The 143,592-nt window shown below is 48.4% G+C and overlaps 1 protein-coding gene across 6 annotated transcripts; it reads left to right on the top strand.

Moving 5' to 3' along the window:
• The first annotated feature begins 41,891 nt into the window (after window positions 1-41,891).
• On the top strand, window positions 41,892-130,882 carry IKZF1 (IKAROS family zinc finger 1). 6 transcript variants are annotated; one of them, XM_030871334.2, is made up of 8 exons: window positions 41,892-42,016; window positions 55,171-55,224; window positions 63,802-63,921; window positions 109,848-110,108; window positions 115,672-115,839; window positions 119,966-120,091; window positions 122,873-123,007; window positions 130,038-130,882. In XM_030871334.2, exons 2-8 carry the CDS (start codon window positions 55,185-55,187, stop codon window positions 130,745-130,747), a joined length of 1,560 nt encoding a protein of 519 aa, XP_030727194.1. In that variant the 5' UTR covers window positions 41,892-42,016; window positions 55,171-55,184; the 3' UTR covers window positions 130,748-130,882. The 6 variants fall into 6 exon arrangements, with proteins under 6 accessions (XP_030727194.1, XP_030727198.1, XP_030727197.1 ...); XM_030871338.2 differs by lacking the exon at window positions 109,848-110,108 and having other exon boundaries at window positions 122,873-122,977; XM_030871337.2 differs by lacking the exon at window positions 109,848-110,108.
• The last annotated feature ends 12,710 nt before the right edge of the window (window positions 130,883-143,592 follow it).

Here is a 143,592-nt window from a genome sequence, read left to right as displayed (position 1 = left end):
TGTTTTTACTGTGGATTGAAGCCCCATGGACGTAAGTGCCCTAAGAACAAATCTCCACCTTTTTCTGCCTGTGCATCCGCCACTCTAGGGCTTGGCATCTGGCCTTCCACATAGCAAGTGTTCAATACATACCCAATAAGGGAATGAATGGACAGAAGCAGTAAACATTTACTGAGTACCTTCTGTAGAGAAAATAAATATAAGACAAGTTTCCTGCCCTTCGTGAGGATAGTTGAGAAGGGCTGATGCAGATACAGAGGGTTAGATAACAGTGTCAGGTGAGTTTGCACTCCATGCAAAGGGTACAGATAGGGCTTCCCTGGTGGCGCAGTGGTTGAGAGTCCGCCTGCCGATGCAGGGGACACGGGTTCGTGCCCCGGTCCGGGAAGATCCCACATGCCGCGGAGCAGTTGGGCCCGTGAGCCATGGCCGCTGAGCCTGCGCGTCCAGAGCCTGTGCTCCGCAACGGGAGAGGCCACAGCAGGGAGAGGCCCACGTACTGCAAAAAAAAAAGGGTACAGATAGCAAATCCTGGAGAAAACTCACCAAAGGAGTGATGGCAGAGGGCTGGGGACGCCTTTGGGGGATGCTAAGATTGGAACAGCCCTCACAGGAAGGGCTGTAGGAAGTGCAAAGTGTACTGAGAAGACTAACATGTTGCCATGTTCTTTCCATTACAAAGAAAAACACAAGGCCAAATATAGTAAATAGCGAGGGCATGGTTTTAATCCAAATCTATCTGACTCTCCAAAGACTATGCCTTTTTCCACATGGGGATGCCTTCCACTGGCAGAAGGAAGAAGGAATTAAGGGAAGGGAGAATGGTGGGAGAAGGGCCTTGACCTAGACTGCACGGCTGGGGAAATAGAAGCTGAAATGGTAAGATGGAGTGGAGTTTGCTTCCAAGGAGACAAACGCTGGAATCAGATAAATGCCAGATGAAAGGCACCTTCAACAGCAAGGTCTGCAGATTGGACCTTGCTCTGTCTTAGACTAGGGAACTTTTAAGGGATGTTAAAAGGGGAATCAGTATTCTAGGAGTATTAGGAAGGCTCTTACATAAGATAAGTAAAAAGAGGAGAATCCCAAGTCACAGAATGGGGATGGTTTTAAGGGCCCAGATAAATGGTGCTAAGAACTTCACTGAGTGAGTTATACATTCATTCATCCATTCTCTTAAGTATCTCTCAAGATGGTCTTCTAGGGGCTAAAAATACAGCAAAGGAACAAGACAGACGTGATTCTTTCTCTAATGGCACCTGCATTCTAGTGGGAGAGATAAGACAATGAACAAGAAAAAAGAAAGGAAGGAAGGAAGGAAGAAAGGAGGGAAGAAGGAAAGAAAGGAAGGAGGGAGCAAGGAAAGAAAGGAGGGAGGGAGGGAGAGGGAAAGAAAGAAATTCAGCAGCTGGAAACCATCGTGAAGAATAAGCAGGACGATGGGGCAGGTGGAGGGGCTGGTGACAAGTGTGAGCCTGGGGGACAGGGAAGGCCTCTCTAAGAGACGTGACCTCTGAGTGGATGACAAGCAGCGTCGGGTGAGCAGAGAGAGGGCAGTGGGGGCGGGTTAGGAGGGCAGAGGGGAGGGAGTCTGGAAGCAGGACTGAGGTCTGAGCCAGCAGGACGGAGGTCGGATGCAGGGAGAGAAACAGGAATGAGGGATACGGTGGAGAAAACTATGCAGGTCCTGCGCTGTCCGTGCACGTGGCGCCCGAGAAAGGGGTTCCAGCCTGATTTCAGAGTCAGAACTCTCCAGGACAGGAAGGTGGCAGAAGAGGTGAATGCTTCCAGCTGAAGGAAAGAGGAAGTCTTAGGTTTTATGAAGAAGCCTAGGAGGAGGCGGAGGTAGCCTGTGACTCATCTGTGGCTTGAGGCCTCTTTCTTCTAAGGGCAAAACTCTTTTCTTTCATACCTTGTGGAATTTCCGAGGTTGGAATTGCTGATGCCACAGAACTGATTTGCTGAGCCGGGTGCCTTGGGAAAGATGGTCACACCTACCTCGACCCACCACGTGTCAGTGTGAAATTGACGAAGATGCCAAACGGACAGGATTCTAGCATTTTCCCATCAGAACACACTTGACGAATTTTCAAGTTTAGTGACATAGAGACAGCTCACCTCGTTTCAAAATTGCTTTAAGGTTGACTCAGAATTAAACAAAGAGACAAAGCTAGCAGATCCATGAAGACCAAAATCAATGAGCATGAAATAGAAAGGAATGAGGATGGTGGGAGGCATGGGGACAAAACCTCTGTTGAGAATTCTTGGATGAGAGATAAAACGCACAGGAACATAGAAATGGATGAAGTAAAACGTTTTGCTCCAAGCATCCTCGTCGGGTCAGAGTCAGGACAGAGAAAACAAACCGTGGGATCCCACTGTCTGGTCACAATGATTCTTGCTGCTTATCCGGGAAAATAAACTTCCTTGGCCCGGAAATTCAAAGGGGGGTACTTGCATAAGGAGAAAAGTTATTACTAACATCCCGGATTAAAAATTTGCCAGTAGGGAATTCCCTGGCAGTCTAGTGGTTAGAACTCAGCGCTTTCACTGCCGGGGGCACGCGGTTTCGATCCCTAGTTGGGGAACTGAGATGCTGCAAGCCATGCGGTACAGCCAGAAAAAAAAAAAAGCCAAAACCCAGTTGTTCCAAGTGGCCTTTCCTTCACCAATCCCTGGGGGAAGAAGAAATCGTCCTGCCAAGTCAGTTGCTTTTTGGGGTGTTTGAGAGGCAGAGAACGGGGCCGCTTCTGGCGATGTGGCTTAGCACTGGAATAATTATCGGTTAACCTTGAAGCATCGGTCACTGCGGTCTCTGGTCTCCCGGGCAATGCCGCCTCTGAAGGTGTGGGTCAATGCTCAGCAGACAGGTGTTCCACCTGCTGCTCCGAAGAGGCACCACCGCCTCAGCTTGTTCTATTTAAATCCGTAGTGGAAAAAAAAAATTCAGAAGCGGGTCATCACAAGCCTCCCCCGTAAAAACACAGCTTGTTTTCTATCATCAGCAACCTGAGTTACACCAGAGCCCTGACACGTACATTTCAGGAGAGACTAGGAATCGCCGGCTACATTTACATAACATTAAAATCACTGTCTCCATGCACAAAATAAAATGAATCTCTCCCCATCTCTCCCAGGGGGCCTTGCCTGCGACAGAGTTCTGTCTGGCTTCCACTTTCGGAGCCCCGCTGATGTATGGGACCTGTGCATCCTTGGATTTCCCTGGCAGTGGCTGGATTCCCCTGTGTTCCGGGCCGGGAGGGAGCAACAGGCCAGGCCCGCGGGAGCCAAACCGCCTGAGAACACGCGTGAGGTGAGGCCCAGGTTGCGCACCTCCTCCCCAGCATGCCTTGCAGCTGCAGGAAGCCGGCCCCCCCATTTCAGAAACCACAGCCTCCTGCGGGCGCCGAGATCCCCCGTTTTCTGTGCTCTGCAGAACACGCACACCATCTGCTCTCTTGGGAGTCGCCTCCTTTCACAGTTTTTGGAGGAGCTGGGCCTGGGAAAGGACGGCGTGACCTGAGCCCCGGGGCGTTGGCACTCCAGCCTCCCCAACCCCCTTGGCGCCAAGGGCACCGCCCCCCTGCCTCGTGCTGGACTATTCCGTCTCCTAGACTGCAGCACTGATGGTGCTGTTTCCTGTGATGGGATCGCAGCCCTAACCGCACGGCAAGGGCACTATGCAAACAAGGACGTGTGTTTAGCTGCCACCGTCATTCTGGAAGCAGGGATGTGTCTCAGTGGTATGGGGAAGCAGGGGTCTCAGGGTTGGGGCCATGGCTGAGAGCTGCCGCCCCCCGCTTCTGCCCAGGGCACCCCCTTCCCATTTCCACCTGCCTGCTTCATCTGCTTGTCACTGAGGACGCAGCCCAGGGCCTGCATCGCACGCCTTCTCGACCAGATGCTGCCAGAGCCCCTGCTGCTCTTCCTGAGGGCCCCACTGGGCTGCCCGTGCCCCGGACCGTGGCTCTGAACTCCTTGGTCCTCTGTCTCTGAAGCCCAGCGAAGGGTCTGGCCATCCGTGGGAGGTACGGGGGCCCTGTCGGCCTCAGCCATCGGGTCGCCAAGCAGCCGCAGCTGGAGTTTATCACACCGGGCAGGGGCCAGAGGTGGACTCCGCAGCTGCCTCCTGAGGGCTGCCCCAGGCCTCGGGGCGGGCGGTGGGGAGGGTCCCTCCACGGTCACAGCCAGCCTTCCCGACCACGAGGCCAGCCCCCAGCCCCGGGGCAGCTGCAACTCCCAGAGCCAGTCAATCCCAAAGGCAGTCACCCCCCCAGGTACGGGACCTCTGCCCTCGACAACGCCTCCATCCTCCCGGTGCCCTGGGATCGGCTGCCGTGTGCAGAAGAGGCAACTGAGGCCCAGAAAGGTCCGGCTACTCTCTCAAGATCACGTGACCCGTAAAGCTCAGACAGACGAAGCCATCGACGTTGAGAAATCCAATGCACTGGATGGTTTTCTGCTTCCCTGGCCGCCCGCGAAGCCTGGCAGCTGGGCCACCTCCCAGGGCCTGCCCACAGTGCGGGTGCTCGGGGCCCGGGTGCGGGAGGCCCCGCCAGTACTGCTTCACGGTTGTGGCCTTGAACTGTTGGTTGTTTCACCTTTGACTTTGTGTTCGGTATGTGGGGCGAAGGGGAGAGTGGAGAGTGTGCCAGGGGAGCCATGCTCCCAGCTGTCTCCCCACCCACCCACCCCGCCCTGCCGCCTGCTCCGGCACCCCGCCCCGCCCTCATGGCCGCCCTCCACCCTGCGCTGGGACCCGGCCTGGGTGTGGGACACAGGGACCTGGGGACCTGGGGACATGGTTAGGCACACACAGCTGTGGGCGGTGGCCTGGATACTGGGAGGTCTGCAGTTACCCCCTTGAGTATCCCCGAGACCAAGGGAGATGACCTCAAATAACAAATAAAAACCCTCATGACAAGTTAAGAGAGAGATCACAAAAGAAAGAAAACACGTCTTTCCTCTTTTTTGCACAAGGAGCCCATGTCTTCAGTTTGCACAGGACCCACCCATTACGTAGCCTGCCTTGCCCACCCAGCGGGTGCCAGGACACCTGGTCACCCGGGACACAAGGTTATGGACGGGGTGCTGGCTCCTGGGGCCCACACCGTCCGGGACTTTGGCTGACGTTCTCCTTAAGGGATAGGTTGGGTTCGGAGGAAACAGACCCACCTGCTTCCTCTCTCGCAGCTTGGTTTCTATACGAGCCAGGGCCCCAGCGGCCAGCAAGTTGGGGTCAGGCCACCTCCTACTCAAAGTTGCAAGGTACTGCCGAGGATTTAAGAGCTGCATTCTCAACGCTTGTGGCTAAAATAAGGCTGCGATTTTGCATCTGCAATTATTTACACCTGGAAATAAGGAAGTGAAATTCCCACCTACTGGAAAGACAGTGACAATGGCCACAAGGGCCACTCCCTGGGGCAAGTGTGGCTTCGGGCCTCGCAAACAGTGCCTCACACGTGTGGGGAGGCTCGGGGGCCATGACAGGCGGCTGCCATCATGCTGGTGTCCAGCAAGATAGGGACCAGCCTGCGTTTCCTCATCTGAGATGTGGAAGGGGCATGGACTTCTCGGGGAAGTGGTGACGGCTGGAGGAGACGATGCAGGTCTGCAGGAGGCCTGTGCCCACGCAGGGACTGTCACCCGCGGCTCGTGCCCTCCAGGGCAACCTGTCACTGGCAATCCTGCCCGTACGGGACCTTCTTGAGGTGTCCTGGGCTCTGTTAGGCTCAAAGTCACTTTGGGGAACCCCTTTCTGTCCTTCATGCCCATGCTGGTTTCCTGTACAGGGCCTGCCTCGTGGGCTGCTTCAGTTCCTCGCAAGGAGCAGCCTCCTCTGAGCTGACCTGTAAATGACCTGGATTCCATGGTCACTGCAGGAAGGGGCCCTGAATGGCTGACACCACCGACCACAGTCATCAGTTACAGGACAGGGATGTGATCCAATCAGAGCCAAGGATGCTTCCCAGGGCCTCCAGACAGAAGAACCTTGTCCTCTGCAAGAGCTTCAAGGGCCAACATCCTCCCTTCCTCTGAATGGTACGAAGGAACCCCTGGGTCTGGATGTGAGGGCAGAGCTCACCTGAGCAGGAACCACCCTGTGGATTCTAAGGATGACACCATAGAAGGCTGACCATGGGCAGGGAGGATCTTTGATGTTCTTGCAGATCTGCTGGGTCTTCTTCTTTCTGTGTCACCTGTTGACTTCCTATTTGAGCTGATACATTTCCTATATTGTTTAGATATAAGTTTCAGGTTTGTTTGGGTTTTTTTTAATTTAAAAAATGTTATTGAGGGATTTCCCTGGTGGTGCAGTGGTTAAGACTGCACGCTCCCAATGCAGGGGCCCCAGGTTCAATCCCTGGTCAGGGAACTAGATCCCACATGCATGCCGCAACTAAGAGTTCACATGCCACAACTAAGGAGACCGCCTGCCACAACTAAGACCTGGTAAACCAAATAAATAAATAAATATTTTTTTTAAAATGTTATTGACTTGATAGGTATTCAGTTGTATCTCAGAGTTGTTCAACTTATATTTCGATTAAGTCATGCGTTAACTATTAGTTTCATCTCTTCTCGACCCCATGATGAAGGAGAGCATCTCGAAGTCCTTAGATGGATAAGTCTATGGACGATGGGATGGACCCAGCCTCTCTGGGAAGAGAATACCCTGTCTTGAGTGTGGTTGCACACCTGGGATGGTAGGAATCTGGTGCCTGCATCATACCCATCCCCTGGATAGACAGTCAATCTAAACTACGAGGCCAAGTGGGAGATGGAGGATGTATGTAGTAAGGGGAATTCTAAGATGATCCCCAAAGGCCCCTTCCCTTATGGAACTTCCTTCCCTTGAGTGTGGGTGGAATTTGTGAATATGATGAGATACCCATTAGCATAATTATGTCATGTTATATGGAAAGATAGTTTTTGCAGATGTTGTTACGATTAACCATCAGTTGGCTTTGAGTTAATCAAGAGACACTGTCTGGTTGGACATGGTCCCTTTCGATTTGGCTCTAGAGGCCAGAGGCAGGAAGTGAGCGACTCAGAGTGTGAGGGAGATTTGACATTAGGGACATTCTCCACTGTTGGCTTTGAGAAGGGTGGGGACCAGGTTGCAAGGACCATGGGCAGCTGACAGCAGTCACCTGCTGACAGTGGGGAGGAAAGGGGGACTCCAGTCTTCCAACCATAAGCAGTGAACCTGCCAATAACCTGGACGAGCTGAAGCACGTCCTTCCCCAGACCCCCCAGATGAGAACTCAGTCCAGCCGACACCTTGATTTCAGCCTCAGAAGATGCTGAGCAGAGAAACCCAGGCACACTGTGACTGGGCTTCTGGCCCATTAAACTGTGCCAAAGAAACAAAAAAAGGGAATAGTTCTAAGACTCAAACTGTACGGTACTTTGTTATACAGCAACAGAAAAGTGATACAGGTAGCCAGCCCCAAGGCCCTTCTTTCTAAGCTTCCATCCAGGGGCCTACAAACCTGTTTGTACCTGAACTTTAGAGTTACCAGGGAAAATAGAGTCTTTTATTTATTTAAGTTTATTGAAGCTGGATTTTCATTGTTGGTGACCAAAGCCCTACTATAGCCCTTAAGTTCATTTAATTTCTTATCTTATGATACATTTCAAGGAATAAGATGACCTGGACAAGTAGGATTGACAGTTTTAGGAAAGCTTGATGAGAATTTTTAATTGTTTCCTAAAAGGGCGCGTCAATATATGCTGTCATCAAAAAGTCATAAATATGCCAACGTCAGCATAATGTTTATCATTACTGACATTTTTATGTCATATGATGTTATATGGTGACCATAGGATATTAATTTGTGTCTCTGGGTGTTTTTTTTTTTCAACTTTCAAATGGGATAATGTATAATCAACTTCTGTGAATTGTCTGTTCATTAAGTTTGCCCAACTTTCTATTGGAGTCCTAATTTTTTTCTTACCAATTTTTATGAGAATCCATATTAAATCTCTTATCATACTTATTGAAAATATTGCCCAGTTTGTTTCCTTTTCATTTTATTCCTATTGTGTACTTGCTTGATAGAAAGTTCCTATTTTTGTGTTCTATGTCTGTTATTTGCTCTCCTTATAATTTCTTATATTGGATATCAAATTTTTTGGATTATGCCAACTTTCTGATACGTGCTTTACTACTGTATGCATTTCTGGGACTTTTCTATGTTATTAGTTTTTTCAAAAGTAACTTAGATTTATTTATTAATTTTGCTTTTGTGCATTTTTTCTCCTTTTGTCCTATTTCTCAGGAGTCTCTCAGTTGCCTGTGACAGAAACCCAGTTTGAACTGGCATGAACCACCCTAGATTCTCATGAAAAAGATGCTTGAAAAATAAATAAATAAGTAAAGAAATTAAAAGATGCTTGAGTGAGAGAATTCCCTGGCAGTCCAGCGGTTAGGTCTCTGTGCTATCACTGCTGAGGGTCTAGATTCGATCACTGGTCGGGGAACTAAGATCCTGCAAACTGCTCGGTGCAGACGAAGGGAAAAAATAAAGATGGCTGAGTGGTCTACAGCTTTGAAGGAGAAGCTGGACCGTGAAGCAGGATGACTGCGGGTGAAGAAGGCTGGGGCAGGGAATGCTCTCTGCCACCCTCTGTCTCTTTTTCTCTTCACTCCCGGATCTTGGTACCTGTTCTTTCCCAGTAGCTAACATTTCTCTGTGCTGACGAGGACACAGGACCATGACCAGACACCTTGCAGCCCATCACCCAGGGCGTGGAAAGCCTCTGGGCACAGCAGCATGCAGGAGAGTCCAGGAAAGGCCCTACTGGCGCAGCCTTACAGAATCAAATTCCAGTCGGTGAGTCTTTCTGCATGAAGAAATTTCTTGACTGTCAATATTGAGAAGACTTTAAATTCACCATTTTTTTTTTTTTTTTTTGTGGTGCGCGGGCCTTTCACTGTTGCGGCCCCTCCCATTGCGGAGCACAGGCTTCGGACACGCAGGCTCAGTGGCCATGGCTCACGGGCCCGGCCGCTCCACGGCACGTGGGATCTTCCCGGACCGGGGCACGAACCCGTGTCCCCTGCATTGGCAGGCAGACTCTCAACCACTGCGCCACCAGGGAAGCCCTTAAATTCACCATTTTAAAGCTGAGCCCTCCATGATCCAAGCCTCCTGAACATGAACCAGGCCTCAGACTGACCTCAAAGCTGAAAGCAGAGGTTCCATCCCTGAGCAGCCCTGGGGGCTTCATGATAACCCCCAGCCGTATCCCACATTCCCCACAGATGACCACGGCCACCTGCCACAGGTGGAGAGAGGGCATTGCCCTGACCACTGCTTCTAGAGAATTCCCACATCCGCCATTTATTCTCAGAAAGAGATCTGGATCCTTAAAACCGGACTCCTTGGTAAGTGGGCTGGAGTACAGGTTTCATTTGACCAAATCCAGACGTTTTGGATCAGGCTTTTCTCTATTATTATGATCAAAAGTAGGGAGACCAGGAAAACAGCATTCTTGACACAACTTCGCCTGAGTATCGCTGTCTGTTTATGCTATTTACCACACAAATTCCCTAGGCTCCATTCTTCCTGAGCAAGTTGGCCCCAGCAACACAGGTTGCCACATTGCGGTACGTAATGATACATTTTAAGCCACATTTTTTGGAGAAGCAAGCTTTTCTCAACTTGGTGAAAACTTCTGTTTTCCCACTGCAAGTTAGTTAACTTTATTTGCATCATTTGGGGCTTTGGTTTCAGTCAGCACCATTAATAATTTACTCTTGGACTTAATGGTGCTGTCGAGGGGATGAAGGAGGTCCAGACGGTGTGAGCGCCCTGTATGGACAGCTAAGGGCATCTGGTGTGAGTTGCCAAGTGCATTGCAGGGTAATAAATGTATAATGAGCCCGGCTGCCTTGCATGTGCTAAAAATGAACTCTGAGTTAAGTAAGAGAGGCGTTTCGGGGCTTCCCTGGTGGCGCAGTGATTGAGAGTCCACCTGCTGATGCAGGGGTCACGGGTTCGTGCCCTGGTCCAGGAAGATCCCACATGCTGTGGAGCGGCTGGGCCCGTGAGCCATGGCCGCTGAGCCTGCGTGTCCAGAGCCTGTGCTCCACAGCGGGAGAGGCTACAACAGTGAGAGGCCCGAGTACCCCCCGCAAAAAAAAAAAAAAAAAAAAGAGAGGCGTTTCCACTGTCCTGCCTCTGCTCTCTGGGAACCTCCCCAGCCGTGGAGCTGCTCAGACCCCACCTCTCAGAAGGAGCAAGGGGTGTGTGTCCACAGCCAGCCCCAGCGCCTGCAAACCCTGTGTTGTTTCAGAAACTCTGCTTCTCCATCAGTTATTTTCATCAGGAGAGATCCTTAGCCGCGTTCCGAGTCGTGCGCCATGTGACAGGGCTCTGTTCTCCTCCACATTTTCCCATCTCACGCATTTCGCTGGGCCTGGGCTAAGCCATTCCAGGGCCGCTTGTGGATGTGAAATGGTTAAACAGTAAAAGCTCACAGGTCTGCAGCTACGGGCGATGGGGGTGAGTGTCTGCCCACAGGACCACATTCACAGTGGGGAAGGATTTGCTCTCCACACACTCAATCCAGAGGAGTCATAGCTGTTCACAGGTCACTCTACTCATGCCCAAGTAACAGAAAAGCTGCCAGAACATTCCAGAATGGGAGGAAAGTCTCTCCCAAAGATTTAGCAACAACCAAAGCCATTTGGAGTGGGTAACTGCAGTTAAAATGTGAGTATCCATAACTTGCAGAGAGAGAAACTGAGCATCTTTTTCAGTCAGGGTAAAAGACGCTCTCCCAGAAAGATGGCCTCGTGAGGGTCAAGAATGAGCTGGGAGCAGGGGGCAGCCTGAGCAACACCCACGAAGGAAGTGGGCCTGATGATTCAAGACACCAGCCAAAAACAGGACCCAACGATTCCATAGCTCCCAGCTGACAGCCTCTCCCCATCCCCTAACAGAGTGGGAGCAGTGGGTAGTATCAGACACTCTGCAAACTAGCTACAGTATTTTATACACGTGATTGGCATCTATAGCGATCCCCACTGGGTAGACCCCCAACCAGCCTTCACTCCGTATGCAAACGCCACATTGCAATACTTAATGATAACTTTCAAGCCACAGAAATCATAGAGAAAACTTACTTTCACAATAGCAGGGAGACCAGGAACACAGCATTCTCTACAGAACTTTACTTGACTAGCACTGTCTGTGCTATTTCCTATAGCATCCAGGATTTCCAAATTTTAAAAAAGGTAAAGCCAAAGAATTAGTGCTGGGTTGTTTTCTGCTATTTCAGTATACTTAGGTCATTTCATTGTATCCAACCCAGCCCTTCTCCCTTAGGTAGGAACCAAGGGGGCATTAGACCTACCTCTCTCCCAAGAGGCTAACCCTGTTGGTTAGGGCGGAGACGGGTCATTTTCAAGGGTGGGCCCTGTTATGTGCTCGGGAGGAAGTGGGAGGGGTTAGTCCATCACGCTCCAGCCATTTTCTCTGGAGCAAAGCATGAGTTCTCTTCCAGCACAAACCCTGTGGACATTTGGGATGGCAGCCCTCCAGACGGCTGGGTCTTCCTGCCCACATACACACAGGAGCCCAAGAACTGGAATTAGCCTCCATATTGAATGAAGGACCCAACTTTGATTTATTCATCCAATAAACATTTATTGAGCACCTGCATGCATATAAAAGAGAAAAGCTGCAGGATTCTGTCCTTGAACACTGGTAACATAGCAGTGATCAAAACTGACTTGATTAAACCAAGGTCGGGGGTGGGAGAGCGCATATCCAAATGGTTCCATCCTGGAAGAACCCAGGGTGTCACAAAGGGGGCTCTCTGAAATGGACTCTTCCCATCACGAAGAGCAGAGTTTAAACACTTGTCTCTGAAGATGGAGAAAACACAAGAACAGCTGTGCAGAAGTCAACACATTATGTTCTTAAAGAATAACATACTTAATTAAGCGCATGCCATGTGCCAGGTACCCTTCTAATCCCTTTATGTGCCTGTTTAATCAACTCGACCACACTGATTGAGGCCAGATTGTGTGCCAGGCATGCTTTTACGTGCTTTAGAAACTAATTCGTTTACCCCTCAAAGCCACCCTATGGAGAGGTACTATTATTATCCCCATTTTACAGAGGAGGACACTGAGACCCAGAGAGGCAAAGTAATTTGCTCAGGGACACACGGAAAAGAAGAGGAAGAGCCAGGACTGGAATTCAGGCAGACTCGCTGTGGACTCCATGCTCTTAACTATGGTGCCTCGTCCCAGGTGAGGGAGCAAGTGTCAGGCACAGAGCAGGAGGAGGCAGAAGTGGAGTGTCTGCTTCAGTGAGAGCCTGTCCCCGTTACCCAGTATATAAGCAGGAAGACCACGGTAGCACCTTCAGCTGGGCTGTGTGGACGAGGGGAGAGAAGAGAGTGAGAAAAGGAAAAATAAGTTCATACAAAACATATGTGAGTTCAAGTCTAACTTCACCAACTGACCAGCTGCTCTGAGCCTCAGTTTTACTCATCTGCAAAATGGGGATAATAATGTCTGCCTCCCAGAGGTGTGATGGGAATTCAGTGATGCATAAAACCTGTTCACACAGAGGTAGTGAGCAAAAAAATGTTAGTCACTTCTCATAACCCGGGTCCCTCCCTCATGAATGAAAATTTACTGTGGAGCCAGACAGGACCTTAAACTGCTCCCAGAGCATCTGCGGTGTCAGCAGAGATGCTGCTAATGGGTTCTAACAAGACACAAACATACAGGCCATTCATACAGAGATGTAACCAGGTAACCCTCGAAGTCCCTTCTGCTTCAAACACTTGATGTGCTGGGAGTCGAGATTACCATAATTATGGTCGTTGCCTGGTCGTTGCCAACACACAGACCAATACTTGTGGAAGAAAAATCACATTTACTTTGGGAAATTAAATGAAGACTCTCCTTGGGCAAACTTTCTTTGCCTTACATACACCCCATTAGCAGGAAATGAATATATTTCATGTAATACATACATATTTAAATACAAGTAGAAATCAATTATTCCTCAATTCTTTTTTATTTATTTATTTATTTATTTATTTATTTTTGGCTGCATGGGGTCCTCGTTGCTGCGTGCAGGCTTTTTTTAGTTGTGGTGAGCCGGGGACTACTCTTCTTTACAGTGCCCGGGCTTCTCATTGCGGGGGCTTGTCTTGTTGCGGAGCACGGGCTCTAGGCACCCGGGCTTCAGTAGTTGTGGCACGTGGGTTCAGTAGTTGTGGCTCACGGGCTCTAGGGCGCAGGCTCAGTAGTTGTGGCACACTGGCTTAGTTCCTCCGCGGCACGTGGGATCTTCCTGGACCAGGGCTCAAACCCGTGTCCCCTGCATTGGCAGGCGGGTCTTAACCACTGTGCCACCAGGGAAGCCCCTATTCCTCAATTCTAATAAGTTTGAAAATAACACTTTTGGAAAAAAGTTATAGTGACATTAGAGGAAAGGGGAATTCTCTTTGTTTAATTGAAATTTTCATAAAATTAGGTAGAAGATTTGACACATTTTCAGATTTTCCAAATGGAATCATTTTTCTTTTTTAGACAGAAAATTAGAAAATAACTATCCATACGTTGTTGATGTCCAAATAGCAACAGATACCATTAAATGACAATAGGAAGCAGCTCCTAATATTGTCTATAGATGCTGTAGCAGTCAGTACAGAGGATTATATAAGTGAGATGTTTGGGAGAAGGGAAAAAAGAAAGGTGAGGTAATGGCGATACATTTTTCTAAACATTTTTCTAATCTGATTTTACAATGGCTCAATTACTCTCTTTTACACTTCATTTCCTCTGTGCCTCTAAATGTATACAGCTCATGAATGTGATCCACAACCCCTGGAATATCACTTATCAACCTCCATACCTTAAACCCCAGCACCATGGGGCAGACCTCCTCCATCCTCTTTAATGGCTGGGCTGATCGATCTCATTCATTGGCAAGAGCTATTTATTTCTTTTCTAATAAATACTTCTTAATTCAATTAATCTCTTTCCTAGAGGACACGCTAAATCTAGAGATTGTGCTTTAATAGCAGAGGTACCATGATGCGGGAAGATTGCTATAATAGCAAATTCATTCTTTCCAGAACATTAGCCCAGAACTTCTAATAACCTCTCAGGAGCAATCGGGTTTGCACAGGAGCACAATGGCTGAGTCTCTGGCCCAATTTATTCTCTTACGCAGATACCCACGCTAATTCACAAGCTTGAAATGTATCCGTTTTAAATTGGGAATTTAGAGGTCTTCTTGATAGAAAGCAGTAAAGTAGTATGCTCCAATTCCAGGCATGGCTAATGGAAATCTGATTCCTAACTGTTATTTAATTACTTGGATATTGTGTTTTTGGTTTCTGTGACCCATTACATACTATAACATCTTTATTTAAATGGCATCTCAGGTCATATTTTCAACAACCTATTAAAAAAATAACTGATTTATCTATAATAAAGGAACTCATTTATTACTAACAGTTCTAAACTGAATAAATTCTTCTTTCCCTTTTAAATGGTCAACAAAGTAAATAATCAACAAATGTTCCTGTATCATTGTAGAGGCAGGAGGCCCATCATGTGCCTCGCATTGGCTGGCCCTGGGCTTCTTTGCAAACACTGATGGAAAGAGAATTACACCTCCTGTGCCGTCTCCTGTTCATTTCTTTATAGATCCAGCTCCTGGTTCCTGCATTTTCTAAATATCCCCGACACTCATACTGAAAATGCCATTCCTGAAGCTTTCGGAGAAAAAGAAAACCTACTACATTTACAAATAAGAGAATTCCACGTAAGAAAAACTTGCATTGAGGTAGCAGAGGGGTTGAAGACGTTTCAGTAAAATGAAGGGTCCAGCTCACTCCTGCGGAACAAAAGGAGACAGAAATTCTCTGGTGTCTTGATAATAGACCAGGATTACAGAGCGTGATTCAGTCTCACAGCTAGGATCACCCCAGCCTCAGGAGTGACTCACTCCCTTCACCCCCCACCTCTCTGGAATCTCTCTTCCTTATTCTCCAAGGTCCAAGGCATCAAGTCTTCTACGTGGGGGAGCTAGAAAGCATGGGTGTGTTTGTTTCATTAAACAAAGACACATCCTTTTCTGAAAAAAAATACCAATTTTAAAAAGCCCTTTTTAGATTCTGTTATATGAGAAATGTCAAAACTTGGGAAACAAAATCCTTAAATGTACATCAGCAGGGAAACGAATAGATCAAAAATGACGTGTCTGCATTACAGACTAATATGCATTTTAAAAAAGAATGAAGTACAACTGAATGTTAGAAGTTGGAAAATTATTCACGACATGTTCAGTTTTTCTTAAGTATTGAGTAGACACAAAATTATTAATATACATAAAGTACAATGAATAGCTAACTAACAGCCATGAACCCACTTTGTGCATTAGGAAAACCAAGTATATCGTTACTTTGAGGTCCCCCTTCCTAATCTCATCTCCTTCTGTCCTATGTTCTTTAGAAAATTATTCTTATTTCTCACCATCTATAAATAATATATTTGGTTTTTATGTCTTTGGACTTTACAGGAATAGAAATTTACCTTTTATATTCTTTGTGACTTGCTTTTCCCATTCAAGAAGAAGTTCATGACATTCATTCATATTGATGTGTGATGAACAGTTAGTTCACTTTAACTGCTATGCAGTACCCCCAGTTTTTAAAAATATTCACTTGCCAGTGGACCTTCTGGTTTCTTACAGTTTTGTTTCTACAAAGAGTGCTACTTTATATTCTTGAGTATTTTAGTTTTTCCAATCTGGTGATATGATAATATGATTTTAACTTGCATTTCCCTAATTACTAGTGAGGTTGAACATCTTTTCATGTGTTCAGTCATTTATGTTCTCTTTTGTAAGTGCCTGTTCAAGCCTTCTGTCATTTTGCTATTGCTTTATAATCGACTTTTAAAATCTGATTTGTAGGAGTTATTTATGTATTCTGAAAATGAGTAGTACATGTTCTTTACAGATTATGGAAATGACTATGATATGTATGTACTTGTGAGAGAATCCCTCAGTTTGGAGCTTGTCTTTTCATTTTCTTTATAGAAGTTTTTAATATTTTCTTTTTTAAAATGTGCTTTTTGTGTCAAAACTTTCCTTACCTCAAGATCATGAAGAGTTTTTTTTCTATATTTTCTTCTGAAATAAAAGTTTTTTACTTCACAATTTTGTCTTTAATGTCTTCATTTTAAAGGAATGGATTGAGGAAAGGGTTAAATTTCATTTTTTTCCTTCTGTAGATAACGAATTATCCTCTAATTATAACTTACTGAAAAAATTTTCCTTCTCCATCATTTGCAATTTTAGCTCCATTATAAATTGTTTCCATGTATGTATGAGTCTATTTCTAGGCTCTCTGTTCTGTTCCATTGATCCACTTGTCTATTTCTGTACTAAGACTAGACCATAATAGTCACTATGTTATTCATAATAATTCTTGTTAGCTGATCAGGAAAATAGTCCCGCATTTTGAATCAGAATTTTCTTAGCCACTCTTAACTTGTGGATCCCTTCCACATAAATCCTACAATTATCTTTTTGAATTCCTTAAAATGGTAGAGATTTGACTAAGATTGAATTGAACTCCTCAATCAATCTGGAAAATTGACATGTTTAAAATATTGAGTTATTCAATCCATGAACATGGTACATCTCTCTATTTATTTAAAAATATGATGGTAAATTTATCTATTTATCTATTTTAGTCCTGTGTGTGCAATTGTATTTCTATATTATGAGGCTATTTCTCAGTTTACAAGTTTATTACAAGAATTATTATATTTTTCTGACAATGATGTAATAACTCTTATTCTCTCATAATTCCCTTTACCTTAGAGTCTCTTTTGTGTGATGGGAATATAGCTACACTTCTTTGTTTGTTTGTTTTGATCTCTATTTGGCTACTTTATCTTTTCTGATAGTTTCATTTTCAATCCTTCTGAAATATCTATCTTATATCTATTATTAAAAACCTATAGCTTTGTTTATTTTTAAAGTCCACCCTCAAAATCTAGTTTAATCTCAACTAGAAAATTTAACCTATTCAAATTTATTTTAAGTAATGACATATTCTGATTTATTTCTATCATTTTGCATTTTCTGTGTATTCTGCCTTTTTTTTTTTTTACTATTTTCTTGTTTCCTTTTGAATTGTGTTTTTTCTTTACTAATAGTTTGACAATTACATACCTTATTCCTGTTTTTTGTTTTCAGTGGTCACCATAGAAGTTTTAATATGAACACTTAACACATAAAGTTAATAAATATTTTTACCTCGATTCAGAAAATGTTAGGACCTGAGGCTCCTCAACTCCAGTCCTCTTCCTTCTGGTTTACATGCTATTGTTGTAGCTGGAGCCCAACAGAGCCTGGGGCCAATGCCTTAAAGTTTGTCTAGGCGATTTTTTCCTGAAGCTGAAGTTCATTTCCAAGATTTTCTGTTCTCCCAGGATCTTCCATCACCAGCTTTGGATGGAATCAGAGAGCTCATCCACAGGCTTTTGTGAAACCAGAGAAAGTGACAGGAGGAACACACTGCACTTGGATGCATCTTTACCAGGATGAAAATGACCAGGGAATATTCTCCTCATACCTTACCTGCCCCTGGCTAAATCCAATCCACCTGGGCTCAGAGTGCAGCAGTCAAAGGCTGTGTCTGTTAGCATCTTCTAGGTTTGGGGGCTCTATGTAGTTGCAAGAATATTCTAAAGTTCTTTGAAGAGAGGGGAACTCTGAGGCTCTTAGAGGAAGTGACTGAAGTCACCCAGGAGTCAGTTGGTAGGACCAGAAATAGACTTCAGGTCTCACTCAGTTCAGACAAGACAGAATGTTCGCTTTGATGCTACCAGAGAGAGAGAGAGAGAGAGGCCAACAGACACCATATTTGTGAAGTCGATACGAGCGAATTATCCACTTAAGAACAGTTCTTTCTTCTCCCCTTCTACTCAAGCCCATCTGAAACTCCTCTGCTGACTGGTGTCACTATTAGGAATATTCCAGCTACAAGAAGTCCTGAATGGTAAACACAGCAGCTGCCGTCCCCCACAGCTGCGACCACGTCTTCGTCTTGTGATTTCCGCAGCGCTCAGCCTGTGCCTCTTGCTTTCTCCTTGCCCTGCGTGCTGAGTGTGAGAAAATTCTGTGTGGGAGACTTTGTCTTGAACCCTTGGGCATGTGCCACTGCCGGCCTTTCACTCCTGAGTACACTGGCATGAGGGACGGCTCTGAAATGGCGTCAAGACAACTTTAGGAAAACACAGGGAGAAGGCACACTTCTGACTTGCCTCTCACCCAGCTCTGAAGTCCCAAAGGCAGGGCTTCAAAGAACAGAGAAACTCTGGAGAAGAGATGAGTCTTCCCTTGGTTTCCTCCCCAGTAGGGCAGCTTGAGGCCCTACACGCCCTCCTCCTAAAAGAGACCAAGGCCACACAGCAAAGTGAAGCTGTGCCTTCAGATTTTCTCCCTTTCCCAGAAATAAGAGGTTACAGAGAAAACACAAATGGAATCTAAATCTGGTAAGATTTGCAGAACCTCGAGGTTTCGCTGGGTCAGGAACAGAGTAAAAATAGTCTATCAGGATGAATCCTGGCCAGAAAAATAGAGACAAGTGAAGGGCAAGAAAATGCATAGGAAAATTTCACTTTTTTCCAACTTCCTGTTTGGTTTCACTGTTTTTCTCTGGATCAGTCATTTCTCCCACCGCCTTCATGGTATTTCTGATGAGCCAACTAGGATACCAGAATCCAGGGGATTGCAGAGTGGGGAATTTTCACAGGTCTGCTCATCAAATCTGTGGCGAAGATGGATCCTGGATGTGGACCCTGTGCCACAGAGCCAGCCAGACCAATTCCTATGATGCAGGACCTCACCTCTCAGCACAAAATATGGCCACAAACAAGCCTTGAGGGAGACTCAAGAGGCCAAAGAGAAGGAACAACTGAGGGTCGCTTAATCACCAGACACTCCCAGCCGTCCCCGATGAGCAACTGCTCTCTTATTTCTGGAAACCTCCAGTATGGAGACATCCCTGCTCTCCTCGATGGCTACCTCCTCTCTGCCTGACACTTACGTTCATTTCTCTCAGGGTGATCCAGCCTGTTCTCACCCAGTTCCTCCTTCTCTCCTGATGCTCTTGTTATATTCTAGGGTCATGACTTAAAGATTCCATGTACCTGTCATTCTGATCATAATAATCTGCTTTTAAAGGACTATCTCAAGAAATTCAACTGCCCAAGGTCAGCAAGCATGAGAATAACCCACACTCTGAGATTCTCTTTTAGGACAAGAAGTCAAGTTCCATAGGTTGCAAGTAACAGAGACCCACTCAACCTGCCTTAAGTAAAAAGTGTGTTCTCATGTTCTTTTCTTTCTTTGTTTCTTTCCTCATAAGGAATAAGGGGTGCCTGTGATACCCAAAGTCAGAGAGGTCCCCCGGGGCTTATCAGAAGTTAGAACCAGGAACAGGGAAGTCCCAGTTGAGCACAGCCAGGAACCTCGTCTGTTCCTTCCTCAGCAGCAGGTCTCACCGTGTCTTCGCTCTTCCTCCCTGAGTGCCTCTTATTCCTATGAGTCTGCAAAATGCATTTCCTTGTTGAGGCATCTACACCAACAACTGAATAGAACTACCTCAACCTCAGGCTCACGACCTTCCTTGGATATCAATCAGCATGTCAAGTAACAATTCCAAATTCCTGGGGAAGAAAATCTAACTGGCCCGTCTTAGGTTAGGAGACAAACTCTAGTCCAATAAATTGCGCCCAGAAAGAGGAGGGACTTATGGTTGAAATAAAGACATATTCCCACCTTGTATGGGTGAGACCCATGTGGGCTCCCACTACCCATCTGCTATGAGACTAGCAAATGACTTTCATAGGCTTAAAGTAATTAATAAGCTTTGTCCAGGCCACTGTGTCTAAGAAAATGGCCGCTTGGAGGAGAGATGCACTTCCATTCTTCCCATATATTCTTTACTTTGTTAGGACTACACCTCAAGGGAGAGAAAATATTGAGTGGGCCTGAGCCCTCTCTGGGTATGACCAACAGGAGCCCACATCCATCAGCTGGGCAGATGTAGTGGTAACATACCATGGGTTAGGTCACCGACGGATCAGTTATTAGTCGCACAGTCCCTGAGCGCAGGTTTAGTCCCAATATCAAGCCCATACCCAGCATGTGCTGCTGACCCCAAAAATGTGTATGCAGGACAGTAGGACAACCCACCCCCATTGCTTGGAAGAAAATCACAAAGCCCCAGTACTCTGGATCATCTTTGTTTGTAAAGGTGAAATTAAAACGTGCTTTAAGACTTAGAAGGTGGATGACCAAGAGAATATCAAACCGTAATTATGTCCAAGTTTCAATAACATCTTAAATCACCCAGTGCATTGTCTCAGTCTTTTGGAACTGCTACAACAAAATGCCAGTGACCGGGTAGCTAATAAACAATAGAAATTTACTTCTCACGGTTCTGGGGGCTGGAAGTTCGAGATCAGGGTGCCAGCACGGTTAGGTAAGGGCTTTCCTCCTGGTTACAGGCTTCTCGCTGTGTCCTCACATGGTGAAAGGGGCTGAGGATCTCTCTGGAGCTTCTTTTATGAGGGCACTAATCCCATATGTGTGGGATCCACCCTCATGGCTTAAGCACCTCCCAAAAGCCCCGCCTCCTAATACTATCACATTGGGCATTAGGAATTCACATATGAATTTTGGGGGGACACAAACACTTATAAAGAAGCCCCTGATGTCCTTGGGGCTTTCAGTCTATTTATCTCCTCTTCATAGCATTGATCATCCAGAACGGCATTAGATTTCATGTTCGCCTTCCTCACTAAACACTGGGGCTCTTGAGTGAAAGCACCATAACTTACCATGTCATAGGCTTAGAGCCTGGTCCAAGACCTGGTATGTAGCAATAGACAGTTGACAGTAGATGGATGGATAAATGATGTATGGAGGAAAAGATTTAGGAGTTGAAGGCTGAAGAAAGGAAGGAATGGACTGAAAGGAAAGGAAGGAAGGAAGGAGAGAAGGAAGGAGGGAGGGAGTTCCATAGCAAACATGACATCAGAGTAAGCCTTGGTGTCATCTATCCTGTGGTTCAGCTTGGCAAGCAGGTGTGAGCAACCTCCTGGACCAAACAAAACATCAACACAGTGTTGCTACTTGGCTTCACCCAAGAAGCTAACAAGCTTGACCCCCAGGCTAAAAGTTCCAAGTGTCACGTTGCTTTGGGGATTTCTCTTCCACTCCTGTGTACCTCTCTCCTCTACCCATTTCCTCTACTCCAACAGTGTCTTCCTCACATCAGACAGGGAGGACACTGCTATGGCCATTTGCTTTTGCGAGGGACTACGTTTCTGTGTAAACGTGCTCCAGCAGTTTTAGTCCAGTGGTACTTAACCTTCCTGGGTGGATGCATCACAGGCCTATCGACATCCTGATAAAAGCTACCACTCCCCTTCTAGGAAAACGCACCCCTACTGCCCCTCAAATGCACAAACTCTGACACTATTCCAGGAAGCTTCTGGAGCTCACAGCCTTGAGATCTGTGGTCCAGGGCTACTGGACTCTGTGTTATTTGGCTCAGGATATTTTTTAATGTTAAACTTCTGCTCTCTCATTGGTAAAGTACCCAACTTAGAGGACTGTCAGGCACCAATAACCAGATGGGGAGAAAGATGCTTCGCTGATCTGAATCAGACCTCAAGGTGCAGGAAGGAAAGCCTTGTTGATCTTCCTGGTAATTGGGAGAAGATAAGGTACCAAGGAGATGCCCTTCTCCCAACCCCTCGGCTCCCACCTGTCCTGCACACACAGGCAAACACACACACACACACACACACACACACACACACACACACAAACACTGGTCATTGGACAAAAGTGCCAGAAGACTATCACCTCTGGGGAGCAGCCCCCATGGACGATTGATATGAGTCAATGGATCAGCCGCTCAGCTTCCTTCAGGTGGAACACCTAAGCATGCTCCCTTGTCTCCCAGAGGTCCCATGGGGTGCAGGTGCAGCTGCCCACAGTGTCACCTGTGCACTCATGCACCCGTGTTGGCCTCCTTCCCTCCCCAACTCACCTTTCAGCTCCGCCACCAGGGCCTCCTGGGATCATCTCCTGAGAAACTACCTGCATGTCAACCCTTGTTTCAGAGTCTGAATGAACACAACCTGACACAGGTGGTGGCCAGAACTTTGAACAATCAGATACGATTCTGAGAGGGCTTTATAAGGTGGTCAATAGATTTCACCATCAGGTTCAGTATCTGGCCTCCTGGAAGAGAGGAGCAGGAAGCAGGTGAGGGTGCAGCTGTGCCTGGGAAGTAGAGGAACAGAGGGTGTGAAGAGCTCACCTCCAGGCACCTGAGGGTGTGGCCCTGACAGGAAACGAGGTGGGTCTGTCACTCAGGCCATCCTGAGGGAATGCCCCAGGGTGGGGTGCTTACACAGCAGACCCTACTTCTCACAGTTCTGCAGGCTGAACATCCGAGGTCAAGGTGCTCATAGATTCTGTCCTTGGTGAGAACCCTCTTCCTGGCTTGTTGATAGCCCTCCTCACTGTGTGCTCACACAGAGGGGAAATAGACAGGGGGTCACTCCTCTTTTTCTCCTAAGGGCACTAATCTCATCCTGAGGGTCCCACCCATGTGACCTCCTTTAAACCTTACTACTTCCCAAAGGCTCCACCACTAAATACCATCACAGTGGGAAGTTAGGGCTTCAACAAAGGGATTTGTGGAGGATATGGATATTCAGTCCATATCAAAGTGTATAACTGTTTTAGTTGAAAACTATACATTGTTTCAGTTAGCACTTAACCATGTTTCTCCGATGGCATTTGCTACCCAGCTTGTTGCTGTTGTTTGAAGTAGCTGTACTACATCATCAGATGTCTGATCTGTGGAGCTCATTTTCCAGGGAGCAGCAGCCACTCTAGCCATGTGTATTTAGGGGAGGTGGGTCCTAGACTGCAGGAGCCCAGGAATTTAAGGGGAGGGAGGGAGCCCAGAACAACACCACCAAATGCCTCTTTGCAGACACCCTAGGAGACTCTTCCAGTCATGATGCCACCTTTAAGCCCTTAGGGAGTGGCTCTCAAAAACCATCAGCATCAGTATTACCTGGGAACTTATGAAACATGCAAATGAAGGGCTTCACCCTAGACCCACTGCAGCATGATTCTGAGTGGGCACCAGCAATCTATTCCAACAAGCTCTCAGGGTGAGGACACAGGTTCAAACTGGAGAGTCACTCCCTGAGAGGGGTGGCAGTCCTAGAAGGGTTGTCCTTGTAGGTATAATTTTCTAGCTTTGGGGGTTTAGAACCAGAGGAGTGGGGAGTTGAACACCTACCACCAGGTGTTTTTTTTTTCCAACATCTCACACCAGACAGGTTTTCCTCAACCCTGATATCACCCAATAGGTGCTGGCATCAGTGGTCTGGACCCTTGTTGAAGATTTATGAAGTCAAGAAAAGAAGCAGAACGTGTCCCAAGACTTGTGAGCAAAAGGCAAGAGGAGAAGCCAAAAGTCTTTCTGCCAATCTGTCATCTCTGTGCAACTTCTGACCCTCCTCTTCCCCAACCACCATCTCCCGCTTCCACACAAGTCTGGGATGGCCCTCAGTTCCTGCAGGGATTCTCATGCTTACTTTTAAAATCTTTTTGTTAATTCCCCCTTAATTCCTGTGGTTCCTGAGCCAAAACTGTTGATACACCATTTTGTCACCTACGCTGAGAATTCTAACACTATAAGTCTTGAGACCTAATTTTCTAGAGCAATCTACCCGTGGCATTCTAAATAGACCAATCACTTACAGCCTTCTTTTAAATAGTCCTTATTTTTTTTTTATTGAAGCATAGTTGATTTACAATGTTTTGTTAGTTTCAGGTGTACAGAAAAATGATTCAGTTATATATATATATATTCTTTCTCAGATTCTTTTCCATTATAGGTTATTACAGGATGTTGACTATAGTTCCTGTGCTATACAGTAGGTCCTTGTTGCTTATCTACTTTATATATAGAGGTGTGTATCTGTTAGTCCCAAACTGCTAATTTATCCCTCTCCCCACCCCAGCCTGGACCTTATTTTTTAAAGAAAAATTGAGCAGAAAGTACAGAGATGCCCTTTATACCTCCTGTCTCCACATACTCATACCCTCCCCACGATCAACACCCCCAACAGATGATACATTTTTTATAATCCATGAATCTACACTGACACATAAATATCACCCAAAGTCCATAGTCATATTAGGGTTCACTCGGTGTTGTATATTCTATGGATTTTGACAAATATATTATGACATGTATCCACTATTATAGTGTCAGAGTAGTTTCACTGCCCTAAAATCCTCTGTACTCTGTCTATTCACCTCTCCCTGCCCCCTAACCCTTGGTAACCACTGTTTTTTTTACTCTCTCCATATTTTTGCCTTTTCCAGAATGTCATATAGTTGGAAGCATACAGTATGTAACCTTTTCAGATTGGCTTCTTTTACTTTGTAACATATACTTAAGATTCCTCAGTGTCTTTATATGGCTTGATAACTTGTTTATTTCTAGTGCTGAGTAACATCCATGTCTGGATGGGCCACACTTTTCTAAACACTCACCTTTTGAAGGACATTTTGGTTACTTACAAGTTTTGCCAAATATGAATAGAACTGCTATACATACCCACATGCAGGTTTTTGTGTGGACCTAAGTCTTCAACTCACTTGGGTAAATACCAAGGAACACACGGCTGGATCATATGGTAAGAGAATGTTTAGTTTTGTAAGAAACTTCCAAACTGTTCTACAAAGTGGCTGCACCATTTTGCATTCCCACCATCAATGGATGAGAGTTCCTGTTGCTCCACATTCCCGTCAGCACTAGGTGTTATCAGTGCTAGAGATTTTGGTCATTTGAATAGGTGTGTAGGTATATCTTATTGTTGCTTTAATTTGCAAATCCCTAATGACATGATGTTGGGTATTTTTCATATGTTTATTTGCCATCTGTATCTCTTTTTGGTGACATGTCTGTACTTCCATGCTTTTTATTCTAATGAGATTTCTGACAGCAAACTCTATAAGGATGTTTCTGCATGGAATTATTGTAATGCTGCCTTGCAACTTTTTATTTTGGATCAATTTTCTCCAAAACTAAAGTTGAATCCCCATTTTATAAAACTAACAATAAAATGAGCTCAAGTATTTGATTTGTCACTAGTAATATAGCTGGTCACTACTCTTATAGCCCATGAATTGATATTGTTAACCACATTATCATTTTTACAATCATCCTGAATCCTTTTTTTTTTTTTTTTTTTTTGTGGTACGCGGGCCTCTCACTGTTGTGGCCTCTCCCATTGAGGAGCACAGGCTCCAGACGCGCAGGCTCAGCGGCCATGGCTCACGGGCCCAGCCGCTCCGCGGCACGCGGGATCTTCCCGGACCGGGGCACGAATCTGTGTCCCCTGCATTGGCAGGCGGACTCTCACCCACTGCGCCACCAGGCAAGCCCGGGGAAGCCCCTGAATCCTTTTTTAAAGTTGGCGACTACATTTTTTTCTCAATGAATAAGTAATGGTTCAGTACATAATGATTTGTAATTTCTTAAGTATCATAAAATACAAACCATTGGATCCAATTGTACTGACTGAAATCACTTTTTACTTTCAAAAGTACTATTTAGTTGCTTTCTTTCCAATTATAGCATACATCTCATCTCTCTAACATAGAAAGCTTTAGCTTTTCGGTCACAGTTTTTTGGGTTTTTTTTGTTTTTTGTTTTTGTTTTTTCTGCGGTAAGCATGCCTTTCACTGTTGTGGCCTCTCCCGCTGCGGAGCACAGGCTCCAGACACGCAGCCTCAGCGGCCATAGCTCACAGGCCCAGCCACTCTGTGGCATGTGGGATCTTCCCGGACGGGGCACGAACCCAGTGTCCCCTGCATCGGCAGGCGTACTCTCAACCACTGCGCCACCTGCGAAGCCCAAGGTCATGGTTATTTTTTACGACAACAGGTAAAACCCATGAAAAGCTTCCAACTTCTTAATTTTACACTAAAGTTTTATTTTCACCAACTAGATGAAGACCATGCACTTTTTGAAGAACAACAACAAAGGAAACAGACATTTTAATACAAAATTATTTCAGCGAAAGAAAATACATTTAAGTAAATAATCATGGGTGATAAAAACACACCAGAGTTCCTCTTATGGATAAATTTGAATATCCCAAAATTTAATGAAAATTGACATTAAGATATGACAGTAAGATTGACATTAATGCAGTCAATGAAAGAAAAAACAGATAAGTTGGACTTCATCAAAATTTTAAAATTTTGTGCATCAGTAAATCAAGAACACTATCCAGAGAGTGAAAAGACAACCCATAGAATGGACCAAAATATTTGCAAATCATGCATCCAACATGACTCTAGATACTAGAATATATAAAGTCTAGTATACAGCCAGAATATCTAAAGTGTTCAGAATATATAAAGAACACTTACAATTCAACAACAAAAACACACACAATCCAATTAAAAAATGAGTAAAGGACTTGGATAGACCTTCCTCCAAAGAAGATATACAAATGGCCACCAACTATATGAAAAGGTGCTCAATGTCACTAGTCATCAGGTAAATGCAAATTAAAACCACAATGAGATACCACTTCACGATTAAAATAGATATAATCCAAAAAAATGGAAATTCATGGGTATCAATGAGGATGTGGAGATACTGGAACACTTCTACATTGCTGGTAGGAATTTAAAATGGTGCAGCTGCTGTGGAAAAAAAATTAGTAATTCCTCAATAAGTTACACATAGAACTACCACATAACCCAGCAATTCCACTCCTAAGTCTATACCCAAAAGAATTCAAAACAGGTACAGTATTCAAACAAAATCTTGTACACAAATGTTCATAGCAGCTCTGTTCACATTAACCAAAAGATACAAACAACCCAAATGTTCATCAACAGATGAATGGATAAACAAAATATCACACAGTGGGATGTTGTTCAGCCATAAAAAGGAGTGAAAAACAAATACATGCTACAACATGGATGAACATTATTCTCAGCAACTTTCTAAGTGAAAGAAACCAGACACAAAAGGCCACATGTTGTATGATTCCATTTATAGAAAATATCCACAATAGACAAATTAATGGAGATAAAAGCAGATTAATAGTTGCCAGGGGCTGGGGAGGGGTGAATGAGAGCAACTGTTTAATGAGAGAATGAGAGCAACTGTTTAATGGGTATGGGGTTTCCTTGGGATGATGAGAAAGTTCTAGAGATGATGGTGGTGATGGTTTACAACACTGTGGATGTACTTAACACCCCTGAACTGTACAAATAGGTTATGACGTAAATGTTGTTTGATGTGTATTCTACCACAGTAAAAACAGTCAAATGCTTCAAAAGCATCATCTAAATTTGTTTCATTAGCCAATTTTATTTCAGAAACTAGTGCTTCCACTATGTAAAAATAGAAATTCTCTGTGTTTAAAGCTTATTTTCTATGGGACAGTTGTAACGTTTCCCACCTTCATCTCATGTTCTAAAAGAGCATTTTGTTTGTTATACTGGTTTGAAAAGTGTGTCTACTTTTTTTAGTTAATATGGCTTCCACAGGTGTGTATTAAATCTTGGGGTTCAAGATGTGTGATAGATTCATCATAAATGCTGTTCGATACAAACAATAAATGCTAGAGAGAGTGTGGAGGAAAGGGAACCCTCCTACACTGTTGGTGGGAATGTAAGTTGGTGCAACCACTATGGAAAACAATATGGAGGGTCTTTAAAAAACTAAAAATAGAACTACCATATGATCCATCAATCCCACTCCTGGGCATATATCCAGACAAAACTATAATTCAAAAAGATACATGCACCCCTCTGTTCATAGCAGCACTATTCACAACAGCCAAGACATGGAAGCAACCTAAATATCCATTGACAGCTGAATGGATGAAGAAGATGTGGTACATATAGACAATGGAATATTACCCAGCCATAAAAAAGAATGAAATAATGCCATTTGCAGCAACATGGATGGATCTAGAGATTGTCATACTAAGTGAAGTAAGTCAGAAAGATAAAGACAAATATCATATGATATCACTTATATGTGGAATCTAAAATATGGCACAAATGGACTTATCAATGAAACAGACTCACAGACTTAGAGAACAGCCTTGTGGTTGCCAATGGGGGAGGGAGTTGGGGGAGGATGGAATGGGAGGTTGGGGTTAGCAGACGTGAGCTATTATATATAGGATGGATAAACAACAATGTCCTCCTATATAGCACAGGGAACTATAGTCATATCCTATGGTAAACCATAATGGAAAATAATATTTTAAAAAATATATATATATGTATAACTGAATCACTTTGCTGTACAGCAGAAATTAACACAACATTGTAAATCAACTATACTTCAATTTTTAAAAAAAGAAAAGAAAAAATAAATAAATGCTGTTGGAGACATATTTATGGGTCTTTCTAAATTTTGTATATCTGGGTTTTATTTACCAGTGTGCAATAAACTGTCTTTCACTTTTCCAATAAAGTTGATAATTAAGCTATCAAAATATTTGCATCTAACACTCTTGGACTCATGGATATCTTAGAATTAAATTAATTTTCAAAACAGTCTTTGCTTATTACATATTTTTCTTTTTCCTTATGAATTAATCAGTTATCATGATGGTTTCCAACATAATTTTGACCCAACTTAGTTTCTTGTTAACACTTTTTTAATTCTATGAAGCAAATCAAATGAGGTATCTCAACTACAATTTTTTATATTACATAGCTTTATCGATAATATTAGATATTACTAATAATACAGTCAAAGAATATAGAAAATTATTAAGAAGAAAGTATGAGTCACTCAAGAACCTCTCACCCACAGGTAATGTTAACATTTTAGTGAGAGCCTTGTAGATATATATATATGAAAAACCTGTGAAATGCTTAAAATCATTCTGCAATTTGAATTTTCACTCAACTACTCATAGTGGGTATCTTTTCATCTCAAAAAATCATCTACATCATCTACTTTTACAGGAACTACTATAAAAACTACTCATTTATAGGAACATATATTTATAGGAACATATCAAATTTTATCTTATCTTGTGATGAACATTCAGTTTGTTTTCAATTTCTGTTTCTAAAAACCTCATTCTAAAGAACCAACTACTATGTATAAAATAGATAACTAATGAGAACCCACTGTATAGCACAGGGAACTCTACTCAATGCTCTGTGGTGACCTAAATGGGAAGGAAATCCAAAAAAGAGCGGATATATGTATACATATAGCTGATTCACTTTGCTGTACAGCAGGAACTAATACAACTTTGTAAAGCAACTATACTCCAATAAAAATTAATTTAAAAAAAAGAAGACTCAGAGTACAATGGAAAGAAGAAAAAAAGAACCAACAAATCGTACACACACACACACACACACACACACACCCCTAGCTCTTGAGCATGCATTCCTTGAAGTTACAAAGTACACTTATACATTTTACGTTTTGATTCATATTGACATGCAATGCTCAGTGGCGCACTAATCCACCCTATGAATGCCACCAAGGAGCCCCACTTTCTCCACTCTCTTAACAGCAATCTTTTAGGTGTGATAAATAAAAAGTCATATCTTGCAATATATTTTAATTTTCATTTTTTAACCGCTACTAAAGCTGAATCTTTTTCTTGTATTCAGTGGCCTTTGTAAGTTGTATGATGAAGTGATTTGCCCATTGCTTATTGAGTTACTTCTTTTTCTTTTTTTTATTAATTTGTAAGAGCTCTTTGTATATGAGCAAATATATGTATATATGGACTTTCATATGCATTGCAAATATTATCTCAAGCTATCATTTGTATTTAAATAGTGGTCTTCTTGCCTTCTTTTTCTTTCTTAAAAAATGCTATCACAGAAATTTTCAAATATATACAAAAACAGATAATCATATAATGAATCCCCATATAGCCATCACCTCCATCAACAATTATCAAAGATATTACGAACCCGGTTCTATCCCTCAGCTGCTTTTTTTATTTATAATTGTTGTTTTGCTGGAGTATTTTAAAGCACAGCTCATTTTACCCATAAATAGATCAGTAGGCATCTCTAATTGATAAGGACATTTTGACATATAACTACAAGACATTTTCACAACCTATCCATCTTTAATACTAAGAAAATTTCACCTACCATGTGAAACTTTTTTGGATGATATATATCCATTTCAAAATACCACCCCCCCAGGTCATTTTGCTTAGGCTGTTTTGCCTTTTTAACCAGAGGCAATTTCATCTATTTACTTTGCATAATTTCTTATACACATTTCTATAATTCTTATCATATTCTCTTTCCCTACAAAGAATTTTTGCTCCACTCAGATGTTCTCTACACTTTCATCACATTCTCTTTTCTGAGCATCAGATGATTGTAGGCCTTTGAACCTACACACTGTTGTAATTCTGATCTTCATAGCCTCTCTTCAGTTTCAGCTCAACATTTCCAGTTGAAGTGACAGTGTTTGCTGAGATCTCAGGGTCTCCCTGCCCATTTTCCATATTGTAGGCATTTACATAGGCATTTGGGGAAGTCATGGGTTTTCCCCAAAGCATTTCCTACTTACCAACGGCCTAGCTCACAGCAGAGTTCAGAATTTCCCTCAGATCGATACACTTACTTTAGTCTGATATTAACTCATCTTCCTTAAATCTCCCCTTGCTGATGCAGGGGGCAGCCTTTTCCAAGAGTTCTGATCTTCACCAGGTGTCTCTCTCCTTTTACTCAGGAGGACTTTCCCAGGAAAATCCTGCTGCAAGCAAGAAACATCAAGCTTCTCTGTGAGGGCACTGCACAGATCAAAGGCACGTGGATCTTTCTCTCTAGCACGTATCTGTTTTACTTATGTTTCAGGTAGGAGAATTGTCTACTTCTTCCCTCCTTCTCACACAGTCCTGAAGTCAAACCATTCAGGTTTGGCCAAAGAGGTTTAGTCAGTATAGGTTAGTAGGTGATGGAGTTGCTGGTTGTGTTGTTTCAGGGTGTGATAAGTTCTGACTGCTTTTGGAAGTTAGCCCTCAGTGTTTGGGGACTTCTGGGGAGCACGGCACTAAAGGACAGAGGGAGGGTGGACTTACAGATAATGGGCCAAGAGCCTGCAGAGCTTGTTGCCAAGGCTATTCTCAGGTCTGTGCAAGCCCACAGGAAAACATGGCCAAAGCCAACATCAAGTCATGGAGGGTCATTCTGGGGAGACCACAGAGACCATCTTGTCAACCATTCCAATCTTATGAACAAAGGAACTGATGCTTAGGAAGGTGAACTGAAGGACTTGCCCAAGGCTGAAGAGAGAAGCATGACCAAAACCAGGTCACCTGACTCTAACAAGGGACACTGTCTGTCTACCCAACCAAACCAAACTGTCTCTGGCTGGTGACACTCTCCACCTACCCAACCTCTACCAAAGCTCAGAAGGCCAGGGATGCTTCTCTAAAGCATCTCATCTTGTCCAGAGCCTAAAATCACCTCAAGGGGGTTGACCACCATGGTCAAACTAATTCCAAGGGACTTCAAAGATAACTTGCTCTATCTGGGGTCCCATCAATTGCAATTCTGGAATCCCTCATCATGGACATCAGGAAGATGGGACTAGATATTGGCCTGTTGGATGAGGTAAGGTCTACTGAAACAAAAGAGAATGGTTGGCCTAGGATAAGATGAAAAATACGCTTCAAAGGGAATAGACTACTAACCCTGCTGTCCTCCGGAAGCCCCAATCCAACGCTTCAATTCCCTCCTACCCTTGGCCTGCCTCTGTCCTTAAAGTACTCAGTCTTTTGTCTGTGAAAAGACAACAGGATTGGGTCTTTAAGAGAAGAAATAAATAGTAAGTAGTTCTCCAGGTTTTCTGCAGCTATGTCTCATATTTGACAATCTCACACTCACCGACTTGACAGTCTGCTTTCGCTAATCCATATGCATATAAGGTGTATATTACCCCCACGTCTACGAGATTCTCACTTAGCCAACGACATCTGTCTGTGAACTGTCACGAAATGCTAGAATGATTCTTTTTCTTTTGTGGTGTCAATTCCTCTATCTGTCATTATGAACCTTGTTAAATACCCTCTTCCCTCCCCTTGTGAAAGGCATGAACTGAGTGCTAAGTTTCAAACATACCCCCTTAGCACATCCAGATGGGGAGAAAAAAAGCACATCTAGCTATCTACTTAATCAAACATCTACTTTTACTCCATCAACGGGGAGGAGGCCCTTTTGTACATTTAACAAATTCAAGCAATTTAGCAACTGGGTTAAAGCCTATGTAAAGTACTTCAACAACATGGGAAATGAAGACACTGGTCTTCTGTCTTAGAATTGGTTAATGGAAGACGTGAAGTCTCAAAGCGCGCACAACCGTGGGTTCTTACGGAGCTGCCCTAATGCACTGCTGGGAAAACCTTGTGAAGTTTTCCATCACGGGGGGAGGTGGGTTGACAGTCTTTGCCTGTGCTGTCAGTTCCACTGTGGGAGGCTCCTAAATTTATTATATCTAGGAAATGATTCTGGTGCAAGCCTATCTTGGAGGAAGCAAAGAAGCAAGGCATGCAGCTCGCTCTTCCGAATGTATTGTCTGTTATTACTACAAGGCTGTGGGCTGAATCTTGGCAACTCCATGGGCAGGGACCTTGGGCGCTTCTCGGTCTAAACTTGATCAAGGGGAGGCAGAGCAAGAAAGAGGTCCCATTGGCCTTTCTTCATCTACCAGCTTGACAAGCCCTAGCTAAACAATATATTCAGAAAGTTAAATGGAATCATCACAGTGGAGCAGCAGTGTTTTCCACTGGTGTGAATGTCTCCATCAAATACCATCTCTGCTAAGTCATCAAAATGCTCAATACCACCGTTAGAAGATCACATGTCAAATATTACGTTTGGATCAAGAAAGAGCTTTGTCTCTTTTTTTGCAATCTCCTCACTTTGGGAGGGTTCATCACCTCAGTTTCTTCATCCACAAAATATGAATAATAGCGTGGTCCAACTTTCTGGGGAGGAGAAGATAGATGAATGCTTTGTGCTGACTAGCTCAAAAGCCATGCAAATATAAATCACTGAGTACTGCACACGCTGCCCTGCTGCTGCTGTAGGCGCCTGGAGCTGTCACTGAAGCCTGCGAGAGCTCCAGGAACCTACAAGAAGTATGTGCTGGGAGAGCCAGGTCCAGAGTCTTTTGGTGGTGATGACTGAAACGCTGTTGTAGTGGAGGGGCAGCTGCTAAGTTTATGGTTATCGACCACTGAACTTGGACTTGCTCTGAGAAGCCTGCTCCACCAGGCCAACCAGCTCAAAGGGCATCAATCATTTGGTGCAACACTGTGTCTTATGGGCTTAATGGTATTGGAATCTGAAGGGCCAGAAGCTGCCCTTGGAAGTGAACAAAGGGCTGTTCACAGGCTGGAGGAGTGAGCGCAAGATGGACCTGACTTTTGCTTCACAAATAATCTAATAATAAAGGAATTAAACCAACACGCAGGCTCTATTGATCTATCATAGTGATTGAATGATCAGTTAACGCACATCTGCACTCTACAACTTAGCAAATGGAGCCAAACCTCTCAGTTGTATCCTCAGGTTAGTTACTTGGCTTGTCACCTTTTGGTGATCATGGAATGTGTCCCCAACTACAGTTAATCGTCTTACAAATGTATACAAATCCCCCATCTCAACTTGCACCAAGTACTAGCAATAGCCTTTGCTATCATCTATCAATCAATACATTATCCCTTCTCCCCAAACGCAGGGTCATTTACTATAACCTATTGGAAAATGCTGCTTGGCAAAGACTGTTTATGAGATATAATCATAGAAAATAAGGGGATATTATAATGAGAAGTCAACCCTTCAGTTTAATTGCAAAAGACTGTTTAAGCTAAAGGAAATAGTGTATCTGAGCTCTGAAGTGGAAATAAAGTTGCCAGTTTCTGAAATGCATATCATAGAAAATGAGTTCTTTTTCTTCATTAGAAAAAACATATCTGCAAGTAATAAGAATATTACGAGTAAATACTAAAAGAATACATAGCCATTGGCTGTGAGTAGCTACAGAGTACATTATATCTTTGAATAATTTCTAAATCACTGACTTAGAGAAATACTGAGTCCTGGCCTTGGTAAATTATAATCTGTGTTCTTATCCTATAGAAATGAAAAGGATCATCACCCCACACAACCAGAACAGGAGAAGTTTATTATGAATCTGAAGTGTTGCATTTGTACATTATTCTTTGTCTCCTTTTAGAAAAATAGCTTGAAAATGAACAGAATAATGTATGTATAAGGGTAGTGTGAACTAAATTGTCATATGCTCTATAGACCTAAGGAGGAAAGAAATGTGGAACTTGCTGTGCTGAAGTTGTTGTTGCTAAGGAAGCACTAAATAGGTGAAGGCGAAACCCTACGATGTTCATGAACCTGGTGCCCCAGATGGACGGAGGAACAAAGAGAAGGTAGGTCCTTCCAGCTCTAAAGCCAGGAAAAAGCAGTTCCTATGCAAATTTGAAAACAAAGATGACAACTCTTTGTTGTTTGACTTAAACAAAATTGTTTTTCCTGAGTTAGAAAAGTCAGATTAACCCTTCAAAATCAGTACCCATAAATGGAAATACCAGCTAACTGTTCTGGTCACTGTTGCAGCCACTGAGGAAACAAAGGAAAAATATTCTATCTTCCTAGAGAGTAAACAAAATAAGTGTTAACTCTACAACATGGTACAGATGATAAGGGCTGTAGGGAAAAAAAAGGAAAGAAAGAAGGAGAACAGGAAATTCTTGGGTGGGGGTGGGGGGAGGGTTGCCGTGCTTTACAGGGGGTAGAAGTGACAGTCTCTGAGCCAAGATGACATTGGAGCAAAGATTTGAAGCCAGCAGGAGGGCAGGCAGGCAGGTACCCGGAGGACAGTGAGCTGGTCCAGATGCTTGAAAAGTAGCAAAGCAGAGCCAAGTGGCTGGAGACAAGTGAGCAAGGGGCACAAGAGCTGGACATGAGACATGGGAGAGACACGAGGAAGGAGAGAAAAATCACACCTCCTCGGGACTTCAGCTTTAGTCAGAGAGCGCCAGCACACTGTCCAGCAAAGAAGCACACAATCTTACTTCATTTTTCTCAGGCTCTCCCTGGGTGCTGTGAGGGGCGAAGACAGAAGCAGAGAGTGACTAGGAGGGCCCACAGTTTGCAGATGGAAGGCGACAGTAGTTTGGACCAATATGGTTGCCATGGAGATGAGAGGAGGTTGGGTTCTGGATACCTGTTGGAAGAAGAGCTGGCACGAGGTCTTGGCAGATGGGATGGGAAGAGAAGGAGGCATCCAGGATGACTTCAAGGCTTTTTGGCCTCAGCCATTTCCAGTTGCTATTAGATAAGATGAAGCAGGTTTGAGGGGAAATATCAGGGATTTGGTCTGAGGCCATGGTAAATATGAGATGTCAATTAGATCTCCAGGTAAAGTGTATGAATCCTGATTTCAGAGGGAGGTCTGAACGGCAGATGTCAGGATACACGTGACATTGAAAACTATGTCTGGGGCCTTGTCTGGAGAGCTCCAGCATTTCAGGAAGGAGACGGAGAAGCCCGTGACACGGGAAAACCTGGCAAATGTGGCCTCACGAACATCTACCTCCCTGATGTCATCAGGTCCAGAAGAAATGTTTATGGGTGTTTTAGGTAAACTTTAAAGCCCTAGATCAACGCTCACTTACTACTCCTGGAACCAGCTGGGCTTTGCACCAACCAACCACTTTGAATTAATTCTTCCCAGCTTTTCTCAGATAAAGAAACGATCAATTTGCAACTTGGTCAAGGTGAGTCCCAACTGCAAGCCTGCAAACCCCTTTCAGGCACTTGGCCTTCTTCCTCACCTGCTTTCTGCTGGATGTCACCTTCCAAGAATCCTCAAGGACCTCCCTAAGCAGGGGAAAGGAAAGAGAGGGGACTATCATGGATTACCGGGCACCAGGACTGAAGATTTACATCCAGGCTCTCAATCAATCTTGAAGCCAACTCCATGAAGCAGGATTGACCTCTCCTGTTGTAGATACAGATAAGAACGTGATGCTCAGAGAGGTGATGTAATTCAACTAAGTTCCTACCGTGGCCTTACCTGGAGCTGGGAGAGACACAGATATCTTCAGGACAGTTTCCACTATAGAGCCCCAAATCTAAACCCCTTCTCCAAAACCATCCCAATTCCTCTACAGATGGGACAGGAAAGATTTATGATGTATTAACACTGGAAAGAGAAAGTTGCTATAACAATACAAAAACAGCTAGACTCAATGTCTATGTACTTTACAGATTGGAAAGCCCAGTCACAAACCTTCATCTTTCCTGGATGTGTCGATCTGATCCCTTTACCAAGACTGGTGCTGCCAAGATTGGCAACTTGGCCTCAGGGGAAATAAAACACTGAAAGTGACCTGGAAAGAAAGACTTTCCACCAGCGGGAGGAGGATGTCTTAAAGGTCCTTAATGAGTCCTTGGAGGGATCTCAGCTCTCTGCTGGGACACAGGGCATAGGCAGGGGGCATAGCTGAGAGAAGTGACCGAGATTTGTATCCCAGCCCAACCACTTAGAAACTGAATACTTCAAAAGTATCGAACACTGATTCAGTGCTAAGTGTCCATTCAAGGTTGCTTAGCGCACATGGACTCATTCAGACTGTGGACGTTACTGATGAAGATCTGACTGTTGGTGGTGGTGTTATATTCCCATTTTACGGAAGAGGAAACTGAGGCCCGGGGAAGCCTAGGAGCTTGCCAAGCTCCCAAACGCAGTTTGGCTCCAGAGTCTGGCCCTTAACCTTCAACCCCGGGCAAGCCACGCTCTCTGAACTTGAGTATCCTCGTTGCGTTGTTAGACGGAAAATAACCTGGCAATAATAGTCTGGCAATGTGCTCCACAGAGCTGGGCTCAATAGAGCTGTTACCTGAATATGACTGTTTGCCTTTGGTTAATTGTCTCTTTTGAGGAAACTCTTCTAAAGCCCCCAGCGCTTCCTACACCAGCTCGAGTACCACAGAGCAGCTTCACCCTCTGTGTGTCCGCAGGCTTTGTGTCTGAATACCACAGAGCGTTGCACGTCAAAATGCAGTTGTTTCCACTTTTCTGGATTAGCAGTTAGAGGCCCTTCAGGGATAAGACCACATCTCATGCTTTATGGGGACTACCTGTCTCTCAAATACCACCCGCAAAGGCAGGCGCTCAATGGATACATGCTCTTTGCATAAACGAATAAATGCATCCCACCGGAAGGTGTGACACCACCAGAAATAGTGTTCCAATCCCGAACTTACCCCATACAGTCAGTGGGGGGAGGGTGACACTCAGCTCTCGGTTTTCTTTATCCTAATCTGTTCAGATCACTTCAATATCTGCTTTTCTTTTACTCACACAAAACATCTTTTCATTGGAAGGCTTTTGGGTGATTCTATCTCCTCCAAATCACTATATCTGACTCAGTTTGTTTTTCAGTTGCTTCTAAGCAAACGATATTGATAAAAAGTCACTGTTTTTGAGAGTCTAAGTGTATTCTTCTTACAAATACCAAAGGGAATAAGGTGAAAAAATTATCGTAAAGTGGGAAGGATTTGGTTGTCAGCTGCATCACATCCTTGATTCAAAACCCAGCTGCACTGCTGCATTTCTCTGAGTTTCAAAACCAGGAGCCACGGAGCCTCTGGGGAGGACATGGTGCACCCTGAGGGGTCTCCTTCTGGGTCCCCAGGCATTTCCCACCCAGTCTCTGCCAGCTGGACGGTCTTGGCTCTGCATGAGCCGCCCCCCACACCTCCCCACCCCTGAGTCCTGGTTCTTCACTTCCAAACCCAAGAAGTGAACCCCAAGGAAAAGGGTCGAGGCCTTGCCCCAGGCTGGAAAGCTTTGGTTTTCAAAAACAGAAGAAGCAGAAGCTGGAGATCATAAAAACTGGGAAAAAGAAACCAGAGCAGCAGAGCCCTTGTTGCAGAAGTTTCATCCCAGTGCTTGGTCTTTTTCCTCAAGTTCATGATCCTTCACACCATACAGAACCACAAGCGTTCTGTATGAGTTTCACACTACAGAAAGATAACAGAATTTCATTTTTTACAGAAAACTTTACCTATTATTTAACAAGATACTTACTATTTAACAAGATACTTACTATTTCTCAACTGCTGGAGGCAAAGGGATGCTCATTTTATTGCTGTTTAATAGATTTCCTTAAAGAAAAAAACACCATCATCATCGTAATTACTTACATACATTATCTCATTCAATTTCTCTGAATTCTAGCAACACCATTGGAAAGTAGGTATGCTCTGCAGGTGACAAACTGAAACTCAGAGAGGTTAAGTAACTTACCAAGACTCACACAGCTAGTAAGAAACAAAACTAATAACCACACTTATCACCTCAACTATCCTTTTCCTCTACAAAACTCACTCTCCTTTAAAATGCAATCCAGGCTCCACCAGAACAAAAGCACCCGTAACTGACTCCATTATTATAGTAAGTTCTGAATAAGTAGACTTTGATTAATTCTATAGGTGTTTTTATTCTTCTGAGAAGATTATCTCGAAAGAAAAAAATGGTAATTTAGCAATTATTGTCTGAATGAACTAAGCTATTTTTAACACTCTAACGTTATGGAAACAGCTATCTATCTGTATCTATCTATCTATACACATATATATATATATTTCTAAAGAAACAAAATGACACCTATAACTTTTTAGAGGATCACACCTGTTTCAATTTCCACTGATACGTTTTCTCCTCCAATGTGTTTTTTAATGTTTATCGTTTTTATTTTTTATCGAATGAAAGATTCTTTAAATTATATAGTCCTTTACACTTTAAAAAGTTTCACACACGTGGTTTCACGTAATCCCATAATAACCCTTCTTTTAATCCCCTACCCCTATATAGATCCTCCAATATGCTTCTACTGTTGTCTTCAGCAGCTTTAACTTCTGATGGAAGGGTCATCTCTGGCCCCACGGAGTCTTATCCACAGACCCAGGTTACAGGCCGAGTTCCTTCCGCTCCACCTCTTTGCGGTGGTACATGAGACTGGCTAGTAATAGTAGAGTTCATAATAAATAATAATTACTGCTCACAGAGTCCTCCTCTCTGCTATGGCAAGAAGCATATGGCAAGGAGTTTTGTATGTGATCTACTTTATTCACCAACAATTCTGGGAGGTAGCTTATATTATTACCGTCAATGTGTAGATGGGGAAACTGAAGCTCAGAGAGGTTAGTGACCTCGGTCAAGGTCACACAGCCCAACGGCCTGGGCTCCTAGCCTCATGCTCTTCTGCCTCAGGAGGCTTTGCCTTGGTGGGATGAACACATCTGAGTCCTTGACACGCACTCCTGGGGACCATGGCACACATTTAAAGAGAGGAGCCTGGGGGGCGGAGCTAAGAGTGTCGCACTCATCCAAGGTCATGACCCCTCCACCGGGTCATCTGCCTCCCTTGGGGCCCTGCACCCTATGTTTATTGCCTCATTGAATCTTGACAACGACTCTTTAGGATGAAGTAGCGTTTATTTCTTTTGCAGATAAAGAAGACGAGGTTCAGAGAGGTTCAATAACTTTCCCAAGGGCACACAGGTAAGGGAAGGACTAGGAATTAAGTCAATGAACCTTCTACAAGTCCAGCCTCCTCTGGGCTTTTAAGCACGGAGTTAACTGTCTCGGGGTCGCAGAAGGGGTCCAGCAAGAACTTGGCGCATGCTGTTTGTAGCTCAAGGATGGTAGGAGAGACTTCTCCCAGGGATGGCAGAGGCAAAGGTGGTCAACAGGGCCCCTGGCCCCGCCACGAGCAGCCTCCTTAGACGGGCCACAGCCTTCCCTGGCCTCACTCAGCTGCCCGTTCCCTTTGCCCGGAGCCACTTCTCTCCACTTGGAAGGCCTGCCCAGCCTCCCGCTTCGAGGCCCCAGAGCCCTATTCTCGCTCTTCCCATGGAAAGACGCGGTCCCGTTTTGTTTGTCCTGCTCGCAGGGATGCGCCGGCCTTTATCTGAGCCTTACCGATGCGCCCCTGCAAGTCTTGAAAGGCCGCGGTCTTGGCTCGTGTAACAGACCCTCCCCTGGCGCCTGGGCGGGGGTTGGGGGCGATGCCCAGCACAAATCTGTTGAATTCATGACTCCTGCTCTTCTGCTCAAATTGAGCACTCTCGCCGGGCTCCTGCCGGGTGGGGCCTGCCTGATCAGAATGACGGACTCCTCGCGGAGGACGAAGAGGTGCGCCATCAGAGCCGGCATTCCCGTTTGAATCGATACTCAGCGCCTTACACTCCCGCTTCGGGGCTCGCGGAGGGAGAGGCTGAGGCGCAGAGAGCCGAGGAGGGGTTACAGGTTTGCCTTCCGAGCCGCCCGCGCCGCCGCCGCCGCCGCCGCCGCCCTTTCACACTCGCGTGTGCACACAGGCCAAGCCGGAAGGCGCGATCCTAACTTGTGCCTCGAGCGGGTGGGAGGGAAGAGAGACGAGAGGTATTCCATTGGTTGTCTGGGAAAATGAATTGCACCTTCCCCTCACTTGCGGAGGATCAACTTTTCCCACCCCCTCGGGTGGGCACTCATAACCTGGGGTCGCAGCCAGAACCGGGGATGCAAGTGGCCCTAGCTGGAGGGAAACGAAGCCGGGCGGGCAGTGGGCTGCCCTAGACGTCGGGGAAAGTGCTTCACGGGACCCCGAGTGCCCCGGGCGGGCGAGCACGCGGGTGCCCCGACGAGTGGCCCGGGGCACAGGGTTGCGGGTCCCCGGGAGGGCGCCCCGGCTTCAGCGGCCCCGCACGCGTCGTCCGCGCCGGACCCCCAAGGGTTAAGCGCGGACCCCGCGGCGCGGTGGCAGACACGCCAGCCAGCCCGGGACGCGGAAAGGCGGTCACCGCCGGCCGCGCGGGGCCGCGGCGGGATGCGGCGCTGGAATGAGGAAGCGCGGCGGCGCGGGGAGGGCTGGGGCGCGCGGGCGCGGGGGTGGCGGCGGCGCGCCCAGCGGGCCCGGCACAGGCGAGCGGGCTGTAGCCGGCGGCGGCGCCAGCAGGTACTGCCCGTGCCCGCTGCCGCCCCGAGAGCCTGGGCTCGGGGGGGGCCGGCGTCCAGCCCAGCGCGGCGGCAAAGTTTGCGCGCGCGGTCCCGGAGTTGCGGTCGGGACGGCGCAGCGCGAGCGGGCGACCGGCGGCAGAGGCGACGCGCCCCGCTCCGCGTCCCGCTGCGAGCCCCGTTCCGAGTCCCGCACCGCGCCCGCTTCCGAGTCCCGCCCCACGACCCGTCCCCGTCCCTCTCCGAGCCCCGCTGCGCGTCCCGCCCCCCTTCCGGCTCCTGTCCCGCTCGGTGCCGGAGCGTGCGCGGGGTCCGAGGCGGCGGCGGGGCAGGGCGCGCCGGGACCGGCTTGGCGCGCAGCCCCAAAGTTTGTGGAGCGCGGGCTGCGGGCGCGCGCTCGGGCCGGTCGGCCGCAGGTGGCTGAGCGCTGGCCCGCGGGGGCGCGGAGCGGAGCCCAGGTGCGCGGCCCGTGGGCGGCGCTGTGCGCGCGGGACGGGCCGACCGGCCGGGAGCGCGAAAGCCTGGTGGAGGCCGGCGGGGGGTGGGGAGCGCAGAGGAGAAATGGGGAACAATGCGAGTGAGCAACTTCAGGAAGTCATTGTGAAAGAAAGCTGGGAAGAGCTGGGCGGCCGAGCGAGCCGGGCGCTCTGACAAGTGCCTGCGCGGCCCGCGCCCGGGGCGGCGTCTGCGGCGACGGTCCTGGGTCCCCGCGGAGCGCAGCCGAGCCCGGGCGGGACGCTTGGCCGCGGCGAGGGGGCCGAGCAGGCGAGCCCGGCTCCGAGGTTGCTCTTGGCGCCCGAGGATCGGTCTTGGACCCCCAGAGTGCGACGCACACATCCACGTGAGTGTTTCCAGGTAGAATTTCCGTAGGAAAACGTGGATTAAAAAAAGAGAGAGAAAGAAAGAAAAGACGAGGCGGTTAGATGTGTAAGTCCTGGTTTCGCTCGGGTCCGCCTCTCCCCTCTGGGGACAGTGGGAGCGCTGACTTTTGTCAAAGCCTGGGCCACTTGGTGCTGTGACTGCAGGTGCAGGGCAGGCCGGCCGCGGGACACCTGTGAGCCGCCCCGCTGTCCCCGTGGGGAGGACACCGTGGTCCCTGTCGTGTTTAAATCGATCTACGCTTATATAGTGAGATCACGGAAGTCAGCCTTTATAAAGTCATTCATAACGCGCTTTCTTTTCTTATTTTTGACGTGAGAGCTTTTTGTTTATACTGTAAAATAAACAGATCGAGTCTGAACTTGCTTTCCGCAAAATCGGAATTATCCCGGTTTGAAAAGTTGGTAGTACTTTTGCCTAGTGCCGTTTTGGCTGTCAGGTTACGAAACCCCTCGGTCAAAAGGCGTCGGGTTACTTGCGACTGTATTTGAAACGTGTTTGAAAAATTCGTCAAGGATCCTTGGTGATTCCTAAGGAATCTCCTGAAGGTGTGATTGTTTTTTCTTCTAAGTTGGAGGCACGGAGTGTAGCATCTGGAGAAGCAAAAAGGGTTACGATTCGATTCGCAGGGTCTGATCCGGCACTTCCAAATGCAGCTTTCAAATGCAGTTCCCATTCTCTCTGGACTGCAGCCCCCGGAGTGAATGTCAAGGCCCTGTGCTTCCCTCAATTTCAACACTCAAAATTCCCCACCCTGCTCCCTACGGGGTATTTCAGCTCTGAGGTACCTTATTTTAAACTTGGAAAGACAAACTGGTATTGAAGAAATATCTCCTTCACCTTCTGTTAAAAGTTAAAAAAAAAAAAAGGAAGCTGAAAATATTTAATATGCATAATATTTAAACTTTCATGGAAATTTCAGTGATTTTAAGGATTGGTTCACTTTGGTTGAGGGGAGAGTGGAACCTGCAGGAAACGGTCTGAGCCTCTTGAATTCACTGCTTTGTCTGAAGATGTTTATTTGTTGAGGTTATTTGGATTCATCTTTTATATGGGATTTTTAAAGTAATAATTCAAGTATTATGTATATTATATGTGTTGCAATTGTTTCAGTGACAAATTAGATTATTTGATATGTGGCTTAAAATTTAAGCAGTCACAGATATCTCTAACCGGAAGATTACTTGCTTACATTCCAGATTATACAGAACGTGTTAAAAAATAATTTGTGTGCACAGATATAAATAATGATGTCGCATTTAAAAATCCTATACAACTTGGGTTTGATATAGTGTATCCGATTTCAGAACTTCCCATGGTCATACATGTTTATACCTTTTTTACATGGGAAAAAAATATGTGTTTCCTGGCCTCAAAGTCCACCAGAGCTGAAGACCAAAACATGTCACTGAGTTAAATGGTCAGGTTTTCTTCCCGTCCTGTTTCTTGGTGATAGTTGAAGGCAGCAGTTTCAGAAACTCCTCCTTGCTTCTTTAATTCATCAATATTTTAATGAAAGTGCTACATCTTGGGAAACTACATATCCTCGGAAATTCAGGAGCATCGTAACAATAAAAGCCCATCATCACGGCCTCGTGGGATGAGCCCACAGGTCCGTGAATCAAAGTATGTTGCATTTGGGTCTTTTGAGAAGTATGTCTGAAGTCTCCTGAGAGAAGGTAACCAGTGGTTTCCTTGCAGCCATTTCCCTTGTTGAAAATTAAGATCACAGCCAATTTCCTGGCCAAGAGGCTGCAGCCAGTAGTGCTGGGACCACTGTGTCTTCCTCACTGGAGGCCTAGATTCTGAGGATCGTGGTTCTTTGGTTTGGGGATCTTTTCCCCTTGGCTTGAATTTGTGTGTCTCACGTTGGGTCCTGTGTAGGAGCATATTGTCAATATAAACGTCAAACTCTTGAAGTTTGAGGGGACCTGGTGTATATATACAGTCTACTACGTGCCATGCTGTGAAACACCTCCACCCCACCTGTCCACGTGTCGTGTGTATCCTTCACGGTTACATGTGTATTAATAAATACAGGAAATAAAGACATTATGTGACCATATGCACACACACAGGGAGTACACACAGCGTGGGGAGAGACGCAGGGGGCAGAGTGGGAAAGGGTTATAACATCAAACACACCTGACCTGAGTACGAAAGCCCCTCCTTTTTGGGTTTTGGTTGGTTAGTTTGATTTTTACCTTTTACTAAAACAAGACAGCTTTTCCTGCTTGGAATGGTGAATTTAAGCGTAAGTGACGTTAGTACTCTGGGTGTCTGCCTCATGTATTTGCAGTTAACCCAGAATTCATCAAGGGTAGCAGCGTTCAGAGGCGTTTTTGTTTCTTTTTCCCGCCTCTAATATTTGTCATTATGAAATACTTTCACTACGAATTAACTCTTGGTTTTGTTGCCTTATTTGAACGGAGACTTATATCAGTGGATCCAGCTCACAGAGAGCGACCCTTTGGGGTTGACTGACAGCCCTTGCTATTTCTCTTTTTTTAAATTATTATTTTTAAAATTTCATTGAGGCATAGTTGATTTACAATGTTGTGTTAATTTCCGCTATTTCTACACACACATTTTTGGGTGCTGTGACTCCCACTTGTGGCCATAAGACCTTGCCCCTCCAGCCCTGATGATTACCGTTAGTCCCTGTCTGGTGTCGGTCCGTTTGTACCTGCAGAGCCCTCAGGCATGTGTGTGACATCATTCCATGTCACTGGAGAAAACACAAGATGTAAAAGCGACAAGTGACCCATCCTTTTGAGGCTGACAAGGGGAGAACCGTTGATCCAGTTGACACCTTGAGACAGATCATTTTGGTTTTGCTCAGAACAGGCACATGTACACGTGTGATCCAGACCTTGGGCAGGTTGCATTTCAGAGCATAGGCATTACACACACACACACACACACACACACACACACACACACACACATACACACACACACACACACACACACATTTAAAATCCAGATGAGGAGGGAGACAGGGGTTCATCAGGGACGTGGGCCTCCCAAAGCAGACTCAAGCCACACCAGCAAAACTGGTTTTATCATGGGGTCGACCAGATGCCCACCCTGGTTTCTCCACGGAGACCTGGCATGTTGTTGTTCTTCGCAGTGTAATAAATGACTCTGCACTGCAGGTTATCCTTCGGCATCTCCTGTGATATATGTTCACGTCCTTCCCTTTTCAGTGTCGTTGCTTTAATAGCTTGTGTTTGACATCACTTCGAAACGTTTGATGATAGTCTAACAAATATTTGTAAGACGTTAGGGAACATTAAAAGTGAAATGCTGCATCAGTACAAGTGAAACAGAGCAAACAAAAGAAGCTTTGCAGAGAGCCCCAGGGGGGAGAGGTGGGCAGGGCCCACCCTGCTTTGGTGTGTATTTGGTTGGGGGCCAGGAGTCACTCCTGAGAAGGGCCTGGTGGGGAGGCAGCCCAGGCCTCCTCTGCAGGAAATGGCCTCATCCCTTGAGTCCGTCTTTTTTTCCTTCTCCTGTTTTGCTGCAATGAACAGGTGGGTGGATGCCTTGGGTGCCTCCCACGATCCACCTGGGGATGAACTGTGAAAAATGGTGAAAACCCCGAGTCCAGGCCTGGGGGCCGCCTGCCTTCCCCACCACAGGCCTGGCTCTGTCTCCCTTCTCCCAGGGCCGTTTGTTTCTGCCTTTGGGGTGCTCAGAATGCCTGTTGACTAAAAGAGGTCCCGCTCCCACCCGCCGCAAGCCCGCCAAGTCAGACGTCCTAATCTGTAAACCCGTTTTGGTCAGGACAGGAAGCACGGGCTCCCTTCCTGCCCGTGTTTTCCTGAGAGAAAACTACCTTCCCTCCTTTTTTGCATATTTGGCAAATGGGCCCACCTTCCTCTCCACCCCAGTGGAAGGCGAGGAGGGCAGTGACGAGGTGAAGGAGACAGCAGGGTCCCTTGCAGGTGGCTGAGTCCAGGGGCTTCTGCGCAGCTCAGGGTCCGAAGGCCCCAGGCCTCCAAGGTAGGACTGGGGGGCAGCCCCCCTGGGTCTCCAGGGGCCACAGGCTCCTGGGTGAGATCGCCCATTTCTTTGCTGCTTTTCCACAGATGGGATGTTCCCAGCGTGCACTCTCCTCCTTCCCAGGGCAGCCTACAGCCCAGCCCCTGCCCGGCACCCCTCCCGTTGTCTGTCCTGGGTGATGGAGAGCCTCATTACCTTCCATGTGCTCTCTCTGCTTTCGGGGGTCCCCGCTTCACCTCCTGATGGCTTACGGCACAGGGCCACGGCTTAACGAATTGCTGAAGATGGGCCCCAATGAGTGGGAAAGCTCCTCCTTCAGCTTTTCTCATTCAAGTGTGCAATGATTCGTTTTTCTTCAGCAGTCAGCTCACTGCTAAAAGAAATCTGACTCTCTTCCTGCCATGTTCGCGCCAAAAGTGAGCTCTCATGGACGTGCAGTTGGTGCAGGGCTTCTGGGGTGTGTTGAGGGCAGGTGCAGTGTGCGAGGGTCCCAGCTTTGTTATTTCATCCCTTCCCTCCCTCCTTCCTCTCTGTCTCTGCCTCTGTGTCTCCATCTTCCTTCTGTCTCTCATGTGTGGGGTTTTTGCAGAGACGACTAAGAACTGCATAAAGAATTTGTAAATGACCTTACACATGCTGAAATAGACTTCTGGGCTCCATTGTGGAGTTCACATGCTAAAATTGACACTCGAAAGCTTTTTCGGGCAGTTTGAAACTGTCTAAAATTGAACAAGATGGTTTGGATTAGAGTCCTTTTCTAAAGCTAGGGGTTCCACGGCGAATATTGATTCATCAGTTTTTGGTAGATTTTTGTTCTTACATCAAACTTTCACTGGCACACTTGGAGCATATGAAATAGCACGTGAGACACCTCCTTAGACCAAATGGGGAAAATGTTTAATTTAGAATCTTTAGGAGAAATGAAAATGAGGGATTGATCTCTTATAAGCTGACTTTGGAGGCACTCTGAAATGAACTCCGGTGCTTTTAATGGAAACTAGAGAGAGCCGGCGACCCCCTGCTGTGAGCCCCACTTTGAGCCTGAAAAAGTGACCTTTACTTCCTCCTTTGTGCTGGGTTTTGTGTAGGGCAGTGATATTCAAAGAGATCCACAGTGGAAACATATTGATAAATTGTGTATCCTACTTCATTAAATTAAAAATCATACTGCTAATTATCTCAGGTGGTGAGAGATAATTGCAATTAATTACCATTTAAAAATGGTTTAGAAATTTCTAGTGCATTTCTACCTGCGTTTTCTCACTTCTCTCTGGAGTTGTGTTTGTTTAACCTGAATTTCAAGAATTGTCAGTTTAATTTAGAGCAGATAGCCTTTTGTAAAAGAAATGTAATTTGCTGGGAAAAAAAAAGTAAAACATTGAAAATAAATAATTTAAACTTATTTAAGGGCTGCAGAAAAATCTGACTGTAGTGTTTAAAATGAGTTTTCCTATATTTTGCTCCCTGATGGATATGAGCATTTTCTGCCTGATTATACATAAAGATGTGCTGATTTTGTAGGCCTGAAAACGAGGAAGTTGTAAGCCTCTGTGAGGTTCTACTGACGACACCCTCCCCCCCGCCCCGGGTTTGCATGAGGACATTGTGGGCTGAAGGTTGTGGATGACAGAACGGACACCAAGCAGTCCTTGTTGGGCCTGATACCCACTTGGAGGGCATATCCATATGGACCTTGTTACGTGTTCTGTTATGTTGGGCATTTTGTCCTTGGGATCCTACAAGGTTTGGGTTACAGGATAGCTCAGCTCTCTGTCTGTCACCGAATACAATGGAAATCTAGAACTTTTCTTGCTCATTTGGTCCAACTAAAGAACCCATTCAGAATATCAAGTGGTATCCTTCTGTGTGATTATTTTAGTTACTGTCAGTAGCAATCACTGTTACCAAATCATTGATACATTTGTACTTCCTTTACCCTTCTCAGATACAACTGAACTTGACTTAAGCTGACCCATTTGAAGCTGGGGTGACCAAAGTAAATTCCCAAAGTACTGAAGCTGCTAAGAGATTAAGCTGCGATTTAAGGAGCCTGATTTTTGAATTTACATTCTGTGTACTATGAACTTGGTTTTGAAAAGTGAATAGAGATGATTTTTTAAGAATTTTTATAATAAGGCACTTCATTTTAATTCATTACAGCTGATAATTTAATTCATTACAGCTGATAATTTTGGGGTGTTGTAGACAGAACTGATCTCAGAATGCAAGTCCTTTAGGGAGAATTTCCCATTAACCTGGAAACCACATGGCCTTAACATGGAGAGTCAGCCATCAGGATGTCTGCACCCATTTCTCTCTGGAGCCAGCATCCTATGGTGCTCTGGAATACATTTTCTCTCTCTGTTTGCATCTAGATTTGTAGCTCTTGTTTCCCCACCAGCTAGGCGGGAGAGACTTTTCTAAATTTAAAAAAAAAAAAAAAAGTTATATGGTAAACTGGATGGTGTCCTCGGTGGGAAAATCAACAATAGCTTTTCAGTTGTTGTTGATAAATAGATATGTATGGATTGCAAACACTGGGTATTCCTGTGGGGATTAGCATAATTTTACTTCCTTGGGTCTAAATGACATAAATATAGCTTTAAAAAGAAGTCCAATGGCCTTTGTAGAAACCTCAGTATGACAGGTATGTTTTTCGGAGTGTTATGAGTAGACACGTGGATTTTGCTACCGTATACAGTTTTAATTTTGAATTTTTCATGTCCGCATAAAACTTCACTGCTAAGAAGGCAAGAGGAGATACTGTATTCATGACAGCATCTTGCCTTGCTGAGTAAAAAACTGAGTTCGTATTGTAACTTTGTATTTATCTATTTTATAAAAAAATGAAAAAAAATCTTTGAAAAATAATAGGAACACAAAAACTATTCCTGGGTTCCTCTGTCTCTTCACTTTGTAATGACAAGAGATCAACACTTATGAGAATATCCGTGTAAATCATTATTTTGGTCCAGTTCCTACATTTTTCTTTAAAGATGGAGATGTCACTTCTGTTGCACAGTTGCTGGCCAAGCATGAAGTCTTCTAAAATCGGGAAGAAGGTAGAAGAAAATGATCTAAACTTAGACTTTTTACTTAAGTGATGAAGTGTAAAAGGCCATTTATATTTGAGGAAGTGACTTAGGAAATGGCCTCTGATGACGGCCAGAATCAGGAAAAGTCCTCTAAAAGAGTATGTAAATTCTGAGTGTGTCTGCCTCTCCCAGGGTTGCTGAATAAACAGCAGTTACTGTTAGTAGTTTGAGAGCCAGTGTACAGGGGTGCACACGTGAGCGGGTCTAGACACACAATAGTTGTGCAGTGCTGGACCTTCCTGGGGCACCTGAAACCCAGCTCTGGACCTGTTTTGAAAGCACAAACTGTCTCCAGCTCTGTTTTCTGTATTATTTTCTGATTTCTAATATTTCGCATCTTTTTTCCTGCCTCACTTCGAGACAGGTGGCTCCATGATGGCTTTTACAAATAGTCTCACGGTTCTTTTCATTCTGTATTAAATCCCTCCTCACTAAGAATGTTTTCAGACTGCAGGGTTTTCAGCTGTTTTTTGAAGAGGCTTCCTGAGTTCCCCCTGACCCTTCCTCTTTTGCATATCAGTTCCTGCCCCTAGAAAAAAAATGTGAGGACAGAATTGCACATGGGAGCTAATTTGCCCTCAGAAAGCAGGTTCACAGCAGAACAAACCGCTGGAGGAAGAGTTCTCTGTAGCTCAGTTTAAAAAAAGTGTGTGTGTGTGTGTGTGTGTGTGTGTGTGTGTGTGTGTGTGAATGCCTCAGTTAAATATGGGGGAGGGGGGGTGTGAAAGCCAAATTGGATTCCCTGCCATCCTGTTTAAATCTTGTTTTTCATTGTTATTTGCACCAGCCCTAATCTCTGTGGAATAATCATGAAAATGTGTAGATTGGCAGCTAATTTTTGAAAAATGAAAAGACTCAGAAATGGAATAACTGGGCTCCGAAGTTGTTACGTTCTCCCGACCTGTTTTGTCAAGTTGTTAGGAAAACCTCTACGGTCCCCAGAACCAGACACAAAGACCCTGCATACTGCCTTTGCTTTCTCTTGGAAAGTTTCCTTTTTTAAGAGACAGTGTAATTCACAGTGATAGGGTAGATTTGCAAAAATAAAATCTACCAGTCTGAAGATCAAAAGACTTTCTCTCAGCAGGAATAATGGGCTTTATTAAAGAGGTCTGTGACCTGAAACATTTTAAATAGATTATAGGCTTGGCCCGTGTTCCCCCTTCAAAATAAGCGTCATTGAGATTATAAGGAAATAACCCCAAACGTAACTCTAGTGCAACCTCACTCATCAGGGAGGAAAATAACCAATAGCATCCATTTGACCAAATAACCAGAATTTAACTACATTGTAGAAGTTTTGTGATGAAGTTTGCCTTAATTGCGGGGTATTACAAAGAACATGCTTATTTTCTGTGAAGATACAGGTAACACCCATTCCTTATCCATTTATACATTTAACATTTGGGACCGCCGCCCAAGTGGTCCTGGGTTCAGATCTCAGCTCTGTTGTCTGTTTAGATGTGTGGCCTTGGGCAGAATACTTCTTTCTTAGCCTCGGTTTTCTCATCTACAAAATGGAAAGAATAATATGGATTATGTATAATAAGAAGAATACAGTTTAATTGTAAGGATTAAAGATGCACACTTAGCAAATGGGGATTGAATACTAGATCTACAGTGGACACTCTGCCGGGCGCTCAGATGAGACAAGAGGACAACGTGGGTGGTGTCCAGGCCTGTGGGGATTATAGCAGTGACATGCCAGGCGCGTGGTAGTTGCTTCAAGAAAGCGAACTAACCCCGGTATCGTTTCCTTTCCCTCTTTTTCTGGCATATATAAGGCACTCAAGAAAGGCTATGAAATATTTCTGGACAGAAGCTCACCCACGTGGTTCGTCATAGCACATTTGTTGTGCTGTGTACTTAATTCTTTAATTGCCATTAATCAGGGTTGCTTGGAGAGTCATCAAATTGTGATTCGTGACAAGCATCTGGCTTTTCATTTTGACTTCATTAATCCAGACTCACCGTTTTGGGTTATGGAAAAGCCCTGGCACCTCAGGGAAAGTGCTGTGAGGGGAGGCGGCTGAGGAGGGTCTGGGGACCCCTGCTCTCCCCGGCCCTTCCCGCCTGAGTGGTCCTCGCAGGCTCCTGCCGAGCCATTCTTCGAGCTGCTTGCTCTCCGGCGGGTAGAAATGGGGCCACTCGTCCTGGAGACGTGCCCGGGCTCCTCTCTCGGAAGCCACGACTGCCCAGGGCTGTTGGGTGCTTGTCCCCGGGGAGGCGTCCAGGTTCCAACCCCCGTGGGTATGGGAGAAGGAAAAGAAGGCGAGGTCAGGGAGGGGCTTCCAGAAGGTCTTGCTGTCCTGGCCACCGTGGAAGCAGGATGCTGTGGGCCTTCTTCCATCTTGTGCTTGGTCCTCACTGTTGCCCTGTTCTCTAGACTCCAGAGGTACGGTGGGGAGAGAGATGGGCAAGTCCCGAGCAGCAGCAGGGGAGTGACGGTCCTGACCGCAGCCTGTGCCTCCTGAAAGGACAGGCCCCGCTGGCTGCCCCTTATCTCTGCATCTGCTTCCCCGTGTGCGGGATTCAGGGCTGCTCACTCCGAAGAGACAATAAAAGCGTTCACGTCTGTAAGAGCCGCCCGGTGACGGTAATTTCCTGAGATTGTTGTGTTTTCTGCCATCAATATGTTGGCTCTGGCCTCAAATCACTGGGGCTCCCTGTGCAGAGCAGAATATGGCAATGTTCCCGTGAAATAAGTGTTCCCTCTGGCATCTCCCTTTACAGGCCTGCTGGCCTTCGTTTGGGTTTAGGTGAAGGTTTGTGAAAATAAGGTGTTAAGTCACTTTTGTGATAAACTCCCCTTCCTGACTGCAAGCTCTTTTGTGCTGAGATCAGATCAAGCCCATTTTCCATTTGACACTGGGCACGGCTTCCACGAGTCTAAACAGAAACGCAGAGCCTGGGCCGTGCCTGTGTTCCCGGAGATGGGGTTATTTCACCGTCCCCTTCGAGGCCCTTCCAGGCTGCCCTTTGGCAGCTCCTTGGTCTTGGAGGGGGTGGCGTTTCCTCTCCCTCAGACGGTTTTCCATTGTCGGATTATTCCTTGGTCTTTGCCTAAAAGCAAAGTCACTTTTACAAAAAACTCACTACTTTTTAGTCCCAAGAGATGCAAATTTCGACTTTGGGGAAGTTGGAGGGAGCTGGTCAAGCTACGCCCCGAACCACCGTGTGATGTCAGACAAGACAGGCCACGGAGTCACAGGGCCGGCGTGGACTGTGCCCTAATAGCTTACGAATCTCAAAACGATGATGCCAACAAAACATTCGTCCAATCAAGGGGGGGCAGCCCGTAAGCACAGCCCCAGGACTGCAGTGGCTGCAGGCCCACACATTGTGGGTCCGTGTAGGGTTGGTAGAGAGGGCATTTGGAATTCTAAGTGAGTCTGAGGACCTAACAGTTCCACGTGGGGTTTGCAGACATTCAGTGAAAATGGAAACAGGCCTGTGACAGGGATCCTGCATCCTCTGATCACTGGGGTCGGCTGCCTACCGCGCCCACTGTCCAGAGCACCAATGGACACTGAGGCAGGGCTGGATCCGGGAGGGTGCCCTCGCCCTGCCCCCTCGGAACACACAGGCGCACGCGCCCGCCCAGCAGAGCCGGGCCTGGGCCTTAGCCACAGGCCCAGAGCATCCTTTTGCTGCTTTGTGACATGTTCTCACATCTCCCCACCAAGGGGAGCCGGGAGTGGGTAGATTTTGCCCCGACAGTGAACCCAGAGGGTCCGTAGGGTCCGGTGGGCTGGAAGGCACCTTCTCCGGCAGGGCTGGGGTGGGGGGCCATCAGCTGGGCCTTACGAAACATCTTCTCTTTTTACTCGGAAATTCCTTGAATATACAGTAGGGTATTGAGGAGATCAGCCCCTGCCACTGAGCAGTGCGAAGTCATTAAAACAAGAATGTCCATGCATATTTGTCAATTAAAAAGACACGTGTAGTAGTAAATGAAAAAATTGTTTTACAACAGTTTATTTGGAATATGTTTAGTGTCCTGTTCTTCTAAAAAGTTCTGTGTGTACACACACACACACACACACACACATACACACACAGAAAAAATGTGAGTAGTCCTAAGGAGTGGAAATTATGGGCATTTACTTGCCTCTGTGTTAAAACAGTTGGAAAATATGTATCACTCACACAGCAGAAAAAAGTTCAAAGTCAACAAAATAAAAATTGGGAGTTAGAGTATCATTTGTTGCTGCAACATTTGAGTTCTATCTACTATACGTCGCCCCGTCAATACGGGGACACCTTAGAACTGGTTTGTGATATTTCACTGTAACATACCGTGTTTGTCTTCAGAAAGCTGAACCTTGTATTAATGCTGCTCAGTGAACACAGAGGTTTTTCTCATTTGAGTCTGCCTTGTTTCTTTAGAATTGTTTCAGCATGTTTCAGAAGAATCATAGGTTTTTTACCTTTTTTACTGTTAAAAGGATGTGAGACTTTGGACACATTGCTTTTTGGTGACCCTAGACAGGTTTCGTGTTTGCTTCTGGGGCTAGTTTGTCTGGCTTTGCTTTTGGTGGACCCTCAGTCTTGGGGCCGAAACATAAGTGGGCCATGGGGCCTTTTTCCCTTCTGGGGTCACGGGCTGTACCCCTAAGGCCCACACTTGCCTTGGAAATTCGAGTCACAGCTCAGACTAGTGCAATGGCTTTTTCAGGAATAGATGCAAACCTTCCCCATCCAGAGCCAGTGCTGGTCATCCGTGACTCTTGGTGACTAGCGCCGCCAGGACTGAAAGTGCAAATCTGTATTCCGAATGCACCATGACGACTGTTACGTACACACACGCATGGCCTCTGTCTGCTCGGAGCTGTAGCCTCCCCTGAGAGTGTCAGGCCCCCTGAACCTTCCATCACTGTGCAGGCATCTGCTGAGAACAGGCCTGAAAGCGCAGACACACACATCTGAACAGGAGAGACAGAGGTGGTCCCCCAGAAGGAAGTGAGCTGATTTCGAGTCAAAACAGGCTCCGTTGGCTGGTTGGAGAAGGCGCTCTTCTGAAGGTTGTCCAGCAGAGCATAAACACGCAGACTTGGTGGAGGTCATCTGCTGGTGGGCCCCAGCTTTCCTACCCACGGAGCCTCCAGATGTCACCTACCGGGGCTACCTGAGACCTGTGAGGTGCAGGCCAGGACCCCGAGTGCAGAACGCAGCCATCCCTCCCTCCTGCTCGGCTGACGTGGCCTCTCCCCAGTGTTTGTGGTGGCCGCGAGCAGAACGGTCCCCTTCGCCACCCAAGGGCAGCTCCTCCAGGCTCGCTTTCTCTCTTTCCACCCGCCTGAGGAGCCAGCCACGTGTCGGCAGAACAGGAAGGTCTGGGCGCTCTCCGGGTCCGGTCTGGCAGCCGTCGTGAGGTTTCCTTCTCCCCGCGTCAGAGCCTGACAGAGTCTCGGGCAGGGGCCCTGAAAGAGCGGGGGACAAAGCCAGCGGCGCGAGGCCCATCTGCCAGGCTGGAGGTGTATTTATTATTGATGGACGGAGCACGGCAGCTGCTCATATATGCAGCCCTGCCTGGGTAAATGAGACATTCTTCAGCAAATTGCTTCGTTTTCTGATTGCTGATTGTACGCGTGTCACCAAGCTGACTCAAGGTTCATCGATGCATGCTCAGTAAATTAGAAAGAACATAACTGCGGATCGGCCCAGAGAATGAATTCCGTGCCTACAATGACCCAGGGCCATTTAATTTTCTGCTTAATTTTGTTGCAGTCAGTTTGCATTTTGGGTTATTATGCAGTAGGAAATTAACAATAAATAACAAATTTGGTCCTCCTGTCCTTGTAATGATATTTTTATAAATCTTTGTAATGCTGTTTTTAAAAGGATCAAGGTCTGTGCCGGTCTGATCCTCCAGCGAGTGTGTAAGGAGGAAAGTGCATTATTCTTGGTAGATAGCCCCGTTGTTAAAGAGCTCGGCCCTTATCTCTCTTTCTCTCTCTCGTATCTTAGGAGTAATTTGCTGTCAACTAAAATCCCTTCCTCTCTTTCTCAGATCACCCGAGGACCATGGATGCTGATGAGGGTCAAGACATGTCCCAGGTTTCAGGTGAGAGCTGGTGAGATGCCCATATGGGGAGTCCAGGAAGCCTGCTCCAGTGGGCTCCCAAAGCCAAGGTGCTCGGTGGGGGGCGGGGGAGGTAGAGGGCTGTCCTGCCAAAGGAAAGGCCGAGATGGAATTGGTATCCATGTTTCACTTCAGCTCTTAGAGATTATCCCAATGTGGCAAGCTGGACAGAAAAATCTCCCTCCCAGATAAAACTGGTTTTCCTGTTACATCTGTGAGCACCTTGGAAAGGATTCAATCTATGTTGATACTCTGGGGGAGCAGAAAGGACGGGTGATCTGCCCTAGAGTCCAAACACAGGCCAGTGAAGGTGCTTGAAAGAGAGAGAGAAAGATGGAGGGAGGAGGCGGACGAGAGACAAGGAGAAAGTAGATTGGAAAACAGAGTTTGGGGCACAATTCAGGATATTTGCTAAACGTGGCAATAACACTGCCCCAGTCACCATAGGTTTATTTCAAGCCCTATTGGACATAGCTTCTCCCATCATGGGAGACCCAGGGCCTGGGGAAGTCCTGGGAGATGAGGCCCAAGGTTGGATCACGCTGTCCTGCTGGGCGATGCCCGTGCGCTGGACCCCCAGCCGGTCTAGCCAAGCCTGCCCAGCCCCATATTCATGGGCCCAGGAAGCCCACTGTCTGGCTAGCCCTGAACCTGGATGTGTCCGCAGCAGTCGGGTTTTCAGTATTGTATATTCTCCAGTCTCAGGCCCATGGTCAATCCCAGGTAAGCCTCTCCGCTAGAATGGCCCATGTGGTCCTCTGGGCATGGCCAACCTGCCCACACTGGTTTCCAAGTTGTGACTGAATTCTGCGTCTGGGCCTCGGTCCGTCCTGGTGATGGAGATCAGGGTTGAGCGTGCGGCTGCCACTCTGCCTGCCCGCTGCTCCCAGGAGATGGGCAGGAGGGGAGATTCAAGTTCCCTCGACCTGGAGACAGCCTCCTGCAGCCCACAGTCCCCGCTGCTCTGTCCCTGCCACTCCTGTCATTTAGAAAGTCTGGATTGAGCTCTCCAGGCTGTGAAGTACCAGCAGACTCCTGGCTTTTCAGCTGTGGCATGTAGGCAGTTGGTGGACAGTTGGAGGACTTGAACATTGGTCAACATGTTTGGCCTTATCTGTAGAAACGAAAGTTGTGTTGGAGGAATCAGCCCAGGAGACATGCTCGCACACAGGCACTGGGCATTTCTGCCGATGCTCGCTGCAGCGTTGGTGCTGATACTGGAAAACTTTGGTCCCTCCATGCCCTTGTTCGTTCAGCTCTGAACAGTGAGGGCCATCGGAACATAGTCATGTGGAAAGACATCCAAGATGTACGTGAAGGTGAGAAAAGTGTGTTTCAGGATGATATGCAGAGTATGATCCCATCCTTTGAAATGAAAACATATCACACACACACACACACACACACACACACACACACTTTCCACATGCCTGTATATACGTTTAGGAAAATTCTGGAGTGATACTTATTAAACATGCGCTTCCTCTTGGAAGACTGAGGTTGGAAGGAGGGGATGGTTTAGAGAAGAAGGGGACGGAGACTTTGGTTTATCATCTTCTACCTTTCAGCATTATTTGGATTTATTTCCCTTAAACACATACTTTGTTTCTTAAATGTAAGTAGAACAGCAACAACAATAAAACTATTGAAAAAAACAAAAATTTTTGCTCTCTGGAGCCTCTCCTTCGGCTTGGCCAGGATCTGATAGCTGCTGGTAGATGCAGTCTGAGCTGAAGGAGTGGTGAGCCCCATTCCCTGGAATTGCAGACCATGGCTAGAGGTGATGAGAGGGCCAGAAACACGGGATGTTAAACATCCCAAAGGCGCAAAGAGACCCCTTCGTGGTTTCTGATCCTCTGTGTTCCCTTGTCACCTTCCTCTTGGGTGGCTTCCAGATTGGCGTCTTACATGATGCATTGAGGAGGAGAGCCCTTGGGTCCATGCAGACTCTGCTGTCCCAAAGGCAAAGCCGAAAGCCCGAGCCTGGGCTGGCATCTCTAGAAAGTTTTGTAGGAGAATGGCCAGTCAATATTCTGATCCCCTCAGTTGGTAACAAACATAACAAAACCCTCATTTTCTTCTCCTATTTTTCTTGCCCTTAACATTATGCTAAACACTCGATTTGTTTGGAAGTGGCTAAAGAGAAGGTTGGCAGGGGGTGGAGTCAAGAGTGAGGTTGGCCTGAAAAAGCCAACTCTTCTTTGGTTTAAAAAAGATTCAAGATTTGGTCTGAAATTTTCTTTTGTATACTCCTAGCAAAGGAAATGCTACTTGTAGTACTTTACACAAATAGTCCTTTGGATTGTGTTAAACTTGGAGCATTCTAAACAGAGATTAGAGCATTTAAAGAGTTGTGCCCTTTTTAAAAATATTTTTTAAATTTTATTTATTTTTTGTCCACATTGGGTCTTCATTGCTGCATGCGGGCTTTCTCTAGTTGTAGCGACAGGGGGCTACTCTTCGTTGCGGTGCGCGGGCTTCTCACTGTGGTGGCTTCTCTTGTTGCAGAGCACGGGCTCTAGGCGCATGGGCTTCAGTGGTTGTGGCTCGCGGGCTCTAGCTTGTGGGCTCAGTAGTTGTGGCACGTGGGCTCAGTAGTTGTGGCTCGCGGGCTCAGTAGTTGTGGCTTGCGGGCTCTAGAGCGCAGGCTCAGTAGTTGTGGCGCACGGGCTCAGTTGCTCCGCGGCATGTGGGATCTTCCAGGACCAGGACTCGAACCCGTGTCCCCTTCGTTGGCAGGCGGATTCTTAAGCACTGTTCCACCGGGGAAGCCCAAATTGTGCCATTTTTACTAGAGATTTGAAGCATACTTTTTCTACTTCTTGCTGCTTCTCCAATACAATCCTTGTAATGATCACTTTTCCTTTTTGATTTCTAAAATGGAGGAAGGTGGCAGTGAGTTGTAGAATAAGGAGGTACATTTAGCCAAACAGAAGTTAAATTTTTGATTTATGTGAGGAATATGTTCTGAATCATCCCCTTTCCCCACAAAATTATTCCTTGTTATATGCTGCTCCCAAAAAAGAAAAATAGATTTTTTTCTAAGTTGAACCCTACGAAATTGCCACTATCATAGGGAAAAAAAGTTCCAACATCAGCAATTGCATAGGAGTCCACCTAATCTATGTGCACTACTCCCTTGAAAAATAGAGAAGTACTTAATACCTAACTTTTTTTTCAAACTACCTGTTTCTTTCTTCCCTGGGATTTATCCTAAATGTGGACTGAGCCCTGGTTTACAGGGTCTTGCATATAGTAGACACTCAATAAATATTTACCCACTTGTATCCACCAGAGTCAGGAAATGCTGTTGAACAGGCTTGGAGGAGAGTGTGTCTAAAGCAAAGCCATCCTTTCCTTTAGGGCACATCTCCTTCATCCTTTGGGTAAGTTTTCTATTGCTTTCTCGGTCTCTGTTTTCTTTGGCACGCTTTCCAAATTATTGGTTATGCGTGTGGTTTATGGTTTGTTTTGGGTTCTAAGGGAAGAGGCAGCCTGTGGGAGGACGGGAATTGTGAGGCCCGTGTCAGCACCTCATCTGTGCCTCCAGCTCTGAGACCTGAAACCGTTCTCCATGCTTCCTGGACCACTGTGTGTCCTCTGCAAAATGGGGGACTGGAGCCAATTGAGCTCAGAGGATGCTCAGGCTCCTGGGGCCCTATGGGGTGTTTTCTTAGTGGTTGTAATGTTCGTTGGAACCAGGAAACAAGAACTATGCTCTGTAGACATCCATCGCCTGCCTGGGGAATGAGGCTCATCTGTGTTGAAGTGTCAGTGCAAATGTTAATCAGAGCACATCACATTGATTGAGTGCTTGAGATTTACCACACACCACCCTCGGCATTTTTCTCCTTTCAACTTTACAAGACCCCCATGAAGAAGATACAGGGACCGTCTTCAATTCACAGGGAGCTGAGACTCACAGTTTCAATAACCAATCAGAAGTCCCGCGGGAGCCAGACATGGCACTGAGTAGGAGCTTCCCCACTCTTCTGTAGAGTCTATTTTCTCAGTTGTTATTTACACCCAGGAATTATGTTCTCCTGGGTAACTGTGCACAGTAAAAACTCATCCACTAGGGAGAAAGGGAATCACAGAACTTTGTTGGGCGAATTATAATCTACGTGAGGAATATTTGCTTGCTGCTGATAAGCTAATTATACAATTTTCTCATCTAATTTGCCCAAAATGCTTCTCATAGGTAAAGCTTTATTTGAAACGTGGGTAGTAGGTAACTTACGTAGAAATTGGTAAGAAGTTTCTTCCACTTTTCTAGATAAGTAAAATGACCTCTCACCTCCTAAATTCTTCCATTTCAATACTTGATTTCTCACTGTCTACAGTTCTGCGTGTCTGTGTGACATTGTACGTGCACTTGGGGGACATATGGGCACTTGGTGCTGTGCATACCTCTTTCTATAGGATGTTACATTTACAAAATAATACCATAAGCTTATTTAGCATATTAGCATCCATGCACTTTATTATTTTATCCTCACAACAACCTTGTGAGCCAAGCCAAAATCATGTTTTTTAGCCTCATTTTACTCTTGAGGAAAGAGTCTTAAAGAGGTGACTTATTATGGAATCTGTCTTATAATTGGTCAGATCTGAGCTGTACCCCGTGTCAACTAACTTCTAGTCACAGTGTGTTAATATCTGCTGTGTGTTGGCTTGATTTAATAACTTCATTTTCTTATCTTTTATCATGGTGTTGTATTTTATACCCGGTGTTGTATTTTAAGCGGTTAACTGGGTAAATTGGTTTAAAATCAACACATAAAAATATGTTTGCTCCCCATGAAGGTTTTGATGAAGTGGTGGAGGTTCATCGTGGAAATCTCCAGCAGGGGAAGGATCCCAGGGTCGCTGAGTACCAAGGCTCAAGCCAGTGATTAATGCCTCAGTAGCCGCTGCTCAAACTTGGGGGCTTTTAGGCAAATCAGATGAGCTCTTAAAAACCATCACAGAGTGCGGGCGAGGTGAGGCTGAATTCCAGCAGGGCTCGTGACAGGCACGCGGCTGTCTCACCTCGCTCTCTTCCAGTGCTGACTTTTTACCAGATGCCCCTGCACACGCCGAGACTCATGTTTTATTCTCGCTGCTTCTGCGTGGGGAGCTCCTACGGATCGACCCGACCCAGGGTATTTAGAATCATGGTCCCTACTGTTTCCATTATTCCTTTTCCTCCCCCGTGTAGGAAACAATGAAAGCGCTGAGATGCTGCAGGACTGCTGGGCTGTAGCTCAGCACAGGAGCCCAGCCAGGCGGAAGCGCGCCTAGGATCTCACCAAGTTCTAGTTGGTCCTGTTCCCAAGAAACGAATCAGCTAAGTTTGAAAAAAGATTATGTGGATGCATTTTTCACGTGAATGGAGGAGAGAGACCACATCCCTTCACTGGATAAATCCCAATTCTTTATGATGCTCCCTTGGTTTCCTTGTGCCCGGGCATCTAAATTGATCCCAGAGTTCTCCAGTGTTATCATCAGGAAGCTCAGAATAAAAAACAACACAAGGGCTTCCCTGGTGGCGCAGTGGTTGAGAGTCCACCTGCCGATGCAGGGGACACGGGTTCGTGCCCCGGTCCGGGAAGATCCCACATGCTGCGGAGCGGCCAGGCCCGTGAGCCATGGCCGCTGAGCCTGCGTGTCTGGAGCCTGTGCTCCGCAATGGGAGAGGCCACAACAGTGAGAGGCCTGCGTACCACAAAAAAAAAAACAAAAAAACACAAAACATGAATACAGTCTAGTTTCTCAGTGTCCCGCTCCCAGCCCGTAACCATGACAGCTGGTTAATCAGAAAGGCGAACGTGCACACCCCACACTCTGTACCTTTAATGATCCGGTCAGTTTGTTGGGCCAGAGTTCCCATGGTCCGTTCTGTGGAGGCTCCTTGGGGGTCTTCGCAGAAGCAAGTGGCCTGGGCCTCTGGTCCTTCAGCCAGAGGCTGAAGATGGGCACAGAGGACGGGTTTCGTATATTGAAGTTCTGTGGAAGAACTAGAGATTTTCACCCGAAGTGAAGTAAGTCAGACAGAGAAAGACAAATATCATATGATATCACTTACATGCGGAATCTAAAATATGATACAAATCAACGTACCTACGAAACAGAAACAAACTCACAGACGTAGAAAACACACTTATGGTTATCAAAGGAGAAAGGGGGGGAGAGATAAATTAGAAGTTTGGAATTAACAGATACACGCTACTATACATAAAATAGACAAATAACAGGGTCCTACTATATAGCACAGGGAACTGTATTCAATATCTTCTAATAACCTATAATGGAAAAGAATCTGTAAAAGAATATGTGTGTGTGTGTGTGTGTGTGTATAACTGAATCACTTTGCTGTATACCTGAAACTAACACAATATTGTAAATCAACTTTACTTCAATAATTTAAAAAATATATTATTCTTACCAAAAAAGAATTGAAAAAGAGTCCTCTGACCACCTCCCTGAAGTGCTCAAGGTTTGAAGACCATAGCTCTAGGAAATCAGAAGGAAAAAAGAGTTGTCAGTTGGTCATATGCTTCCTGCGGGCTCCTGTTCAGAGCTTTGGCCCACCTGTACAGGTGAACAGTAACACTGCGTCTTTAGCTGTTGCTACTTTTAAAGTCTTCCTTTTAGGGCGATGCAAATATTACTGATGGAATGCACATTTAGTGTACCACGAGCACTTCAATCAATTTCTCTCTGGGCTTTGGCTTTTCCTTGGGAAATTCTTATCAGCCTGCCCCACCTTTAACTATCCATCTTGTATTGGCTATCCAAATATACCCAATAATGCTCTTTCTGAAAATATGCCAATTGAGGTAATTACAGCTAAGCTGGAATATTAAACTGTGATGTCTGTTTTTTTTTTTTTTTTTTTTTTTTGGTACGCGGGCCTCTCACCGCTATGGCCTCTCCCGCTGCGGAGCACAGGCTCCAGACGCGCAGGCTCAGCGGCCATGGCTCACGGGCCCAGCCGCTCCGCGGCATGTGGGATCTTCCCGGACGGGGGCACGAACCCGCGTCCCCTGCATCGGCAGGCGGACTCTCAACCACTGCGCCACCAGGGAAGCCCTGTGATGTCTGTTTGCTAGAGAATGCGATACTATTCCCCAAAGCATCGCCTTGGTGCCTTGCAGCTTCTATTTTAAATTATTCCTGGAAGGGTCGTCTCCTATGCCGGGGATGCTGCCCTTCCCCTGAAGGGTTGTGTCGCTTTCGCAGGTGGTTTATTCAAACAAACAAGACAATTTCGCACTCTGCCTCGCCCTGTCTTCCAGGCTTGTCTTCCACAGCAGTGCTCATGGGCTATTCTGCATCCACTGGGGGCCTCACCAGCTCTTTCCTTGCCTGGTTTTATTGTCTCCTAACTCAATTTTAGGTAACATCTATGTTAGAAGGTACAGGGGTTTCCATTTCAAAGGAGACGGAGCATTTTCTACACATCTAGGCTTCCCAGTATTGAATTCTTGGGAGTGGGAGGGATTTCCCCATTTCTGGAGCTTCTGATGAAACCTTATAATATAGTCAAAAACAGAGTCGGGCATCCCGTAAAACCCTATCTCATTTGGTAAATCCTACTTTGTGAAGCAGCTTTTAGAGTTGTGTGGATTCTGTTTTGCTTTCATATTTTGAGGATAAAAATTCCTCAAAGAGGGTCTGGTGGCAGACCCTCTGTGCACGTGGGGCAGAATCGTGTTGATTCCCTGTTCATCCTCCTTCCAGGCTTCCCGGCCCCATCAAGTTAATCAAATCGGGCAGCTGGCAAAATACCTGCCCCCTGGTTCTGGAAAAAGAGAGTGAACAGACCCAGAATGTGTAGCTCTGAGCAGGACACTCAATCTGGTGACCTTAAAAGCAAAATAATATGAGGGTGTGGTGAGCAGGCTTGTAGGAGGGCAAAGTGGAACAAACGTACAGGGGAAAATGTGGCCCTAACATGTGAAGAGGCTTAAAAACGTGGATGCCTTTTGACCCAGGCACGAAACTCCCGGGGTTTATACTACGGTGGTTCTTAAAAACGTGGGCAGAAGCTGTCTGCTTGGAGGTTTACCACAGTGTTGTTTCATTAAAAAAAAAAAAACAAAAACAGATTGAAAACAATGTAAGTTCAAAAATAGAAAAAGGATTTAAATAAATCCTAGTGTGCCCATGCAATGAAGTATTACACAGACACCACAAAGTTATGGAAGTAGGGCCACTGGTTATGAGAATGTCTAAAAAGTACAGTTTATTTTGATGAAGAAAATATGTCACCACGCATTATCCGTAATATATAAGTATCCATGTATGTGTACACACACGCACACACACACACCACAGTTTTAATAGTGGTGATCTCTAGGTGATATGTATTTTTCACATCTGTGTCCTCTCAGTTTTGGGTGTGGCAATGGTATTATTTTATAAAAAGGAAAGCAGGTTCTAATCCCCAGAGAGAAACGTGAACTCAATCCAGTAACTCGAATGAAGCCAAACCACGGTGAGGCCCATCGCAGTGACCACCACCCCAGGGGTGACCATGTCCCCAGAAACTCAAGCTCCTAATTGCCTCCTCAGGGAAGGAAAGCCCCCCGGTGAGTGACACCCCCGACGATGGCGATGAACCCATGCCTGTCCCTGAAGACCTTTCCACCACGTCTGGAGGCCAGCAGAGCTCCAAGGGTGACAGAGGACTGGGTAAGTGGCCTCCTGTCCACAGACTGTCACGTGCTCTAGTCCTCCTGGACCTTTGTCTCTTTACAGTCATTTCACCTGTGGTTCCCCCTCAACCCCCATGTCAAGAAAACACAACATGCAGGACGGGAGACCCCGCTCGGTGTGGTCTTGAGCCCTGTGTGGGAAGCGGCGTGGCCAATCTGCGGAGCATCTCCCAAAGCAGGCACCTCACTGGCCTCATGTCCTCAGCGCACTGCAGCAACACCCATGTTTATGGATTGTAGACAGGGAAAATTATCCATTTGATGTGTAATGGCCATAGGCTGTTCATTTCATAGCTCTGGTTTAGAAGGAGCTGAATCTGGCCATTTTTAGTTACCCTTCACATCTCTATTTCTTGAATGTCCAGTTTAACTGAAAGTAGAAAATTTGACAAGTAGAAAAATTTTAATGTTAAAAAAAGATCTAGATCATCTTGACTAGCGGACATTTACACGCCTTCTCCATAAAAGAATGTGTATCTGCAATCTCTCCCCTGGTTAACCTACCCAGGCTACAGTTCATGGTGAGAAGTCTCAGTCCACCCTCTTTAAGAAAACAGAGGCCCAGAGAAATGCAGTGAATTAGCCAAGGTCACGTAGCGGAGTCAGAAGGAGACTCAATTTCTGACTCAAAGACTGGTTTTCACTCCATGATACCCTATTCTCATCAGCGAATGAGTCAACAGTTCCTTGGAGTACCTATCTTTTTTCTTTTTATAAAGATAAAACTGTGATGTTGAGAGCCACTTATCTGCACAAAAGAGTATCATGAAGGGTACGCAGGTGGAAATGAGGTAGGACAGGGAGGACAGATCTCATGTGGATCAGCTCATAAGAGCCACGGCCACGGAGGGCACGTGTGTAAAGTTCTCGGGGTTCTGAAAATCGCCAGTTATTTTCCTGTAGGACACCCTAATGTGATAACTAAGAAACAGAGTTTGTACGTTTTCATGTGTCTTGGAAACCAAGTAGACGCTGGGTATTATGGTTCTTCTGTTTTAATTTAGCTGTACAATTAGCTGTACAAACAGACAAAGATAGTGGCTAAAGCCCTTTGACGTAGATGAACCAAGAAAACATGTACATTTCTGAATCCCTTTTCCCTGTTAGAAGATGTATATGTGGGTGAGTAGGGGGAGAGAAGGAGGTCTGTGGACCTTGCCTTTTGTTCCACACACATCCTTTCAGGGTTTCCCAAAGCTGAGACACAAAAGAGCATGCTTTATTGTAACTGATGCACTTATGTTTAAGATTGTCTTCTGTTTATTACAAGAGATACTGGTTTGTCATACACCCTGTACTGCTGCAAAGTTTCCTTTCAAGGCACATTTACATAAATCAAAAGATCAAATGTAAATAAAAACATTAGGACAATGAGGGTGTGTATACATGATAAAAATTTGCAAAGGCTCAGGGACCAAAAGCCAGAAGATATTATGTGGATACGTACCCACTAACCATTTAAATGAACCGAGAACCCAGACATCAGAGTTAGGACTCCGGGGTCATTATGGAGAAACTGGGGAGCCGCCCCCCTCCGCCCCCGCACCGAAATCCCTGCAGCTGCTGTGCAGGCTGACAGCCATGGTCACCTTGGGCAACCTGTAGAGAACTGAAAGTCGGGCCGGTTCCTGGAGAGTGGAGAAGAGTCCACTTGGTGTAGGTAAACAAGCCTTCGTTATAAATGCCTTCACGGTCTAAATATACCACCCCTTAAGAACTTCAGGTTGTGGGTGATCTGCCTTGGTAAGAGGTCATCAAGCCCCTGGTTCCAAGGCTGCGTTCTGGTGGTGAACTTCGGGCTGGGTCCTGACAGAGCCCGTGCAGGTGTGGCTGGTACAGCTGGGGGGGGTGTGATCTCCCGCAGGCTCTCTCCAGTGCTCGCTCGCCATGCAACACGATGCTCACCCACTTCTCCTTTCAGCGTAAGGTTTCTAAAGACTGAATTTCAGAGCTGTAAAACTTCAAATGCCCAAGCATCCTCTTTCCTTGGTTTGTAAACAGCGGCTGCCACGTGGACAGGCAGGGAAGGTGGTTGGAAGTGGGGGCCAGGGACAGAGGAGTGATGGGTCACTGCCAGGAAACTAGAAAAGACAGAAGCACAGACTACAGGAGGAGACAGCGGGCAGGTTTAAGGAGACAGGTGAGTGGGAGAGAATCCCAGAGACCAAGGGGTAGAGAGGAGCATCGAGGAAATTGACTGCTGTTCACGCTCGGCCAGTGAGCTTTAGAAACCATCCTTTATGGCTTTTGAAGGAAACCAGCTGGCTTGAGCAGGCGGTGGTAGGTTGTTTATTAAAGTGATGCCTCTTTGGTAGCACTGAACAAATGAAGTATGTCAATAGCGTTAGGAGACCACTTTAAAAGATGGGGAATTCGAAGCTGGAAGTAAAAGGAAAGGCACTCAAAGGCACGTTTCCTCAGCTCCCTGGGAAGAAAGCAAAGGAAGGAGGGTCAGGGGACAGACAACAGGAAGCAGGAGCCCCGCCCTGCTCGGGGGCGGGGGGGGGGGGGGGGCCTCCCTTCACAGAAGCCGGAGCAGCACAGCACAAAAAGGAAGAGCCAGGGAGAAGGCACCGGGGAGGATGGTGAGGAGGGCGGAGGCTGGCCCAGGAGAAGGTGCACCTGGGAGGGCAAGGGTGGAGCCTGGGCCCCTCCCAGGCAGACCTCTGAGCCTTGTTGCCCTCATTTCAAACTGGCGGCAGCATCGGAACTCAACTCACAGAATGGTCTCCAGGGGTAACTGAAAACATGCAAACTCGCTTTGCTGAAGACAGAATAACAAAGTCAGAAACAGACAGTAAAAGGCAGAAAAAGATCTTTTAAAGGTTTATGGGCAGAGTAAAGGAGCCTGTTGTGGCTTCCCCTGAGAGAAGGGAAAGACAATGGATAAGATTTGCAGCACCAGGAATAGAAGAGGAATTTACTAATTAAAAAAATGTGATCCAGAGATCAAGCAAACTGAAAAGACAGCCAAGAAGACGGGGGAGGGATCAGTTAGGAGAGGGCAAGACCAAGAGAGAGATTGAGGTGCTGGCTACCCCCAGACCCAAGGTCCAGTCAAGGGTGCTGGCTGCTCCGGTGGAAATGTCAAGGAGAAATGGCGAGAGGCCAAAAGATGGGAAAAGATGGGAAAGTCTTAGGTGATAGTAGATCACTGGGTGTCTGTTTTAGAAGGAGCCAAGGGGTGCTTTTGAAAAGCTCTGAGCCCTCCTTACCAGTTTTAGACAAATCTAATCCCAACCAGAACAGACCTGAGTAATCAACAAGTTGTTGGGAAAGGTAGAAACCAGCCCCCTAAGATGGGGAGGTAGCACCTCACTGGTGGCAGGTCATTCCCAGCATGAGAAGAGTAATGACTTTGCACCTCAAGCCTTCCCGCAGTCTTGAGGGAAGTCCTGGAGGACTGTGTGGAAAGGTGGTCAGAGGAGTAAGGCCAGGCCAAGGCTCTGGCTCTCATCTAGCTCCATTTTCTTCTGGGTCTGAATAGAGGACGCAAGGGTCTGAAGTGCAGCGTGAAGAATGTAAGATAGACACAGGAGAGGACTTCCTGGCCATGAGGGATTTAGTCATCAGGACAGTCTACTTAATGAGATGCTAGCTCGTTCTTCTGAAGTGGTCTGTTTAAAAATGAGAGAAATCTCGCCTCTGAAGTGGTTGTGTATGAAACTGCTAAAACGGAGGATGCACTCAGTGACCTCCTAAGGCAACCCCCAAATTTACTCAGTGACCCATGGCAGGTGCCCTAGAGAAGTGGAAAATGGGTCGAGAGTTCTTCTGACAGCTGTTGACCAGGGGTGATTAAAAGTGTCTCCTGTAGAAATGATGTCAGGACGGGCGTCTAACAGGACTGAGTAAAGGAACGAAAAGCTTAGTTCTTTTCCTCCTTTGTTCAATAACCCGTACGTTGCTTTCTTCCTTCGGGCCTGGATTTTTACCCATTACTGCCTTGCTCTCCCTTTGCTTGTGTGGGTTTCCCTGTCCTAAAATTGGGCAGGGGTCCTCCAGCTGCCGCATGCTATCAGTGAGTGCACAGGCCTGGAGAGGAAGGGTGAGGACTGCAGGCTGGCTGGCTCCAGCCCCAAGAGAGACTGTGGGTAAAGTCAGAAGCCCCTTCCCCTTTGAGTGTAGATGGCTGGCAGGGAAGGAGGCTTGCTGGGCTGGAGCAGAGGAGACAGGGAGAGGCCAGAAATGGAGAAGAGAGATTTGAGGCCAGAAAACCAGATGGTACCCTAAGAGAGATGCCTGGCAAGGTTAGGATTTAGAGTAGAATCAAAGGGAAGACCCAGGGGCAGAAGCCCAGTAATGCCCAGGGGGTGGATGAATTAGCCGACAGCCAAAGACGCGAGGCTGGTTTGAGGTTGAAGGAGGCTTTCCAAAGGCTCGGTCGGCTCCATGGACAGTCAGGATGACCTTGTGTAGTAGTCACTCGAATGCAGAGGGAGATGCGAGGTTGGGTGCCTTTTGAATACGGGGCGATGACGTGTGTTTGTGCCTGCCTGCCACATTCTAGAATGTTCTTCCCTTGCTCAGGACCTACGCCCAAAGTAGGGCGGTGACAGCCCTTGCTTCCTGGGTGGTTTATCGTAGGATGTAATTCCTGCAGGTCACATACCCCAGAGTGGTGTTTGGAGCCTTCTAGAAGCTGAATTCTTGCATCAGCCTGGGTCCTTGGGTCCTTCCCTTGGAAGATTTTGACCAGAGTTTGATTCACCCTGGCAAAAACGGAAAGAAAAAAAAAAGTAGAAAAAAATCTGGCGTTCTTCCCCCTGGAATCCAGGAAAATGATTGTGTCTACACATAAATTCTCTTTTTTGGTCCATTCACTTGAAGTAAACATTGCTTTATTCCATCATGAGTTCCAGACCTAAAGTGTGAACCGTAAGAGGTTTCATACCTTTTTCACTGGTGATCCTGGTACCAGATCTCACCTTTGTTTTGAAGTTCCAGGCGGGGCACCATGACGGTGGCAGGACGGTGGGTGAGGGCTGTAGCACCTCTCCACAGCCTGGGTTGATGGGAGATGCTGGAGAGAGTTTTTCACGGTGGAAAACAGTGGGCTTTGGGCTAATTGGAGCTGGGGCGCTGGCGTTTGAGTACGGATGCTGCGCCCGCTTATCTAATCAGCAGTTAGAGGAAGTCGTTTTTATCTGTGCAGTGCATCTCCTCTGAACCGAGAAACCCCATTTGAGCTTGGGAGAACTATTATCTCACAGCATCTGAGCATTAGCTGCAGCTGGTCTCGAGCTTGTTGGGATGGGATGTGCGCTGTGAAACAGTCTCACGGAGAAACCCGTCCAGGGCTGAACTCCATCCAGGGCTCGGGTATCTTGGTTTCCCGGTTTCTTCTGAGGAACAGCTCAAAGCATGTCATTTAGATTCGTGTCCACGCCTCTGGTTTATTTAGTTCCTTACTCCTTTTCGTAGTTGACACATTGTGCAGTGCTTTTGATGGGGCACCTTTTAAAGATTCTGTCGTCTTCATCTTCCAATTTGCCGTCTCTGCCTGCGGTGCCTGGTGGAGACCACAGAGGTTACCATACATCACCAAACCAAGAGGAGGCCAGTTGGAAAGATTCTCATTTTCCTGAATTTCCCAAAACGTGAGACACAGCATCAAAAATATATATATATATTTTGCCTACTGTCTAAGTCTTTCAAGTTTTGAAGAGGGACTATTAGGTAGCAGGTTCATTGCTTCCCATTTAAAAGTACATGTTAAGTTTTTTCTGACCTCTGTTTTGTGGGGCAGTGCAAAACACTTGGAAATCATGATCTTTGTGGAACATCTTGACACGTTGGTACACGAAATTAAAATAAGTGACTGTGTGCTGCATGGGGTACCATCCTGTACTGGGTTGTGGTGTATAAAGTGAGACCAGGCAGCAGAGGCTTCTGTGTGTCGTGCCTGTGGGGCCTGTGTGTGTGTGTGTGTGTGTGTGTGTGTGTGTTCTGTGTGGTAGTCAACAGGACACCACAGTGGGTCGCGTGGAGGAGCATCTCTGTGCCTCGGACCCAGCTGCAGTGATTCCGTCCTGCTAGCCCTGGCAGGTCGCCTCCCTGTGCAGTGAGGGTGTCACCTTGCCAATCGCTGTAACCAGGGGGCCGGCGGGGCTGCGAGGTAGGGCCATCCGTGCAGCGGCAGCCGTGGGTGTCATTATCATCCATCAGGCATGCTTGCTGTGAGATCTCTGCGGGATCTGGACACCAGATGAGCACGTGCTCAGGTCACCTCCTGGCAGGTGACTTGGAGGAGAAGCACCAAGGTGGTGACCTCACAAGACGCCGAAAATTCCCAAGAAAGAAGGCAAACGGGAAGCAGCACGTGATCGGTGTGGCAAGACCAGAGGGTCTCAGCAAACTCCGGGTCCTTCCCAGCGGCTGGCGAGAGCGGGATACGAGGCAAGGCCTGGCTGGAGGGTGGAGGGCTCGTGAGTGTCCCCCCGCCACCCCCGCCGTGGTGAGGGCTGGCCCACCGGGAGGATGTGCTTGGGGACGAGGGACTCACGGCACTGAACTGTCAGGTCATCTGAGGGCCAGTATGTCCTGCTTGTACTCGGAGATCAGTGACCACACGGTTGGAGGCTGTCAAGGTGTGTGTGACCGAAAGCAGGGCCCCTGCTGGAGGCCAGGCTGCTCTGGGCCCCGCCCTCCTGTCACCTCCCCACTGGGTTCACTTTAGGATTTGGGACTGCACCGTTTAGGTTGGCTTTGTGCTTTGTTTGAACTTGTGTTTCTGTGACTCTTAGGACATGAGGCCCTTCCATTCAATACCAGTAATATTGACTGAGCCCTTCTCCCTGGCTGGCTGATGCAGCCGCTGCCTCGCAGACCTTAGCAGTTACAGCTTGCAGACTGATCGCCCAGTGCCGTAAGGCACGGCAGAGTGCTCACAGGGACATCAAGTTTTCTCTAAAGAAAGTGGACAGAAGGGCTTGTTCCCAGCTGGGCTGGGGAGTGGGGCCATGGGGAGAATCAGGGAGCTGAAGTTCTCACAGAGGCGCGAAGGTGAGTCATGTCTGACCTTAGAAAACGCGTGGTAGTTGGGAGGGGCAGAAGTGGTTGGGCAACGTCACAGCCAGGGCCCCCGTGGCCAGCTCTGGGAGCGAGCTGTGGGGTTTGGAGGGGACCCCGCCAAATGTTTCCTCCAGACCTGAGTGCTGGCAAGATCATCTGGGGACAGCAAACGGGGAGAGATGTCCTGTGCCTGAGCTGGGAGGGGCCGGGTGGGGAGGTGATTCCCAGCAGTGGGCACAGCGTGTTCCACGCGGTGTGGGCACGTGAGTGAAGGGACTGCAGCAATTCTCTTAACAGAACGGGAAATGGACCCAGAGTTGGGGTTGGCTGGAAGTCCGTTGACAAGTTTGTAGCCGAGGAACTGTCTGGAAGGCAGGGCATGGGAGGGGTGGACGGAGCTGGTCTGGCTGTGCCAGGAGGGGTGCTAAGCACCAGGGCCTCGGGAATACATGTGTGTGATTGTCGGGAAGAGAAAGCGAGGGAGGAAGCAGAGAATCAGTTGCTTGATTCGGGTACAATTTTCTGGAAAGAAACATGGTGTAGAAGTTACCGGGATAGAGGTTTTAGGGAAGATGCGAAGCATGAAAGGGAGGACGGAGGGGCTGGGAAGGGGCCTTCGGGAGTTGGGTGGTAGCTTCCCAGAGGGCTCGGTAGGGGTGGAGGCCCAGATCGAAATGTAGCGGAACAGGAGGGGCCGGGGAGCTCAGGCAGCCGGCAGACAGTAGGGATGCGGGGACGGGCCAGGAGCAGGCTGTGAGGATGCAGCCAGGGAGGGTTCTCAGGGTGGCCTGTGTCAGAGGAGGATAGTTAGGTCTGTTAGAAGGCAGATGGGAAGGAGTGACTAGAGAGAAAGGACTAATATACGACAGCCCAGTGGAGCCCCAGCGCAGGCAGGCCCGGCCACCCAGGGGCTGGGCTGGGGTGTGTCTGCCTTTCCTGCCCCCCACCAGGCCCTTGTGACCCTCTCCCCTCCTGCATTCAGTCTCCATTCGGGAATGCCACGTCCGATGGGCCCTCCCTGACCTAAAGTGGCAGCACCGACCTCTCACTCTTCGCCTGTCCCCACGTGCAGGGAAAGCACGCCCCTGGGCTTTGCTCATTGCATCCCAGCATCCGGTGGGTGCCCAGGATGCGTGCACCGAATGCATGGGATGGCGGCCCAGCTCTCTCAGGCAGAGAGCTGGCAGGACAGCAGAGAGCGCTTTTAAGTTGAGGGTTCATCACGTGGATGTTTTAGGCCCCTTTTCTCAGTGGGTACCATGGGTATTTGGGGCGGAGAGCCCTTCCTGGGCTGACTGTCCTTCCCCCCGCCAGGGGCTGTTTAGCCCCCTGTGTCTCACCTCAACCCCCTCATCATGATGCCCAGGTGTCACCACGTTTCCCCACTGAGAACCATCTAACCTGAACACCGTCGTCCTCACGTGGTCCCATGTGTCCACTCACACGAGCTTCACACTGCAGACAGGCGTTTTGTGGCTGACTGTTGAAGATTTTTTAATACAGTCAGTAGTGTCCCAGAACCAGAAGTATGACTTTTTTTTAAAGGGCATAACCTATAGAAAAACGGGGCCCGGAGAGGTTGGAATACCCCAAGCCTGGCATTTCCAACCCACGCTTCCAGTTTTCTTTTTTTGTTTGTTTTTTGAATTTTATTTATTTATTTTTTATACAGCAAGTTCTTATTCGTTCTCTATTTTATACATATTAGTGTATACATGTCAATCCCAATCTCCCAGTTCATCTCACCACCACCCACACCCCACCCCTGCTTTCCCTCCTTGGTGTCCATACGTTTGTTCTCTACATCTGTGTCTTTCATTTCTGCGTTGCAAACTGGTTCATCTGTACCATTTTTCTAGATTCCACAGATATGCATTAATACACTGTAGTTTCATTTTGTGTCTCCAAAGGAGTGTGTGAACTTGGAAATGCTGGTTATTTTTACAAAGAGAAACCAATGATGGGCTTCTGTCCATCTTCTTCTGACAACCTAAATCCGGGATCACATGGTACCTAGTTGGTTTACTGAGGGAAATAAAGATAGATTCTTACCTATTAAAGTAGAGAGATAAGCAGTATGTTCTGTTTTAGGGTTTTGGTCCCCATTTTATTCTCTGCTTTGTTCCATCTGTGTTGAAAGCATACTTAGCTCTGGGGATAAAACAACCAACCGACATTTTGTTAACTTTCCTTCTACATGGGGTTTCAGAAAGAAATGGAAAAAAAAAAAAAAAAGCTTTTGAGCTGTGGTTGCCAGTTGCCACCTGTCCTATCTGGTTAGGACATTTCTGATTTGGGAAGTGTAAATATAACCCAGAAAAAAAAAAAGCTTCCCCTCCTTTTATGCAAAAGTAGAAGCCTAAGCAGAGCCGAGCCCTAACCATTGCCCTGTAAAGTTTCCACAGTACCAGTTCGATGAGATGAAAACACTTGCTTGGTTGAGCCAGGCCCCAGGAAGCCGCCTTCCTGGTCCCACAGCCGTGGGGTGGGGTTGAGGCCGAGCCCACTGTAGCCGCCAGATAAGCCCAGCACCCTGCAAGGTCTTAGCAGGAACTGCAGTTCACACGTTACCGCAGAGCCGCTCAGAATTGTAAACGCTTTGCCTGTTAGGACTTGGCGGGGGGACAGGAGCTTACGGGCAACTAGGAGACTGTCTTCAGGTTCTCGGGCTGGAATCAAAGCTTCCAGGCTCTCGTTATCTATTGGTAGTCGGTGGACTACCGTGATTGGAAGGATTTACACCGAAGAAATGGGCAAATGCTACAAATTAGGAACTTTTCTTCTTTTTTTTTTTTTTTTGAGAGCTAGTTTACCCGCATACAGTGGCTTAACTCTGATTGTAATGTCTTGACAGCTCCAGTGGAAAGCAGGAATTATCTTACTGATGGCTGTGTGGGGTGGGTGTTTTTTGGAGGGGGTGTTAGGGAAGTCTCAGTCTGTTGGGGAGACCGGGCGCAGTGAGGGGTAGATGCAGCTTGTCCAACACGAGTAGATTCCAAGTGACGCTTTGCTGTTGATGTCACAAACTGGAAATGTCACAGCAGCTAGATTCTCTGTATTAATAAGTAGAATGCTGCTTTAGCAGTTTAGTTTTGCTGCTGGGGGAGTGCGATTAGAAAGGATTCTGTGTCTTATTTATGAGATAGTATTAGTATTATTACTGCTGTTTTTTCGGTTTAAAGAACTTTAAATGCAAAGCGAGACTTGTCTGCATTCCATCAATATGTTGCTAAATTACAGTGATTTTTCCAGGCAAGAATTGGGCTCACGCCGTTCTTCAAAACACATGGGATTGAACTTGGTCTTCTCAAAAAAGTTTCCGTATTGAGTTCCTTGGATGAAACACAACCCTGAGATGTGGGTACAGATCTGGGAGGTGACCTCTGTGATGGTCCCTAAGTATGTGGTGGCTTCACTGGGACATTTTCTCAGCGAGGGCCCAGCAATGCGTGAGCGGCCTGGGGAGCGGTTGGAAAGCTAATCGCCACTGGAGGACCAGAGAGGCTCTTTCCGACATTCGTGCTTGAAGCACCTGACCCTGGCAGCAGCTGGATTAACGGAAGAGTCTTCGTGCCCTACTTTGAGGAGTGAGTTTAGCTGCGAGGATCTTTCAGCAGGTCTAGGGCGTGTCTCTCGAGGCTGCCTGCCAGGAGAACACTTCCCCTGCAGGGGATGTGGCTGCAGGCTGTTGATTTCCACTGAAATCACCCGGGCCTGATTCCGGTGAAGCCCTGAACATCCGGTGTCTTCCCCGCAGGGTGGGGTGTGATGGACGGAAGGCCTGCAACCCCAGGGCCTCACTGTGCTGACAGAGCGCGTGGCAGAGACGGCCACTTTCCTTTTCAGAATGAAGGACTGCCACACTAGAGGTGAAATCCTGCTGAAATGAGAAAAGGACTTTTATGACAGCCCTGCAGGCAGCTCTGTGATTATTTTTATTGTTATTCTTGGAATCCGGCAGAATTTTGCTCCTGTCACAATATCTCTACTCTCTCCAGTCAGACGCGGTAACAATAAAAATATGACTTAGCCTGTACTCCCCCCAGCACTTCTGATGGCCTCTGTTTCCCCCCACCCCCCATAATGTTAAATGATGACGATTAACTATTATCGGGTATAGAGAGCACTTAGGTAATCTTAGCATTACGGTTCAAGCGGCCTTTGGCGAAATTCCTGTTCAGTAGACAATGCTGTGGTTTTAAGTGAGAAGAGAAGGGAGGGAAGGGGAGGGGAATTATTTTGTCATGATCAACACGACACTTACCATTTTAAAGAAGTGCTATTATTATAAATATGTGGACTCACTGCTGATTTTTATACTTGAAGCCAGAGCTATAGGTGTTAACAGTTAAGGGTTTGTATTTGTTCATTTGTTTGTGTTTCCCATTTCAATAGCTTTTTTTTTTTTTTTTTACTGATGGAGTATCTCCTAACAAGGCATCCTTAAAATCAGCCTGCCCTGTGCACGCACACACATGCACACTCTCTGCAGGGTAGGTGTGGGGTCCTTCCAGCCAGGTCCTCGCAGGCAGCTGGACTCCAGACCTTCTGAGACATGGTGACCTTGAACAGCCCTTGTTTGGGAAAAGGTTTCATGGATGCATGAGAGCCAACATTTCTGGAACATATTTGTGAAATCTGGGAATCACCTGTTCCAGGGTAGCACTGTCCATGGAATACAATAAGACTCACATAGATAATTCTCAATTTTCTAGGAGTCACATTAAAAAAGAAAAACGGCACAGCTGGGACGAATTTTTATATATATTTTATTTAACTCAGTATGCCCCAAATTTTATTATTTAAACGTGCTGTCAGTATAGACAATCATTAATGACCGTTTTACCCCTTTTTTCTACTGAGTCTTTGAAACCCAGCGTGTATTTGAGGTTTGCAGGACATCTCAATTTGGATTGCCCATGTTTCAAGGCTCAGAAGCCTCCTGTGTCCAGCGGCTACCTACTGGACGGAGCAGATCTGGGATTCTATGGAAGTATGTGTCGTTACATCATAGAAAACCTTTTACAATTAATTCTTGCTGAAATTAGGCCCCAAACTAGTTAGTCTTCCACTTTCTGAACGTAGTTTTTAAATCAGTTTTATCTTCAAAACGTTTTCTCAATTGTCATCACAAAGGAATTGGAAATTTTGCATTTTAGTTCTTCTGGTTTTGGCCACATTTGATTTAGAGAAAACCTAGGTCCGGTTCCATTTTTTTTACATCATTTGATTTACTTAATGTAGCTCTGTTTCAGCCATAGGTTTTGTAGGCATTTGATTAAGTACAAAGTTAACAGGAATAAAGCAAAATGTAAACATGTAAAATAAAATAGTTTTCCAAAGCATAGTAGCGGAATGAAATACAGAAATCTACTATTTTTTCTTGTTTTAGTTTTCATCCATTCATTTTATTCTCATGCACTCTCTGTGGTCATTTTGGGTGGTGGGAAATCCTTTTGAATGTTTTGAAGCAAGGCAACTGTTTTATAGACGTAAAGCACATTCCCATAAGAGTGCCGTTAGGACAGGCACCACACGAACTGAGCTCCAAAACCGGGCACCATCATATTGGTGAACTTGTTTGCAAAAATTGTGGAGAATGAAGCTTCTTGATAACGTCCCAAAAGATGCTGCTGCAACCTGATGAAGCAATGGGGCAGGGGTGGTAAAGGAGAGGCTTCTTTCTTTTATTGTAATGTGGGAAAGGAAAGCAGCCGGTGCCTGTACTGCACCCTGAGTAAACAAGCCTGGGGTTTCATCTCGGCACCAGGTCCTGCTGCCCGTGCATGGGGCACCCTGGCACCCAGCCAGGCTGAGCTGTGTGCAAGCCAGACCCCAGCCTTCCTGTGCAAGGACGCCTCATGCTTACTTACTGGCTCGCTTCTTGCATCTCAGGAGACAGCGTGTCCCTGTGTGGCTGCTAGGTTTCCTGAGCACAGCAGATCCAAAGAGCCGCAGAGGCAGCACTGTGGCTTTGATTGTGCTGTCGCTCTCTCAGGCTTTTTTTCTTTCTTTCCTCCTGTCTCTTTCCTTCTCTCTCTCTCTCTTTCTTTCTTTCCTTCTCTCTCCCTTCCTTCCTTCCTTTCCTTCCTTCCATCTTTTCTTTCTTTCCTTTTTTCCCTCCCTCCCTTCCTTCCTTTCCTCCCTCCCCTTCTTTCTTTCTTTTTTCCTTTCCTGCCAGTGTTTCTTCCTTCCCGTCTTTTTTTTAATATTGTTCTTGGAAACAGTTTCATCAAGGTTCTCTAACTTGGGTCCAAGGACCAATAATGGAAACCTTTAGCTCAGGAACAAACTATCTTAGGAGGCCTCAAGGAGAGGCTGCTCCAGTGCCCTCAGGTACCGCATACCTGGGCGATAAGTAACCTAATGTAGCAGTACAGTCGGCAGTGACGGGAAGACTCACAGCCTCCCAAGTTCAAGGTCACTGGCTCTTGCCTTTTGCTGCTTGTTAAATGGAATAGACAGGGATGACCTGGTTCATGATTTGTTGAGAAGAACCACGTCTTTGTACAAAAGGGCTGTACCAGGAAAAACCATCATGGGGAAGGGTTGCCTCTGGAGCTGAAGAGCACACCTTCCCCAGCTGAGCACACGTGGAGGAATGCCGTGCCGCCAGGCTGGGTTCCAGGCTGCTGCACCTGAGTGCATGTGCCCAGCACTTGTCCTCAGGGGCCCAGATTTTTCCATTGCTCACACTCACTTTGTAGCTTCCGCACCGTCATTCCCCGCTGAACCCCAAGCACCTGCTTTTGAATATTTGAGGCAAGCCTTTCTTTTTCTTTTAGGAATAGTTAAAAGTCCCTTTGGAACCTTAGACCTTTGCACGAAAGTGTTGACTTAGTCTGGGGAATGCTGTTGTTTGGTTCAAAAACACAGTTAAATTGTAAAGTAGTGAGAATCGTTTTCTGGGTTGACATAAGTTCACCCTAAAAAATCACCCCCGGAAGATGATGAGTCCAGCTTGTTGTAGGATTGGAAGCGGAGCTCCCTGCATGCACTGCCTGCATCTGCAGGTACATTGAATGAATCAGACGTTTTCCCTAAGTGCATCCTGTGTAAGGTAGTATTTAAAACTGGCTTGGAAAGGATGACCATCTTGCTGTGTATTTGCCGTGCGCGTCTCCTCGTGCGTGGGGGATGGACAGGCCACGTCCTTTGCGACTCCAGATTCGTTTCTTTGTCCCTCCCGATGAGTCCTTGAAGAAGCCCTTCGGCGCCTGTCTCCCCCATTCTCTTTACAGGTTGGTACCATAAGGACCTGTCATCCACATCTCACCTCTGTACCCATTGTACTCTGGGAAATATATTTCACAACTTCCAAGCTGTGTACCTAAATTCACCTGAGCACACCTGGCCTTCCTGCACTCCATCAGTGCTGAAAATGCAAAACCAGCCTAAGATGCTGTGAGGCACGTGCGCCGCCTTTGGATGTGACCCGCCCTGAGGGCACCGGATGCCCGGTGCCCGTGCGTTGCGTCCAGCTAGATGTCAGGGTCCCTGCAGGCAGCACTTCTCCTGCTGCTTCTCCAGCCCGTAACACAACGAGGGGAAAAGCAGGACGTAATGAACATCCTGACACTCAGAAATACCAGATCCAGTGTATTGTGAAAATCCTCTATTGTGTCTGTTCATGAGACTGGCTGTAGAAATAGAAAATCGTTTCAGTTGAAAGTCTGGAAACAATATTTTAACCATCGAAGGAAAATAGTTAACACAAATGGGAAGGAAGCAATACTTAACACAGTTGAGGGGAAAATAAAATGTCATCTAAAACTTTAAATCCATATGTATGGGAAGTAAAAGGGAAATGAATATTTTCAGTTTTGCTGTATAATTAGGATTTGCTTTGCGGTCCAGAGTCTGTGAAGGGCCCCCCCCTCTGGGCTTCTCCCAACCCTTAAGGGGACAAATAATCCGAATTCACAGCATCCTGGGATCTCAGAAATTATTAGCATGCCCTACATTGAAAATGTTTACAGGCGTAGACTCTGGGTTTGTTTGCTCCTCTTCAGTCTGGAAAATTGGAAAGAAATCCGATTGCTCCTTGACATGGTATTGAAAACTGTACTGTCTTCAAAGTGCTATCACTGAATCCATCCCAAGCTGCTAGACCAACTGTCATGGGGAGTCAAAGCTGTGTGAGAACCGGCATCCACAGGGGTTAAATGGACAGAGGGACCTGAAGGGTCCCTGGTAGGGTTGTGGCTAAATGGCTAGCCCAGGTTCTAAGCAGTGTCAGCGTTCCAGATTGCAGGGAGCAAGCTGGAGGTGGGGATTGAGCCAGCCTTGGAGGATTGATTAGTGAGAGAAATGTTTGTTAATTACCTGCTCCCTCCCAAGCACCCTGCTAGGCACAGGGGCGACTAAGAAAGGTGAGATTCCGGGGCTCAAAGAGTTTACCTGCTGGTGGAGAGAGGAAGGATGCAGCTGAGCAGAGAGAGAGAAATAGTAAGAAGGGAAAATATAGAAACAAAATATTTCTTCTTGTCCGGCAGACAGTTCTGTCTGCTTCATAGTAATGAAAACGTTTAGCTTGATGCTTTGAAGTTCATGCCCGCACTGACTGCAATATGACCGTACCCCTAGGGAAAAGGTGAATGGGCGCATCTGTCTGCACGTGCTTGAAACCAGGCCAATTTAGGAAAGCTTCTGAGGCTGACTGCTTCCGCCACCCCAGCACTCACGGAAGCAGCCGGGTACACAGCTTGCTTGCTCTCTGCTCTGTGTCTGCGGTAGGGATGGATTCCCAGTCCCATGAAGCATTCCAGACCAAAGTCCCTGAGTGGTCCTGAGCCCAGGGCTCAGCATCCTTGATAGGGGATGGCCGGCCTGTGTGGGCACCTCGTGAGACAGCCTGCTTGAGATTTCGAGAGACACTGAATGTTAGAAAAGCCTTGAAGGAATCTGCTTCTGTCCAGAGCCATCCCTGTCTCCGAAGTGTGGGAGCCCCACCAATCATTGGAGACAGTAGACCAGGCCCTCAAAGCACCTCCTTCTCCCAGCCAATGTGTTCCGGTTCCCTCCGAGTGTGATGAAATAAGCAGGATCGTCTGTTTGCTCCGCCTCTCCTCACTGTTCTCACGGTCCCTGGGCATTGCACGGTGTGCCCAAGTCTCCTGAAACCCGGCACCAAAGGGCCTCGCTGGCCGTGGCTGGGGATGCAGGTGAGAGAGGAAGCCCAGTCTCTGCCCCGAAGATGAGCTCCCCTTGGTCCAGATCTACCTCTGTCCCCAGGGTGCGAGGGAAGACCGCATGTCAAAGCCAATTTTGTTACCGTGCAGGAGTCTCTGCTGTTGGTTTATAAACACGTGGGTACAAAACACATCTTCTGTCCTTTTGAACTTTAATGTTCTAGTTCTGCAGAGCAGGGGCCACGTAGGAATAGAGCCTTCCTTGATTGGGTGCAGGTTTCTCCTAGATGCACAGTCGGGTCAGATGTGTGTAGCAGAGACTTGGGTTCACCGCCAAATAAGAACTCATCGTCCCTTTCTCAGAACAGCTTTCAAGACTGTCTCCCTCCTCTTGCACCTGTGCCTTTGGCGTTTGGAGTGTCCCGTGCTGTTGGGTACAGTGTGTTTCCTTTCAACCTGTTAGGGTCCTTCTGGAAGGACTGTGGGTTCCTCGTGCAGGGACAGTGGTGAATAAGAGGGGGCCTCCCTTGACATGTTGGTACCTCAGCAACTTTGCCTGATGAAAATGTAGCCTTTTTTAAAAACATTCAGATAATCTAGTTTTTTAAAGAAGATGAAATTAGCATACCTGTGCTGCTAATGACTCCACTCTGTCTGATCCCCGATTCCCTTAGGATCTTTGCCCTGCTATCAGGACCAGCAGATATAAAAAGGAAGCAGTTCACGGTAGTTTGTCAGCAAACCAGGCCTAAGGTCAAAGTCTTGCTTTTAAACCTAAGTTTCTAAAAGGTTCTTAAAAGGAGCAAAGCTCACGCCGTGCATCAAAGCAAAAAGCAGAAAAATATACCATTGTTCCCACTGAAATTCTTCCTCCATCCTATTTTATTCTAGGTGAAGCTAGTCTTGCAAACAGCTGTGTCTATGAGATCTTTCATCGAGTTTAAGTTTTACTTTTGTAAACAGAAACGTTATCTTTAAACAAATCGGTCCACTCCTTCAATCCAGAATTTCCACAGCTCAGTTGAAACGTCGGGTGTCGTGTCGCGTAATTTCGTGAACCATTCACATGCAGGTGGTACACCATAAAGACGGAAAGATTTCTTAGAAAGTTTTAAGTGAAAGGGAAATCAGGTAGAAAGTGTGCTTGAAAATATTAGGTACGTGGGTGGTCTTCTTTGTGATGCTTTGTGTAGTCATCACGGTTCTGCTGCTGTGACTGGATTCCCAACTCTTTGGGTCAGGAAGGCTCACATTCCAAGATGCACAGAGAAACAGGGGGAGCCTGGAGGGAAGGATGCTTTACTGTCATCGAAGGATGAAGTACGTCCTTTTCTTCATTTGGGAAGAATAAAGAAAATGCCAAGATTTCCCTATGAGATGCCCGAGGCATTTCCAGGAGAATTCCCCTTTCAGAGAGACACATCTGTAGATGCCCATCAGTCGGCCGTACCTTCCAAATAGTCAAACAGGGAAAGGAATTCAGTTTTTAAGTTTGTCAGAAAATTTTAATTATTTGAAATCTTCAGCTGCTGCCACTGGGAGTGACAGGCCCGACGTTTCGGAGTCCATGGAAAGAGCATGTGATTCCCACAGGAAACAAAACGAAGACGCAGCACGACTGATGAGTGATTTCAGGAGATGCCCCACAAACTGGCTGTTAGCAAACATTCTCACCTCAAGAAAAATAAAGAGTAGGGTATGTACATTGAGAAACAGTTATTTTTGGCACATTCTTTGAGGTCAGATACCACTGTGAGGTGCTGCTTCCTCGTTACTATGGCACAAAGGTCAGAACAAGAGTGCGGTGGTTCTGAAACGATGGGCGTCAATCAGAGCAGCTACGGAAGCTCCGCCCACTTGTGGAAGGAGGCCGGCCGCCATGTTGATTCAGGAATGAACAGATGGATCCCATGGCAGGTGTGATCAAAGCAGGCAGCTCTTCCGAAGGTAGGCAAGGGAAAAAGTAAAGAAAACACAACTTGAGATAGTACAAAACCATTATTATTTTATGCATAATAGTACCCACTCACTTAATAAAATGCCCCAGAATCATGCCCTACAGATGCCGACACCCTGCCCTTAAATGACCCGCCGTCAGTTGGAGGGAGACAGAGTGTGGACAGGTGGGACAGGTGGGCATCACTCTCTCTGTTTTACAGATGAGAGCGTTCCCAGCATCTGCCCAGACCGTAACAAGGCCTAGAAGGGTAGTTGGTGCTTAGAGTCCCCCGGCCTCCTTGGGCAGGTGGTGGTTATACAGTTAATGAGGTTAATTAACTGATCTTCAAATCATACAACCTGTGTGAACCCAACTTTTCTGATCTTAAATCTTTCATTCTTTCATTCTTTTGACTGTTAGTTTTACCATTTTTATTTTAAGTGTGTGTGTTTACGATCTTTGTCACCGTTCAAAACACAAGTATTAGCTGAGCGACGTTGGACAGTACTGTCTTGTATTCTCAATGGGATTGGGAAAGTGGTGGGAGAATGTGGCCCCGATCGCTGCAGTCCAGCTGGCATCACCGTGCGGTGTTCGCAGGGCACAGAGGGAAGGGTGAAGGGGATGAGGAAGGCAAGACCAGCCTTCCCGAGGGGACAGAATACACGAAACGCTGCTGGAGCCAGAAAACCCCCACAGAACAGGCCAGGAACGCAATCAGCTTTGATGAGAAGAGTGTAGGCTTTTCAGAAGACATGACATATGTCCTGTTCCCTCAGGAATGCGTGGGATTGTAAGAGCTTGATGGGAGAGGGGTCAGGTGGGGGGCATATCCGTGGGCCGAGGAAGCATCACTGCAGCTTTGGTGTCTGCGTGGGCCGAGGCGGACCCTGGTCTGACCTCAGAGGAGGTGCTCCGGAGACGTATTCCCTGGGCAATCACGGCCCTGGGTGAGGGAGTTGGGGCGGGGAGTCGCTGGCTTCGCTTTCCCCGCAAATGATTGCAAGTTGAACCCTTTATTCCGTTGCCTTTCAACAAGAAATCCCGTTACCTGGATCACCCTAATTGAAACCCTATCCCATTCAGGGCATGCATTCTTCTAGGTGAAGTCGTGTTCTAGGAGCTGTGAGAAAGGAGTTCGGGGCAGATGGGAACCCTCTGTGCAAAGTTTGAGTCCAAGCTTTGGAAACCAGACAGCTTGTCTTATTTATTTTACAAATTCATCCAGAAAGCTGTTGGAATTTTGGAAAATTCCAAAAGTAGGGATGAGAACCCACGTGAGGAACAATTGAAATGATCCCCAAGTCAGACGGAGGTGTCGGCGCAGATCTTCCGTGGATGCAGTGGCTGTGAGGGGCGTGGCCCTGGGTGGGCCCTGCGGACATGCAGGCCTGGGTGTCACTCAACATCACCGTCGTGACCACGTGGCTTTGAGGCGCCTCCCCACACCCCTTCCTGAGCACCCAGTGCAGCTGCCCTCAGCTCCAGAGGCCGTGGTGGGAAATCCTGGGACACGGAAGCCCCTTCAGGGGTCCCAGGGGTCACGGCCATGCTCCGTTTCTCAAGAAGGCAGTACAGACCTCCCCTCCTCCCCTCTGTTGCCACCTCCATGGGTTTTCCTGGTGCAGAGGCCATTTCAACTTTCAGGGCCTAGAGAATAGAGTGAATTGAGCAGGTGAGACAGGTCAAGTCTCTGAACCCATTGTAGCCCAGGCCGTGGTGCTTCCCATGACCTTGAGACAGCATGCAGGTGATTCTGCAGCTGGCGAGAGACCCCTCCAGGACTTGGAGACAGGTAGATGGGAAGATAATTCTGAGAGCGTGTCCCCCAGTAGACTCGGCCAGCGGCCCCACGTCACGTACAGATAACCACCTCGGTCTGAGCCATTGCAAGTGTGTCTCTGAAGTGTAAAACTATTTGTGCTGTTAGATTTCCCGTCATTTTCTGGTCTTTCATTTCCTCTCATTTGCATTGGTTACTCATAAATGTAGATCTTCAGTGCGACTTGTACAACCGCTCTGTGTGTCAGTCTGTGAAAAGAAATCTTGGGGCCAGCCGAGCTGCCGGGGTCGCTTGGTCCCCACATGCCAGTGGGGTCAGCTGGAAGTGGGATCACCCTGGGCCCGGCCTGGGCTGCTGACCACCAGCAAACAGAGGACAGTGGGCTTCTGGTTCACTCACTTACTGTTGAAGAGCTGCTTTTGAACATCCTAGCTGTGCTTTTTAGCAGAAAGTTCTGGTGTCTTCACACGATGACTCTAGTTGTTTAATTCAATTTGTGGACTACACCTCTGGGCAAAACGAACAGATTATAACCTTTATAAGTTCTGATTCGAGATCATTGAAATCCTCACCATATCACCATAGTCCATTAGATCCTTTCCTTTTTTATTGTCTATTAATAGAAAATACCCAAGCATCTAGCACCTTGTAGTTTTATGATCTGGGAAGGAGTGGATTTAACCATTATACTAGTTTTTTTTACGTTTAAAAAGTCATTTCTCCTGCAGAGAAATCGTATGCCTTAATAAACTTGATGAACTAAGATTTGCATGATTACACCTTAAGGTTGAAACACATTTCATTTCATCATTTCCCAGAAGGGGCACTGAATTCACCCATTTCCTGTTTTTAATCTCAGAATGTTCTGTATTTCCTCCATATATCTGCTTTCCTGGCAGCAGGACCCTGGAAGCAATTGACAGCAAACTCTTTGACCTCAGATGTTTGCACTCGGCACATAGTTGCCATCAGATCTACAAGATCTCTGCACAGAAAAGGAGGCGTGAGGCAAATTCGCTGTCCCTACTGTGCGCAGAATCGTTCAGCCAGCTGGTCCGTGAGCCCCTGTAAGGCTGGGCCTGGTGCCAGGTCTCGTACCGGGTCTGACCTCATAGTCACAGTTCTCATCCACAGGCCACCTCATCCAACATCTCGGTCATGTAGCATTTGCGAGGCAGGGAGCACTTCTTCACAACTAAGTGTTCTAAATTACTCAAGCCTACTCCATTTTACGTTCATTGTGTTTTAACCCTTCTGGATAAGGAATCTTTGCTAGAACCTGCTAGACCCCCCGAGATCCTTTTAAGAATATCTTGAATATGCTCTCACCTTTTCTTCTTAAGTCCTTCTCACTGTTGTAAACACTTAGACCCAGCATGTCGGAGAGAGCATTGCACGCACTTGCTTGGCGAACTGTGAGCCCTGCCAGCAGGGAGGTTTGTATCATCAGGGCGTTCGCTTGCTCATCCATTTATTCATTCCTTCAGCAGACATTTCTCACACCTGCAACGTAACGTACAGATGACAACTGTGCAGTCTTCTTGTGGCCAGAAAACTTACCTGCACGTGTCCAACCCTTAGGTCCTGAACGTGGCTTCGGAAATAGTCATTGTGGTGTGTATGGAACTTATCACTCACTGTTGCCTAAATGACCCTGGCCTTGAATTCTCTCCTCTGTTTGGATAATATTTTCAGTCTCTTCCTTGACTTTCTAATTTGCAACTTTTAATCTGCTGAGTGTTAAGAAAAGAACCACTTAATCGTTTCCGCAGCTGCCCACGACGTGGAAGACAGATGCCCCCGCCAAGCGTGGAGGGACTCACCCATGAGTAAACAAGTGAATTTTGGCTGAAAGGTTTCCTACTTCTCTTTTATTGGTTGTCTCAGAGGTCAGTTTTACTTTTTCTCTCCTTCCGGACCTGTTGCTGTAGATGTAGATCGTTGTCGTCGTAGATGGCCGCGTGGCTTCTGAGTAAGGGAAATGGCATGGGCATGAGATCAGTAGGTGATGCTCTTGAGTTCCTCAAGTTTATATTTCTAAGTTTTTCAATCTCTTTGATCTTTATTCAGATCCTTCCAATTTAAGTTTTCGTTGTGCTTCTTTCTGTCGCTTGAACCGGCAGCCTCCAAATCAAAATGAAAGGCTCATAGTGGGCAAATGAAAGGCTTTATCTAGTGGGCAAATCGATCTCCTTATTTCTTTATTAGAAATGTTATTTTACTTGGCTCTCAACCATGACATACCTTGGAATAACTGGCAAGCTGAATAGGAATATTTTGTCTTTGCAGGGGGTAAAACTTCCTCTGAATTCCACGGGTGGTGTGTATCTTTCCATCTTACATACCGTTAGACTTTTTAAATACTTGGTTTTCTGAAAATAAAATAAAATTGCTTCTCAGCAAGGTTATGGCTTCCCGAATCTCCCTTCCCTGCTTCGATGGCAGAATCTCACCATAGAAGTCAAGCTGGAGAGCCGTGGTCTGGAGGGGCTGCGGGACTGGTTGGCGACGATGCTTCCCCATGGGACATGCCGGGGGCCATCCTCTTCCCCGCCGTCCCATGGAAGTTGCAGCTCCACTTTTCCCAGACTTCCAGGGCACTTGGCAGAGAGAGGAACCTGCTTTTCTGTACCCTCAGCCGTGCCGGCCACAGCTCTGGCCAGAACGTGCCGTCTTAGCCTTCAGACCCTTGACCACCACCGCCCCACCCCGGGGTGGGTGGGGCTCCTCATGTCGGCCACCACCCACCCACCGTGCATAAGTCTGCTGCTCTTTCCTTTTCCCTTGGCCTGTGAACCCTGTGAAGCCTGCAGGGTTTTGCACTGATGCTTATGAGGGAGAAAAGAAGTTTGCCGTTCTCCCCCCCATCCCCCTCCAGCCACAATGCTGGGGACTCTCTGATGTCACCAGATGCAGTGACTTACCGTCGAAGCCAGTCCTCTGGTGGGGACATGGGGTCTCCCTGGCCCCAGAGGCTTTGGAAGCCTCATTGCCAAGGACCCAAGGGCTGCATCTCTGCTCTACGAGATCCGCCAGTGAGTCTCTCAATCTGCTGGATTTATTGAAAAGTGTCCACGAGCCTTTGCCTGTTTCTCCTGGGGCCTCTGTTACAAGGAGGGAGGCCCGTTCACGCCAGGGACCCAGCCCGTCCCAGAGCCAGGGTGCAGGAAGTGTATTAACACTGAATGACAAAGGGTCCAGGGAAGGCGGAATTGCCTCCGGAGCATCTGCAGCGGATGGCGCTGGTTGGCGGGTTCTACCCGCGTTTATCTGTAACTCGGGACTTAAAACCCCAGGGCTAGGGGCTTCCCTGGTGGCGCAGTGGTTGAGCGTCCACCTGCCGATGCAGGGGACACGGGTTCGTGCCCCGGTCCGGGAAGATCCCACATGCCACGGAGCGGCTGGGCCCGTGAGCCATGGCCGCTGAGCCTGCGCGTCCGGAGCCTGTGCTCCGCAACGGGAGAGGCCGCAGCAGTGAGAGGCCCGCGTATCACAAAAAAACAAACAAAAAACAAACAAACAAACAAAAAAACCCAGGGCTGCCTTCTGTGCAGATGAGATTCTTCATTTTTTTTTTTTTTATGTTGGGGGTAGGAGTTTATTAATTTATTTATTTTTGCTGTGTTGGGTCTTCGTTTCTGTGCAAGGGCTTTCTCTAGTTGTGGCAAGCGGGGGCCACTCTTCATCGCGGTGCGCGGGCCTCTCACCATCGCGGCCTCTCTTGCTGTGAAGCACAGGCTCCGGACGCGCAGGCTCAGCGGCCATGGCTCACGGGCCCAGTTGCTCCGCGGCATGTGGGATCCTCCCAGACCAGGGCTCGAACCCGTGTCCCCTGCATCGGCAGGCGGACTCTCAACCACTACGCCACCAGGGAAGCCCCCAGATGGGCTGCTTCTTGATCAACAACCCCCTACTTGGAAGAGCTCAGTGGTTCTCCCAGCCTGGGTTCCCTCCAGGGCAGCTGGACGTTGAGTGCTGTGAGCAGACAGTTAATTTCATTTAAAAGATGAGCCTGTGGGAGGGGGAGCAGAGGAAGGCACTGGGCGGAAAGCAGAAGGGAAAACCAGTGCACAGGTGACCACCGTCTCTCTAGGGCGCTCTGAGCGCCAGGCTGGGTGCAGGAGGGGCATGCGTGGCCCCCTTCCCCCACTGGCCGAGGGCTGCCCCACGGAGGGTGAGCTTCCACTTTCTGAGATGAGAAACCAACTTACCAAAACCCAAGGGAGAAAAAGGACTCAGACAGTTAGGGGTCACGGGCCTTTGGCGACCCTCTTGCATTGCCGCCCTTTGTCCCAAAATCGGAAGGAACGATGCAAAAACTAAGACAGGTAAACAGTGCCCTTGGTGACAGGCTGTGGCCCCGGGGGTGGGTGTGGCATCCTCGGTGGTGCAGAGAGTTGGCGCCACAGGTCTTCAACATGAGCTGGTTGAGGAAACTGAAGTTTGCCCAGGAAGGAAAACGCGCAGTCTCGGTTTGACGTGGATGCTTGGACCACGTCAGGATCCAAGCATCACGTGAGGGGTAGGAAGGATGGGTGATGCACCGTCATCTAGAACGTTCACCCAGGAGGCCCGGAGGTGGAGTCCTGGGGTCTTGGGTGGAGATGGAGACAAGGGCCTTGACCCAGGGCAGCCCCCTCCGGGGCCGCTGCACCCCAGGTGGCGTGCACAGGGGTGCGGTGACACCCACAGGCTGAAGGTTGGCCACCGTCTCCTCAGGACACGGCCTCTCTCGGTTTATATTCGTGTGATTCAGCATGTGAGCCTGTGAAGAATAACCGGAAAGGACCACTCCTGGGAAGGGGCTCCTGAAATGTAGTCTCGAGAGATAATCAGTAGTTTTCTATAAGAACAATAGTAGTTCTTGGAAAATAAGGAAGGGGGAAGATAGTGCATTCATTTAAAAACCCGGCGGGCCCCGGGAGGGAACTTTCCATCTGAATTCAGAGACCTCAAAGGCAGGTTGGTGGGCCCCCGCCCCTCAGGCACACGCCATGGAAATGCTAGATAAGGCGTGTTTCTGAGCGCCCTCCAGGCTCCTCCGGTGGGAATGCCTAACACAGAGAACCGCTGCTGGTTATCTCCACGCACAGAAAACGCCGCAGACGAGTTAATTCACGGTTTCTTTCTCATTTTTCCCTTGATTCCATGCTTTACTCTCGTGGCCTGTTCTCATTTTTAAAAACGGTATTTGGATGTCCCAAAGAGGAGCTACCTGCATATACTCATGCTTTCTGTACCTTTAGTCCATTGTTTTGGTCTCGGCTCTCAAGTTGTGTGTTTGATGACACAAGGCAATGTTACCATGTTTTTAACTCTGGCTTTTTAAATACAAGAGAAAAATAACAGATTGGCCGCCGAGAATTATTGGGAATTTCTGGATCTAGTATGGTTTAGTGCAGACGTGCAGGTGACCCTTGCACCATATCCCCCAGCCCACTGGACCACAGGGCAGACGTGTCCCTCTCCCTCCCGGGCTAAGAACTAGGAGATCATCCTCTTGTAGAAGTTTGACTGAGATGCAAGACAGGGTGTGTGAGTGTCAGCGTCTGTCTGGGGGTGTGTATGTATGTATGTGTGACTGTGTGTATGTTTGTGTGTATATGAGTTTCTGGGTATGTGGGTGTGTATGTGTGTCTCTGTGTACATGAGAATGTGTGTGTTTGAGTATATGTGTGTCTGTGTGCGTATGGGGGTATGTCTGTGTGTATGTGTGTGTGTGTATGGGGGTGTGTATATGAGTGTGTGTCTGTGTGTGTCTGTGTGTGTAGGTGTGTATGTGTCTGTGTGTATGGGGGTGTATCTGTATGTGTGTGAGAGTGTGTGCATATGTGTGTCTCTGGGTATGTGTGTGTGTATGGGTGTGTGTGTGTGAGTCTGTGTATCTGTGTGTGTATGTGAGAGTGTGTGTATATGTGTGTATCTGGGTATGTGAGTGTGTGTGACTGTGTGCATGGATGTGTGTGTGTGTCTGTGTCTATGTGTACCTGTGTGTGTATGTGGCAGTGTGTGTATGCGTGTGCCTGTCTGTAGGCATGTGAGTGTGTGTGTATGGGGGTGTGTGTGTATGTAGGGCCGTCTGTGTGTGACAGTGTGAATGTGTGTGCATGGATGTGTGTGCCTGTCCGTAGGCATGTGAGTGTGTGTGTATGGGGGTGTGTATGTAGGGCCGTCTGTGTGTGACAGTGTGAATGCGTGTGCATGGATGTGTGCACACACACTCTGCTCAGCCGCCCCAAATGCAATTCCTGCGCTGCTTCCCTTTCTGTCACTTCTCCATAATTCTCTGCATTTCGGTTGGGCTGCTGTCCTGGGCTTCCTCTTTCCCCGCATTCCTGTATTTCATTACTCGCCCTTGTTCCTCTTCTAGGGCTTGTACAACACAGCCAGGAGGATGTGGAAACGCAGTTACAATATGACACACGGGCTGCCGTGTCACAATCGCGCTCCTGGGCCTGTCTCCTGGAGGCTTTGGGATGAGGCGGGAGGAGGGAGGCACGGAGAGGGGAGAAGACAGAATGCAGAAGCGCTGGCGACGCCGGCGTGCTTCTCCTCTAAAGCCTGGAGTTTCCCGCTAGCGAGGCTGCGGAGGCCTACGGCTGCCATTTCTGCTCTGGGAGCCTGGGGCGCCCAGGAGCCCCTTCCCGAGTCGAAGCCTCCTTGCCCCGGGCCCCCGCAGGCTCCCAGCTTCCCTGTGTGACTGTCTCTCTGTCTGTCTGTGGGCTGTTAGTCTCCTCCACGTCCCCTCTGCCCAGCCCCCCCACTGCAGCCCCTCCATCCCGACGCCTAACCCAGGCCCCCCAGCGCGGCCCCCTGAGCCGGGACCTCGATGCTCCCTGTGGCCTGGGGGGCCTCATCTCAGCTTCCAGGAGCCTCCAGAACCCAGCCCTTCCCCACTGCACCCCGTCGTCTGGAGGACCTCCGCCACCCATGCGGCCGCCCTGTGTGTCCACTGGGGATGCCTTTTTCCCGCTTCTCATTCTACACGTGATCCTTCTGGGAGACCAGGCCCCGTATCTCTCTGCTGGTTCCAAGCAGGGGGACTCCCTGGTGCTGGGCCCCCTGAAGTGGGGGCCCTCTCTCCCCCTGCCCCTCTGAGACTTCGCCTTCCTGCCGTCAGAGACCCTACTGCCCTCCCTCGGGGCTTCGCACCGCACTCTGCAATGCTAGGTGCCCAGGCGCGCTCAGGGCCTTCCTCATAAACTCCTTCACTGCCGGCCCCGGGGGTCTTCAGAGGCCAGAGCAGCCCTGGTGGGCCCAGAGGAAGACGGTGAATTGTTTCCCGAGCGATGACCCCCTGATCTCAGGCACCAGGGTTCAGTCTGCTTTCCCGTCAGACGGGCGTGGACTCATCAGGTGAGCTGCAGGGAGCAGACAGGCATGGGCTGATCAGGTGAGCTGCAGGGAGCAGACAACCCTGGGGGTTGCGGGGAGAACTGGGTCCTGGTCCCCACCGGCAGCCCTGGGCAGGGCAGGCGGCCTGTCTGAGCCTATTTCTCCATTTGTAAAGTGGGGTCGTGGTTTCCTCATGGGGCAGCTTCAAAAAGGAAAGAAACGGGTGCCCGGAAAGCGTTTTGCACAGTAGCTGGTAGCACACCCAGACGGGGGGGACAGGTTCAGGCCGGGCAGCCCTGCCCTGGATGCAGACGGGGGGGACGGGTTCAAGCCGGGCAGCCCTGCCCTGGATGCAGACAGGGGGGACGGGTTCAGGCCGGGCAGCCCTGCCCTGGATGCAGACGGGGGGGACAGGTTCAGGCCGGGCAGCCCTGCCCTGGATGCAGACGGGGGGGACGGGTTCAGGCCGGGCAGCCCTGCCCTGGATGCAGACGGGGGGGACGGGTTCAGGCCGGGCAGCCCTGCCCTGGATGCAGATGGGGGGGACGGGTTCAGGCCGGGCAGCCCTGCCCTGGATGCAGACGGGGGGGACGGGTTCAGGCCGGGCAGCCCTGCCCTGGATGCAGACGGGGGGGACGGGTTCAGGCCGGGCAGCCCTGCCCTGGATGCAGACGGGGGGGACGGGTTCAGGCCGGGCAGCCCTGCCCTGGATGCAGATGGGAGGGGACGGGCTCAGGCCGGGCAGCCCTGCCCTGGATGCAGACGGGGGGGACGGGTTCAGGCCGGGCAGCCCTGCCCTGGATGCAGACGGGAGGGGACGGGCTCAGGCCGGGCAGCCCTGCCCTGGATGCAGACGGGGGGGACGGGTTCAGGCCGGGCAGCCCTGCCCTGGATGCAGACGGCGGGGATGGGTTCAGGCCGGGCAGCCCTGCCCTGGATGCAGATGGGGGGGACGGGTTCAGGCCGGGCAGCCCTGCCCTGGATGCAGACGGGGGGGACGGGTTCAGGCCGGGCAGCCCTGCCCTGGATGCAGACGGGGGGGACGGGTTCAGGCCGGGCAGCCCTGCCCTGGATGCAGACGGGGGGGACAAGTTCAGGCCGGGCAGCCCTGCCCTGGATGCAGACGGGGGGGACGGGTTCAGGCCGGGCAGCCCTGCCCTGGATGCAGACGGGGGGGACGGGTTCAGGCCGGGCAGCCCTGCCCTGGATGCAGACGGGGGGGACGGGTTCAGGCCGGGCAGCCCTGCCCTGGATGCAGACGGGGGGGACGGGTTCAGGCCGGGCAGCCCTGCCCTGGATGCAGACGGGGGGGACGGGTTCAGGCCGGGCAGCCCTGCCCTGGATGCAGACGGGGGGGACAAGTTCAGGCCGGGCAGCCCTGCCCTGGATGCAGACAGGGGGGACGGGTTCAGGCCGGGCAGCCCTGCCCTAGATGGTGCATGCTTGGTACAGCTTGATTGTTGAACGGGAAGAACACGTGACCTAAACTGGTCCTTTTCACACGTTTCTCAGTAAATGGTTTTGAATCACAGAGCTGGTGGGGGCGGGGGCCGGGGGGCGGGGGGCGGGGGAAACGGAGGAGAAACCTTCCTCATTTCAAAGAAATGTTGCCCGAGGGAAGGACAGGACTTTTTGAGAGACCCTAGTCCTAAGAAATGGCTGAAACCTACTGGGAAGAGTGGGATGTTTCAGGTTCTTGCCGAGAGATGTGAAATGTTGGTTGAAGTGCTGGGATGCGGGGCTGCTGAGTAATGAGTGAGTCCCTTCACAGGGTGTGGGGTGTCTGTGCCCTGTGACTGCTGGGCCCTCGCCCTCCGAGGGTCTGCACCCCCGAGCCAGCCTTGTGTGCCGGTGTCACATCTGAGGGGACCCAGCCTGAGGCCGGGTGACGCTCTGGGTCCCGGAGCTTCTCGAAGGTGGAGGGAACACAGCAGGACTTCCTTCCCCAAATCCATCTCCAGCGCCCTCCCTGGATCACATCCCAGAGCTTTACAGGGAGAGTGGATATACTGACGTGGCATTTGTTAGGCACGTAGAGAGTGAGAGGGGTGAGAGAGGAAGAGCGGGAAAGCTTCAGAGTTCCGTAGGAGAAGGACTGTAAAATGCAGAGTATTCAGACTTCTTTCATCCGGGTTCGCAGTAAGTCCACACTAGACACTGAAGAGCTTGTGGCGGCCGCACCTCTGGCCCATGTCCCCCACTGTGTGAGTTTACTGTCAAGGTGGAGGGTTCCTCACCCGGGAACCTCTCCAGGATGGTTCCCAGCTAAGAACGGAGGGAGCAGGGACCTCACCATGGCTTCTGGGTACGGTGGAGATGCCTCTGACCACGGGGCTTGGTGGAAGTGGGATGGAGCGGGGCCCGTCTGTGCCCTGGGGACACTGTCCTTCGAGTGTGAGAGTCAGCATGACAGCCTGGCTGTCTGCCTTCGAGGCTGTTTCTCTGAGCTGCCTTTGTAAATACATGGGCAGGAAGAGCGGTCTTTGCCACTGACGCGCACACACACGTGCATAGACACGCACGTGCACACACGCACACACACGTGTGAGCCCGGTGCACAGGCCAGGGACGCCCACCCCACCGCGTGGCAGTCCCGCCACTTGCCCAGCCTCGGGCCTGTCCCCCTGCAGATGCCCAGGTGCTCGCGGACCCGAGGTGCCTCCTACTTTCTGCCCTTCCCTCTTCCATCCTGGCCCCTCGCCTGGCCTCACCTCACCCCCAGCTGCTGCCCCACAGCATGCTTTTGGGCGGAGAACAGGAAGAGATGGGAAAGGCAGGGTGAGGGCTTGTCTCCGCCCTGGGCCGTAGGCCACAGGCATCCTGAGCAGCCTCTCCTTACAGATCAGCGCCCTTGAAGACAGGGCGCGTTGCTGCTCCCCCGGGCTCAGGACAGCGCGGCGGTGGGCAGAGCTGTCCTTCCAGACCCACCCCCCCCCCTGCTGAGTCACCTCTTGCTTGGAATTCTGGCAGGGACCCCCCTGAGCTTCTGGAAGGGAGGGACGGCAGGGGACCCGCCCTCCGTGTGTCCCGGGGGAGATTACTTTATCTGCGGCCTCCCCGAAGCATGGCCTGGGCTCCTGGGATCTGTGGGGCTTGACACCGTGCCAACTGCGAGGATGGGAGGGAATGGCCTGGAGTGTCTGCAGAGCCGGAGGGGGCCCTCCCTTCACCCCTCTGCTGACAGAGCAGCCCGTCCTGTACCTCCTCAGTGTGGCAGAGGTGCACACAGTAACCGTGCTTCAGGGGCCAGGCACATGTAACCGTCGAAACACCGCCTTCAGCTTTCACCGCTTCATTTCGCGCTGGCAGTGACATTCAGCCCGTTGCTTCAGTAAGAATGTGCCCCGGGAAAACCACAACTGAAACACGCACAGTGTTTACAGTCACATCAGCTAGAGCACCTGCGGGTACACCCAGCACACGCCCCAACGGCCGAGAGCTGTCCATCCCCATCCCTCCTGTCCGTGTGGCCAGGGGTCCAGTCACCCATCGCCTGGTCTCTTCCCCTCCTCACGGGGCCTTGACACTGAAAGGAGGCCCCATGCACCTGCGCTGGCCCCGCCCATTGGCACCGTCCACATGCCTGCGAGCGGTCTGAGCAAACTCTCCCTCCCTTACCATTTCGGCCTGTCTGATCCAGTATGAATTCCCCTCACCGAAACAAGATTTTGAATGGAAAAGAAAAACAAAATAAAATTCAAGGTTTCACCTACATCCAGGCCCTCACACTATTTCAACCTCCCCAGGTCCGTGGTGAGGATTTTATGGCTTCTTATTGCTTCTCCAGCCATCTGAATTTCCTTCAGCCCTTATTTATTGCCTGAAAATGTCCCTTTCCTTCTCTCATTTTAAAGCTTGAGCTAAGCTCTCTCACTCTGTTTTTATTATGTTTCCATGTTCTCCTTTTCATGGTTTTCTTTAGATTATAGGCATTGGAGGCGAATTTTAGAAATTTCATCTTGGTATTTCTGTATACTTGCTATCTTTGAATAGGCAAATACTATTTTTACCAATAAAAAGGTATTTTTTCTTTTAAAAAAGAAAAAGAAAGAAGGACACAACATTCTGAGAATATTCCTAAATCTATTCTTTAACCTGTTGAATGTTTCACCATAAATTGCAGTAAACTCTATCCAAGAGGGTGAGTAGGGGGCGATTCCAAAGGACACCAAAGCAATGACTTCCAAGACAGTCCCATAAACAGAATCATCATTTTTGAACCTGTTTGCTCAGTTGTGCTCTTCAGAAGAAGAGTCTTTGCTTATCCACGTTTCCCTTTCTAAATTATAGGTTTAGCGATCAGAGCTCTTCCAAGCTATTTAGTTCACTGTGAACACTTAAAATTGTACTAATGAAATATAAACAGAAATAGGGCTGGTCCCCAGCTGGTCTCCTCCATGGAGAGAATCAGAAGTTGGTTTGTCCCCGTCAGCCCATCAGGCTGTTGGTTAGTTCCGTGTGTTGTCTGCTCTGGACGGCAGACCCAACAGTGGTCGTGGGAAGGGACGCCAAGTGGACTTTGACCATTTTGTCGCTTTCCACTTGAAACAACCAAAACTGTCCCACGACCTGGCCGTCAGCTGGAAACCCTGTAAGTGTGAGTGAAGGCCTTATAAGGTCGCCCCAGCCCCATTCCCAAGTGGAGGTGAGGACCTGCCGGGGTGTTTGGGGTGGGAGGGAAGCCTGCCAAGACTTGGGTTTCCAGGTGCCAAGGACATGGTCCCCGAGGGTGTCTGTCTTTCCTAGGCACCGTCATGGTCTTGCAAAGCTCCAGCCCTGTTGTTCTCCCCGTGTATTAAAAACTTGGTCAGTGCTAGTCGGCTGTAGCCAATCCTTTCAGCCTGAAGTCTTTGTTGACGAGAAGATAGGTGTTATCATAGGTCCTGGTTATCTGCCCAGGGCTCTCCACTGAGAAGAGGGCCGGCTGAAGAGCAGCACCTTATAAGCGTTACAGTGCATCTGCACGTGGACCCGACAGAATAGACACGATGATTCCCGTTCTGTGGGTGAGGAAGCTGGGGCTCAGGGCAGCTGGTGCCTGACCGGGTCCGCATCACCTGGGGGGAAAAAGCCAAGTGTCCAGCCCTGCAGCCCCTGCACCCCGCTCTCCGACAGCGCCCCTTCTTCCCAGAAGCTGACACAGCTCCAGGTTCGGGGACGTCTGGGGCGTGATGTGACACAGGCAGGAGTAGCCAGAGGACAGAAAGGCTGGGCCCACGTGCTCGGTTCTCTAAACTGAAGGCAAGTCCAGCACTTTCCCCGAGGCTCACTCGACCTAAGTGCACCCACTTCCTTGGGAGCGACACTCAGACCTAAGAAGTACAGTGCCTTCTGCCTCAGACTTTGCAGTTCCTCTTGGAATGAAATTCTGAAAACGTCCAGGTCGGATGGTTGTCTCCAAAAATAAGGAGTTTGTTGATTCAGTGACCCTGTGATGAGCCCCTCATGTTCTAGGTCTTGTGCAGGAGGAGAGGAAATGAGAGAAGGGAGCAAAGTCCCCGTAGCCTTTGATCTGATCACGGAATTGGGCTCCAGACACACCAGCTTCCAGAACTGGGCGCGAATCCCAAGGGCTCTGGAGTAGAGATGGTGCAGGCTGTCGTACCGAGAGAGAGGGTGGCTTCTGACCGGTTGTCGAAAGGGTGGGAGAGCAGAGGGGCCCCTCGGGGGGCGGAGAGGCATTGCTAGCTGAGCAGGTCGGGGGGACGAGACCTGAGGCCGGTGGCCCTGACATCTGCACAGGACACAGGTCTGCTTGGACGAGGAGGACGTCTCCGTACCGGCTGCAAGGCGTTGACAAATGAGTGCAGCCGGTGGTTTGGTTTTTCTTGCGTTTTTCCTGCAGGTTCATCCGTTTGGTTGTCTGAATAGCATTACCAGCTGGGAGGGTCATGGTCATTGCTGACCAGTCCTAGAGGATTTGGCCCAGGACTTGGGGGTATTGTCTCATCACAACAGTGCAGACCAGTGGAAACTCTGGACATAGGTGCCCTGATAAAGGCAGCCTGTGGGTGAGGATCTCAGGGCGATGGGCAGGGTGGATTGGAAGCGGAGCCTGAAAGCGGGGTCCCTGGGGTGAAGGTCATCCCCTTCCCTGGGCCGGGCAGTGGGCAGGAAGCCCTGGAAGGATGTGGGGCGGGGGTGGGGTGGGGGCCATCCTGCGGGGCAAGGCAGCGGCTTCACACGTGTGCTGGCTGCGATGTGACTGGAAAAGAGTCAGAGAGACAGAACTCAGAGAGAAATTGGCCGTGGAAGGCCAGGGGTGGGAGTGAGGCCACGCGGCCAGATGAGAGGGCCACTGGCACATGGGACGGGGCGGAGAGCTGGGTCTGAAGAAAGACCTTGGGTCTGGATTAGGGACGTAGCCCAGGAGAGCCCTGCAGTCGGGGCGCTGGCACGTCGCTGCTTCCTGTGTCCATGCAGGACACAGGGCTGAACAGACGCCGGGGCCCAGGCTACGGGAAGGACCTGGAGCGAGAAGCAGCGTGTAGCAACAGGAGCCGCTCGGGAGCGGCTCCGCTGACGTGTGAGGCCTCAGCCCCTGCTCGTGGGCTCGGTGTGCGGGCTCGGACTAGCTTCCTCTCCTGTCAGTCTGGAAGGACACCCCCTTCTGGGCGTGAGTGGTCAGGAAATGTCAGCATTCTCTTCCCCAGCAAGACACAGAGCCCCCTAACATAGAGGATGGTCCGAGGACAAATAGGCACCCCAGGAACGTCTGGGTGTGGCAGGATCGCAAGAGAATCTGGATCCGGTACCTATGCAGGATGTAACCAGCTCTCTAGCAGGAGCATGGCCTTGGGGTTTTGGCTCTGGGGGGCGGTCTCTGGTCCTCTCCTTTGCCCACTGGCCCACTCGGGGACCCTGTCGCTAGGGCAGTGACAGGGTGAGGATGCCCTTCCCTGAAATGCTAGATCTGCAGATATCGCAAAGGTCACTGCAAACCATGCTTACACAAGTTAATAAGAGACTGATGATCCGGCTGTGACCGACAGGCTCATATGATTTAAAGAATATGTAAAAAAGTCACATGACTGCACATTTCTAAATTCTCCTACCTACGAATCTGAATGTGTTTACACTGAAATCGTCAGGGTCTTTTTTTGACTTGGAAGTGGGCAGACTTCCTCTCTCCCAGTTTGAAAATCCCAAGTATGTTTTCATCTCTCCTGGAGGCTCCAGCAGTGTGAGAAGTATATAATTATATCCTTTATAGTTTGCACAACTAAAGGCAAACTGAAGAGTGTGGTTTTGGGGGCTTTCACCTTTGTCCCAGAATGGTCATCAATTGGCAATCTGAATAGGGTTCAGAACCTGAGGCACTCCCAGCGTTTTATACAAAAATGTTCGTGACAATTTGGGGAATAAAAATTCCTAGCAAATGAGCTCACTTTGCTCTTGGTTACAAGAATATATTTCATGAAATTTAGGAAACTTAACAAGGTTCATTAAATCTGTTTGTGTCTGCACCTTTTTATGAAACAAGAGCCTGAAATGTGGGGTGAAATTTACTAGGGAAATGAAGACAAGCCTGAGAGTCAAGGAGGCATCACTTCTGCCCCCATGGTGAAGCTTCTGGGACCAGCCAGGATTGTGATCAGAGACACATCATGTCTGCACCTGTAACACAGCCTCCCAGGTGCCTGGGGAGAAAGGTGGAGTGGCTGATTTTCACACTCATCAGGCACATGGACACCATCAGAGTGCAGGGTACTCAGGTCAGCAGTCCAAAGAGAGCAAGAGACCCTGACCACCATGCCCACCATGCATTCTCACTGCCCGTGGGCAAGGGGGCTGGGTGGCCATGCAGAGAGCAGCAGGGGGAGGGGGGCACACTTTCCAGACCACTCACTGGTCATCATTTTGTTGTGTGGGCAATTCCTTTTTTTTTTTAGTAAAGATATTTATTCTTTATTTTATAATTTTTAAGTGAAGTACAGTTGATTTACAATATTGTATTTGTTTCAGGTGTACCGCATAGAGATCCGGTATTTTTTACAGATTATACTCCGTTAAAAGTTATGACAGGGCTTCCCTGGTGGCGCAGTGGTTGAGAGTCCGCCTGCCGATGCAGGGGACACGGGTTCGTGCCCCGGTCCGGGAAGATCCCGCATGCCGTGGAGCGGCTGGGCCCGTGAGCCTTGGCCGCTGAGCCTGTGCGTCCGGAGCTTGTGCTCCGCGACGGGAGAGGCCACAGCAGTGAGAGGCCCGCGTACCGCAAAAAAAAAAAAAAAAAAAGTTATGACAAAATAATGGCTATAATTCCCTGTGCTACACAATATATCCTGTTGCTCATCTATTTTTTTATTTTTATTTTCACATTGGAGTAGAGGTAGTTTACAATGTTGTGATAGTTTCAGGTGTGCAGCAAAGTGAATCAGCTCTACAGATATATATATACATCTATTCTTTTTCAGATTCTTTCCCCACACGGGTCATTACAGAGGATAAGCGGAGTTCCCTGGGCTCTACAGTAGGTCCTCGTTGGTTACCTATTGTTTACACAGTGGTGTGTGTCTGCTAACCGTGCCGGGGATTCCGTAGGGAAACGCGCTGTAGCTCTCACGCGGGGCGAGTGTGCGTGCAGGTGCGGTAACGTTCTCGCGGTCCAGTGCCTCTCCAACATCGTAAAGGAGAGGGCACAGCTCCCAGAGGCCCTTCCAGCAGGGAGCGTGTGTGTCTGGAGTACTGACTCTATGTGTCAATTACATATGGTCTCAGATTCACCTGTTTCCCTGCTAACCGCCAAGAGGATAAACTCCAGAGCTTCCTGGAAGACCCAGCCTCCTCCCTGTGACCTAATGCTAGTTCCTGCCTTGGAGGGCCTCGTGAGGACTAAAGGCAGCTTGTGGAAAGAGCTTGTAAGTCCCTGGTGTTTACAGAGCTCCTGGTGAATGCCTTCCCGGAGGCACTGGACCGACCAGAGTAAAATGGGATGAGATGGGACGAGACGGGACGGGACGGGGCAGGATAGGGTGAGTTTTCACGGTTCCCTGCTGTGCATCATTTCCCCACAGGGCGTGAGAGCTCTCCTTTTCCTGAACTCAGAAGTAGGTAACTGCAGGAACGTGTATGGTACCCGAGCAAGGGTGAATTCTTATCAGTTCAGCTTTCCTCGGGAAAAGCACGACAACTTTATAGCTACAGCTGTTTTGTTTTTTAAACTTTCTGTAATTTGAAGGGAATCAAATCTTTAGGACAACGGCTTTCAAATTCATTTGAATTATACTAAGCAAAGCACTGACGCTCTTGAAAAATGATTAACATTCAGTGTCCGACGATGTGCTGTAATATTATTTATATTCAAAGGTAAAGCATTCTGACAGAATTCCATACCTTAAGGCTTACGCTCTGATCACCCAGGATCTGTGCAAGTGTACATCTTCTCCTGGCGAGGCAGCTTTGAGATGAATGCTGTTCATCATCACGCATGGCCTGTACTGAAGGGGTACCAGGAAGTTCACTTTCAAATCAAGTCACCCTCAAGCGCCCTGTCAGCAACCTCAGCTGTATCTCAGGGAATTGGGGCAGTGACATCATTTAATCAGAGAACTTTATGTTATGTGATATTCCTGATTTAAAAAGGTAATGCTTACCTTTCAAAACATCTTGGCCTTTTCTCCCTTATCTGAGATGGTAGCACCCCCATGACACAGAGCGACTGAGGTACCAAAAGTCAATACAAAGGGTTAGAACTCAGTGAAGACGATAGAATTGCAAAGGTCGCTGTGAAATCAGCATCCCGTGTTTGACTGTCTGCAGACCGTGGAGCACAGGTGCACCCAGGTGGACCACCTGATGACAGCTCTGCTGGGTGGGACACAGGTGGTGACTGTTAGATTCGGATGCTCAAGGAACAAAAGGAATAGAGGAAGACTAAGGGTTTGCTAGGAAATCATTAAGGTAGCGACTTCAAGGAGTAGCTTTGGAAGTGTCTACCAAACTGTTTCCCCATTATCCCAGTATTTTACTAAATTTTTCATGAGGAAAAAAAAGGGAGGGTCTGTGGTCAGATAAGTTTGGAAAACACTGGTCTAAGCAAACTTCAGTAGGTCTGTTTCCTGCAGGAAACTCTGCTAATTCAGTAGTTCAGCAACACGTTTAATTTAGCAGCTACTCGGTATGCATAACTCAGACAGTTACTGGGGGTCACTCCAGCAGAGAAGACCGCGTGTGTGTGTGTGTGTGTGAGAGAGAGAGAGAGAGAGAGATGTGCTGTATCTATTAAGTTTCAAGATACAGGCACACACTGAAAAGCTATGACCTACAAAACCGAACAAACTTGGCGATTTGAGGTGGTGATAGTATTCATGAGAGCAGCTGATAAGGAATACCCACAGAAATTGGTAGCTCGTTTTGAGGTGGAAAACACGAATTTTTCCCCACTCAGTGTGTTGCATGAACATTTTCTAATTTTCTGGGAACACTTTCTAAGAAAAAGCTGAAGGAAGAACATTTGCAGTGCAGTCAGCCCATTAAGAGTCACACTGCTTTTGTGAAGATAAGTGCTTTCCCAGGAGACACTTGGCTGTGTTGCTGAGACCTTGGACCTGTTTATACCAACTCCCCTGAAGGGTTTCTCAGCAGAGAAAGTTCTAGAATGTTCTAGGTTGCAGCCCCTAAGATGTTCAACACACCAGACATTGCTCAGCAGTGCCTGTGTGTTATAGTGCCATGAGATCAGACCTCTAGGAAGTGGGGTCGCCTTTCTGTGTAAGCACTGTGTTATGGTTTCAGCCCTCTGTCTGAGCGCTAACAGTACCAGATTAGTAACTAAATAATGGTTTTGAGTAATATTACTTTCCTTTTAAAAAACAATGCTTTCTTTTAAACTCTTACTCTGTCTCTCAGATGGTGTTACAGCCCAGCTTTCTTTTTGCCTTCTCTATTGCAGTTGCTTATGGGGTTGACGGCTTTAGGGATTTTCATGCAATAATTCCCAATTCTTTCTCTCGTAAGTATACACTTTGCTTCTAGAAAATGATAACGTGTATTCATTTCATACTCAGTTCCCACAGTGTAAATGTTGTGAATGCATCTTTTTTCATCACCTTCCTTAAGATAAATTAAATACCTATCACGCTGTTTATTAAACATCTGTCATCGAGAACATCTCTTACACACTGAGGTATGTATGCCTGGTTTTAGACTGTTGGATATACAATGGAGCATGCCTTTTGTGGTGGCCATGCAGTAATAGTAAGGGTAGAAGTAACAATAGTATCGACAGAATTGTTACCCTCCTAATGCTGTTAAACAGCCTTGTTACGAACGTTACGAGTATCTCTTCTTTGTTGAGTATGACGATAAAGGCCAGACTTTCTGTCACCGTTAAATAACCCAACATACTTTCAAGATACTTTTTACAGTTTTTGTAGGACGGAGAAGGATACATACTGTCCTTCTGTTGCTCTGAAGTATTAATTTCAGAACCGAGAGGAGAAAAATCGCGGGGCTTTGAAGCCGTTAGTCCGTGGTCCTCGCTTCCTGAGCAGCACACTGAGTGCTTTTGCGTGCGGGGCGCTCCTGATCTGAGCTGTCAGACCAAACACAGATGTTAATTTCATTTTTCTTTTTTATGAATTGAGAGATAAGTGTGTTTGGGCAGCATCCCTGAGGGAGTATGTTAAGGACTGGCAAGTGCTTTTTAAAAATGTCCAGAGAGCTGAATATTCAAAGTGGTACAAGTTGATTGCCCCCTTAGGACTTAAGTCTTCAGAGCCTGTATTAATAAATTATCTAATATTAAAGCAACATCAGAAGACAGGCCATGCTTGTTAATACTGTAACGCTTATTAACACAGGCTGTAGTCTAAAAGGTGTCAGTAGCTGTTAAAAATAGGTTTCTGACATCCCGGCTATCAAAAACTCTTTGGTACCTAAAGGGTTTAGCAGTATCAACCTAAGGATATCTCTTTTCTCATAACCTACATTGACTGCTTTTCCAGTATAGAGAACGGACTTGAGGACGCGGGGAGGGGGGAGGGTAAGCTGGGACGAAGTGAGAGAGTGGCATGGACATATAGACACCACCAAACGTAAAATAGATAGCTAGTGGGAAGCAGCCCATCGCACAGGGAGATCAGCTCGGTGCTCTGTGACCACCTTGGGGGTGGGATAGGGAGGGTGGAGGGAGACGCAAGAGGGAAGAGATATGGGGATGTATGTGTATGTACAGCTGGTTCACTTTGTTATACCGCAGAAACTAACACAACACTGTAAAGCAATTATACTCCTATAAAGATGTTAAAAAAAGTTATAGAGATCTTTCTCTTACTAATGTTCCTTTGAATTAACTTTAACAGCTTGAAATTTATTTCTGTGAGATCTATATGCACATATATATAAACGTATATATGTGCATATATATGTATATGTGTGCTGCTATGATTATATAAAAGGTTATACTAGGACAGATAACTGATTTCGAGATGAGCAATCACATGGTTGAAATATTAAAAAGTCAAAAGCACTTAAGAGTAAGATAATGCATTCTCAGATGTGTTTTCATGAAATCTGAGGAAGGTTTAGGCTCGAGCATATTGTAATATTGGAGCAGATCCTTTGGTGAAGACTTCAGTATGTAAAAAATTGCTACCTCTACAATACTTGGAGATACTGTAAGATAGATGATACATGTTTCGATACACTTCCTGTCTATATATTTATACAGTTGGGTTCACAAGGTATTAGTATCTCTTTCTCTCCTCCTTCCCCACCCCCTCCCACGTACCCAAGTTGTAACTAAATGGCTGTTGACCTTGATGAAGTCTCCACCCAAAGAGCAACCCAACTGTTCTGGGCCAACATCACCACCTAGTGGTCATAGTGGAAAATTGTCCTCCTCACTCATCTCTCTTTTTTTCCTTCTTGAAAATTAAAAACATAAACTGTTCGACCCCCTGTACCTCAGTTTGTGTCCCTTGTTACCTGAGGAAAATGTAAATATGCTTGTAACTCATTCTTTTTTCCATAATCTTCCTCTTTTGTCTCTCCCTGATTTCATTCCATTTAAAACCTAAAACATAAAATAAGGATAAACGTATTCCTAACCATGCATCTTTGCAAGGGAAAAAAAACCCCTGCATTTTAAATGATATAAGTTATAATAAATGGTTTCAGTGACCTTAAAAATGCTTGAAAGTTTTCATAAATCCTTTAGAGGCAGCGCAAAAACTTCTACACGTTTTCTCTGCATCTAAAATGTTCGTTTAATTACCCTCATTCAAGATATCTCTTAAATATTTTTATTCAGTTTGATTTTTACTAGTCGTCAGTTGCAGGAATACTTCTGTCTCCTGTTTCTTCGTTTAAAATATTGAGCATTTTGAGCTTCCCTGGCTTAAACTCACAGGGACAGCTTGGGGATATCTTTTCAATGGAAAAATGCTGTCAGAGTACCATTTACCTCACCAGGAAATATAAAGACACATTCGAAAGGAAGAAGAAGACAAAAGGGAAACAGAATCCCTTTGTGAGGCGGGGCTGCCAGTGTGCATTATTCCTGTGCATTAAAATGATTTGATCATTCATGAGGCCGTACGATGCTTGGCAGGAGACTAAGGCCCCGATGACCCCGAGTTCCCTGGATTCTCTCATTGCTAAACTTGTCTAAGTGCTAAGGTTCAGGGGTCCAGGGTCAACTGGATCTGCCCTGTTACTAAACACATAGAAGGACTCTGAAATATATAACAACGAAACTTTCATTTTCCCGAATCTTCAATTGCATCGGGGAAGGAAAGTGGCTTTTGCCTCAGGATTTGAAGGCATCCACTCTTCATGCAGCCACATTTATTAAATAATGACATTGGGGTCCCGTCCATGAGCTCCTGGGCGTCAGTGGAAAGGCTGCAAGGCCAGGCCTGAGCCAGAGTGTTCTGGGGTCAAGAGACACAGAAGTCTTCATTTCATGTTCTAGCTTTAATCACTTCCATTCAGCACCTTACTGAGTTTGACATTTTTCTAAGTGGTGGGAGGATGGAGTCAGAAGCTATTTGTAAGTATAATCCCTGTATTCAAGGAGAGTCTAACATGTCACAGAAGCAATACTGCGGCTGAGCAGTTTGGGGTCCAAGGAAACGGAGCCAAAGAAGTGGTTTAGGAACTCCGAGGAGGGGAGGGACCTAGAGACAGCCTCCGTGGGGTGGACCCCAGTCCACTAAATGCAGGCTAGGGAGGACGGACCATTTCCTGGAATTGATGACGGGCGGGTCTGAAGAAAGAAAATGACGGGGCTGGTCCTGTGGCGTTCTCAAGAGACGATGCAGGAACCCTGCTTGTCCCTTTGGGTGGGCTCCGGGCTGTGTGCATGTGAACCTGCAGGAGATGGACAGCTTGAATACACTCCCAGCACCTGTTCCCAGTCTCCTCCTTCACTGGTTGGAGCAAAGGCTGGTGCCGCTGACTCTCGGTGGGTGGAGTTCAGAATCACGGGCCCACCAGCACTCAGACCCCCGAGGGCCTTCCCGCACCAGCGCCCGCCCCTCTGGCGCCTTGCCTGGGAGCCTGGCAGCGAGAGCCCTGGCTATTGCCCTCTGCCCTCGGGCTGCTCCGAGGCTTCCCAGGGCGGGTGCCCCCCGTGGAGGGACCTCCGATCCCCGCTTTGCCGCTCTTTCTGCTTCCCCTCGTTCAGGAGCTCAGGGTGGGTGGCGGCATCTCTGCTCTCTCTCAGCCGGAGGCTTGTGTCTCTGAGCTGAGCATGTCCAGGCCCCGCGATGTCCCCTAGGAATGGGCTTCAGTGTCCCCCGACTTCCTTCCTTCTGACCCTCTCCGGGCTGCACTCCCCCATGTAAAGGAGGCGTCCGGCCTGGCTGGCTCAGGGGACTCTAGATGTCAATAACAGAGGCCCCCAAGACCGCAGCCTCTGCTGTCCTTTGCTCAGGGCTCGTCACGAATCAAGCTCCTCATGACCTAAAAGCCCCGAAGCCATTTTCCCATTTCCCGAGGCGGCAAAGCCAAGACACCCCTGTCCGAGCTTGTGTTTCTAAAATGTGTATTCTACCTTGAGTGATGGATGTCTGTTAGATTCTGACCTTTGAGATCAGGTCTGTGTTTGCCATGTTTTAAGACAGTTCCGTGGCCTGATTTCCATCATCTACGAAAATAAGACGCATGTCGCCTGTATTCGCCTCCCGATCAGACGAGAGGCCCCGTTTTCACAGACGCAGGGGTGGGGGGCATCTCTGCCCCTCTTCCGTGCAACCAGCACCCAGCCTGCATTTGTCCACGAAGAGATGGGAACCTTCCCCCAACACTGAGAGAAAATGCACACGTGCTTGAACCTGCTGAGCCCTCGCTGACGTGTTGCCCTCTGGTTCTCACCTCCACTCCCAGCCCCCTCAGGCCCCCTTTCTCCCCTCTTACTTGCCACAGATCTTTCCTGTCACGGTCTGGCCTCAAATTCGCCCCCAGAGCCCTAGCACGCGTCCGGTTCTGCATCCCCGGCATCTGGCCTCCGGGACTCAGTGCGTCTACCCTTTGCTTACCTGGAGCGCTCTGTCCGGTTCCCATTATTTACGCTGCCTTGACCTTGCCACTGTGATGCAGGGACCCCCAGTCTGGGGGTCTGCCTACCTTTTTTCCGAAAACCAGAACATCGCAGGATACTGGATTTTCTTCTTCGAGTTTGGTCTCTTCTGGCACCAAACACATCTAGCTAAAGTCGTACGAGGGGACCCACAGTGATCGGAGGGTAATTTAAAATAAGCTCTCTTCAGCCTCTGGTTTTCGGCTCTGTGAACAGGGTCCTCAGAGAAGCTGCCACATGGCAGCTGGCCCGCCTTCACGAACTGCTGTCGGATGAGTGACTGGCGTCAAGGCTTCTGGCTTGAGGGCATCTGCGATATTTAAGGTGACATCCGTCCCTCAATTTTCACTCCCGCTGTCCTCATCCCGTTCACTCCTGACGCGCTTTACCTGCTCTGCCAGCAGGCTGCCCGCGGGACCGGGACGTGTGTCCTGATGGCAGAAACCTCAGGTCACCCGAAGCTCCCCTGTTGCTCACCAGGAAGGGCCTGCACTTCGTCATCGACACAAGCCACAGGGCCACCAGACGGTCACACAAACACCTGTCTTCTTAATGCAGAACAGGTGGGAGTTTGGGGCAAGTGTTAATAAGTCCTATACTGAGGTGTGTTTTGGAGAAAGCAAGAGTCGGTCCCATTGAGCTGGTTGCCTCTAAACTTACGACCTGGAGCTGAGTGCAGGAAGATGGGCGAGGGGAATTATGCCAACGCTTGTTCGTCTGCCTGGTTCCCCTCCTCCGTCCACGGGGTCCTTGGCCTGCACCCTGGGTCCCACCTCCGGGCACTGGAGAACCTGCCACACCTACAGTCATTTGCCCCGCTGTGCTCTGAACTGGCCCCATCTCATTTTCAAAAGCCATGAGACAGATGATTAAAAATAACCCCGGTGAAGGAGTGCAGAGGGCCTTGAGCATTCCGGAGCAGAACCCAGTGGGCAAGGAGGCCCTAGTGAGTTAGCTTTGAGAACGTGATTCCAGAGGGCTCAGGGGTGAAGCTCCTGCACACGCTGGCACGGCTACCCTCCTTACCTGTCTCGTCTCCTGAGCTCGCCGTGTTGGAGGGCTTGGTTCCCTGTCTCCGGAGGCTGGGAGAGGTCAGCAGGAGGCCGCTGAGATGCAGGATGCTCCCAAGTCCCTGCTCTTCGGGATCTAGTAGGGGGGCTCACCTGGACACCCCCACTTACTGAGTCCTCGGGACAGTCTTCTGTGATGCCAGGATGTGATGGGAAGAGATATCCCCTCACTTCTGGGGTCTCCAAGTCCACAGTGGGGGTGTGGCCCGTGTCCCAGCTCATTCGTTCCATTTGCTTATTTGTCTGCAAGTCTTCTCTCCAAAGATCTGATGGGCAACCTGGGCCGTGTGGCGGTTAGGAGCGTGGGCCCTGGGGCCAGGCTGCCTGCAGTATCTCCCAGCTGTGTGACCTCAGGCAAGTTGCTCGACTTCTCTGTGCCTGGGCGTCTTCAACTGTAAAATAGGATAACAGCACCTCACTTATGGGGCCGTTGTGAGGGTTACCCATTACAGGGCAGTTAAAGTGCCTGGCACGTGGTCCATGCCGTGAACATTCCTGGGGAGCCCCCTCAAGGGGACGGCTCTATGGGAACGTGCTTTCATTTGCCAGGCCAATCACTGGCCTAAGTTCACTTTACATCTCTTTACCCACTAAATCCTCTCAAAGCCCCTGCTGGGCTAGTGTGGGTAGTTCCCGTTTTTACAGATGAAGATTGCCCAAGATCTCAGAGCTTATAAAGAGTGGAGCTGAGATTCCAAACCAGGACTTTTGATTTCAGAGTCTGGGCTCTGGGCTTCCAAATCACGAGAAATGTGTTGAGTCAAACAAACTTGGAGTGTTACTAGCACAGTTGTTCTCAGACTCGAGTGTACGTGGGAATCCCTTGGAGGCTCATGTGAAGAACGCCCAGGGCAGGGCCCATCCCCCCGACTTTCTAGTTCAGTGGGTTAGGGTGGACCCAAGAGTCTGCTCTTCCAACAAGTTCTCAGGCGATGCCAGTACTGCTGGTCCAGGGACCACACTTGGAGAACCACTGATTTACAGTGTTGATCAAAGATTTTGTAGCCGTGGTTACTGTCGATCTCATTGATTATTTTACTGGGCAGAATTTACCTACTTCCTCTTATTCATCTCTAGAGACTGTGATGAACGTGAGGCCTTTCAGTGTAACTGCAGTTTCTCCCGGTCATTACAATATTGGATTCAGCCATCCATCGTCAGTTGGTGTTTCAGAAGAATGCAAACCAAATGGCTATTTTCTTTACAGAGAAAAATACGTGAATGACAGAAATAATGACTCTAAATACAGAGTAGACAGTGGTTATTGTACTATTACCAGGAGCCCTTCACCCCCATGCACACACGAGTCTTACTTTCTGAAAAGCTAGTGCAGATCTGTTACGTTCACCATCATGCTGGTCAACCCTTCAGCAACTGGAAGAAACCTGAGAAATCGTGGCACTCCTTTAGGACGCAGGGTTTATTTTCATCATGGAATAAGAAGGATTTAGAGTGATCACGTGCCAAAGAAACAAACAAACAGAACTCTTTCAGGAATCTTTGGTCAGAAATCTGAGCGCGTGTTTGCTGAGTTTTGTCTCCATGTTTGTTCATACATGAATGAAGGAAAGGTAGTTTATGCTTTTCCTATGCTTAAGGGGACTTTTTCAGGCTAGATAAGCGCTTCTTAGGGGGTTTTGACAAACAAGGTCCCACACCGGGCGGGGGCGGGGGGGCTACGTGATCAACACTCACCTTCTGGCGTGAGGGGTCTTCTGGCTCCCAGGGTGTTGGACTTGGCCTCAGGTCCCTCCAGAGGGGCCCAGGCTGTCACAGTGGACCCAGTGACCTTACCCTGCATAGAGGTCCCCCCACACACACCCAGTCTGAAGCGAGAATTTATAAATTCCATGCATTTCCACCGTCTGCCCTTCGGACCTACAGAGAGGGCAGACGAGGGTCCCAAACCCGTGATGCTTGTTGCCATATATCACAGTCCCCTGTGGGCCAGTGGGTCCAGAGCCCGGGCCACTGTCCCCTGGTGTCAGCCGCCAGGAACCTGTGTTTAGAAGGGGTCGCTCCCTCCAGGTTGTCTCTGCTGCTGTGCTGTTCTGTTCTGTTTTTGCGATGACACTGAACGGCCCCCTGTGTTGTATTGTCTCTTTCAGCTGGTAATGTTAAAGTAGAGACTCAGAGTGATGAAGAGAATGGGCGTGCCTGTGAAGTGAATGGGGAAGAGTGTGCGGAGGACTTACGGATGCTCGATGCCTCCGGAGAGAAAATGAATGGCTCCCACGGTGTCCAAGGCAGCAGAGCTTTGTCAGGAGCTGGGGGCATTCGACTTCCTAACGGCAAACTAAAGTGTGATGTCTGTGGGATAATTTGCATCGGCCCCAATGTGCTCACGGTGCACAAAAGAAGCCACACTGGTAAGGCCTGGCGTGGTTCCTCCTTTGGCGGCCTGGAGGGGCCCACGGGGTGTTGCAGAGGACAAGGCCCTTCCCGGCTGAGTGTCCTGAGCGAGGCGTAGCCTCCCTATTCAGGAGCGATATTCAGAAAAGGACTTCTGAACATGCACCAATTCGATCCTATATATTAAAGCCGTAAACAAAAAGGAAAAGGTAACCGGCGTGCAAGTTCTGACAAGGGCCTGAGAGCACATTCTCTAAATATTGGCGGCGGGGCTGTCAGGTGGTTCACCCTTCAAAAAACAAGACAGAGCAAGATAAGAGGAGATTGATACACTGAAATCTACTCCTCCAATTTTCCACTAAGAAACCCATGAGTCAAATGTGCATGTTGGGGGTGTCCAAACTGACAAGGCTTGATTTTTAGAAACATTCATTGAATGATTGAATAGCAGCAAAATTTAGTCTTTCAGAAAGAGTTCTGTTTTCAGATGGCTTATCCTCCAGCAGGTGACACTCCCACCAAGATGCTTTGGTTGCCACTACTTTCTATCTCAAATTGGTAAAGAATTTAATACGCAAACCCCTGTCCTAGTGGACGGGGCAGTGGAGGCTTTGGCAGTAGAGAACAGTATTCTGTGTCCAGAAATGAAGGGATGCAGACAATCTTGTGTCTGACGGCTGCACCCAGGCTCCTGACATGTTCTCACATTGAGGGCCGGAGGAGTAGGGTTTCCATTCTGCACCGTCCACATCCCCCAGGGTGCACGGTCCTGGTGGGTGACCAGTCACGGGTGTCCCCACCAGGACTGTCACCACAAGTGGCACTAGACAGTCTTCAAAATAAAATGTTAACAGGTAACATCTTACCTAAACTGCATGCATAAGGTGTCTTTTGAATTAAACAGAAACTTTACTCTTCTGCCTGAAAGGTGGAAACAACACAATAAATGTGCCAACTCCAGTGATCACTGAAAGTTTGGACATAAAACATACCGTGAGCCATTGCTGTCCCGGTGGGTGGCACCTTAGGTCATCATAAAGCCAGCGTCTGCCCCTGTTCTCCACAAGAGGAGAAAAACAAACCGATAAAAGCAGGCTGAAGAAGCAGGGTGGGTTTTGTCAGCTAGCTCAGGGAAGTAAGGAAGAGCATCACAGCCTCATGCGATTCTCCCCAGGGGCCAAACGCTTATCTGATTATCAAAACTGAAGCAGGAACTCAGAAAATTCATGGAGCAAAACAGCTGGGTTGTCAGGAAATGCGGACCTTTGTGGAGTTGTCATTTTTGTATTTGAATCAGGCAGTTCCCAAAATAATTTCTGTTTGTCATACATCTGGAAAACCGTAAAATATGTTTATTTTCAGTCAACATTCGTTTTCGGTAAAAACTTAACTTCTACAGTTTAGCAGACTTTGCTTTTCCTAATGTGCCTCTTAATCCTCCAATTATCCGGTGGAATGTCCACGCCACATCCAGCCCCAAGGGAAGCTCGCAGGAGAGTAGACAGGCTCCCCGCTTTGTAACGAGGTGGAAATTAACTGATAGACCCTTCACAGGATACACCGGGACCCATATCAATTCATTCCTGATGGAGAAATAGACCTCGCACATGAATTACTTTCCTGCTAATTCATGTAAAACCTGACTATACAGTGAAAGTTCTCTTCAATAAATATTTGATAACTGAATGAAATGCTGGCATCCTAAATGGCCAAAATATAATGAGTGCCTGCCCTGATAAAAAGAATAATTGCATTTAATGAATAAACCCGCCAAGCATAGACATGCAGAGTAGACCGGCTGTTTGCTGCCCACTTCTGCCCACAGATAGTGGCCACGGGCCAAGTAGGTGCCAACACGCAGAGTCTTTCGCTTACAGAACAAGTTCATTCCAGAAAGAGGGACATAGAGACCATCAGTTTTATGGTTCCTGCTTTGACTTTTATTAAAAAAAAAAAAAAAAAAAAAACGAAACAAGGAACTCCTGATTTGTTTTCATAATGCTTTTCCACTTTGCATAAATATAGTCATAGGTCTATATAGAAATAGTTTGGCCAAACTAGGTTTGAATGAATAGACATGCTAGAAGGTTTACACTTTCCTGGAATCGGAGTGGAATGTATCAGAAAGACATGCTTTGCTAATCACCGACCCCGTCCTGAATTCTCTAACACGTCAAGTCCCCATAAATCACTGGGGTGTCCTTTGAAAATGCAGACTCTGGTCCAGACCCAGAGGACACTGGGAGCATCTGTATGTGGTGGGACATGCAGTTGCCAGTGGACCGGAAACAGTGCCATTTCGGGGGGCCCTTCTTCGGGGAGCCTGGGCTCCACCAAATGTCCCCACAGAAGCCAGGACTTGCACCTGCCGTCACCGAGTCGGCTGGGCGCACTGGGGTTTCCTTCTGGAGGACTGCAGCTGTCCGGGGCAATCTCCCACGTCACCGCCTCCGAGCGGGGCCAGGGCTGCCCTTGTGTGAGTCGTCCATTGATGACACCGTTTCACTTCCCCAGTTTTGCTGTTCAGTTTCATTTTTTTAAACTCAAGCGTCGTAGTAACACTTTCCCGCCAACTTCTGAGGGCTCACGGGGGAGTCAGAGGGAGGGTAGTGGGAGAGGAACGTGCAGTAATCTGATTCTAAACGATGGGATTTTCAACAGGAAGCATCAGGAAAAGTGTCTGAATTATGGTTATTCTGTCCGGCCCTGTGCCCACTCTGTTCCCGTCTATAAGGCGGAAAGGCAGAGTCTCCGTGCTTTATAAACACGGCATCGCACTGGGTGCTGTTCCAAGGCACAGCTGCAATAGCCCAAGCGAAGCCTTGTAGTTCAGTGTATTTTTTAATTCGCTTTCTTCAGATATAGGGTCAGAAATTTCATGATGTGGGCATCCGTGGAGACTTTCTTTTTTGCCCAATTAAGTTATGAAAAGGAGCGCAGACATTTCTTACAGGGAGTCTCTGAAATGGCAGATTATAGAGTTCCTGGGATTAAAAACTAAATTTTGAATTAATGATATGAAAGCCCTCATCCCAATTAACTAAAAGGGAATACAGCCTTGGAGGAGCTTGGTCTAACTTGGCTCCCATCGGCCGTATACGTGCGGGGGGCAAGCGATCACCAGTAGCAGTACCCAGGTATCGTGGGCCGCGTTGTGTCGTCTAGCTCCGGGGCCCTGATCCCTTTCCTGCTAACACCTCCAAAGGGCAACCACCTTGAGTTGAGCTCCGTGTTGTCAGTTCAGGGAACGCTGTCTTCCGGTCCCCGGGCCCTGTGATACATCTTCATGCCAGCACAGCAAATCAGGAACAGATAGATTTCCGGGAAAGCTTACCAGCGGGATTAAGACACCAGGCCCAGCAGGACACACGAGAGCCGATGACTCAAACTGGAAGACAGATTGCACTCTCCAAGGCACGGCCCCTGTCTTTCCTGCCTGCCCTGTCCTGCCGAAGGGACGCGTGGCTGGAAGGATCTGTCCTTTCTCACTCTGCTGACCGGCTGTCCTGCACAGACGCTGGCTGGACCGCAGGGTCCAAGCCGGTGTTCCCTCCAGCCCGCCCGAGCTCGGGGGGAGCCCAACAAACACCTCGTCAGCACAGAGGGGACGCTTCACAATGGGTGGGGTCACACTGAGGCACGCTGGTCACCAAGAGTGGCCCACATCCTTGTCACACTCATTTGCGTGGCATGAGACCACCCAGCTTTCCAGAACAGCCAGCCCGAGGGTCCCCCTGCCAGAGCAAGTGGGTGGAGGCTTTTCCCCTGCGAGGTCGCCCTGGACTCTTCTTCCTTCTTTTGTCTGCTTAGAGTTAAGCACGGCAGCCACACGCATGTGTGTGTGTGTGTGTGTGTGTGTGTGTGTGTGTGTGTGTGTGTGTGAAGGCTCAGAAGTGTTTCTAGTAGGTAATTAACAATCTCTATTGGACGCTCCTCGGGGCTGCCTGACTATCAGCTATTTTAATCTCATCCAGTGTGGCCTCCTAACTCAGAGATTTAGGTAGTTAGTTACTTTTATAATCACCTTCCCACCTGCTGGACTTCCTCTGGTCAGCCAAGTCCAATCTAGATCTAGATTTGGGAGAATTCTGAATATATTCTGGTTCGTGTCAAGTTTCCAAATGGTCTATGATTGAATATCATTGTAAATTAGTTGCAGTTTTTCCAGTAGCACATCGGTCCTGCCCACTTAAAATTAAGAATGATGGTAATCATGAAATTCAGAGGCCGATATAGACTTTGAAATTTAATCTGGTGTCGATTTTAAGAGGACCAGATATGCTTCTACTTAATCGCTTTTGCTAAGTGCTGTCTTGTTCACCAAAATCACGTAAGCCGATTGGGAAGATCGACTGCACATGTTAACACATTCTTCTTTCTGAAAAAAAATTGTTACTAGGAAGTGCATTCTCATGGTATCTCAACACCAGATATTGTGGTCATACAGAGCTCTCCTTCTTAAAAAAAAAAAAGGAAAAAAAAGCATTTGTTTTTAAAAGAGCTTTAATGCTTACTTAAACATGACAAATGTATCCCTCTTTTAATTGAGAGTTAAATAAAAATGTTCACCGATTTTAGATTCTGAGACCTGTGACGTACTCAATAGCATATTTCTTGAGCACAGATGCTGACACACAGCAGAGGGTCCAGTGTTTTTTTGTTGTTTTTGTTTTTGTCACCACTCCAGTAGTGCCACCCCTGAAAGAATTCCTAGTGACAACTAAATTGCACCTCTTAGAATATTTGTACTGAAAATATAACTGTCTTCTATGAATATGGATAGAACAATACTAGCTTCAAGGTTGTAGGATTGTGAGGAAAGCAAAAAGCCAGAAACCTCAGTGCAGGTCAGATTTTGAGGCAGCAGCACGGGGAGATTCGGGACTTTTCTCTGGACGGTGCAGACCTTCCCTCCAGTTTCTCAACTTCTCATTTTATTCAATCTTTCTCTCTCTCTCCCACCCTCACACTCTGTCTGTCTCTTTCCTGATTTGCCTGCATAGGGACAGACAGGTAATGGAGAAGAAATTGAAAGGGAAAATACAGGGAAAATGTAAATGAAAAGAAGTTATTATAACTGTTATAATGAAGTACCTTTCATTTAAATATAAGAATGTAACGCTGAAATGAACTTGTGATCCTGAAATGCATTTTTAATGAGTTTCCTTTTTATTTTGCTGCTTCAGTGGCATATTTTAAAGACCCTTTGAAAAAAGCCACATTAAAAGCCCCACCAAATGCCACAACACGCAAAATTGGATATTGGTTTATTCCAAAACTGCTGATGAGGAAGAGTGGCTCTTCATCACAAAATGTTGCCGCCGCTTTATTTAAATGAGTTTGAATTTGCATTGTGATGTGCCGTTCTGATTTAGGGGAAAAAAATTAGATTTTCAGATCAAATTGACCCAACCAGTGAAGCGTTAAGGAACTGGCAGGTTTAGTCTGAAAGCCTCACGTTCCATCAAACCTGCAGCCGGTGGAAGTCACCGGGCCCTCGGGAAACAACTTTCTCGCCATGTCCTCCCCTCGCCCCAGCGCTGGGTCCCGCTCTCACCGGCTCCCTTCTCGTCCCCGCAGGAGAGCGGCCTTTCCAGTGCAACCAGTGCGGGGCCTCCTTCACGCAGAAGGGCAACCTGCTCCGCCACATCAAGCTTCACTCAGGCGAGAAGCCCTTCAAGTGCCACCTCTGCAACTACGCATGTCGCCGGCGGGATGCCCTCACCGGCCACCTGAGGACGCACTCCGGTAGGTCCTCTGGGCGCAGGCGGGGCTCGGCTTGGGGACTGCCTGGCATCCTCTCAGGGATGCCCTGCTCCCGGGACACCGCTCCCCCGGGCATCGGCTGCACGTGACGGAGACAGCCGTGCCCTCCCCCACGTGCTCGGATGGGTGGGGAACCTTAACGTACACACGCGTGCGCACACACACACACGCACGCACACGTCTCATCTTAGGTAGAGTATTTCAAAAGAGGCCTCCTCGTCCCCTTGTGTCAGGTAAGTGGGTTTCTCTTTTAAAGGATTTGGCAGCTCGTATTGTCTTGAGTGTGCCGCTAACACCCCAAAGTTTCCAAATACGTCTCTCAATGTTAACTGCTAAGCCACCCACGCGACTGTTTCATGCCGAGCATTTCGGGAGTCATCGTGGGGCCAGTTTTCTTTGCAAAGGTGGTAGATAAGGTGATTCTGTCCTGATGGGTGTTGCCTGTTCCCTGAGGGTGCGCTCCCGACTGGGCCCAAGTGCAACGGTCACGCCAGAGGCCAGCCGAGGCCTCCGTGGGAGAGTTCGGTTTGGGGCCGTTATAAGATTTTAGTAAATGCGTCCTGAGTAATCAGGGTCTCAGCAAGGTCATGGTAAGCGAGAATGTCCCACGATATTCGAAGCGCTCCAGCCTGAGAGCACAGATCCACCTCTGAGTAGACTGGATCTTCTGTCCCCGGAGAAGCTTCCTTGGTGTTTCATGATCCAGTGGCCCCGTAACCTTCCAGGTCAGAGGACAGGGTAGGGAATGTGTGCTGTGCCAGCACGCCACCCGCAGGGGTATTTGACATCACGCCCTTCCAGCCCCGAGAGCAGGAGGTGATGGGCCCTCGCCCCTGCCCTCAGGGAGCTCACTGATCAGACTGTCCAGACCTGCAGTGGGAGAGGAAGAGGCTGTAGCCCAGCTCCCCCCGACGCCCCCAGGACGGCAGCACAGGAGGCGGGGATGCGTGTCCTTGGGGAAGGTTGGCTTGCGCTCAGGCCCCGCTCCCCAGAGGTGACGGGTGTAGTTGATGCCAGGGTTGGGGCCGCTTCCTCGTCACACATTTACTGAGCACCCTGGGGAGGAGACGGCAGAGCCCCAGCGTGTGCCGGGTACCGTGGTGCGAGCATCCGAGGGGCAGCAGGAGCGCAGGGAGGGGACAGTCAGTCTCGGGCGGGAGGAGTCCATCCAGGAGGAGGCAGGGCTTGGGTCTAGCCACAGGGCGAGTTTCTAGGCTCACCTTCGGAAAAGTTCCCGGTGAGCATGTGGTCCTGGAAAGGGAGGTGCTGGGCATTTACAAGTGTTGTGGGGAGGTGGTCCTCCTCTGGTGGGTGGTGCCTGCAGGGAGTCAGCGCAAGGCCACGGGGACAGTGGGGGGCGGGTCCCGGCAGCTCTGCTTCTCAGATGCTCGGTCCGGCCATCGCCCCTCGTTCCGGCCTCCTTCCTGACCGTCAGCGTGGCGGAGGCTCCCACATGCTCTTAGAACCCTGGGATGGCGTGGGAGAGCTTCTCAGAATCTTCCGAGAAAGGAGCCACACGAAGCCGAGGAGTGGCTTCTCCACGAGGAGAGGTCGGCGGGGGTGCCTGTGGGGCTTGGGCCCTGCTGAGGGCTGGGGAGGACCTTGCTGCAGGGGACAGGAAGACAGGCGGCTCCCCCAAAGCGGGATGATGACGCCGCAACAGTGAGCATTTGCAGGTGCTTACACGTGTGGCTAATAAGGAGCACATGTGTCGTCCCCCCAGAGGTGGAGGTTTGCAGGGTCTCTGTAGGCTTCCGATGTGACAGTGACACCGTCTGTGTACAGAGCCTACCAGGGGGCCTAGGGCAGAGAAACTTCACAGGTGGCCTTCATGTGGAGTCAGGTTGACATCATCACAGCAGTAACACTGCATTAGAGTTGTAGGATGCACAATATCCCCTTTGGTAGAAAACACAAAGACTCAGCCCTAGCTTGACACCAACCATACTGTCGTCATCCCTGGGTCACTCTGATTGGCAACAGAAATCTCTCCTGTGTATCAGTTCTATGGTGAAGTTAGAAATATCTAGTGCAGTATTTTAACTTATTCTGGCTCCATGCCTGCTTATTTCATTTGAGGCATGATGGTATCCTGCTCAGTGTGGCTGATTATATATAACAGTGGTAGACTCTGGACACTTTATTTCTATTAGGGATCCACTGATGAGCGAGTAGACAAAACTGTAGTGAGAAAACCATCATTGATCCAGGGCTGCTGGTGATTCTGCCGTCGGAAAGTGCCACAGACACACAACTCCTGCAAAAAAAGAAAAAAAGACAATGACTTAGGTTCTACAAGATGATTTCACTAGAATGAAGTGAGGACTTCAGCCTTTGTCTGCAAACTCAGATATGGTCACGTTCTAGTCCGTTGTGAAATGGCCACACCCCCATTCCACTAAAAACCACCATCCACCTGGTAGCTTTCCCTGGCAACAGGTGGTGGCCTGAGGTTCCGGCTATAGGATTTGTCCCGTACTGATAAGAGGGGCTTGGGTAGTCTGGAAGGGTGAGGAGGGGTTCCCCTCCCTTCTTCTCTGCTTTCGTTGGAAATTGCAAGCTTGGCTAGAGACCTTCTTTCCTGCAGAACAGTGGACTACACTTCAAGATATACTTTCGTTCAGTTGCTTTCATGAACTTCTTATGTTCCAGAGTTAAAATCAATCATATACGCAGACAGAAATGGGTATTCAGACACCAGGCCATATGTATGGAAATTTGCTAAAGCTGTAACTTTTCCAGGAAGAGACATTGAGTGGGTTATCTATATTCTATGAGTTTCTAAAGGCCATACTCAATAAAACGTGCGGTTTTAGCAACATTGTCTACATCAATGTTGTTTCTCTGATGTTAGGGATACAACACTTTCTCCAGATAATAAAAGCTCCCTTTTCCCTCCAGTAAATGTTCCAGAAGTCAAATTTTGGTTTTCGTCTAGTCTTCTTAAACCATAGTTTCTGTTCACCTAAGGAAGAGATTTAACCAATACAAGATTTGGTTAAGCCGTTTCACCAAACAGTCCTATTTGGATGGCATCGATTTTGACATAATACTCTCAAATATGTGAAATCTAACAATATGAGAAGGAACTAAAAGGTTCTGGCTTTAGGATGGAAATTTGTATTGTATAAATAATAGAAGATCCTTTATCCATTTTATCTCCTAAAATGCTATTAAAATCTTTAAACTTAGGCATGATATGAACTTGTGCTAGTCTTCTTTTCCTAAAATACCACTCAATAAAATTCAGGAAGAACTAAACTCTGTATAGAAGTGCACTGCTCAATACAGTAGCCATGAGCCATATGTGGTGTATAAATTTTAATTAGTTAAACAAAATTCAAACTTCTGTTCTTAGTGGCGTGAGCCATACTTCGAATGCTCAGTGGACACGCGTGGCTGGTGGCTGCCATATTGGAAAGAACAGGTGGAGAACATTTCCTTCTTCATAGTAAATTCTGTGGGACAGGGCTGATCTAGAAGCCATGCCATCCCTAAAGGTCTTTGGGGAGAAAACAGAGCTTTTCCAGGTTAGAACAAGAAAATACATTTTGGAAACAAAATGCTTATTTCATTAAAGTCTATTTATCCACTGTGGTGTCTTACAGACCTCAGGTATTTGTTTAGCACTAGTTTAGGAGTTGAATTCACTTTGGTTGCATCAGACCTGACGCCACTGTCACTCCAGACCTGGCCCACGGTGTGGCCATGGACAAGAGGCCAACTTTGGAGCTGAGTCTGTATCTTATCCAGCCAGCTCAGGCCTTCCTCACATCTCTGCCCTGTTGTCGGGCATCCCTGTTATAACACTGCAGTGGTTTGTTTCTTCCAGTTAAAGTTCAGACTTTGTGATTTAAGTAGAAGAGAATTTGTTAGGCAGTGAGCAAGTTAAAATGATAAAAAGGTAACAGGAGTTCTTGGTACAATCAGGAAACCCCTGGGCATTCACATCTTTAAATTCAGTCAACTCGACGGAGCCCATAATGCTTTTAGCTCTCAAGAGCAGAGTTTTTTTTGCCTTTTTGGTAAAAAGTGTATTGCATGCCTTCCCATGACACGTACGGCCGCTATTTAATCGGGGTCTTGAACTCCATTGTGTCTCCTGCAGTTGGTAAGCCTCACAAATGTGGATATTGTGGCCGAAGCTATAAACAGCGAAGCTCTTTAGAGGAACACAAAGAGCGCTGCCACAACTACTTGCAAAGCATGGGCCTTCCAGGCACACTGTACCCAGGTAAGCGCCGAGGGCACAGGCTGCCTGGCCTTGGCTCCCCCTCCCTCCCCAGCTGGGGGGAAGGAGGGCCCCCTGCCCGCTGGGATGCAGCTGGACCAGAGCACAGGCCCGGGAGCCACCACGGCTGGGATGGAGGGATGTTTTTGGCCGCTGAACTCTCACTAGGAGTGCCCTGTGCTTCCCAGCTTTCCAAGACCTCCTCTTACCAGGGAGCACGTGACCTTGAAACCCCTTCCTCTCGAAGTCTGGGGAAGCTTCTAAGATTGTAGTGACCCTTGAAAGTCTGGGTTTTTTTCTTTTCTTTCTGGTTTTTGGTGTATTTTTTTTTTTTAACCTGGAGTATCAATTGCTTCTTTGTGCTTAGTCATCAAAATAAGATGTGAAATCTGGTTTTAAAAATGATTTTTTCGTGAAGTGGATCAAATAAGAGCTTTCAGGCCATGTTTTCATTCATCAGTGTTGGCACCTGCCTGGAACGTGGGATGATTGGAAGACCCTGACTGTCTGTAGTCTTGCAGCTGTCACAGGTTTCAAGGGAAGCTTGCTTTTTTTCCTCATGTGCTCTGATGCTTCGCTGTGTATTGCATCTCGAGATAACATTTGGCTCTGATCTGAGATAACGTAAAGTGAAAGACGTAAACAGAGAGAGTGTGGATCCATTTAGTCCTAAGATGCAGATTGATTTCCTTTGGTGATCAGATGGTTTGGGATTCTTCATGATGGCTTTCTGTGCTGTACTCAGATGAGACGGCTTCTCCTGTGGAGTTAGTGCTGGTTGAGGGTCCATAAAAGCCAGTGGAATTCGTGCAAGGCTACACCGGGTCTCGGGCAGGCAGTGGGTGGGGGTCTCGCTGTGCTGGGCTGGTTGACCTGTGCCCTCTGTGCATTTCTCATGACCCATCCCTCCCGGGACCCCCAGGACCAGCCCCCATGAGCACTCAGATGGGCCCTTAAGCAGGCTCACCCCTCCCCATCCCCTTAGGTTGGCGCCATTCTTTGGGCTTTAGGTATAGACAAAGCCTAGCTTATGAGATGTAGCGAAGATTTGATTTTTCTGAATATGATTTTATTTAGGAAAAGGCTTTTTGGTCATCTGTCATAATTTCCTAATGTCTTTGTGGAAAACATGAGGTTCCCTTGAGCCTTAGGTGCACAGATTGTGTTACAAGCTTAGAGAGAAATGAATCAAATGGCAGAAGAGTCAGTGGTCTGGGAGCCCTGGGCTCGTGGCCCCTCACTGTGCTGTCTCTGAGGGTCTCAGGAGGCCCCATGGCCTGGCAGAGAGGAAACCCAGCTCGAGGTGCTGTAGACGCCCTGGACAGGCCACAGGCCCGGCTTTGCAGAGAAGGATGGATACACCGGGAAGCATATCAGCTTGATAGATCAAAAATACTACCAGTGCAATTGAATTCTACAGATTTTATGGGTACCCCTCGTATAAATCAGGGTGTGGGCTGTTACGTTTGTCCATTTAATAAGAAACCCACATTTCCAAGGCTAAAAAATTAAATTTACCAGCGATAATAACCAATTTGAAATATATTTTTTCAAAGTGGCGTTCATCGTGAAGCAATGAAGACATAAAATGCTTAGAAATAATCTTAGCAGGTCATGTGCAGTCCATGATGAAGAAAGCTAGCAAACAATACTGGGGCCAGAAAACATGGAGGAGTCACAGGGAGAGAGGCCTGGACACTGCACGTGTGTCCTCTGGGATCACAGCATGGTTTTAGCATGAAATTGGTTTGTCAATCTTATTGGAATGTTATAAAGTGTATCTGGAAAAGCAAATGAGGGAAATGGCATTTTTTTAAAAAGAAGAGTAATGTCTAATGCTGTATTCAAACGTAGCTGTCATCTGGACCTCTTTGAAGAATGGACAGACAAATCCATAATAGAAATGAGTAAAACTTCCAGAGACCCTGTGATCAATCAGCCCGTCCCATCTGAAAAAGGAAGAAGCACAGAGCAGTGGAATTTCAGTGGACTTTTCAGAATCGGTGTGGGAAGAATTGATTAGCCATTTGGAAGATAATCAGTTTGCATTTTTAGCTTCTCATAGCTTAGGAGAAATTGCAGGGGGATGAAAGAGCGATATTTCCAAAAATCCAACCATAAAAACTAGAACACGGATGGTTACGCAGGATACAAAGCTGTGTCTTCAATTATGGAAAGAAAGGGATGACATAGAAAAGCACAGGTTGGCTAGAAACACTTCCTAGATCAACATTCACCTCCACAATTTCTAGATTTCTTACGGTGCATGTTTTTTTGATTTTCCGGTTTGCTGTGTTCAGGGTCCAAGAGCTCTGAGTTCATTCCCATGTTGCCAGGATTGGCTGCAGCATCTCTGTGGCCAGCTTTCTCCTGCACCTCTGTCCACTGTGGCAGAGTCCGAGCCTTGGATCATTTCTAGCTGAGAGTTCTTTGACTCTCAGGAGGGCTGCTGTCAGGATTGACTGAATTAGTGGATTGGGGTGTATTTGAAAAGTTAAGAGGACTTGTCAAAGGGACACAATTACTTAATCACAATCCGGCTTCTAGGGACAGTGGTGGTGCTTATTCTCTGGTCTTGGGGGATAAGGCAGGTGTCATTAGCAGGTGGCTCTGGTCAGCCTCCATCTGGCTGGCAGGGTTGCTAGGAAGATTAGAAATAATCTCCGGGAAGATCCTGGCTCTTGTAGGCGCTTAACACATGTCATATTTAACACTGATGATGAGACTGAATCCTTTCACCGTAAGTGTTTCTAAACTGGTCTTTCTAACTGTCTTTGACTTTAGTCATTAAAGAAGAAACTAATCACAGTGAAATGGCAGAAGACCTGTGCAAGATGGGATCGGAGCGCTCGCTCGTGCTGGACAGACTAGCAAGTAACGTCGCCAAACGTAAGAGCTCTATGCCTCAGAAATTTGTTGGTAAGAGTTAAACGTTTCCTGTCTCTTAAAAGAACAACCACGCGGGTGCTTTAGATGGTGATTAGTTGAGGGTAGAAGAAAGGAAAACATATCTCATTTTTTAAAAAGCAAACATTGGCAAACTTAACATTTCTCAAATATCTCGGAATGGTTTTCCAATAGGCTTCTTAAAAATAATAGACCTTCTCCCAGGAGTTGTCCTTAGAGGTGGTTCTGCAGCTTCTGGGGCACTCGGTGAGATCTGCCCGTGGGCGCTCTGTGTCCTTTGGGGGTGGCCTGTCAGTGAGCACAGGGCAGCGGGGGCATGGCCTGGAGAGCAGCCTCTCTGAGCCTCAGGTGCTCATTTTTCAGAAGAAGCTCATAATACTCCCCACATGGGCTACTTTGAAGGCTAAAAGGGCAGAATTGCAGGGCAACTGGCCTGTGAGGTGCCCAGCAAGGAGATACCGCTGACTCTACCTGTGCCAGGTGCTTTCAGGGTGGGACAGCCCTTCCTCTAGGAGGTTATTGCCAATGTAGCCATCATCCAGCCCAGACCCTGGGAGTTCAAGAAGGATGACACCTGGGCAGGAGGGAGGGGCGAAGGGCTCTGGGCTGGGGACCCAGCCTGAGGGTGTGAGTTCACAGCCACACTGTCACCTTCGCAAAATTAGTCAAACTCTCCAGCCTTGGTTCCACTCTTTACGTATATCACGGGGTTTTATGAACCTAGATTAGCACCAAGGAAGTGACAACATTTAGAAGCCCTCAGTGTGAAGATAATATCATGAAGATAATGTAGAAGGAGGAACATAGAGGAGAGGGTCACGTCCAGGGAAGAGGACCGGGGTGGGGAGGGTCATGTCCAGGGAAGAGGATTGGGGGGAGAGGGTCACGTCCAGGGAGGAGGACCAGGGGGGAGGGTCATGTCCAGGGAGGAGGACCAGGGGGAAGGGTCATGTCCAGGGAGGAGGACCAGAGGGGAGGGTCACATCCAAGGAGGACTACCAGGGGGGAGGGTCACGTCCAGGGAGGATGACCAGGGGGGAGGGTCATGTCCAAGGAGGACTACCAGGGGGGAGGGTCACGTCCAGGGAGGACTAGCAGGAGGGAGGGTCACGTCCAGGGAAGAGGATCAGTAAAAGCTTGTGAAGCTGACAGTGACCTGTCACTGGGAGGGAGGAAGAGGATTTCAACACATTTTTGACAGTGGAAGAATGGAGGAGGGTTCTAGGCAGATGGATACAAATACAGAGAAATGATGATGCCGTTTGGGAGCTGGAGCGGGACGTGTGGACACGTCTGACAAGCAGAGCGCATCCCAGGGTGACCCACGGATCCTCAGGGGAGCCATAATAGTAAAGCCTGAGTCAGCTCTGGCCACAGGTGAATGGCCTTGGAATGCCAAGGTGAGAAAGGTAGCCTCAATGCAGTAGGCAGAAGAAAGCATTGGCATGTTTTTGATTGGAGCCACATCTTGGAAAATAGAGAGCTCGAGTGCCAAAGACTGACTGGAAATGCGAGGACGGTGGGGCTGTGGTGGAGGGAGGGAGGTATGGGGGCCGTGCCGGGACTGGGGGATGGAAGTTATGAGTCATGGGGACCCATGTGCCATTGACAGGTTCTGGGAAAAGATAGAGTCTGGGTCTGAGCTGCTCGTTTTCAAGGGCTTTCTGAGTGACGCCCTGTGGGAGCCTGGGAAATGTGTGTTGGGAGAGGGCGTGGGTCCAGCACGGGGTTAGTGGTCAGTGAGGGCTGGGGCAGCTGCTTTCCTGCAGGAGGTGGGCAGGACCAACAGAAGGCCAAGTTCTTGGGCTCCATCCTGTCTCTGACACTTAAAACAGGCTTCATTTTGATCGGAGGCCGGGTGTTGGGAGGGGTGGGGGGAGGAAGGATTCAGTTAAAAAACACTTTTGCAAACCACCGGCTGGAGACGTGGTCTGGGGAGTCGCCCACACAAACCTGAGCCTTTAGACTGTTGGGCGGGGGGGAGGCCTCACGTTTCCTGTGCAGAGTGGGAGTGACGTGACGTGGAGGACCAAGTGCTGCGGGTGGGATTTCAGGTAGCACCGGGTGGAGGCGAGCCTGGGGCCCCTCAGCTCCTCCCTGGAGGCCTTGTGTGGAGGGGGCTTGGGGGCCGGTGACCAGGAGAGATAGAGCAGTACGTGTGCCCGAGGATTGTTGACAGTCACGGGCCCTGGGGAGCTGGGTACCACTTCCTCCTTCAGGTGAGGAAAGTGAGGGATACCAAGGGCTTTATAAATGGGCATTTCAGCCCCTGCAGCTTATGGAGACTTCAAATAACTATCTGTGAAACTCCGCAGTAGCCACCGCGGGTGAGACCACAATTTAGGTGTTGTATTGAGATTTAGATGCTGTTTATAAATAAATAAATAAATAAACAAACAAACAAACAAAACCAGAACCCGTCTGTCTGGTCAAGCAAAGCTAAGGTAAAAAGGAGTCACTGGGGAGAGGTGGACAGCACAGGAGAAGTGGCAGGGTCCCGGGGGGAACGACAGTAGACAGTAGGACAAGGATGGCAGAGTGGAGATTGGAAAAAAGGGCTCAGAACTGGCTGTGTGTTCTGTTAGGTGTTTGCCCAAGAGTTTGGTGATTGGCAGTTTATTTCTAAACTAATGCCTCTTCTTGCCCCCAGATGACTACCTTACCCTCATGTCAACTTGATGGGGTTTTCATCAACCACTCCTAACCTGTGGTTTCTCCATCTCTAAAATTAAAAAGGAGATGGACCTCTAACCTCTAGAAGTGGTCTATCTTGTATACAAATTCAGAAAGAGTGTGTAGGAATGCAGCTGTAACCGTACAAGCTGGCAGGGTATTGGTGGGATTGAAAGAGCTCTGAGTTTGAACTCAAGAGAGGCTCAGACCCAGCCCTTCTACTACTATTTCTATTTATTTAGAGTGATCTCTTAATTGATTGGACTTTACATGCCACTCTTTTCAAGAAGCTTCTGTAGGTGTTCTGTTTTCATAATTGCTTTGTGTTTGAGGAGGTCTGCCTGCTGCCTTTCTACCTGAAGAGCATTCTGACAAGTATGTGATGTTGTTCACTCTTTTTTTTCCCCTGGGAACTTTTTAGATCTTGCCATCATGACTGAAGGCAAGATTTTCATTTTCTCTCTGAATGCCTGAAGAGTTTTTTCTTTAACCTAAAAGTTAAATACCCTAACTGGGATGTGTCTTGGTGTTTTTGCATTCTGAATAAAAATTTCCTGACATTTTAATCTGGGGATTCCCTTCTTTTCTCTTTTATTTCTTGGAAATTCTCTTTTTTATAAATATATATTTTGTTTCATCTGCTGTGATCTCTATTCAGAGATACCAGATGTCCTTATGTTGGAGAGTTTGTCTTCCATATCTGTTAGCATTTCTCTAAGTTTATTTTTTTGGCTTTTTCACATTTATTCACTGTTATTATCTTGTGTTTTTCCTCTATGTTAGTAATTCCATTTTTAGGAGTTTATGTTCTATTACTTGATGTTTCTAATCCATGTGTTAATTCTGTAATAATACTGTTTGGACCTCATTTTGTTTCCTGAGATCGAAAATCTCTGTTTTCATCTTATTCTGTTGTTTTAGCCTGCCATGTTTCAGTATCTTTTTTAATTGAATCTGTGTCACAAAGCAATTATGAAACATTACTTCTCTTCCTTGAATTAAGCTTTTCCCTAGGATGGGCTTAGTGGTCTGTGTTTCACTTCCTTTCTTCCCTTGTCTTGCTAGAAAATATCTTCACAGCAACCATGACCTTTTCTTTTCATCTTGCTTATTCAGCTTGGGCTGATAGAGTTTGATTGACATGTCTACATTCTTCCTATTGTATCTGAGATTTTTTTTTTTCTTGTGAGAGCTATTGACTTTTCTCAATACTGAAAGAATGCCAAGGATGGGGTTGGGAGAGTTCAGGTGAGGCGAAGTGCAGCCTTTGTTAAAAGAGTTCCTCTCCACCCTCTGTCCCTCGTTCTGAGACCTGGTTAAATGCCCTAAACCAGTTATCACTGTACTGTACCTGGTTGGGGAGTATTTCCCACAGGGGCCTGCTCTGGTCCTTTGGGCTATTTCCTCCCAGTGTACAGCATTGAGGACTTAACTCCTATCTCCCATCCAGAGAACCAGTCTCACTGCTCACTTGGCCAGGGTCACCTGGTCTCATTAGCAGAGGTTTTAACTGCTTTTTGATCATAAGTGGAAAAAGACACCTATTTGAATTGATTCTCTATGGATATGAGGATATTAGGGAAAATGCTGAAGATTTTGTTGATTCATACTTAAGGTTTTTGTAAGTGAGATCAACGGGCAAGCTTTGCCATGTATCTCATGCCAGAATTTTCTTTCCTTGGTCCTTGATTTTTTATAAACATGTATTTCATTAGACTATGTACCTTTCTTTAGCATATTGCCAAAGTGAACGTTGTGGGATTTTCTCACTTTGTGGAATATTAGGGAAGAGAAATTCTGTGGGTGGTTTTAATATGCCACGTGAGTCTGAAATCTATGTTGTTGTTGTTTATTTCCTACCTCCTTTTGTTGTTGATTCCCAGTTTTAAAACCAACAGATTTCAGTGGTTGCTTAGGAAACCACAGAACCATGACTTTGGGAGAAACAGGATGATTAGGTGGGAAAGCACAATTTTGGTGGAGCTGTAAGCACTTCTATATGTATCAGAATTGTCTGTGAAGTCCACTCCCCTCCCCTCCCTGCTGGGGTTTGGTGGAGAGACAGACTGAGATACCAGCCAGAAGGGACTCCTTCTCCTCTGAGGTTAATGTAACCAGACACTTGGCACCTCGACACAAAAACAGGAAAAAAAAACCCACGTGGTTTCTGTAATGCTACTCAATTACTTCTAACCTTAAATGGGGAGAAACACCACTTCTGTGATCCCTGCCACCCAACTTACGTAGAAATTCCATTCTGTTGCAGTTCTGCAGAGGGCGTGGCAGTCCACTGACAAGTTTCTTTGTGTCATCCAAGGGTCACATTGTACTGTTGTCAGGGCGTGTGTCACTCCTGACCACCAGCAGATTTGAATGAATGAGAGCCAGGCCGCTGTATGATACACATCCCTAACAAAGCAAGAAGTGGGACCTAGTGATGCTTTCTCGTATGATGGGGCATACTCCTGGACAGTTATCAAAGGTTACGGACATTTTTGAGGATTATTAATAAGTCTACGAACTGTGGAGCAATTTTTCCTTTCGTTGCTAAGAACTAGCTGCAGACCGTGCTGTCAGGTTTCAGTGTGGGAGGTGTGGGGGTCCTTGCTGTCACCAGCCGCTCCAGCCACCATCAGCTGTAACCTGGACCCTTAGGCAGCCGGAAGGCATTCCTCACCTTTGCCTCCCGCCAGTGACCGAGAAGGGTGCTTCCTTCCTTCGGACCTTTCTGTCTTCCTTCAGACACAGTCTCTGCAGGGTTTACCCAGCCTACTGATCCGCCCAGGGCTCTGGCCACCTTCACCCATCCCTTCAAGGCTCCAGTCTCCCTCTCCTCTCCGTCCTCTTGCTTCTCCTGTGTGGGACACACTTCACGGTCTGCAGCCAGCTCTTAGCAACAGAAGGATAAACTGCTCCATACTTCCTAGACTTATTATTAATCCTTAAAAAAATCTGTGACCATTGATAAGTGGCAGGAATATGCCTCATCATACTAGAAAGCTTCATTAGGTCCCCGTAGCAAACCTTCCTTTCCTTTCATGCGACTTCTCAGACAGGGATGCACTGCATGTTATCATGTGTTAATGTCTGTCTCCCCTGTGGGCTGCTGAGAATGGGGACCACTGTTGCTTGTTGGCCATTCCGTCCCTCCTGTCTGCTTCAGGGTGGACGCTTGGTGGAGATTTGGTGCGAGAAGGAAAGAAGCAGAGCGAGGGGTGAAACGTAAACAATTCAGACCTGCCTGTGGATGGCCTCTCGTCCTGTGACTTATTAACTAACCACCGCTGAAAGTCCAGTGAATCAATAGCCCTGACCATGAGGACAGACAGTTCATTAATGAATTTGCTAATGAAGCCATGGTTTCCTACTGAGCTTAGAACCAGTATATCGGGAAGGTGTATCTTCAAGTATATTCATTTTATTTCATTGTGAAAATTTATACTCGAAAGTTAATTACAAGAAGTCAAATCTTTTCTCAAATTTCCCCTTTCCAGGGGAAGCGAGCTCGCCGCCTTCTACAAACCGTGATATTAGACCTTAAGTTTCTTGAGGCTAAGCTTGCTGACAAGTCCTTGACAACAATTCTCGGCCATCGTTCATGTTCAGTAATTGTTTGAAAGGACAAGTAAACGTAACCCCTGGAGCCTCCTTGCTTTGCTCCCGGCTCTCCACCACGTGACTCTGCAGCACAGGCTCAGTGCTGCTAAGGGCTGGGAGGCGAGAGTGGAATTGGAGGCCAGGCAGGATGTGGAGGCCGGCGCGTCCGATGATGCTTTTCACTCTCACGCAAGTCAGAGCCAGCTTTGTGCTACTGACAAGACTGATACCATTTCACTATAAAGAATATACAGTTTTCGTATTTTTGATTAAGCCTTATTCTAGCGTATTAAAGATGGGAATTTAAAACATACGAGATAATATTATTTTAAATAAGTACGTCACACATTGTTGAAATCATATAATTATGTTTTAATTAAATAAATTTGATAAATTAAGCAGTCATTGTAAATTTCTTACAACAGTATATTGAAAATACATCATTTAAATATTAATGTTAAATATAAAAATGTTTATAACATCCGGCGTAAAAGACACAAGTATTGGTTTCATCCGTTTGAATATATGCTGTTTAAATCGGCACACCATCCTTATTTCCCCGATTCATTTATTGATCTGTCCAGACAAATTGGTTTTAAACGCCGACCCCGGGCAGAGCCCCGTGCCAGGTGCCCGGCAGGCAGAGATGTGTCAGCTCTCCCCCATGTTGGAGGTGCTCCCGAGGTCGGTGCCCTGCAGGTGTAGTTGTCAGCTCTTGCCGCCGGGTGCAGAGGTAACCTGGGCCTCTCTGACTGTCCCCCGCTTCCCACAGGGGACAAGTGCCTGTCGGACCTGCCCTACGACGGCAGCGCCAGCTACGAGAAGGAGAACGAGATGATGCAGACGCACGTGATGGACCAGGCCATCAACAACGCCATCAGCTACCTGGGGGCCGAGTCCCTGCGCCCCCTGGTGCAGACGCCCCCGGGCAGCTCCGACGTGGTCCCGGTGCTCAGCCCCATGTACCACCTCCACAAGCCCCACGCCGAGGGCCCCGCGCGCTCCAACCACTCGGCCCAGGACGGCGCCGTGGAGAACCTGCTGCTGCTCTCCAAGGCCAAGTCCGCGTCCTCCGAGCGCGAGGCGTCGCCGAGCAACAGCTGCCAGGACTCCACGGACACCGAGAGCAACACGGAGGAGCAGCGGGGCGGCCTCATCTACCTGACCAACCACTTCACCCCTCACGCGCGCAACGGCCTGTCCATCAAGGAGGAGCACGCGGCCTACGACGTGCTGCGCGCCGCCTCCGAGGGCCCCGCGGACGCGCTGCGCGTGATCGGCACGAGCGGGGAGCCCCTCAAGGTGTACAGGTGCGAACACTGTCGCGTGCTCTTCCTGGACCACGTCATGTACACCATCCACATGGGCTGCCACGGCTTCCGAGATCCCTTCGAGTGCAACATGTGCGGCTACCACAGCCAGGACCGCTACGAGTTCTCGTCCCACATCACACGGGGGGAGCACCGCTTCCACATGAGCTAAAGCACCCCCCCACCCCCACCCGCGGACCGCGCCCCGCCCCCAGGAAGAGCATCCAGGACCCGCGCCAGCCCCTGCGCGGGCAGCCGGGATGGACCGACTGCTGTGCTTTGACCTCTAGGTCGTGTTTCGTTTTGTTCTGAGTTGGTTTGCTTTTGAAAACAAGAAGTTTTTCTTGTTAGATGCAGGGTTCCATTTGGAGCCCCCGAAATGCTCTCTTACTAGACAATTCTGTAGACCGCTGGCTGAAATCCCCTCCCCTGTTGCTCCCTAGAAATTGCTGTCCTCCAAATGATGGGTCATGTTCGGAGAGAATTTTATAAAAACAGGCGGAAGCCCGGGAAGGAATGAGCCGGTTCCGTGCTAAGCATGGGATTCACGCCCCAGATGGGGTTTCCGAGGTCCCAGGAGCCGTGTGCGCAGCCCCTGAGCTGCGGTCGTGAGCCGACCCTGGGGGTGAGTGCCCCTACAGCAGGGCCGGAAGCTGCGTGTGCATCCAGGGAAGACAGGCCACAGGTTCTAAACAGAGATATGATTCTAAGTCAAATTCTGCACGTTGTTGGAGACGAGTGACCATTGGGCAGAGGGAGCAAGGGGTTGCACAGCCTTTGGACTCATTCTCGATTTCCAGACCGTGAGGTTGCTCAGCTCACAGCTAAGCCTTCCCAGGCCTGTTGTCACGTGGGATGAACTCCTGTTCCCCTGGGGCACCTGGGACTACTGTCCTCTGCTCCGTCATATCAGTACTTTTAAGGGCCCCCCCCTCAAAACCTATCACTACATTTTTAACACCGGTCCTGAAATTAGAACCTTAATTCCTTTTGAAATTTTCAGGTAATAAAATCCCCCAGAAACCAAAATTTTATTCTAAATTCCACACTCATTTCTTTGGTTCTGTCCTCCTTCCCTGCTGGGTTCTACCTATGACCAGAAGGCTATTTTCCCTGCAGAAGGCCCATCCTAGACCTCAGTTAAGGTTTTGTTTGCAGCCCCAGGCCTGGATTTCTTACCGTCAGTACATTTCTTACCCTGCTCGCTGTGTATATTATTCTCATTTTTAAATCCGTAAAAGAAGGATTCAGAATGACCCTTCATTTTTAGGTCAAGGAAGTTTGACAGGTGAAGTCCGGGAAACGCTTCTTACACACAGCACCTATTTGTTTGAAACTAAACTTTCCAACCATCTGAAACTCTCTCCTGTAAGGACAGCACCCTGCATCCACGTAGGCAGGACGCACCCGTCTGACTCGGGACCATCTCGTGACCAGAACTCGAAGTCCAACAGGACAGAGGCAGGTGGCCCCAGAGGTGCTCTCTGAAGCTCCACGAAGGTGTCCGTGGGTTCTCATCCCAACCAGGAAGGTAATTCTGTCATTAAGGACATTCATCTCCACCATCTAGCAGGAAGGGCATACAGTTTCAAATGTTTCCAGTATTTGTCGTCACCAAAAATGTCCAAGGTGACCATGAAGAAACAGGAAAAATTGTGCACAAGCACCTCTGCATGTCATCTAAATCCAGAGTTCTTGGGCTCAGCTCTCTTGACATCTGAGGCTGGATACTCTGTTGCAGGGGATTCCCCTGGGCATCATAGGCTAACAGCATCCCTGGTCACTACCCGATAGATGCCAGTAAGACCCCGAGTTGACTACCAAAAATGTTCCCTGGGAACAAGAGTTGCCCCTAGCGGAGAACACTGCTCTAAGCAAATTCTGAACCAGTCAAGGGTCTGGAGGCCTTCCAAAGGGTCTGGAAGGGTCTAGAAGCCCTGCAAGAATGTTTCCCGTCAGCAGGCTGGAGCCTGACTCCTGTTCCTTTGGATTCATTATAAATTCTATCAATGAAGTATCCCTCTTCAGTCTTCAGAAACATACCCTCTCAGGTGCATTTGAGTTTTCTGGAAAGGATGGCGTCCCAGCATCCTTGAGGCATGGGGTTCTTTGCTTACAGAACCGTTTGACATTTTGAACCTGGAAATAGACAAAGTTGTAATAATTTGGGCAGTGACACACTGATGCACTGGGTGAAGGGGCAGAGGGAGGCTCTGGGCTGTGGACAGTGTTAGTTCCATTTGCAGTTACAGAGAAAGACCCACCTCATCCCCAAGAACATATATATTCAAGGTGAGAGACTGCTTAGATTTCCAGTTTGGAGGCCAAGTTCACCTGCCCTGTCCTTTCCCAGACAGCTCCACAGGGTCCATTGGCTGAACGGAGTTATTTTTCCCTGTGACTTCAGACAGAGCTGGACCCACCACTGTAAATAGTGGCTACAGGAGTTCTTTTCTCCAGGGCTTTCCCCTCCCTGTCTCTGCCTTTTATAGCCAATATAACTGTTTATTTACACACCTTTTGTTGTGGTTTTCTATTGTAACACCATTTTTCTTTCAAACTATTGTATTTAAAGTAAGTTTCATATAATGTCAACAAGTAATTAAATTATGTTTGAAAAGCGGCCATGTTCTGTACCGAAAGCTGTTAACGTTTTCCTCCTAGCTGGTAAAAGTAGGATTTTGCATGATCTCACTCCCTTTTGTTCTGTGGTTTGTTCTGCTGTTTGATGGTGTGAGTGTGTGTCTTGGGGACTGTCATGGATGCACTAGGTTTCATGCATTCTCGTTTCGTTGAAAATAAATATCAACCAAAGGAGGGTCGCCAGTAGCAGGTGGATTCATTGATCACAACGAGAAATCCCTGCTTGGCGTTCCTGCCACTCCGTGTCACCCAGCTTCCCTCCACGTGAAACACCTGGATGCCCGCTCCTTACCCAGGTCCTCCTGCATCGCGTCCCTTAAAGCATGGGCTTGTCCTAGTAGAAGAGTCACTAAAAGGAATTGTGTTACCATTGCTTTATCGCCCGAGGGCATGTCCCAGCACCCAGCACTTCAGATACCCGCACGTTTCACTTCCAATTCAGAATCAACCGCAGAATGAAATCTTAGAATCTTCACTGAGAAAGACAGCTACCTGTTATGGAGATGTGAGTTCTTTTTCTTTCTTTTCTATTTTTGTGCTTTTTTCTTGTTTTGTTTTGATTGTGACTCTCCATGGTGTCATCTTCTTGCCGAAACAAAAGTGAGATGGAATGAACTGCTGTAGACAAGTCATGAAGCAAATGTATTTCTCTCTCTTGCACTTCTTAAGTTCCAGCAATAATGAAGGGTCACCACTACTCAAAACCCAGATCCCGCTCCTTCAGTCCAGTGTGTGTGTGTGTGTGTGTGTGTGTGTGTGTGTGTGTTTTACTTCAAAATGAACCAAAATTAGAGTTATTTAAGAGATACAGACATCAGAAAAAAAAAAAAAGCGCATAGGCTGTTGGCACCATAGCATTCACTGTGAACCCGTGTAACCAGGTATGAATATGCAATCTTGTTTCCAATCCTTTCTGATATACTTTTTTACAATGTTGTGTGTGATGACTGTTCAGGGTTCAACTTGTTTGTATCTAATGCAGCTTTAGGTGTTCGGCTGCCTTTCTGGCAGTTACGTGTACAGGATTGTAAATGGGAAAATGCAGTTGTATTTCCAATCTGCCTCTATGACGATGTTAAATTATTTCTGTTTTGCTGTGAACAAGGGGTGTACCCCTGGAGGAATAGAGTATCCTTTTGTACACATTTTGAAAAGCTTCCTCTGTAGTGATAGAACAAATAAATGCAACCAGTACTCTGTCTGCCCTATCCTGTGAAGCCCACGCTAGTCTGAGAGAAGGTCCTGCAGAGCTGCTGCCTGCTACAGACCCCCTCCGGGTCGGAGGAGACAGAGGTGGGCTTGGGGGCGGGTACAGTACAAGTTGGAATCATATGTGATCGTCTGCGGACGACGTTCCTGCCAGTGCATCAGTTCACTTCAGCAGACTGACACCCCGCCCCCGCTCTGGGCCTAGCTGTGCTGGGCTTAGGGTACTTGTGGGTTTGAGGGTAGGTAGAAGTCGTGAGCAGCAAGACATACATCCCTGGCTCTTCGTAGAGCAGTGCTTAATGCCGCATGCAGCAGGCCCGTGGCCCGGGGAGCCCAGAGGCAGTGACCGACCGCAGTGACCGCCTGGTGGCACTCTCCCTGCACAGCTGCACACTTAGGGCAGGGGCGCTTCAGCTCTGCTGCAGACCCGCACTGCTGCAGACACTCTCGGTGGTGAAAACCCTCTGGTCCTTTTGGACAACTAGCCAGACATCCTATGGGTTCAGGTCTACTAAACAAGATGAAGTGACTAAGTTTCCATGGTCCAACATTTGACCCAAATGGGGTGAAACTTTCATGAAATCCATAGACTGTACTGTTTCACATCAGGCTCTGGCACCAGGGGCTTTTCGTCAGTGGTGTTGGCAGCATCCTTCAAAGGAAGTTCTCACGGTGAATGCCTCCTTCGGTTACAGCACCGACAGTGCGCGTGAGTTCTGAAAGAGCATGTGGCTTAGAGAGACGTGATGACACACCCATTGCCAGATCCATCCCACCGTTTCACAGCTATGTCCCGTCATTTCTCAGTGATCACAGGTCCAAAAAAGAAAGACGGCTTGCATTAACTCAGAAATGACCTAGGCTCAACCTAAGGAGAAAAAGTGACTCAGAAGTGTGGGGTTAGACCGTGAGAGTGAGGACATGACTGTGTTTGTGTACATCTTACAAAGCCTAACGACTGTGTGTGGAAGGCGTGTGAGGGGAGCAGCTGCCTGCCCTCCTCTCTCCAGCCTCCCTGGTGCCCATCGACCGAGCATGGTGGGTGGGGGCGGTGGCGTCCGTCCTGGATCCCGGGACGTGGCGACGCGTGAGGGTGAGTTTTCAAACACCCCCTTCGAGAGCCACTAGCAAGACGAGACTTCATTCCTTGGTTTTCACTACCTTTTATTCTATTTGAGTCCTCCTAAGAATGATTATTCTCAGCATGTCTTTCTGATGCTGTAAACCATCGTTCCCATTAACCTTCCTCTGGGCCCCTGCGAACTTGTAGTGAGTCAGTGGTATATCCACTCCATGCGCCCAACCCGGTGGGCCCCACTCTGGGGAGGCTGACCTGGAGGGTGTCACCTTCTTGAGGTGACGGTGAGGACCAGAGCGTTTCACCTCCACACCTGGGAGGGAGCGGAGTCAGCATCGGTCTGCCTGGTTGGCCCCAGGAGGACTACGCCTGATTCCAGGTGGACGCAGCAAGGTTCGAAGAGCCGGTGGCCAGCACGGAGGGCCGGGAAGGGGCTGAGTGGAGGAAGCGAGGTATGGACGCAGCTCTCACACCCGACACTGTTCCCAGCGCACCTGGAACAGCCTGGCGCGTGCTGGACGTCTCCCTCTCTGGTGGTGCCCCTGGGGCAGCCCTGGAAGTTTCCTGCACGCGGTTTATCATCCCCCACCCACCCTCTGAAAACAGCGGCTCACCTGCAGTCCAGTTCTATTCCTGATGAGTGCTGTGCTGTACTTTAAATATTAGTGTGAAATCTGGGGAGCTAAACATCAGAATTCGGGGTTCAGATGCCAAAGGTTTCTGATCCCATTTCCAATTAATTGGTCATCTTTGCTATCAAAATAAGACGTCTTGGTGGTTCTGTGACTCCTTGGTGAGGTTGTGCATTCTCATTAAAAGCACGTGCATTCTCAAGGAACAGGATCCCTTGGACATTGCCAAAAGTCTTGTTTTTTTTGTATGGCCACCTCTCAACTCCAAACACAGAGCAGAGCTCAAAACAGACATCTAGGAGCTGGACAATCTGTTGAAGACTCGGAACACGTTCTCAGACCACTGACACAGGAGTTCAATTCCTCCAAAGCCCAGGGCATCGCTCTGAACCCCGCTGGCCTTTCTCTGCCACCAGAACCCAGAGCAGCAACCCTGGGTGGAGCCCGAGTACTGCCTATGTAGCATTGATCTTCTCTGCCTTTCCCCAGAGAACCCAGGAACGAGGGGGAAATGGATTCCCTTGGCTCCTGGAATAACAATTCTGCCTCACAGCCAGGCTGCTGTCCTCCCACTGGCCTCTCCCAACATTAACCCAAATTCCCAGTTCCTGGCTCAAGGCTGCTTCTGGACTCCCTAAACCACGCCACCTTCCCCAAGCCCCAGGGCTTCCAAAACTCCCCCATGACCCTGGTTCTCAAAGGCGACTCAGAATCACCTGGCTGGTTCTTTAAAATGCAGTTTCCAGAGACTCACTCCTGACCGTTCTGGAGCTGGAGGTCTGCATGGAGCCCCCCACACCAGGTGTGGGACCAGCTCCCCAAGTCCAGATAAGCTGACTCCCCCCAGCCCCTTTGCCGTCAAGGCAGGTACAGCCTTCACCCTCTCCTCCAGCTCAATAAACCCCCTCTTTTTTGACAGAGGAAGAAAATTAATAATTATTAATAAAAAGAATAATTATTAAAAATTAATAATGTCTCTCTCTTCCCCCTCTTAAGTTTGAGACAACTCAGATATAGACAAGAGAGTCAGAGAGTAGGAAGTCAAAATCCTATCCGTGCTACCCATAGAAACCTAGATTAGAGGACATGGCTTTAGTGCATGGACCACAGCGGGCTTGCAAACCTCAGGCAGACTTGCTCTGCTGGATGCAGACAGGACTTAAACTCAGGCACCCCCGAAGAGGCTCAGCCCCTACCCTGCAAGAAAGGGGAGGGGGACCAGAGCCCACATCCTGCAGGCAGCAGACCCCAGGAAAGCAGCAGAAAGCAAGCTCAGTTCCTGCAGCCAGACAAGTGTGGAAAGGTAGAGAACCAGGTGCAGGCGAGCCACTGGAGACAGAGAAGAGAGTGATGTAGTGGGAACCAGGGAGAGCGATGGGAGGACCAGGCAGCAGTCCTGACAGGAGAGACACGGCTGTAACCTGTACAGCAGCGGGGCTGGAGCAGAAGCAGAGAAGGGAGGACATGAATCTGTGCCACTGGAATGCAATCTCCAGGAACAGGGACAATTTTTTACTGTCATATCCTCAGTGTCAAGAAGAGTACCTGGCACATAGTAGGTGCTTGCTATTGTCTGAATGTTTGTGTCCCCCCAGAATTCAGATGCAGACATCCTATGCCCCCGAAGGTGATGGTATTTGAATGTGGACCTTTGGCGGGTGATGAGGTCATATGGGTGATGCCCTTGTGATGGGATTAGCGCCCTTATAAAGAGGCTTCAAGGAGCTCCCTCACCCTTTCAAATGTGAGGACACAGTGAGAAGTCTGCCACCCGGGAGGGGGTCCTCACCCGACCCTGATCTCAGACGTCCAGCTTCCAGAACTGGGGGAAATAAATTGCTGTTGTTTATAAACCATTCAGTCTGGCATTTTGTTATAGCAGCTCACAGATGGAGATGGAGGTCAATAACCATGCATGCATAATCATCTACTGAAGATGATTAAAGTGATTGTACATGAAGGAATCATGAGGCGTTGACCCCAAGTCTCCGGTCCTATACGAGCAGTTAGTAGGGAGGCTGGGCAGTGGGATTGGCGAAGGAAGCTCGGTTTTGTTTAATTGAAGCCATTGGATGACAAGAGTAGGTCAGCTGTGAAGACAGGTCAGAGTTTGAGAGTCATGTGGACAACAGCAAGGAAAGCGGGATGGACACAGGAAGGTGCCCAAGGGGAGAGCCAGGTGGGAGGGTGGGAGACGCTTTGGAACTGCAGAGGGAAGAGGGCGATTGTTCCAGACAGGAGGAAAGCATGCTGAGTCCAGCACCTGGGTCTCCTCTATGAAGAAGAGGCCAAAAAGCAGGTGGTCAGGCAGGTGGGTTCAAGAGGCAAGGATGGGCGGAGGACGGCTGGGACCCGAGACGCTGGCAGAGAAGAAATGGGGACTCCCTGAAGCACGGGCCTCAGGCCTCAGCTGGGACCTGATGCTTCAAAAATGCCAAGTACTGGGCTGAACTTTCCTAAGGAGGAAGGTGAAAACCTCAGTGTGAAGTCCCCTCACTTTTTCTGCTTTTTGGCAAAGCCAAGGACGGGAACAAGGCACCATCCCTGTGCGATGTCTCCTGTGGCCACCCTTTCCTAGGGCCCTGGGCACCCCTGGGGAGCCGGCCCCACATCCCTCCCCAACTCAAGCAGCCCGTGCCCCCCTTCCCTGGCAGCGGGGTGCCGCCCCGGCAGAGCAGATGGGCTGTGGCTGCCTGGGGGATCGCAGGGCCGGAAGCAGATGCGGCCACCGTGGTCCCCTGCGCACAACTGGGACCCAGCCGCCTGGGGAGGACATTTGCATAATAAGGATAATTTGGTACCAAAGCTGTCCCCTGAAGTGAACTGCCTGGATCTCGGTACAGTTAACAAATTTCACTTCTTCTTTCCCATGTTTTGTCAAGCCAACTAGATACGACATTGAGTGTGTGACTTGTCCAAAGATGTCTTCTTTCTCCCTGCGTGAGTCAGGCCTCCTCCCTCTCCCCCGATTTTACTTTCCCAGGGTCCCCTCCCCGGCTGGTCCACGGCCCCTGTGGGCAACCCAGCAGTGCCCCCTGCCCAGGCAGAACCCCGCTCCCTCTCAGAGGGACCCCGTGGCAGGGCCCCAGGCTCCTGGCAGCAGCTCCTCCCGGACACCTCACCCCATCCCCACACCTGCGGCTGCATCAGCCCTCCCGCTTCCTGTGGGCAAGGGCAGGCGAGGCCCCACAGCAAGGGGGCGTGCGGTTTCAGGCCCTCAGTTCGATTCCCCTTTCAGGGCCCTCCTCCCTTCTGGGCACTGCCCTCCACAAAACCCGCCGTGGCTCCCCCTGCCCACACCCGGACCCCACCCCTTAAGGCATCACAATTCCTTTGCGAAGTTGCCTTTGAACCATCTTACAAGAAAGAAATCATACGTGTATATCCACTGCTACAAAAATAAAATAGGCACGGGTATGAGCTCAGGGGTCTGTTGCCATCACCGAGGGCCTGGGGGTCAGGGAGACAGGTCTGGGGTTCAAGTCCACCCCCTGCAGAATGGCATCCAGCCTGATCAAGACCTGACCCCCGGCCTCTCTCCAGGCTGCTTCCAACCTTCAAGGCAGCCTGGTACCCAGGCTCCCTCTCACCACGAGCCCGCTGGCCCTGGGATGCCCCCCGAGCCTTGCCGGCTGCTGAACTAGGCGTGTGACAAGGCTGAACCCTTGTCCCTGGCTAATTTTTGGAGTTTTCTCAAGGCCAGTTCTCTGGGCTCCTGGAGCAGCATGTTTAAGTCTGTGTCAGGGCCCTCACGGTGCTGTGTTAAGTGCCAACCTCCCCTGTCGGACTATGAGTCAGGGGTCTTACCTCATCACCCCCAAACCTCCAATCCAAGCTGGGGTCATGCCCCTGTGGCCCCAGGAATGGCACGCGGCATGTAGGATGGACTCTCCTCCCCTGCGTCTGGAAGTCTGTGAGGTCTTATCTCACCCAAGATGATGGCCTGGACCCCAGCCCACGGCTCTTCCTTCTGAAGCCCCCTCGCATCTTTCCACTTGCTTCAGGGCCAGCGTCATCTCCCCAGAGAAAGGCAGGAGGCAATGGGACACAGGCCCCAAGCTCCCGGGGTCTCCAGGAGGGTCCTCTCTCGTGGGTCCTGGTGTTCAGGCCCTGGCAGGGGGGTCTCGTCCAGGGGACAGGCTGAGCAGCCCTGGGGGTGGGGGTGGGGGCTGCTGCTCAGACAGCAGCAAGGACTGAAGGCAGGGCAGCCAGGTTCCACTGACCAAGTGTGTCTCAGCTGAGTCAGGAGAGACAGAGGCAGAAACACTCGATTCAAACCAGGGAAGGCAGAAGGAGTGGAAGACAATTAAGTTTTACAAAAGAAGAGGAACAAGGGCCACAAACAGAACAGTAACAAATGTGGTGGCTACCGATCCAGCTGTATCGATCCTTAGTTTAAATGTCATTGATCTAGAAGCACCAATTAAAACACAGCGGCTGTCAGGGTGGATCCACAGACAAGACCCAACTACACATCGTCCATGAGAAGTTCACTTTAAACATAAGACGCATAGATTGAAGTGAAGGGATGAAGAAGGACACACCCTGCCAACACCAGTCGGAAGAAAGCAGGAGCGGAGCCTATACTGTGTTCAGACACAGCGGACTTCAGAGCCAGGGAAGTTACCAGGGGTAAAGAGGGGCCCTGTGTCACGATAAAGGGGTCAGTCCTCTGGGAGGACGTAACAATTCTTAACGTGTATGCACCTACAAACAGAGCATCCCAATATGCCGTAGGACCACGAGGAGAAATAGACAAATCCATTCACGGTTGGAGACGTCAACACCCTCCATCAGAAACAGACAGATCCAGCAGACAGAAAACCAGGAAGGACGGGGCTGATGGGAAAGACAGAAGGTGTTTGGGTGAAGAAAGGTGTGAAGGCACTTGGGGCAGAGGGACAGGTGAGCACGGGTCCGGAGGCCAGAACATGGCCATGTGTTTGGGGACGGCCATGCCATTGAGTTTGGCCAGAGGGACCCGGAAGGGCTTTTGGGGTCTGCAGCCTCCGTGGTGCTGAGAGGCCAGCCCACTGGGGGGTCCAGCAGGAAGGGGGGCATCCACACTGAGCCTGAGAAGGGCCTTCTCAATGCTAAGCAGAGGCTTGGGGAAAGAGGCAGGAAACGAGCCCCCGTCCTGGTCCTGGAACTGCCCGGCTGTCAAGGGACCTTGGAGGAAGGGCGGGGAGGGGCGTTATCAGCAGCTTCAGGTAGTGAAACGAAGGCCAGGGAAGCAGAGACACTCTTCAAGGTGACAGAGAGTCACCCTTGAACCACACTTCCTGACGCCCCTTATGCCCAAGGTACACAGTCCCTGAATGAATATTTCCCTGGGTCAGACACATAGGAAAAAGAATACTACTGCACAGCAATGCAGATAGTAATCCTGAAACAAAGGTGTCGCTATCCCTGTGCCCTAGAGACGATGTGAAAGAGGCTGAGAGGGTCCCCACCTGGCCTGGGGTCCCCCAGCTGGGGGGAGCTGTCACCACACTACGAGGCCGTGGGGCAGCTCAGACTCCTGGTGACCTGGGCAGGAACTCGCGTGCAACAGGATCGTGTTAAACCACCAGAAAGGAAAACAGGTAACAGTGTCTTACCCTGAGGATTACCTAGTCACTGCCACACACTCTGGGTGCGCGGCCAGCCCCACGCAGGCTGTTCTGAGAGATTAAACACAGAGCAGCCGAAAAGGCGCACGGAAACAAAGGCGCGCAGAAACAAAGAGCAATTCTGCTTCTCGCCTGTTTGCTTCGAGAAACAGGGCATCCTTTTCCACACCTGCAGCTTGGAAATGCCGGAACAGAGTATTGAGATCCTTCCCCAAAGAGAGATCCTACACAGAACGATGCTGTCCCAAACGTTAACTGCCAGCCACCCCCGGCGATTTAAACTTAAAATCATCAGAACTATATAAATTATAACATTCAGCCTGTATGTTGCAATAGCCTCATTCTAAGTGCTCCATAAGCCACGTGGGACTTCTGGCTGCCATGCTGGACAGAGCAGATAGAAAAGCTTTCCATCGCAGGGGCAGCTCTGTCCCAGGGTGCCAAGCGGCCCCTCAGCGTCCAGCGTCTGGAGGGGGACACCTTAACCCCCTCCCCCGAGAAGACCATGGGCTCGCAGCTTGTTCCTGAGGAAGCCTGCCCTGGGGTACCGAATCCTGAAGGCTGCCGCCAATATTCAAATTATGCAGCAACTTTCACTTCCCCTTGGGGAATCAGGCCTTCCACTCTGCCAGCAGGGACACCGCATTCGCCTGAGACCATGTCCCTTTAATAAAGCAGGCTCGCAGGCCCTTCAAGGTGTCTCTGGGGTAGGGCTGCTCTTCCCCGATGCCCCACGGGATCTCCCAGACTTTCACCCTGCTTCCCCTGGGTCTGTGCCCCGGCGGCTCCCCCTGTGACCTCCAGTTCCCTCCTGGCAGTGGCGACCTGCAGAGCAGCCGCGGGAGGGTGGGATTTTCAGCAAATAGGGAAGGACTCTGACGCCCTGCTGGTAGATTCTTGCAGGACCATTCTCCTCTCAGGAGAAAAAGAGGAAAAAAAGGCAAATCACTTTCCTCTTGCTTCTGCTTCTCCTCGATAAACTGCTTGTCTCATTTCCTTTGCAGTTAGAGAAATGTTCCTCGTGAAAGCGATTTCCACACATCCACATGCTGTGCCACCCAGGCCTCCAGGAGGGATTTGCATGGCAGTTTCCTCCCCGGGCCTGGCTCCCCCATCCCTGGACTTTGGCTAAAGTCCTTGCATCTCTGTCGGAAGACAAACAACAGCTCGAAGCATCCAGCTCTTCCTTTGATGGTGTGTGCTCATCTCCGCTGGACTCCAGGGTGGGACGGGATGCACCTCTGGGAGCTCTGGAAGGTTTCCCCCGAGAACTGGGGGCCTCCCAGGGTGGACGGCGACCTCGTCAGCCAGCAGCAGCCTCCCGAAGGCCCAGGCCTCTCCGCGGCCCTGCTGCAAATGGACAAAGTCCAGGCCTCTGTGTGTGCTGGGGGGCTGGGGGCCCCTCGGTTAGCAACTCACTCTAACCTGCCTCCTCTGTAACAAGCAAGGTTGAACATACTCGTCCTGAGAGCAGGGGGAGGGGTTCAGGAGACGCTAGACGTCAAGAGAGTACGTATGCATTGCCCTCCCAGGGAGCCATTCCGTGTGTGTGTGTGTGTGTGTGTGTGTGTGTGCGCGCGCGCGCGTGTGTGTGTGTGTGTGTGTGTGTGTGTGTGTGTTCAGTGTCTGGGCTGAGGACCTGGGGACTCTCTGGCAGGCGACCGAGCTGGGAAAGCACAGAGGCTGGAAGGGTGGAAGGAACCGACTGCCCGCCTTCCCCCATCTCCACCAGTTCACACATCTGCTTGGCCCAGGAAAGAACAGGTCCCTTGGAAGGGACTCGAGGCTCTTTCTGTGTACACAGAAGCCAGCATCAGTAAAGCAATCCAGCTGGAAAGCTCCC

The sequence above is a fragment of the Globicephala melas genome, chromosome 9 (genome assembly GCF_963455315.2).
Source record: "Globicephala melas chromosome 9, mGloMel1.2, whole genome shotgun sequence".
In the NCBI taxonomy this organism is placed as follows: domain Eukaryota; kingdom Metazoa; phylum Chordata; class Mammalia; order Artiodactyla; family Delphinidae; genus Globicephala; species Globicephala melas.
The sequence above is the reverse complement of the archived record's forward strand: the minus strand, read 5'-3'. Positions and strand labels throughout refer to the sequence as shown.

What these genes read in the sequence shown, in the direction of transcription:
- IKZF1 (XM_030871334.2), top strand. Translation starts at nt 55,185, where the DNA reads ATGGATGCTGATGAGGGTCAAGACATGTCCCAGGTTTCAG. An exon ending in GCACAAAAGAAGCCACACTG is followed by an intron (nt 110,109 to 115,671) that starts GTAAGGCCTGGC and finishes TCGTCCCCGCAG; the next exon opens with GAGAGCGGCCTTTCCAGTGC. An exon ending in CCACCTGAGGACGCACTCCG is followed by an intron (nt 115,840 to 119,965) that starts GTAGGTCCTCTG and finishes TGTCTCCTGCAG; the next exon opens with TTGGTAAGCCTCACAAATGT.